Source organism: Jaculus jaculus, chromosome X (assembly GCF_020740685.1).
Source record: "Jaculus jaculus isolate mJacJac1 chromosome X, mJacJac1.mat.Y.cur, whole genome shotgun sequence".
Classification (NCBI taxonomy): domain Eukaryota; kingdom Metazoa; phylum Chordata; class Mammalia; order Rodentia; family Dipodidae; genus Jaculus; species Jaculus jaculus.
The window spans coordinates 97023671-97167849 of NC_059125.1; the positions used below are offsets into that span (position 1 = coordinate 97023671).

Here is a 144179-nt window from a genome sequence, read left to right on the forward strand (position 1 = left end):
CACATATCATACACACCCACACAGACACAGGAACACATGAAGAGGAGAACAAAACTCCTTCAAAGATTCTACAGAGACACACAGGGGTATACACTGTTAAGGAATTAAAATCACACAGGTTGCATGGACATGTGATCTCAGACATGGAGCAAAACAGAGCTATAACTACACACACAGAGATGTGCACACAAACAGAAACAAGTGAATGCACACTGTAGTAGTTTGAATTTATGTCTCCAAAGAGACCCAAATGTTTTACTAAAGATTGTAACTTGGATTTCCATCCACCTGGCTGGAAGAGGTGTCACTGTGGGTCGATCCTGGAGTCCAGTCCTAAGGTCCGTTTGGGAGCAGATCTGAATTCCAGCCTAAGGTATACAGAGTGCTTGAGCTCTTCCTGGGATTCCCTGCTTGGATTGGGTGCTTGCTTTTGGTGGTGTTGGTGGTGGTTTCTTCTTTCTGTGTAGGGATCTGCAAAAGGAAGCCAGCTTCTTTCACCATTACGGAACTTTCTCTGGATCTGTAAGCCTGAAACAAATCCCTCCCTCCCATCAACTGTGTATGGTCTGGAGATTCATCCCAGCAGCATGGAGCTGACTATGACACACACACTTAAAAACACACACAAACCCATAAGACGCATGTCCAGACCCAACACAGAGTGGCAGAGCCCAATCTTAGACATTAGGCTGGCTGAGCCGGGATGCCCAGCCCAGTAAATGGCTTGAATATCTTGAAGAAATATCTTGAAGATAGCTCTACCTGGGGCAGATGGGTGGGGGCATTTCTGCATGATGAATGGAAGCTTGAAACCCTGGATCCATTCCTGGGCCAGCTAACTCACAACTTGCTAGAGAATGTTTCTGGGATGTTGGTAGAGGTTTTCTGGGAAATGGTTCAAAATGAGGAGGTAGATAGGAAAGGAAGGAAGGCATGCCACCAGTATGGACCTATCTATGGCTACCAGGCTATATCCATGGATAGCCAAATACTATGTTTTGTGTTCTTCCCTTAGACCCCTGAAGGGATACTCCAGGGAATAGCTCTTGAGGTCTCCAGAGGCCACATAACCAAGAAATAAGGCCACCCTAGAGGCCCCAGGACCCCTTTCCTAATTGTCATGAGATTACAAAGCCACTGCTCCTTCTAAAAGGTCAGAAGACACTCCTTCTCCTGAGCTGAGGTTCTTCTTGGGACCCAAACTGCCTTGCACTCAGGCAATGAGTTCACTGGCCTTATCTTAACATTATCCAGAGGAAATAGGATGAAACCAGGAGATGCTGAGGGCAATGTAAACTGTGGCTAGAAAGTTATCCTCAGGGACTGGGAGCAGTTTCTAGCTATAGACATGCTGATCATGCATCAGAGTGAGCCATAGTAGTGTGTGTGTACACATACAGCAGGAGCAATGATTCAGCATTTCTGAATCATAGACCTTTATAGTGCATGGAGCAGAGCACAGAGCCTGTCTTGGGAAATTCATCAGGAATGAGAGATGAGATGCTCATGCTGAAGAAATCCTGGTCTGATGTAAAACTTCTGGATTTTAGGGAACTCCCTTAGCTTTGTTTTATGAACTTGCCATTCCACTGGGTGGAGAACAACACAAAGAGGAGTACATTCAGGGATATATTTACATACATACATGTACCTGCACCTAACATACAAACTCATATACATATACAACCAAACACACACACACACATATACATACATACATATATATATATATATATATATATATATATATATATATATATATATATGTATGTATATATATATATATATATATGTATATATATATATATATATATATATATATATATATATAGAGAGAGAGAGAGAGAGAGAGAGAGAGAGAGAGAGAGAGTATTACAGTATATACTATAAGAGGCAGGGTTAGAAGATATACTCAAAAGCCCCATCCTGGGGCTGGAGAGATGGCTTAACAGTTAAGGTGCTTACCTATGAAGCCTAAGGACCCAGGTTCGATTCCCTAGCACCCACATAAACCAGATGCACAAGGTGGTGCATGTGTCTGGAGTTCATTGCAGTGGCTAGAGGCCCTGGTACACCCGTTCTCTCTCTCTCTCAAATAAATTAATTAATAAAAATTTTAAAAATGTTTTATAAAAAGCCCCAATCCTGTGTTGTACACATCCTGAATTATCTCCTCCCCTTAAATGTAGGTGGGGCCTATAAATAGAATGGCATATAATTCCTATGACTAGAGTGTTTTTGCAATGGTAAAGGGAATTTTCAAAGGTAATTAAGGTTTCTAATCTATTGACTTTGACTACATCAAAAGGGAAATTTACCCAAATGGCCATAAACTAATCAAATGAGTCTGACTTTACCCTTGCCATTACATATTGGATCAGGAGCAGCAACGAAATAGGAATGGCCCCTCAGTTATTTTTTTCTCTCAGGATTTAAACTCATTGCACTAGCCAGCATGGGTCAATCTTTGAAAGCGGGACACCTTATATAGGGGACTTGGTGTCATTTTTGGTTGCCATGGACATAAAAGGTATAGAAAAAGGAAGTGCAGGATCATAGAAGATAGAAGAAGTAAGCTGTCATCTCCTGTCAGGTTTATAGTCTTTGAGAAGTTGGGCTCTAGTCTTGCCCTGGTTTGCACAACACATCTCTATAAACTTGGAACATCCTGCTTTCATAACCCTATGCTTGTCCATTATGCTCTATTACTAGAAATAAAAAAGGTCATTCCTATATCTGGTAGGATGCGAATCTTTTTCTTGCAATAAAAATTCTATTCCTAGCAATAAAAACATCATTCCTATACCTGGTAGGATGAGGATCTTTTCCTTGCCACACTGTAAGGGGAAGAAATGGAGAAACAAACACATATAGCCACGAGTAAACATGCAGAAGCACACTTAGGAAGCAGACAAACATAATGAGGCATTAGGAGGGGGTAAGAGATAGAGAAATGAAGTGGGAATAGTGGGGATCTGGTCCAGTATGTGTGACACAGTATGTCACCAGAGTATGGGGAAGACAAAGAGGTTAATAGTATATGGATTGCATTTAAGTGTGAGATATGGGCACACAGACACATAAACACACACTGACAGAGAAAGACTGAATGAGGGACACATGTAAAGCTGATCAATGACACAACTTCTATGCAAGAGAAAGAGATCTAAGCGTTCAGGAGGAACCCTGATTAGAGGAAGCAGCAACATGAACTGCCTACAGAGATGCTACAAAAGACAAGGTTCAATGTTTTCCTTTTTGCCTATAGACCCAAGTCCATCAGCCTGCTGCCCCATGGGAGTCAGGGGACCTATAGCAGAAGCCTCTAAGACACACTTTGCCCTAGGCCACACTGAACAACTATACAAAGGCTGTCTCTGTTGGACCCAGGAAGCTCCTCTGGTTGTTACCTAGAGTTGGAACCATAGAGAAAACATTGGCGTTGACCAGTCTCTTACCTTCATCCCAGCCCCAGATACATACAGACATACTGACACACATATAGACACATTAAAATATATATGGATATATGGACATACTGACACAGACATTCTTTCACACACACACACACACACGCCCTCATATACACACCCACACAGAGACAGACCAAAACATGTGGGAACAGACACACTCACATATATACAAAAGCACAAAGACACAACTATGTAGTCATACACTAATATCCACAGCTTTTCAGATTCACACCGATTATAAGAACACCCAGAAGGATAGACATCTGAACACACAGAAGCAGTAACAAATGCTGATAACAGATATACACATAGAATCATAGACTTCCAGACACTCACAAACATATGCAGACACTTATCATCATGAAGAAGCAAACTCAGGCAGCATAGCTATGTGCCATAAACATACACATTATACACACACACACACACACACACAGCTCCATGAAGACATGGCTGGGTCTTCTGGTAGTAGTAGGAGGGTTCATGCTGGCTGGATGTGGGAATAGTGCTCTCCTGTTGATATTTCACTTCATAATTGGAGAAAGTGTCATACAGGGATATGAGGGGCAGGAGCTGTTCCTGTGCTGGACTCCAACATGGAATTTGCACTGAGCAGGCTCCTGGGAACAAGTAGGGCAACTTTTCACTCAGATTTCGGGAGTGGGATGGGCCTCAATAAGACTCGTGAGCAGACCAGACCTGGGGAGAGTGCAGGGCAGGGCAGGTGATTAGTACTGAAACCTGAGGCCCAGGAGAAGATATGTGGAGTTGGGCACACATTTATAGCTATGGATTATTTTTAGCTTCCCTAGATGCAGAGAACAAGGCTTACAGGGGCCACCTTGTGATGGAGATATTGCCAAACTCCAGCATTGAGATTAGAGCCTTTAACCTGGTCCTGGTGATGTCACCATGATTGTATGCATATATGAAAGTGTGAACATATATTATGCCTGCATGTCTGTGAATACATATGTGTATGTGTGTGTGCATATAAGCAAACATGCTCACACATGCACAGGTTTAAGTGTGCAAATGCATGCATATGAACACACATGTGCCTATGCACACAAGCACACATGTGTCTAGCTTTGATGTATTTGTATATGTGCAGCAATATATGTATATTTGAATGTGCATACCAAGTCTGTGCATGTTTTTGGAAGTGTGGATGTACCTACCATGAAAGTGCTGTATTCATGGCTGTGAATGTGCTATATTCTTAACTGTCATCGCTGCCACTGTGCTCTGTGTAACAGCCTGGAGAAGCTTAAGATATTCCAATATCACTCATTTCACTGCAGAAAATCACACCAAGGTAACATAACATACTTATCAAGGTAATTAACAGAGTTTGTAGCCAAGCCTGTCCCTGAGCTGATGAAGCTACCTTGAGCCAGCCCAGCTGGTATAGATAATAGAGGATCCACAACCCACCTTGGGCCTTGGCTCTATTGCAGGCAGGATCAACAGGAGGTTGGAAATAATGGGCCACTATGGGTTGGATGTTAACATGGCTTCTGGGCCCTAAGGGAGTATCTGTCTCTTCTATTTATCCTCATCTCAAAGCTCTTCTATGGTCTTTGGCCCAAGGGAAGGAAGTAAAGGAGATGTGGCCATAAATGGGCTGATCTTTATATATAATCCCTAAGAATAACATTTGACAGATCAGGCAACTGAGATTCATAGAAGTGATTTAGGTTCTCCAAGGCCAGGTGGCCTGTGAATTGAGGCAATGGGGTTCCAAAGCCATCTCTAATGTCCTGTTTCAGTTAGCTTCATGTTTGTTGGCAGAAAGCAACTGACCAAAAGAAGCTTATGGAAGGAAAGGGTTTATTTTGGCGTATAGATTCGAGGGGAGATCCCATGATGGTAAGTGAAACTGTGGCATGAGCAGAGGCTAGCCATTACCTCTTGGAAAATATCAGCTTACAGTAGTACAACAATAGCAGTCTGCAGGCCTGAGCATCAAGGAACATGGCAACTACTCAGTCCATGTGGCTGGATGCCTCAGCAGTTCCAATCCTGCAGTGAAGGCCTGAAGGCTTCCTGGAGAGCTGCTGGTCTTCAATTCACACTGGAAGGCTGAGGAAACTTGCTTCCAATGCAGAGGAAAGATAGCTAAACAGGATAGAAGCACATGCTAGTGAAGGCACTCACCAACAAGCAGCACTGGCAGCCAGATGGGTAGAAGGGACTCCTTCCTTTCAGGGCTTCCTTACATAAAGCCCACCACCAGGAGGGCTGCTCACACTTGGAGAAGGACTCTCTCTGGAGGAATGACCTCCTTTTTCAGTCAATCCTTCCTGGAAGCAACCTCAATGACCTGTCCAAGAGGAATGTCTGTGGATTCCTAATCAGATCAAGTTGACAACAGAATGGAACCATCACATGCCCTCTTAAATTCAAAATTGTTCCATTACATGATGAAGTGAGACATACATGATGTATAAAAAATGATTGCAAATTTTTTTACCACTTTTCCTATTAAGAGATGACGTGTAACTCTCCTCTCCATTAATTAGGAATGGGTTGAGAGACTTTCTAAACTGGGCATAATATACCTTGAATTGGGCTGGAGAAATGGCTTAGTGGTTAAGGTGTTTGCCTGCGAAGCCAAAGGAACCAAGTTCGATTCTTTAGGACACGCATAAGCCAGATGCACAAGGGGTACTTGCATCTGGAGTTCATTTCTAGTGGCTGGAGGCCCTGGTGTACCTATTCTCTCTCTGTCTGCCTCTCTTCTCTCTCTCTCTACTTGCAAATAAAGAGCCTTGAATCTTCCTGGGACTTCAGGCTCAGGTAAGGCTCTGGTTGAACCTGCCTTTCATATGCCTACCCCAGTACCACACATAGGGTGGAGTCACATTTGACATTTGAGGTCACACAATTCTTCAACTGTGGCCAATTCCAACTGTTGACTCTCCATGGATGTGTACTGGCAGGTGGAGGCATGATGGAAGTCAGAATTTCCTTGTGGATTCTGGTGGAGAGGGTCTATGACTACTAGGCTGACACCTCAGCCACAGATACTCCTATGTGGTCACTCTAGGGGACATTCTGTCTCTTCCTAATACCTCTGGATACACCATATCTGTCATAGTAGGCCAGATTTGGGTTGGTTGTCTCCTGCCGCTTTGCTGAGTGTTTTAGGACACACTCCAGGCTCAGGTTGTCATTGCTGTAGGCTTATTTCACCTCTTTAAACAAATATAAATTATTCATCAGCCATAATACCAATCAGAACAAGCCCTTGTGGCTTGGCTTTGCAGTTCTTCTAGAGCTTGAGACCTTCAAAACTTGTTGGTTTCTCCAATATAGTCTGGGCACCATCAACTTCCAACTTCAGCCCGAGGTCAATATGTCTCAGCTTCAAAGTGAACTCAACATAACTCTACCTCGAACTCCAGTCCCAACCTCAGTTCCTTCTTAGCATTAGTTTAGTTTTAGCCTCGATCCAAACCCAATATGTCTCCAGCTTCCAGGGTTCTGAAGACTATAAGAACTGAAGGGCCTACATCTTTGCTTCCTGAGTATACCTGAGGATTGACACTGGTCCCTCACCCCCACCACACAGCAGCCACATAAGATCAAGCAGCAAGGATGTAGCTGTGATTGGCCTGACTGGGTGTTAATCTTCAGGCTGCAAGCATGAGTCTGATGAGAACTTTGTCCCCTTTGAATGGCCAGCCTGAGTGTTCTGAGACTGCTTCCTGCCAGCTCTACCTGGCAGCCCTCATATCCTTACAGGTAGACCTGGAAGGGAGGGCTTGAAAAGCACGCTCCTACCATGCATGAGATCCATCTTGGTCATGCTTCTATTGACCAGTGCCTATGAAGATCCTACCTATTCTCCCCATAACTTTACTCTTCATTTAACCTCATATGCACATGCCTCTATCTTTTGCCTCTGTTTCACTGTTTAACTCCCCAGTTTCCAAGTAAACTGGAGTCTACCCTAAATACCAACCTAGTGATAGCTAACATCCCTATGTTACTGCCTATATCCTGACCTATATACACATTTGTTCACTTATTTTTCTCAGAAATCCTTGAGATAGATGACATTATTTCCACCTTACAGGTGGAAAAACCAAGGTATGAGTGCTTACATGCACTGCTTAAACTCACACAGCTGGCAAGTGCCAGACCCGTAAGTAGATACAAGAGGCCATTGACATTCATGTGAATTTACTCAGCTATCTCTTCATAATCTCCATTTGGATGTCTAATAAAAAAATCAAATCCAACAATGCCAAAGAAGATTCTTGAGTCTCTTCTCACAATGAAATTCTTCTCTAGTCTTCTAATTTCAGAAAATGCATCATTATTCACCAAGTTGTTTAAGCCACAAACCTTTAATCAAGTCAATTCTTCAGTCAGACCTATAAACTGTACTCTTAAAAGGAGCCCAAATCTCCTGCTCTGTGGCTATCTCCTCTGCTAACATGCTACCAACATGCTTCACCTAGACCACTGTAATCCACAGTGATTTCTGCTTCCTCACTTGGCTGAGCTCTGGTCTAGGCTTTTTGGTTGATAAGGGATATGTCTTAGTCAAGCAACTGAATCTATTTCTCTATGAGGCAAAAAAAAAAAAGTGAGGCAATAGCCTTACCTTGGCAGGTGGTATGAAATCAAATGTACTATTATGTACTGAAGTCTTCTATAAACTGCAAATACATGAATGACTCTTCCCTCCCTTAGTCCTTGTCAGCAACACAGGTCCAGAAAAGCTGCATTGCTCTTTGATGTTCAATTCTACCTCTTTGGGATACCTCTTGTACACAGAACAACTATGGTATCTCTGGAGTTCCTCTTATTTTCTAGACTTGATTTCTCTATGAAACTGTTCAGACTCACTCCCAGGGACTGTATATCTATGTTACACTATTTAACTTCCTAAAATGCTGACTAAATGTCCTCACTTGTAAAAAAATATTTCTGCCTTGCCCCTCCTAGTATATATTACTATTACTCTCACCCTAAGGAATTCAGAATTCTTTGTGTACATGTAAAAGCAAAGGATTTTTTTATTTGTGCTTCCATTTCTGTTGATAATATTACTGTTGGAGGGCTGGAAAAATTGCTCTGTGGTTAAGGTACTCACCTGCAAAGCCTAACAACCCAGTGTCAATTCCCCAGTACCCAGATAAAGCCAGGTGCACAAAGTGGCACATGCATCTGGAGTTTGCAGTGGCTTCAGGCCCTCGTGCACACATTTCTCCATCTGTGTCTCATCTCTCTCTGCTTGCAAATAAATAAATAAAATATTTTTTAAAAAAAATTACCATTGGAGGGCTGGAGAGGTGGCCTAGCGGTTAAGCGCTTGCCTGTGAAGCCTAAGGACCCCAGTTCGAGGCTCGGTTCCCCAGGTCCCACGTTAGCCACATGCACAAGGGGGCGCACGCGTCTGGAGTTCGTTTGCAGGGGCTGGAAGCCCTGGCGCGCCCATTCTCTCTCTCCCTCTATCTGTCTTTCTCTCTGTGTCTGTCGCTCTCAAATAAATAAATTAATTAATTAAAAAAAATTTCCATTGGAAAAGCTGGGTGTGGTGGCGCCTTCCTTTAATCCTAGCACACAGGAGGCAGAGGTAGGAGGATTGCCATGAGTTCATGGCCACCCTGAGACTACATACATAGTGAATTCCAGGTCAGCTCTGAGCTAGAGTGAGACCCTACCTCGGAAAAAAAAAAAAAAAAAAAAAGAGATTACCATTGGGACTGCAATCAATTGTGAGAGGTTATCTCTGTTTAAAGACCTGTGGCTTCTTAATTTGAGTTCCTGTGATGCAGCCCTCATCCCATCTTCAGACTGAGGAGCTAAGTGCAAAGGATAGCAGAGAGTGAACCACAGGGGACTGAGAGTGTGGGGTGCTACATCTATTGGGGGCTTGTTGGAAGGGTGTGATCATTGGGCCTGCTCTTCCCTAAATCTCTAGGTCATATCTTCATACTCACCAGCAAGATGTCTAATACAGGACAATGTCTATGTGGTAGTTTGAATGTATGTCCCCTCAATAGACTCAGGAGTTTCATCAAAGCTTGTAACCTGGATTACCAGCTTCCTGGCTGAAAGAGTTGTCACAGGGGGTGGATCCTGGGGTCCAGTCCAAATGTGTGTTTTAGGGAAGATCTGATTTCCAGTATAAAGTTATGTAGAGTGCTTGACTTTTACCGGGCTTCCCTGCTGTTTGGCTGCCAGTTTTGCTCTTGCTTGTGGTGCTGGCTGTGTGGTTGTGTCTATGCTTCCATCTGTGAAAGGAGTCCAGTTTCTGCTGTCATTAACAAAAATTCCCCTGGGTTTGTAAGCTTCAAATAAATCCCTTCCTCCCATAAACTGCATCTGGTTTTCAAGCTCATCCCAGCAACATGAAGCTGTCTACAACAGTCTAAATGGTAAATATGTGGGAATTGTCTCCAGAGGGCTAGTAGAAACATCACATCTATCGTAGTTTGACAGGATACTGGTTGCAACTGACAGAGACTCAGTTCAATGCTGTCAAGGAAAATGACTTTACTGTCTCACAGACCTGGGTTTCAGAAATAGCTGCACTTAGGAATGCCAATGCTGTCAAGGCCAGTTCCCTCATCTCTGTATTGGCACTATCATTTCTTCCTGCAGATTGGCTCCTTTCAGGGACTTGAACCATAGCCACATCCAGAGCCAGGGTAACTCCTGATTCCTTGTTTCCCCCCTGTCCTATATATATGACCCTCAAGGAAGGACATTTCACTGTCCCAGGTTGAGTCATACACTCCTCCAATGTCTAGTGCTGTCCTTGAGCAACCAGGACTGCAAGCTGGTGTGGGGAAAGGATGTCCTTTCTGTAATCTGCTTCCTCATTAAGGAACACCTAGGGAATGAGCAGACATAATGATACACATCTACACAGGCCACCATCAAGAGACAACCTCACTCTTTGGCACAAAGGCACTAGTTTACTTCTCAGATTCATGAACTGACCCTCAGAGTTGAAGGGAGTAACCTTACCAACTTCATCCCCATATCCCAGGAGGACTTAAGCTTGTCTCTACAGTTTAAATGAGCCTTTTTTCTGGTTGTTCTGTGAAGATGGAACCTCAGCTGGGCCTGACTGTGGGATTATTTATATCTGCACTGGTGGGCAAGGGAAAAGAGGGACCTGAGTACCTCAAGAGGTCTTAATTAAGATCAGCAGAGGAAAAAGTACTGCAAGTTTTTTGCCTGAGATGTACTATGAACAGTGATTCACTCCCTGACTGACATTTCCCAATAGCTCTGAAAGCTAAGGAGCTTCCCAATGCTGCAATAAATGTCACCATTTCGGAATTATCTGCAGTATCTTCTAACTTGTGGTGACATCTGATAACTCACTGATAGCAGGGCAGGAAGTTGAGGACATTTTAGGAGATCTAAGTAATACCCTTAGAGCCCCCTGGAGGAGGAGGCAGTAAGGAATGGGAGGGTGGTACCATACACATCTTGGGACAGGATCTTCCACAGTCCAGTGGTGGGTGGAAGGGAAAGAAGCAGGAGTGAGATGACTTGTCCAGACCTTGGTAAGTTTTCCCCTATCTCTTCCATGTATGAATAATATGCATGAACTGCCTTGTTTGACCCTAATGGTCTCTGGATATGTTAACAGCTCAAGGGACTGAGGCTGGAAGAAATTAATTGGTTTAGATCCTGAAGTCAATCAAGAGTGGGGAGTGGGACCTACAGCTCTTGATGCTCACACTAGGTTGTTCTCTGTTCCCTGGAGGGTGGGACAGAGAAATCTGTAATAGAGAAAGAGAAAGCAGGTTACAGCAGTTAACTTCTCATTGCTGGGACAGAACACCTGACCAGATGCTGCTTATAGGAAGAAAAGATTAATTTCAGGTTTACTGTTTCAAGAAGAAGCTTTATCATGGTGTAAAAAGGTATGGCAACTGGCCTGCATCATATATCAGCAGCAGAGAAAAGAGTAGTCTGAGTGAGCTAGCTTTGAACACACAGTGGGCCGGGCTAATAAATAACTCCAAGGTCTGCCCCCAGCAACACACCTCCATAAAGGTTTCACATCCCAAAGGCTTCACCAGCTGTGGATCAAGTATGACACTTAATCACAAATGTCTGAGGTGATGGTGGACATTTTGCATTGAAACCACCACACTGGTGATGGGGAAGTACCAGGCTCCTGAGGACAGAGATTTAGCTATGATGCAGCACTGGAGTCAGATTTTGCAACCCTTAAGGGCATACAAGGGAATTCTATAAAGTGAATCCCTGGGGTCATCACACTGATGATAATTCCATGTGAGCAAATGAATATAGTTTGGCTTTTCCTGCAGATGACTACATTTGCTGTCTGGCACCTGCACACTCAGATCATTCCCCTGAGTGTCTAATCTGTATCTACACAAGGAATCTATCCATTAGAAAATACAACACATTTCATGGTTACAGAGATCAAGCACCCAGCTCTTTTATTCATTTACTCCACAATCTACTCCTTCACTGGGGTCTTCTGCCTCAGTGCATATCCTGAATCATCCAAATCATAAATCTGAGCATCACCTTCAATTTTCATCCATCCCCCATCCAATCAATCAACAAGTCCCCTAGATTTTTCTTCTTAATGTTCCCCAAATACATCTTGGCACAAGAAACTCATACCATGGTTCCGTCAAACATACTTCTTCCCCAGGTATATGACAAGGGATGCCCATGTGCCATCACTGTGGTGGAGGCTCAATAGGACATGCATACATAGAAGAAAGTTGGCAGCTATCTCAATACCTTTTGGGGAGGAAAAGTAGGCATGGACTAGAACAGCTAACAGATTCTGTATATTGAGAAGATTAGACAACATACGGGAGGAAAGCAGAGGTACATTTATAGCTAGTGAGCTGCATACAGCCAGCTAGGGACATGCTACTGCCACCCACATAGGAGGAAAAGATTATTGCAGACTATTGACAGACTCTCTAAGAATCATCAAGTTCCTTCCCTCTCTTCTGACTCTGGCACTTCTTGAGCAATTGAGTAATGACCTGCCTAGTACAGTCAGGTTGGTTAAGAACATAGGTTGTAAAATCATAGGCTGAGTTAAGAACCTAGCTTTGCACAGAGGAGACTCTCTGGCATTTGGCTTGACCACCCCCCCCCCCCATTCCATCCAGTCCCATTCTATCTATTGGCCTTGGGCTCAAGGAAATCCTCTTGTTTCAGCCTCCTGAGTGCTGGGATTATGGGTGTGTCTCATCAAACCCAGCTCATAGTTTGTCCTTCTCTATTAGTAACTGTGTGACTTTGGGCAAGTTCATTCACCTTGTGGAACTTTGTTGGCCATGTAAAATAAGTTCATGAAGCACATGATTACCTGCTGAGGGAAGCCAATAAGCATGACTAAGGAAGGACTCTTGAGAGGCAAGTGCTCTGCTCTTGCCATTTTCATCACTGATGGCAATTCTAACCAGTCCTCACAATTGGCCAACACTGTGGAAGATAGCTGAGCCAGGTGCCCAGGGAAAGGACAGGGATTCGGGTTAAGAATGTTCTAGGAGTATTTGATGGATAATTCTTCTCAATGACTAGCCCACACAGGATGGGAAGAATTTCAAGAAGCATCGATAGAAGGAATTTTGCACAAAATGTTTATCTGGAGATTGAACGAGTAGTAGTTCCAATATGTGGACAGGATCTAGGGAGCTGGTATGGAGAACCTCTAGCATTTCAAGCAGGAGGGTTGGAAAGCTCAACTTGGCCAACAAAACCTTTGTACAGAAGGCCAAACCAATACATAAAGAGGGTCAGCAGTGTTACAGTGGGATTCAGGGATCTCAGAGCAGAGATCTATGTCTCCAGATTCTACAAATTTCAGAGGACTTGAATGTCCAATTGAAGCATTGTATTTGAGCCTGTTGCCTGAGAAGTCATTGATGCAGGGATGGGTACTACATGTCCAATACCCCAACTTGGTTCTTCCCCATTAATATCTCTTTTTTTAAGTACTTTTTCATTTATTTTTGTTTTATTTATTTGAGAGCGACAAAGAGGCAGATAGAGAGAAATAGAGAGAATGGGCGCACCAGGGCCTCCAGCCACTACAAACGAACTACAGATTCACGTGCCACATGTGCATCTGGCTAACGTGGGTCCTGGGAAACCGAGCCTCGAACCAGGTTCCTTAGGCCTCACAAGCAAGCGCTTAACTGCTAAGCCATCTCTCCAGCACCCCCATGAATATTTATAAGGATATACCATTGACGATCCAAGGACTGATTCTAATGATACAGCTGGCCCTTCCATCTCTATTAGCTATGAATTCTTTTTTTTTATTTTTCAATATTTTAATTACCATTATTGGACCAGTACAACATATGCTTTATATACATATATCTTAAACTTCATATTCAATTTTAAGCAATTCAAATACATAATATATTATCATCTTAAGAATACAAAGAACACAACATGGAGGAAGATTGAGAAACTAGGTGTCCCAGTAGTTAATTACTAGTAATTATACAGACTTTTAGTGTGTTAATTGGAATTTTGAAATGTCCTACCACGGCTCTGCAATAATAGAGCTGCCTGCAAAGGAAGGCAATGAAAAAAACAATGGAGCCAGAACTAACTTTTAGAAAAAGTTAGAAAGAAATACAGGAGAAATAATTTATTTGAAACTAAATATAGGCCCTCTTCAGCCAGAATGTACATATACAAAGAGGTAAGGAAGGATGTGTATCTTCCTATTTCATCCTCAAATTTGCCCATTAACAAACAAAACAGATACTACCCATTCATATGAGGAGGGGGACTCTTCACAGCATTTTAAAAGAAGTGGGGTGGGGCAGAGGGAAAGGAGTGAGACAACAATTTTATAGTTAAGACTTAAGATATCCTAGCTGATGGATAAAGGCCTGGGGATAAAACCTGTCACAATAAAGCTGTGGCTCTCCAGCTTCCTTCATACATGACAAATAGACAAGAGCAGCTTTCAATGAAGAGCTAGATGGACTGAAAATACAATGTTTGCAGAAAGGGATTAGATAGCCAGACAGCAAGGCAGTATGGGCACTGAATGAGTTAAGTGCTTTCAACCTCTGTGTTTCACAGACCAGGGTAAAAACATGGAACTCTTCAACTTTAGGTCAGATAAAGGATAATATAAATCAATGCTGTTCTTCAAATATAGCAACTACATGGAGTTGCAAGATATTAAATACTTCTATAGACTGTAACTTAGAAAGCACAGCCCCTTGAGCCTCCTTCCTCCCAGAAACGCCCATTGTGTCTAAGATGATGAACTATTCAACAAACAGAATAATGGAGGTGCCACAGACGACCCTCTTATCTTATCATAGGAAAAGACATGTGAACACACAAGAGGGCAATAGAGCCACATTCAGCACTGGTTGTAAGCTAAGAGGACTAGAGCCTGATGGAGGTCTTACAAGAAACCCAGGACAGGCCCTTCTCCAAACCTACCCTCAAAACTCTCATTCTGAGGTCACTATATTTTTGAAGTTTTAGATTACTGGAGAAGTTTCAAGGCTTTTGTGTCCCCCGAAATTGCCAAATATGGATTCACCAAGAGGCACACAATTCATGAGATGATTACAAGTTCAAGAAATGAAAAGGGTACAGAAATTTTTTAGATACCAGAGGTCACTGGCCTTTTTGAACTCTGCATGGTCAGCCACAGTGTGGTAAGACCCTGCCTTGTTTATGAGCAGGAATAACAGATACTCTTTTGGATGTACAGTAAGTAACAACAAAGGTGACAAAAATCAGCTTGAATGCAGTGGAAAAGCTAAGAAAAAGATTGTCCATTACTGTTAGTTCTGGGGAATGAAGGGTTCCTAACTTCCCTCATAGCATGGTGCCCCCAGGGTCATTTTTATTCAAGTCTGTCCTTAATGTCCTGCCAACGAAATTCAAAACTGGACCCAGTTGGATGGCTTTGGTGCCTGATTTGGAACAGAGCTGGAAGCAGTGCTGAATTCTCCCCACAAGTCACTGCTTGAGGAAACTGGAGCTGGTACTGGAGCCGTGACAGGGGCAGGAGAATCCAAATCTAACAGGATATCTGCATCATTACCTCCATGGTTAGATTTTGGAATGGGTGGTGGAGTGACATGATTGCTGATGGGAGCTGAGGAAGATGGTTGGAGAATAGTAACTTTGCCTCCAGGTAGTGGTAGGAGTAAGCTTAGGCCCCCAGCCCCTGAAGTCCTGGGTTTAGAAGCACCTCCTTTCTTGGTTGTAATGTTCCCAATACTCAATTTGATGGTCTTTCCTTCCTTGAAGCCTAGATCCAACTTAGGACAATTATCCATGTCCTGAGATTCTTTGGAAATCTCAGATTCCTCTTTGACCCACTTGAAGTGATCCTGTAAGGAACCATTAAAGTTGAAAGCATCTCCCCGATCTGTGAAGCCGATGCCAATAAATGCACTGCGCCCAGTACCATCCTGGATGCAGATTATAAAGTAGCGGCTAGAATCTGCCACTGTCTCCACAGCAATACCAGGGTACTGGTCTACTGGTGCCTGAGCAAAAAGCTCCCCTGAAACTTTATCTTCGAGTTTAATGTAGGCTGTCTTCCCTTTTGAAGTGATTCGGAGGCGACCAGTCCAGTCAGGCTGGTCTAATTTCCAATCAGATGCCCTGTAGCCGCGGTTGGAGGCCGGCGGCAGAATCCGGTAGACGTTGACGTCAGGCTTCACACACAGCCTGGACTCGAACTCCAGCTCAGTCACCATCTTCAGCTATGAATTCTTAATCATTGCTACCTTATAGACGGTGCAAGTAAGTCGACAGTAATACCTCATATACATGACACATGCAAGATCCCATGAACCATTTAGATGTTTGGTATCTTTGACTTGCCTATTACTTCCTGGTGATGGGATATGAGGTAGGTTCCTTAAGTCAGACCACAATGCCTGGAGTAGGTATGAGAAAGAAAGAGACAGGCCAGATATTTAAATTTAATTACTTGGATCCAGATTATTGGCTTGAACTCTTCAGAGAACTGGCTAGGCACACCATAATCTTCTGCCTGCCTTTTGGCCAGAAGTACATACCTGCTACCATCTACTCTTAAATTATTTGAGTGTAGGTCTAATTGGTAACTCAAAGATTAGCTCTTTCAAACTGTTAGTATTATATATACCTTTAAAGAAGAGGAGGGAAGGGAAATCAATTTGGACCACAAATTTCAGCAGCAATGCTTGCAAAAAAGGGCTGACCAGTTTTTTCTGAGGGCAGTTCTTTTGACTTAAATGGCTACTTTTAATGTGTGTGTTGGGGTGGAGATGCAAGTGCAGGTGTAGGACAGAGGATAACCTCAAGTGTCAGTTCTTAAAAATACCGTCCAACTTTTTTTGAGAGTGTCTCTCCTTTTCCTGGAACTCATTAAGCAGGCTAGATTGACTCATAAGCAAGCCCTAGAGATCCAACCTGTTTCCACCTCCTTAGGGATATAATTGCAGGTGCACATTACCACACCAGGCTTTTATGTGAGTACTGGTAATCAAAGTCAGGTCCTCACACTTGCAATGCAAGCACACTTCTGAGTGAGCTACCTTCCCAACTATATCAATCTTATTTTTTAAATTTATTTTAGTTATTTGACAGAAACATAGGAAGAGGGAGAAAGAGAGAGAGAGAGAGAGAGAGAGAGAGAGAGAGAGAGAGAGAATGGGCATGCCAGGGCCTCTAGCCACTGTAAATAAACTTCAGATGCATGCACCGCCTTGTGTATCTTGCTTATGTGGGTCCTGGGGAATCAAACCTGGGTCCTTTGACTTCACAGGCAAATGCCTTAACTGCTAAGCCATCCCTCCAGCCCTTAATCTTATTTTTTGATATAGGGTCTTTTATTGGCTTGGACTCACCAAGTAGGCTAGACTGGCTGGCCAGCAAGTCCCTGGGATCCTTCTATCTCCACCTCCCCAGTTCTGAGATTACATGTGCACTCCACCATGTCTGGATATTTTTTTTTTTTTATGTGAGTACTGGTGATTGAACTCAGGTCCTCATGCCGATAAGGCAAGCCTTTGATAACTGTGCCATCTAACGTCACCAATGGCCATTATTTAAAATTTCTCTTCTCTCTTTTGATAAAAATACATTACCATAATAAAGCTCATCATAAAGGAATGGTATTAAAAAGTCTTAACAATATCACTTCAAAAAGTGATCCTATTTATTAACCTCTCAAAGGTTAACAAAAAAGAAAAGAAGACGTTTTATTCTCAAAGGGCGTTCTCATATGTGATCTCAACTTAACTTCACAGAAGCATGACATGATGGAGAAAAGGCAGATGTCACTGCCCCCATTGTATGGATGAAGAAATGAGGCACTGGAGGCCAAAGGCTCTATGAGGGTGGGAGTGGGTCACATCTATTTAGTGGGTAGGAAAGAAAATTCCCATTTTTTTGCTCCCCTGATTAATCTCTTCCTCTAGGATCCTATGTCCAGTTTGAACACAAATACACCCAACTTCCAAACTGAAGCTATTTATATACTGACTCAGCCAAAAAGGGTTGGGGCTACATTAAAGAAAATTCTGAAACACCCCACAGAGGCTCATCAGTGTTCTCCATAAGATGACAGCCATCCTTTCCTCCATAGGGTATATTTTTCTCACTGTTTAAAATAGTGTAATTCTTAAGGGAAATTACATTCTCTGGAAACTTCCTGGAGTTTTCCTGTCTGGAGACTAACACCATGATTCAGAATGAATCATCTCAAGAATACCTGAAGTAAACAAAAAGTGTATCAACTGAGCTCTTAATAAACCTGATGAAGTGACTCAACATGAAACAGACTTTTAAAACATTAGTATAAACACTTGGGAGCTGGAGATAGGAGGTTCAAGTGTTCAATGTGTTCTTGGCTACACAGAAGGTCTGAGGCCAGCATTATTGACTTCAGATAGTCCCAAGGTGACTTAGTCAAAGAAACCAAATAGTAACAAAACATTAGCACAAGCCACCATTGTTAGAGCTCTCAGCTGCACAATCTTTTTTTAAAATTAATTAATTTATTTATTAGAGTCAGAGAAAGAGAGAGAGAGAGAGAGAGAGAGAGAGAGAGAGAGAGAGAGAGAGAGAGAGAAAGCACGAGAGAGAGAATGGGCACACCAGGTCCTCCAGCCACTGCAAATGAACTCCAGACACATGCACACCCTTGTGCATCTGGATATCGTGGGTCCCGGGGAATTGAACCTGGGTCCTTTGGCTTTGCAAGCCAGTACCTGAACCGCTAAGCTATCCCTCCAGCCCAGCTGCACAATGTTAATTGAAGTTTTATTAGTACAAAAAATTGTTCTAAGCCAGGCGTGATGGCTCACACCTTTAATCCCAGCACTTGGGAGGCAGAGGTAGGAGAATTATCATGAGTTCAAGGCCACCCTGAGACTACCTAGTGAGATACAAGTCAGCCTGTGCTAAAGTGAGAGTGTACCTCAAAAAAAAAAAAAAAAAAGAATTGCTCTAATCTTGAATGTCCACCTCCCCACTTTTCTTGTTTTTTTTGAGAGGCTGGGAAGCATGATTTGGAGGGTTTTTTGTTTGTTTGTTTATTTGTTTTATTTACTTTTTGTTTTTGTGAAGACATGGAGAAAGTCAAACAGTCAAGGGACAGAAATAGAAGTGGCTTTGTCTACACTGTGCCATCTTCCTCACTCTAAAGTTCATCTCCACCAACCTCAAAGTTGAGTTGTCATGTACATACTTGCAGATGTCCCTCTATGTCCCCATAGCAGCACCCTATTGTGATTCTGTGACTCTGCAATCCCAAACCAGAATTCCACTGTGATTCTGTAATTCTCACAACCACAAAGGAGTCTGGCAGGTTTCCCAGAAGAGGCCTGGGGCTACATCAGCATGGGTATACATTAACTATGACTATAAACCCCTATTCAAAGAAAGATGACTGCTGTCACATAGGCTTGACTCATATGGGTCCAGCTTTCCCCCAAGTTCCCCACATGCCATGCACTTACTAAGTACACATTAACACAGCACCTTCCTTGCAGTTTAAGATTTTTCCCCTTTCTCCTAGAAGTCTTAAAATGACTTCTCACCGCATCTTTCACATAGATGTAGCTCTTCAGCATGGCTGCTTGAACTTTTATTTCATGGAATGAGGCCATCCATTCTGTGGCTGTGATTGCTGTCTATATGCTCTTGAATTTCTCTCTCCAACTCAGAGCCCTCTCCTGAGCACCATAACCCAGATGTCTAGCTGCTCACTGGACATGTTTCCTGGGATGTCCTTCAACTTAATTGTGTCCATCAACTTCGTCATCAGAACCTCATGCTTCTCCGTGTCAAGAAATGTCATCTCCAAAAGCCATCACCCAAGCCAGGGACATGTGTAACTTGATCTTTGACCCCTTCATCCTCTTACTCTTCTATTCCTATAATCAATGGGTCCTGCGTCACACAAATATGGCTCCCTTCCTTTCTGTTTGTGAAAATCAATACTCCATTTCACGTCAGCACTATCTTTTGCATGGATTACTCAAATAGCCCCTTGTTGATGTCCCAGCTTCTACCTTCTCACCTAAATTCAGCAAAACCAGAAATAGTTCTTCCCCAGAGAAGTGAGCCCTCTGCAGAGGTGACTGAGACAGGCCTCTGGCCCATGTATCCTTCAGAATCTGGCTAAACCTGGGGCAGATTTAGAATTTAGTTGCTTGTGAATAAGGGTCTGGCTGTGGGGGAAAGAGGCATATGCATGTACATGTGTGCATATGTATGATCATGTACTACATGGGTATTGTCAAAGCAAATCATGCATCTCTCACTTCAGAGGGAATAAGAGATGGTTATTTAGGACCATGGTCTGAGAACAGATTCAGGATGCCCAAAATTCCATGTTCCAATGTTTTAACAGTTTTATGAAGTTTTTATAGTTACAGAAATGGACTAAAGTCATAAAAAAAGGTATTTGAAAAATATATCAGTGGAAACATGGGGTAGGCAGGTTATAGCAAAGCAGGAAAATCTCTGCTTTAAGTCTCAGATGTTATCTGATGACATTCTTAGTTTTTTGGTTGGTAGAAACTGGTGGTCCATTAGTACATTCCAAAATTCCAAACATTCTTCAGCTGATCAACTGATAGTCAAGAGAATGTTAGGTCAGACATAGAAGTGGACAAAAAATGGCTACTAATTGGGACTAAAGGTAAAGATAATTTGGATCTGGACTTACAGTATTCCAATCTATCTGTATTGAAGTTCTAATAAGTTCTAATAAGTCTTGCAGGGTAGGCACAACTTTTTCCATCCAAGAACGTCAGTTTACAATATCATGTGCACATATGTGTATCTATACATGTGTGTACATTTTGCACATACTAGAGAATGAGGATTATAAAGGCATCATAGTCTCCAAAGATGTTTCCCAAGACTCTGTCTCTTGAAGTCACCCAGTCATGAGAGAGAGACAAGCCCTTTCAAGGGGACTACTACCTGTGTTTTCTGAGGCAAAGTTGTACATCTCAATTTTATCACATGCAAATGAAATAAATAATATGAGAGTAGACTCTGGAGAGACAACTAAGGAAATAACTACCTCTTTTCTCTTTGTACCTCCAATAAGAACCAAATCAATTAAGATGTCAGCATTTCTTTTGGGACCTACAAAAGGGTGCCATTTACATTCTAAAACACAAGTATAATTAGATGCCTAATACCCTCAAGTAAAAAAAAAAAAAAAGGAAATGTGTGGTGTTCTAGATCACTACCTTACCTGCACAGTACTGCTCTGATATCCCTGCCTTGACTGGAATAAACTATGTTTTCCTTCTCAATCAGGAAAGATCCATAGATAAGGGGCTCCTATCTCTCTCTGGAGAGGTTTTAAGCATTGTCAAAGCACTGTTGGAAGGCTGGAGACATGGCTTAGCTTTTAAGGTGCTTGCCTGCAAAGCCTAAGGACCCAGGTTCGATTGCATAGTACCCATGTAAGCCAGATGCATAAGGTGGCATATGTGTCTGGAGTTCATTTTCAATGGCTGGAAGCCCTGGCATGCCCATTTTCTCTATCTGCCTCTTTCTTTCTCTCTCCCTCTCTCATAAATAAATAGAATATTTTGGTTTTTCTTTTTATTTATTTATTTATTTATTTATTTATTTATTTATTTGAGAGAGACAGACACAGAGAGAAAGACAGATAGAGGGAGAGAGAGAGAATGGGCGCACCAGGGCTTCCAGCCTCTGCAAACGAACTCCAGACGCGTGCGCCCCCTTGTGCATCTGGCTAACGTGGGACCTGGGGAACCGAGCCTCGAACCGGGGTCCTTAGGCTTCACAGGCAAGCGCTTAACCGCTAAGCCATCTCTCCAGCCCTAAATAGAATATTTTAAAAGCTCTGTTGGAATCTATTAAAACCACTATTAGGGTTAATGATAAGTTCTTCAAGCTTTTATTATAAGCATACCTTTGGATCATTGTCCTGTAAATAAGCAAAAATGTTAGGGGATGGGGAAACTTGACTTCTATAGCAGTTAACTTCTCTTTGCTGGCACAAAACAATTGACCAGAAGCAACTTAGGGAAGCAAAATTGTCTTTCAGCCTTACAGCTTCAAAAGGAAGTTTCATCCTAGTGAGGAGACCAGAGGCCGGTCATCATACCTTGCTACAAAAGCCAGCTGGAAATAGCAGGAAAGTGAGCTTTCACATATCTGGGTGGAAGAAGTCTCAATACTGGGCTTGAAGCAGAGCTAATAAACCTCAAGGTCCACCCTCACTCACATACATCTTTCAGAAAGGCTCTTCCCAAATTGCCACTAGCTGGGGATTAAGAGGCTTAACCACAAACACATTAGGCTATGGGCAATGCTTTTGCATTCCAACTCCCACAAGTCCATAACTGGCAGCTTTTGGACTCTTTCTTGCTGTCCTGGTTGCCTTGAGTGAAAGGATTGTCAAACTGCCAGCTAGGCTACCTTATTCCAGCACCAGCCATTTTGAACGCTCCAGAGACACTTTGAGGAACTTTACAGAATAGTCAAAATTGCTTGCTCTGGTTCCTGAAGGTGTAACCTCAATTGGGACACTTTTTAAGTTTTTCCTATTGCCAGCCTTAGTAAAATCTAGATGACACTACAGCCATTTACTCCTAGGCCAGAGGAGAAGTCCACCCTCTGGTGGCCTACCAGAAGAACTGCTGGGACTGGCTCTACAGGCACAATGCAAACCATCATTTGCATGTGAGCTGTCCTATATTGTTATACTATAAGTGCTTCAAGCTCACTTGGTGGGTCAGATGGGAGACACCCTCCTGTTCTGTCTCCCTTAGTGTTACAACATTTAGTCCAATAAAAGACTCCTCTCCAGTTGTCTTGTTTACTTTGTGTACTGTTTGCTGAGTTGCTAACACAAAGAAGTAGCAGAGAGTAGAAGGGCAGCAATGGTGGAGTGTCTCAAAGATTGATAGTTGAAGAAAAAGGAGACAAAACTGAGGAGTTGGTAGCCTGAGCTGTGATAGCAGCCTAGTGGCCAGCTGCATAGACAACTGTGGAAGAGGGAAATAAAAACATAAGTCTTGTGGCAGACAGTAACAAACAGGCAGCAGTAACTGTCTCCCAAAAGATGCCAGTATCCATAGCAACCACCAGCAGCTGGACAGTTTCAGAGTGGCAAAGCAGGAACAAAAGGGGATCATGGAAGCAGTTAAAGGTACTTGCTTGCAAAGCCTGATGGCCTGGGTTCAATGCTTTATTATTTTCCCCTTTGCTCTCTCCCTTTCTCCTTCATCAGACCATTTCTACTTATTTCCAATACAGAGCAGTTTAGGGGTCCTTTTTGCTTCCTTGATCCTTGTCAACTCATATGGCAAGGATGTGCCTACTCCTTATCTGATGGTACTTTAAATAACAAGACAAGGCACTAAGTAGATTAAATATATGCATCTGATAAAGGATTTTTAATGAGAATATAGAAAATCTTATAAAAGTTAATAAGAAACTAGACTCTGCACAAGAGAAACAGGTCAAAGCCTTGAATATATGCTCCACCAAAGAAGATATATAAATGAAAACTATGTATAAATATAGCAGCACCAGTAATCATTAAGAAAGGTAAGTGAAAAGTACAGTGAGGACTACGGATATAGCTCAGTTGACAGAGTGCTTGCCTACATGCAGAAGCCCTGGGTTTGATCCCCAGGACCACATAACCTAGGTATGGTGGTGCATGCCTGTAATGCCAGGACCCAAGATATGGGGGGTAGAAGCAGAGGATGAGAAATTCAAGATCATACTAAGCTACATAATGAGTTCAAGGCCAGCCAGGACTACACATGTCCCTTTCAAATCAAACAAAGCAAAGCAAAAAGATTCTAATACATTTGCATGAGACTAGCAAAATTTAAAAAGACTAACTATATAAAGCATTGACAAGGTTGTGGAAAATGAGATTCATAAACTGCTGATGGCAATTAAAAGTACTGTAATCACTTGGAAACAGTTTAGCAATTTCTTACCATGGTAAGATACAATCCAGTCACGGTACTACTAAATATTTACCTTACAAGAAACCATATTTTCATAACAGGACTTATTCACAAATTCCCATAGTAGCTCCAAAATGACAACTACCCAAGATCGAACAATAGGTAAATATATAAAATAGATTCTTCTGCAGCCAAATATTGGAATACTATTCACCAATAAAAAGAATTAACCAGTTGGGGATATGCTTATGGCATGGGGGACAGATGGAGAAAACTGGGGAGAACCATGATACATCAGTAGATCAGGAAGAGAGCTGACTATCTATCATGAGATGATTCATTTCCACCTCATCTTCCACAGCCCAGAAATCATTACAGAGGAAGCATTGATTCAAATACTGCTCTCATGGCTAGCCTGAAAACCAGTTCCAGGAGATGGTGACAGACCTTTGAAATGGCCACTCAAATCTCATCAAAACAGATCCAGATGCTACAGATAATTCAACATTAAATCAGATTTCTAACTTGCCGCCAAGGCTCCGGGAACATTGTGGAAGAAGGGGTGGGAAGATTGTAAGAGCCTCAGATGGGTCGGGAAAAGCCTATGTTCCATGTCCTGCTTACCTTCCCCACCCACAGGGACTGACTGAGACCTCTTAGTTCCCACAATGAATACCAATAGCCTCACCAAAGAAGACCCTCAGCAGAATTGGGATGGGGGTAAGGGGGTATAACAGTACAACCTTTCTTATTAAAAATCAATAAATAATAATAAAAAGGAGCTAATGCTAGGCCTGACAGTATAGACCTATAATCCCAGTACTTGGAAGGTAGAGGAAGGAGGATCAAAGGTTCAAGGCTAAGAAGAAGTGAGAGTGGAGTGTTCAGCACTGAGACATTTCTATAACACCCTCCATGACCATTGCAGAAAAGGTAGTAGAAAAAATTTAAGAGGGCTGAGGAGATGACTTAGCAGTTAAGGCATTTGTCTGTGAAGCCTAAGGACACTTGTTGGAATCTCCAGGATCCACATAAGCCAGACACACAGTGGTGCAAGTGTGCAATGCTGCACATGCACACAAGGGGGTGCATTGTCTGAAGTTCGTTTGATGCAGCTGAAGGATCTGGTGCACCCATTCTCTTTCTCTCAAATAAATTAAAATATAAATAAACAAAAGCCAAAGGTAGGAGGGAGTGCATTGGAATACTGTCTTCCAGACATTAAGTGACCATTGTACTCATGACCTCATCTGCACAATATGAGGGCAAAAAGGATGAGTTTAAAATACAAGAGGGATGAATTGGAAAGAAGATAAGGTTCAGTGAAGAGGCAATAGGGAAGAGGGGACAAAAAGGTTGTTGGGAGGGAATTAAAATCAGGGTACATTGTGTATATGAGTAAAGGTCTGTCAACAAATGTTTTCTTTAAAAAACTAGTTCACACCGGGTGTGGTGGCACACGCCTGTAATCCCAGCAGTCGGGAGGCAGAGGTAAGAGGATCATGGTGAGTTTGAGGCCACCCTGAGACTACATAGTTAATTCCAGGTCACCCTGGACCAGAGACCCTACCTCGAAAAATGAAAAAAAAACAAAACAAAAAAAAAACACCTAGTTCAAGGCCAGCCTGGGCTTCAGGAGACTGTCTCAAAAAAAAGAAAGATATAAAATGGTGCTGTGAGGGAGGGAGAAACATTTTCAATATATTGAACTTTTGTAGGGAAATTTTTTGTAATAAGCAATCATGGTTACATGTTTTAAATAGAAAATAGAAGGCAATATTGACCTAATCATCATGTAAGCACTCTGGATGGAGGATCCCACTAAACTTGTTTTTATGGTTACTTCTCTTAGATTCTTAATTATTAAGGAGAATGGGGGAGAGGGACAGGGTTGTGGGGTGATGAAGGGTTTCTCTATTAAAATGCATTAGTTGTGTTTTTTTAATAGTGTAACATGCTTAAATTTCTTATGTGACATTAACAAATAAGCTGTTTTAATATTTTAAAAAAGAATCAGTGCAATATTAATAAATACTATGAATGAAAAAAATCAAACTGACAGACAAAAACACCTCTATGTGAATTTATACAACAAACCTAATATCTTCATTTTTTTTTTGTTTTATTTGTTTGTTTGTTTCAGGGCTGTGAATTAAACCTTGTACTCATACTTGCTAGGCAAGCACTCTACCAGTGAATCACATCCCCCATTCTACAAACCTAATTTATAGTCATAGAAGTGTTGTTTTGCTTATGGGGCCAGCTGGCAGTAACAGGAGTGGGAATGTCAGATACCACAGAACTCAAAATGTTATTTCTTGGGAAATATCTCTAATTTTTACATTGGTTTTGTTATTTTAGGAGACATAGTGGGGTATCATTATAGTAGAACAAAGTATATGGTACTATTATTCTTGAAAATTGTGGATTGCTATATCTGACATTTTGATAAGTTTAGGAAATGTAAATTTCAGGAGTGATCAAAATCACACAAACCACTCTGAGGCAAATATGAAAGCTTTTATTTGGGAACAACACGAGCTTCCAGGGCTGGCTCACAAAAGAAGAGTACAGCCAACCTGAGTATCCAAATAGTGTGCTTAATAGGGCTTTTCAGTTGGGGGAAGGTGAGGAAGGGAAAAGAACAAAGAGCTAGGGTGTGAGACCAGAACAGTGACCAGGCAACTTAGGAGATGGGGGGAGGCAGGAAATGATGACCTGGGGGTGTTGTTAGGCAAGGAAGGGATAATGGCTGGGTGGTTTCTTGAGGAATATGGATAAGTCTCTGTCATCATCCTGCTGTCCTTGGTGACTCCATTTTGGGAACCTGTCCTAACCTAATAGGAAGCAATTAGTAAAATTTCTGGTTTCTATTTTATTTTTTAAATTTTTTGTTTTATATTTTTATTTATTTATTTGAGAGTGATAGACAGACAGACATAGAAAGAGACAGAGAGAGAGAATGGACACATCAGGGCCTCCAGCCACTGAAAACAAACTCCAGATGAATGCACCACCTTGTGCAACTGGCTTATGTGGGTCCTGGGGAATCGAGCCTCAAACCAGGGTTCTTAGGCTTCACAGGCAAGTGCTAAACCGCTAAGCAATCTCTCCAGCCTTATTTTTAACACACACACACACACACACACACATACACATACAAACACACACACACACACACACATATATATATAAATATATAGACAACAAACCATGATTATTTCCCTCCCCTCTCCCATTTTCCCTTTCATAACCCTGTTCTCCATCATATCCCCTCCCTCTTTCCATTAGTCTCTATTAATTTGATGTCATCATCTTTTTCTCTTATTATGAGGCTCTTGTGCAGGGCACTGTGAGGTCATGGATATAGAGGCCAATTTCTGTCCAGACAGTTGCATGTAAGGAGTGATACACTTCCTTTGGCTCTTACATTCTTTCTGCCACCTCTTCTGCAATGAACCCTGAGCCTTGGAGGATGTGAGACATTTCATTGATGGACTCTTCTTTGTCCCTCCTTCTCAGCACTATGTTGCCTTTTGGGTCATCCCAGTGGTCATCACCATCTGAAAAGAGAAGCTTCTCTAGCCAGTAGTGAGATTAGCATTAATATATGAATATGAACATTAAGTGTAGCGCTTTAGGGCAATTTGGTGAGAATAATATATGCATTTAGCCAGATAAGAGCAGGTTTTCTACCCCTAAGGCTCATGACCACCCCTGCCACTGGCTTTTGATTAGGTTTTCAGTACCAGACATGTGTCCCCTCCCACAGAGTGGGCCCTCATTCCAATGAGAACAGTTGGTTTCCCCCAGAGCAGACATGCCATTATTGTACTTGTTCAGTCATTTGGCCTGTCTGGCCAAACTTGAGGCTTCCAGTGTCCACTGTTTTCACCGCTGATAACTTCTGTCTCCCATAAGACTGCATATGGTTCAGCTTTTTCCAGCTCTCAGTTGGCTGGTCTACAGCGAGAAGGTTATCCGTTCAACAACAGCTTGATTTCTCAGTGACTTTGCTGCTCAGGCATGTGAAGTCTTCAGCAATAGGGTCTTACCATCTCTTTCTCAGGGAAAACCAAGGGCCTTGGCAATAACCTGTAATGTTTTGGAGGCAACAGGGACCTCCCTCAACAACTCACTAGAAGGTATCCCATCCCTAGCACTGTAAATTTCTGGTTTCTTAAAAAAAATACCAGTATAAGCTGGGTGTCGTGGCACATGCCTTTAATCCCAGCACTTGGGAGGCAGAGGTCAGAAGATGGCTGTGAGACTAAGGCCACCCTGAGACTAAATAGTGAATTCTAGGTCAGCCTGGGCTAGAGTAAAACCCTACCTCAAAAAAATGATAATAGACTTCCGGTTAAGATGGCGGCGTAGGTACCACGCCAAAACAGCCTGGGGGGGGAAGACCAAAAAAAACTCAGCAAAATACACACTTTTACTAAAAAGTGAGGTGTATAGGAAGTTGAGGCGGCAGCGGAGAAGTAGAAGAGTTCCAGAGCATCCAGAGCCTGCACAGGCGGGAACAGCGGCTCCGGGCCGCTCGGCTACCCGCCGCAACCGCGGAGCGGCAGAAAACCGCCGGACTCTCGGCTCGAGCCGCAGGACAAGCCAGGTGCGGGATTTTCCCCTCACACCGCGCTCTCCGCAACTCGGGAAACGTGAGGGGAGAGCGGCAGCGAGCAACGGAGGGAGGAGCAGACCGCGAAGTAAAAGCACACGTGGAGAAACGATACAACCAGAACAGCGCGGCTCCCTCCCCTCCCCTGCCGCCTGAACCCAGCTCCAGCGAACACAGCAGCGGCCCGGGACCCGGCCACGCCAACTTGGGCTGACGGCGGGACCCAAGCAGGAGCAGAATTTGGCAGCAACTTCAGCGGCTCCAGCACCGGTACCAGTGGCCCCAGCAGCAGCGGACCCAGGAGCGGCAGCGGTGACAGATCCCGCAGCAGCGGCTTCGGGGTGAGCAGCAGCGGTGGACACGGCAACGGCAGCTTCAGCAGCGGTGGGGGCTCCGGGGGTGGCGCCTACAACAGCTGCAGAGGCGGCGGCAGCGACTCAGTTTGCCCCGTAGGAAAAGCAAGTGCCCAGCTCCAGAAATCAGAACAGCAGCCCGACGACCCAGGCAGCAACTTGACTGAGACCACAATCACCCAAGGTAACTGGGATTGCACCAGGGAAGGGTCTCACTTGGTCACAAGCTGACTTGGATACCTCAACAGACCAGAAATCTAAACCTCTTTGTTGATAGAGGATCTGGTCATTATAATAACTACTCTTGCATACATACTCGGGGCTGTTTTTGATGGAATGGGTACAGTGTTTAGCTAAATTTTAGAATCTACCAGTATATTATTCCACTCAGCCTGCTTGAATACTCCTATAGCAGGGAAACTCAACCCCTAAGAACATCTTTGTAGATACTCTGAAAGTCTTAAGAGCCACACCTAATACCTTAAGGTCCTACCCTGAAAATATATTACACCAAATCAATTGATACAGCTAAGAATACACAGCTAGCTAGAAAATCCAAGCATTAACTTAACCCAAGATGCAAAAATATATACATTATAACACAAGAAACACTAAAAAGCAAGACGATATAAATCCACCTAAAAGTATTAATGCATCAGAAATGTCCTCCAGTGAGAAAGAGTTAGAGGAAATGCCTGAGAAAGAGTTCAAAAGAATAATTATAAATATGTTCAAAGAGGTCAAAGAACACATGAAAACAATCAAAGAAGAAATCAAAGAGGAAATCAAAGAGGAAATCAAAGGAATCAAAGAAGAGGCAGGACACCAATTTAATGAAATAAAGAAGGCAATACAAGACATAAATAGAGAAATAGAAATAATAAAGAAAAACCAGTCAGAATTACTAGCAATGAAGAACACAGTTAATGAAATAAAAAACTCTGTAGAAAATCTCACCAGTAGGATGGATGAGGGAGAGGACAGAATATCTAAGCTAGAAGATCAGGTGGCAGACCTAATGCAGTCCAACAAAGAGAAAGACAAACTTATAGAAAAGTATGAGTGGGAATTTCAAGATATTCGGGACACTATGAAAAGATCCAATATAAGAATTCAGGGCATAGTAGAAGGAGAAGAATTCCACTCCAGAGGCATAGTAGGCATCTTCAACAAAATCATAGAGGAAAATTTTCCCCAAATTGGGAAAGAGGTGCCAATACAGATACAGGAAGCCTTTAGAACCCCAGCCAGACAAAACCCAGAAAGAAACTCTCCTCGCCACATTATACTCAAACTTCCAAACACACAAACCAAAGAAAAAATATTGAAAGCAGTTAGAGAGAAAAATCAAGTTACCTACAAAAGCAAGCCCATCAGGATTACAGCAGATTATTCAACACAAACTTTTAAAGCCAGAAGGGCCTGGAGTGATATATTCCAAGTTCTGAAAGATAACAACTGTCAACCAAGGTTACTTTATCCTGCAAAGTTATCCATCCAAATAGATGGAGAAATAAAGACATTCCATGACAAAAGCAGGTTAAAGGAATATCTGAAGACAAAACCAGCTCTACAGAAAATACTAGATAGAATCCTCCATGCTGGACAAAAGGAAAAGCACACATATAAGGAACCTAGAAAAAACCAGCCATACTCAAATACCACTTAACAGAAGAAAGCACAGGTAGAACAAGTAACACACACACACGCACACAAATGGCAAACATAAATACACACCTTTCAATAATATCTCTTAATATCAACGGTCTCAATGCCCCAACGAAAAGACATAGATTTGCAGACTGGGTTAAAAAGCAGGATCCTACAATTTGTTGTCTTCAAGAAACTCACCTTTCTACAAAGGATAGACATTATCTTAGGGTGAAAGGTTGGAAGACGGTGTTTCAAGCAAATGGGCCTAGAAAACAAGCAGGGGTTGCTATCCTAATATCAGACAGGGTGGACTTTAGTCCGAAGTTAGTCAAAAAAGATAAGGAAGGTCACTTTATATTGATTAAGGGCACACTCCAACAGGAGGACATTACAATCCTAAACATATATGCACCTAACATGGGGGCTCCCAAATTCATCAAACAAACACTATTAGAACTAAGGTCACAGATAACACCAAACACGGTGGTGGTGGGTGACTTTAACACCCCACTCTCATCAATTGACAGGTCATCCAGGGAAAGAATAAACAGAGAGGCATCTGGACTAAATGAGGTCATAGAAGATATGGACCTAACAGATATATACAGGACATTTCATCCAAAGGCTGCAGAATATACATTCTTTTCAGCAGCACATGGAACATTCTCTAAAATAGACCATATATTAGGACACAAAGCAAATCTTAACAAATTCAGGAAAATTGAAATAATTCCTTGCATTCTATCTGACCACAATGGAATTAAACTACAAATCAGTAGCAAGAAAGGCTACAGAGCATACACAAAATCATGGAAGCTAAACAATACACTACTAAATGATGAGTGGGTCAATGAAGAAATCAAAAAGGAAATCAAAAAATTTATAGAGTCAAATGATAATGAGAACACAACATACCAAAATCTCTGGGACACAATGAAGGCAGTTCTAAGAGGTAAATTTATAGCCTTAAGTGCCTATATTAAGAAATTAGAAAGGTCGCAAGTAAACGACCTAATGCTTCGCCTTAAAGCCTTGGAAAAAGAAGAACAAGGCAAACCAAAAAGTAGTAGACGGGAAGAAATAATAAAGATTAGGGCAGAAATTAATGAAATAGAAACAAAAAGAACAATCCAAAGAATTAATGAAACAAAGAGTTGGTTCTTTGAAAGGATAAACAAGATTGATAAACCCTTAGCAAATCTGACCAAAAGAAAGAGAGAAGAGACACAAATTAATAAAATCAGAGATGAACAAGGTAACATCACAACAGATTCCAGAGAAATTCAAAAAATTATAGGGACATACTATAAAAGCATATACTCCACAAAGTATGAAAATCTGAAAGAAATGGATGATTTCCTTGATCTATATGACCTACCTAAATTAAATCAAAATGAGATTAATCACTTAAATAGACCTATAACAAACATGGAGATCCGAGCAGTTATCAATAATCTCCCAACTAAAAAAAGCCCAGGCCCGGATGGATTCACTGCTGAATTTTACCAGACTTTTAAGGAAGAGCTAACACCATTGCTTCTTAAGCTTTTCCAGGAAATAGAAAAAGAAGGAATCCTACCAAACTCCTTCTATGAGGCCAGCATCACCCTGATACCAAAACCAGGCAAAGATAGAACAAAAAAAGAAAATTACAGACCAATCTCCCTCATGAACATAGATGCAAAAATTCTCAACAAAATATTGGCAAACAGAATACAAGAGTATATCAAAAAGATCATTCACCCTGACCAAGTAGGCTTTATCCCAGAGATGCAGGTATGGTTCAACATACGCAAATCTATAAATGTAATACATTACATAAATGGGTTGAAGGACAAAAACCACATGATCATCTCATTAGATGCAGAGAAAGCATTTGACAAAATCCAACATCCCTTCATGATAAAAGTCCTACAGAGACTGGGAATAGAAGGAACATATCTCAATATAATAAAGGCTATTTATGACAAGCCTACAGCCAACATATTACTAAATGGGGAAAAACTGGAAGCTTTTCCACTAAAATCAGGAACAAGACAAGGGTGTCCACTGTCTCCACTTCTATTTAATATAGTTTTGGAAGTCTTAGCCATAGCAATAAGGCAAGAGACATACATAAAAGGGATACAAATTGGAAAGGAAGAAATCAAGTTATCACTATTTGCAGATGACATGATTCTATACATAAAGGACCCTAAAGACTCTACTAGCAAGCTGTTAGAGCTAATCAAAACCTACAGCAATGTAGCAGGATACAAAATAAATACACAGAAATCAGTAGCCTTCATATATGCTAACAACAAACACACAGAGGATGAAATCAGAGAATCACTCCCATTCACAATTGCATCAAAAAAAATAAAATACCTTGGAATAAACCTAACTAAGGAAGTAAAGAATCTATACAATGAGAACTTTAAGACACTCAAGCGAGAAATTGCAGAAGACACTAGAAAGTGGAGAAACATCCCTTGTTCCTGGCTTGGAAGAATCAATATCGTGAAAATGGCAATCTTACCTAAAGCAATCTACACATTTAATGCAATCCCTATCAAAATTCCAAAGGCTTTCTTCATGGAAATAGAAAAAACAATCCAAAAATTCATTTGGAATCATAAAAAACCTCGAATATCTAAAATAATACTGAGCAACAAAAAAGAGGCTGGTGGTATCACCATACCTGATTTTAACCTATACTACAGAGCCATAGTAATAAAAACAGCATGGTACTGGCACAAAAACAGACATGTAGATCAGTGGAACAGAATAGAGGACCCAGATGTAAGCCCAAGTAGCTATAGCCACCTGATATTCGATAAAAATGCCAAAAATACTCATTGGAGAAGAGACAGCCTCTTCAGCAAATGGTGTTTTGAAAACTGGATAAATATCTGCAGAAGGATGAAAATAGATTCTTCTCTCTCGCCATGCACAAGAATTAAGTCCAAATGGATTAAAGACCTTAACATCAGACCGGAAACTTTGAAACTGCTAGAGGAAAAAGTAGGGGAAACCCTCCAACATATTGGTCTTGGCAAAGACTTTCTAAATACAACCCCAATTGCTCAGGCAATAAAACCACAGATTAACCACTGGGACCTAATGAAATTACAAAGATTTTGCACTGCAAAGGACACAGTGAAAAAAGCAAAGAGGCAACCTACAGAATGGGAAAAGATCTTCGCCAGCTATATATCTGATAAAGGATTAATATCTAGGATATACAAAGAACTCAAAAAGTTAACTAATAAGGAATCAAACAGGCCAATCAAAAAATGGGCTAAGGAGCTAAATAGTGAGTTCTCAAAGGAAGAAATACGAATGGCATATAAGCACCTAAAAAAATGTTCTACGTCACTAGTCATCAGGGAAATGCAGATTAAAACTACATTGAGATTCCATCTCACTCCTGTCAGATTGGCCACCATCATGAAAACAAATGATCATAAATGTTGGCGGGGATGTGGAAAAAAAGGAACCCTTCTGCACTGCTGGTGGGAATGCAATCTGGTCCAGCCATTGTGGAAAACAGTGTGGAGGTTCCTAAAGCAGCTAGAGATTGATCTACCATATGACCCAGCTATAGCGCTCCTAGGCATATATCCAAAGGACTCATCTCATTTCCTTAGAAGTACATGCTCAACCATGTTTATTGCTGCTCAATTTATAATAGCTGGGAAATGGAACCAGCCTAGATGTCCCTCAACAGATGAGTGGATAATGAAGATGTGGTACATTTATACAATGGAGTTCTACTCAGCGGTAAAGAAAAATGAAGTTATGAAATTTGCAGAAAAATGGATGGACCTGGAAAGTATTATACTAAGTCAGGTAACCCAGGCCCAGAAAGCCAAGCGCCACATGTTCTCCCTCATATGGGGATCCTAGCTACAGATGACTGGGCTTCTGTGTGAGAATGAAAATACTTAGTAGCAGAGGCCAGTAAGTTGAAAAGGAGACATAAAGGGTGGAGAAAGGAAGGGAAGAGGATACTTAATAGGTTGATATTGTATATATGTAATTACAATGATTGTAATGGGGAGGTAATATGATTGAGAATGGAATTTCAAACGGGAAAGTGTGGGGGTGGGGAGGGAGGGAATTACCATGGGATATATTTTATAATCATGGAAAATGTTAATAAAAATTAAAAAAAAATGATAATAATAATACCAGTATAAAATAGATAACAAGTGACACACAGAAGAAAGCATATTATAAACTCAATTTGCTAGGAAGACTGGCCATCCATCTGAGACAGACATAGGAATGACTATTTAAGCATGCATTATCACTGAAGGCACCAGTGATCCTGTGGATGAGCATTCTGATCCCCATTTCACAGAACAGGATGCTATCTTATCCTCCCACCAACACCCCACCTCTATATGGGAAATGGGTTCAGGACCACCTGGAACAGAACACCACACTCTTAAGTTCAGGAAGGTCCTACTTCTCCCCCTCAGGAGACATCCCAGTACTCCAGGAAGCGGGAAGTTGTGTCTAGAACCCCTTAGTCTTCCCACTTCACAGGGAGGGTCAGACCCACTGCTAGGCACCCTCACCCTCAGCTGAATCCAAACACCTGGAGATGAGAACCTGCTCTTCTTACTAGATCACACTGGTCTTCTATTAAAAAGTTCTTAAAGTGGGCTTGAGAGATGGCTTATTGTTTAAGGCACTTGCCAGTGAAGCCTAATAACCCAGGTTCGATTCTTCATGTCCCACGTTAACCAAATGCACATGGTGGTGCAAGTGTCTGGGGCTCGTTTGCAGTTGCTGGAAGTCCTGGCGTGCTCATTTTCTCTCTTTCTCTCTCTCTCTCCATCTCTCTGTCTCTAATAAATAAATAAAAATAAAATTCTTTTTAAAAAGTTCTTATAAACTCTGGTATCCCCATAATGACATCAGATTTATATGGCAACCTTGATGCTGGGTTGGTCTACAAACTGGAAAAGCTTTGTGCAGCCCTTCCTTCTGTGTACTTGCTGTCCCCTGAAAGCAAAACACCATAACCTTTGAAACTACCTGAAAAAAACATATGAGAAAAACTACACCCTATGTAACAGCTGGGATCTCAGCTGGATCTGCTTAGGGGAGCACCATAAAGCTCTGCCCCATATAGCCTACCCTGTTTAGAGTTACCAGATGATGATGGATGATGATGATGATAACAACGGCTGTACTGGATTGATCCCAGGGCTTCCTGCATGCCAGGCAAGTATTGTACCACTAAGACATCTTTTCACTGTTTTTAATTTATAGACAAGGTCAGAAGTTGTCCAGGATGGTCTTTGTGGTAGTTTCAGTGGCTGTCCCCCAATATATTCAGGAGTATATTAAAGCTTATAATTTTGATCTCCAGCCACCTGGCTGGAGGAGGGTGTTACTGTGGGCAGATCCTATGTTCCAGCCCTAAAGTGTGGGGGCAGATCAGGAATTTCCAGCCAAAGAGATGAAAAGTGTTGGAGCTTTGCTGGAGTTCTGCCTTGTGTTCCTGAAGTGTGCATGCTTATGTTGGTGGTGGTGGCACTTTTTTTGTTTGTTTCTCTCTGTGTATGGACCTGTGAAAGTGGGCCAACTTCTTCTGCCATAATAGAACTTTCTCTCTATCTGTAAACTTGAATACATCCTTTCCTAAATCCATAACTGTGTCTGTTTTATAAGTTCATCTCAGCAAACTGAAGCTGGCTACTACAGTCTTGAACTCATTCTGTAGCCCAGGCTGGTCTTGAAAGCATGGTTCTCCTACCTCAGCTTCCTGGGTAGCTGGAATTAAAGGTCTGCACCACTAGAACAGAATTTAGTGTTGCCATATGTAATTTAACTCAATGAAATTTGAATGACATGTAGCAATATTTTACTATTTGTAGTATGTAATATTTTCCTTATCAGAATTGAAAATTGGTTGAATATCCTACATTTTGATTTGCTAACTATAAACTCTTGGGAAACTAACAAATGAGAAGAATTGTCCAATGGCTATTTATAGAAAATAAGCAGATCAGATAGGCAATAAAGGTAAATGCTGGCTACAGTGGTTAAATTTATGTGGCAACTTGACTGAGTCAGAAGATACTAAGAACAGGTGATAAGGCATTATTTTTGAGTGTTTTGTATTTCTGGAAGTGATTCACATTGAGTCAGTAGACTGAGGAAAGAAGATTCAACTCCAACAGTGTGCACAGGTAGCAACATCCCATTAGTGGCCCAGAGAGAACAAAATAGCCATAATGCATATTAGTACTCTTTACTGCAGCTGGGATATTTGCCTTCTCCTGTCCTTATATATGAGAACTCCAGGTTATTGTCCTTCAAATTCTGGGGACTTATACCAGTAGCCCCATGGGTTCTCTAGAAGTATAAATTTCCCCACTCCAGGGAGAAAAATAGCTGGTCTCTGTCAGATGGTCAAACAGGAACCCAGTGTGAATTTAATGCATAATAATACTGCTAAGTGGGATATAACTACCCTTTCTTTATAGATGTGACTACTACAAAAAGCATGTTCCTAAGCACTGAAATGGACAGCAAGCAGGTTACTTAAAAGGACCCCTGCCAAAGTCTAGGAGAACCACCAAAGTCTCCCTTGGGGAGAAGCTTCCAGCCTTGTCAATTTGAGTTGTTGTTTATTATGGGTTGTTGTTGTTGTTGTTGTTGTTGTTGTTGTTATTATTATTATTATGGTTAAATGGGTTATTACACATGCATATATATGCCTATTCTGTTAACAGAGAAGGCCTAGATGCAATGCTGTCCCTCCAGCAATGAGCAAGCCTAGCTAAGCATTGTGGACTTACCTACATTGGAAGCTCAGATTTCTTTTTTGGCACACGTGTGTGTGCCATGTATGTGGGTTCACATGTGTGTCAGGTACATATCAGTACATGTACACATGTGTGTGGGGTCCAGGGTATAACCTCAAGTGTTGTGATTTTCAGGCACCATCCACCATTTTTTGAGACAGGTATCTCATTGGCCTGGAGCTTGCCAAATGGGCTAGACTGGCTGGTCACTGAACCTCATTTATGCCTGTTTCTGGTTTCCCAGCACTGGGAATACAAGCACACCAACAACTCTGACTTTTTAACAATATTTGTTTAAGAGAGAGAAAGAGAGAGATTAGGGCCTCTTGCCACTGAAAACAAACTCCAAATGTATATGCCACTTTGTGCATCTGACTTTGTGGTTACTAGGGAATCAAACCTACATAAAAGGTTTTTAAAAGTTAAAAGCAAACAAGGGCTTTTAACAGCAGAGCCATCTCCCTAGCCCCATCTCTGACTTTTTTCAAGTAAATATAATTTATTCTGATTTCAGCAATAGTTTATACTATAAAGTCACATTTCCTCCAAGGAAACCACTCACACCCGAGACACCAGAGCACACTTTAATTTTTCATTATTATTGGTGGGTGATGGGTTCAGCAAGCTGGATGTCAAATCATTCACTTTAATTGTTATGCTCTGAAGGCTTAAGGAAAACAGTATTTATGTTCCAAGTAAAACAACTTAAGCTCATTAATTTACATTAAAAAGCCAAGTGCAAGCTACATATCACCACACTTCCTGGCTCTCATTACCAGTCATAAACGCAGACCAGCAGGAAGTCCAAAGCTCCACAACATCTAGAAAAGTCACATCAAACAGCCAGAGATCTATGGCCATGAGAGAGGAAGGTAGAAGTCAAGGTTGGCCAAGGGTTGTGCTGAGATGTATGAGAATGACACAGGAACCCTGAGCTACTTGAGATGACACATGTGCACAGGACAACGGGGCCCACTGCAAGGATTCCAATGGCCCCTAGACACAGCACAATCACTGGAGGACACTATGTACTATGTCCACACAGTGCATGGTGCTTGGAAACCATGCTCAGGGCAACAGCAGGACCACGCCTATTCCTTCATCACACAGCTGTGGTCACTTTCCCCTAACACCATAGGGCTCCTGCTCTGTCAGCTGGCACCAGGCTCCTCTAGTACCCCATCACTTATTTTCTAACTTCCACTTCTCTGAGCTTCACTTTGCACATCTGCAAACTGCTGGACAAAGTCTATTTTTTTTTCCAGGTTCAGATGTGAGTGGGACGAGGTGAGGGAATATCTTTGTACCTTGCTCTACACAGTGGCTATTCTCAATACTCTACCGAGTAATCAATGTTTCTCTAACCTTGCTGCATATGGCATCAGGCTCTGTGGGGATATAGAAATTCTATAAATAATACAGAGGGGAAATGTTGACAATGCATCTGTCCAATTTTTATGGAAAATGGCAGATATTCCCTTCCAATTTGGGAAAATATATTCCTTTTTAAGAACAATCTTGCCAGTATTCATTGTGCATATGCTGACTAAAGTTGGCTTCAATATAAAATGGCTTCACTGGGCTGAAGAAATGGCTTAGCAGTTAAGTGCTAGCCTGTGAATCCTAAGGATCCCCAGTTTGAGGCTCAATTCCCTAGGTCCCACATAAGCTACACAAGGGGGCACATGCACTAGAGTTCGTTTGCAGTGGCTGGAGACCCTGACATACCCATTTTCTATCTATCTGGCCCTTTCTATCTCTGTCCATCACTCTCAAATAAATAAATAAAAATAAAACAACAAAAAAATTTTAAAATGGCTTCATTGTGGACTTACCTACGTTGGAAGGTATACATGCTGCCTGTATGATGCAGGGTGCCTTCTCTGAAATAAAAAAAAAGACACTTAGAACTATATTTTATAAAACAGGCCCCAACCCTTTTTATCTGAGTCTGGTGGATGAACAGTGCTGGTACCAACAAGAAGCAGCTTTGTCTGTCACCGTGTGTCCATAAAATTGATGAAGAATATTTTATATATGTTCAGTATTAGGAAAAGCATTTGAGAGCCAGGCATAGTGGCACACAGCATCTCTGACTTTTAAACATGCGTTCTGTGATTGAACTCAAGCCCACAAGCTTGGAAGGCAAGCACTTTACTGAGCTTTCTTCCCAGCCCCCAGATCTTTTTTTTTTTTTTTTAATTGAACTTCATTCTCCAACAAAAGATTTCTGGGCCCCTTGAAGAAATGTCTGATTCTAGGAATTAGGTAGAAAATTTACAACGCAAGGCTACAACAATTTTTTTTTTTGAGAAAGGATCTTGCTATGTAGATGAGGCTAACCTCAAACTCACTATGTAACCAAAGCTAGCCTGAGAATTAAGTTTCTCTTGCCTCAGTTTTACAAGTTCTGGGATTATAGCATTTTATAGTGCTATGGCATGCTAAACAAATCCCACAGAAAGATAGACATGAATACAGAAGCCAATACCAATGGTGAAAGCAGAAATTATTTGAGGGCTGGAGAGATGGCTTAGCGGTTAAGCGCTTGCCTGTGAAGCCTAAGGACCCCGGTTCGAGGCTCGGTTCCCCAGGTCCCACGTTAGCCAGATGCACAAGGGGGCGCATGCATCTGGAGTTTGTTTGCAGTGGCTGGAAGCCCTGGCGCGCCCATTCTCTCTCTCTCCCTCTATCTGTCTTTCTCTCTATGTCTGTTGCTCTCAAATAAATAAATAAAAAACGAACAAAAAAAACTGCAAAAAAAATTATTTGAATAACATAATATGTAAAGTAGGTGGGTTACCCTCAGGCTCTTGAGTCCCTACCTACGAATTTCCAATTTCTGGATCTCACCTTCTTTAGCCTTCATGATTAGTCCTTTACAGTCTGCCCCAAAGGGTCCTCACCACATCAGTAGGCATGTGTTGAACTATAGCAATCCTGGGCAGTCTTCTAGCTGTTTGCCAATGATGCAGGCTCCATTGGGGTTTTCCTATAGAGCGGTGTACCCACAGCCAGGGTGGAAAGGAAGCTGAAGCATAGCAGCAGCACCAAAACTGAGCTTTCTCTGGAAGGTGTGATGCTGCCCCATGTTGGTATGGAGAGAGTGGCCTCTGTTGCAGACCACGTGTTTGCTTTCTAAGCTCTCTGACACATCAGGCATGCCAGACCAAGGGATGTGTTACTTTGGGACCACTTTTATGGCACTATTTTTATGACATTAGTTGCTTTCGTAGGTGGCTAACTTTATCCAGTGAAACCAGGGTTGGAACCACTTTGATATTTGCTATATACACATTTAAAGGTACACACTTCTTGTTAGCTCTAGCACATCTGCCTGGGGCTCAGAAAACATGGCAGAGGAAGCAGTGACCTGAGTACTGCTCTCATTATTATCCTGACAACCAGCTCCAGAGAGATGGTGACAGACACTGTGGTCACTCAAAACTCATCAAAGCAGAAATGCAGAGGCTACAAGAGAACTCAACACTAAAATCATATTTGTTACATCCCTACCAATATTCAGGGAACAATGTGGAAGAAGGGGCAGAAAGACTCTAAGAGCCACAGTGTGAGTAGGAATAGCTCCCTCTCAGAGACTGACTGAGGCCTTCATCACCCCACAGTGACTACCAATACCCCCACTGAGAAGGCCATCAGGGGAACAGAAGTGGAAAAGGGGATACAACCTTCTAACAAATAAAGTAAAATTTTAATAAAGGTATACATTTCTTATTTCAAATCTTGACTAATGATGCCCTAGTGCCCTATGGGAAGATACTGGAACACATTTTTTTAAGGTGATTAATTTTTTTTTGATTTTTACACTTTCATACATACATAGATATAGATAATGTACTTTAATCTTATCCTCCCTCCCAAATACCCTTCTCCTCTCACTACAACTCTTTTCTTCCAATTAATCCCTACTTTCATGTATTTTTTATTTTTTGCTTTGGATTTTTTTTTAAACCCAGTGAATTAAATTAGGGTTGTTTTCATGAGCATGGACAGAGACTATTCACTTGAATATGGGTAAATTACAAGTGGCTACAACACTGAAGAATAAGACTCCCTCTCTCCAAGCAACTACTAGTTGCTCTGGGAGATGTGGGTTCTTATGAGCTATCCATGATGAAATATGAGGGGCTCAATCTCACGGAGGAATCCACATCTACTGTGAATTCATCAGTGATTCTCTTTTTAATTTTCTTGAACCCTGTATCATATCAGTTGCTGTTGCCTTCCTTTCTTTCATGAAATTACCAATGTTTCTTCCAGAAAATACTGGACTGATGCAAGTCAAGTGATTCTTAGGCCACAGAATCATTTTACAGAATGTTATGTCTGTGTTGCAAAATTTGAATAGTTTTGTCTTTAGGACTGGGGAAATGGTCAATGGTTAAAGGTGCTTGCTTGTAAAGCTTGTCAGGCAGGTTTCAATTCCTCAGCACCTTCATAAAGCTAGAAGCAAACTGTCACATGCATATGTGATCCCAGCACACTTAGGGCAATGGGAGGCAGGGCAAGGAAAATCTAAAGTTCATGGACCATGTAATCTGTTTGCAGTCTGGCAGTTCATTTGCAGCAGCAAGAGACTGTTTCAAAGAAGTGGAGCACATGCACTTCAAAGTTATCCACTGACCTCTACATGCTGCCACACCATGGTTGCATTTCCTCCCTCCCACCCTCTCTCTCATACATACATATATAAAATAATTTTTGTATATAATTGTATACAAAATTATTCAGTATACAGCATGTTTTACTTTAATTGAATGATACTGCTGAATATTTTCTTCTTATAAAAGAGAACATGATTCAGGTGTGGTGGCACATGCCTTTAATCCTAGCACTAGGGTGGCAGAGGTAGGAGGATCACAGTGAGTTCGAGGCCACCCTGAGACTACAGAGTGAATTCCAGGTCAGCCTGGTCTAGAGCGAGACCCTACTTTGAAAAAACAAAACAACAAAAAAAGTCCTTTCATATGTCAGCGTTAATAAATGTAATTGGTCAGTATTGTCAAAATATAAATTACTATTGCATTATCATCCAGAAATAAACATTCATGAGTCTATATTGATACAGCTAAGTGGATAAATAAATGAATATCAATGGAGTCAAATATCTTCTACAAAAGAATTGCAAATGATTTTTGTAACTACTCTGTCAGTCACCAAGATAGATCATAATGCCCCAGTCTTTACGTATGGGTAGCCAATGGTGATGATTTCAAAGAGTAAAACTTGGAAAGACAATAATGGAAGAATTTGTCAGACAGTACCCAACACAGGAGACTAAGGGAGGCTTAACATCAATGGCAATAAGTGACTCTCTATTTATGTGCCTACTTGTTCAGTGATGAGATGGGAATGACATTTTTCTTCTGTGGTTTTCTTCCCCAAATCTCATCAACATTTGAATAACCAAAAGAAAAACATTAATCAAGCAAAAATTGTAGGACATTAAATACTTCTCAACAACTTAAAGGCCAACAAAAACAAGTAAAGTTTGAGAAACTTTTACAACCAAGAGAAGGAGCCTATAGAATGATACTATGCCAAAATGCAATGTGGTAACTTGTATGAAATAGAGAAAGGATATTAAGATAAATCCATATAAAGTATATATTTAGGAGTAATAATGTGTTAATATTTGTCCATTGGGATAAATGTATTGTCCTAATGTAGGATCTTAATAATAGTGGATATCTGACATGAAGTATATGGAAATCCTGTTGTTTTGTTTGCAATAATTCTATAAATCTATAAGTATCCTAAAATAAAATCTTAATTTAAAAAGCTCTGTTAAGTCAATAAAAGGCTACTGGAGATCTGGGGGGAAATCACACAGAGGAATGAGACTGTTGAGATGGAAAAGCAGGCTTAATATGAATTTCCTGGAAGATAATTCCTAAGTGAACAGTGTTAGCAGGTGAGAGATTACAGGGAAGACTAGTACAGTGTCTGGTCACTTGGCATTTTTTTCCTGCTTCAATCTACATCATCTAAAACTTATGGCCCTAGTATATGAAAAAAACACAGTAAAGCATGGGGAGTGTTTTACACAAACTCTATGTTATTCAGACCTAAGTGGCAAGTAGGTAGTAACCATTGGCATTAAGGTAAGTCTACTGTAGATAAAGAGGGACAGAGTGTTGCTGGACTTATCCATGTTCAGGCCACCAGCAGCAACAGGGTCTTTAGGGTGGCACAGGATCCAAGAGAAAAAGTATACTATCCAGAAGACGTGACATTACCCAGGAGAGTGGCACACTCCTATCAGTTATCTGAACTCATTCCTGGGACATGTGAGACCTCCTGCCACTGATTCACCCTGTTGTTTTTTTTATCTCATAAAGGAATTTTTAAAATCAAAACTTGAGATATTACCATGGCTGGGTGTCCTTTAACTAGACAGAAATTGTGGGTAGCAAGGAAGAGCTCTTCAAGTGCTGGTTTGTGGCTGGTTTCATTTCCCTCAGCATTTGATGACAGCAAACAGAAGCTGTAGGCAGACTATAGCAGAAGCATGTGGCACCCTATAGTGGTGCAGACCTCAGGTGAGACCCCTTAGCCCTACAAGTATTACAGCTCTAATTTGGCCCTAGGGAGTGGAGATTCCTCAGCTGCTGGTTTTAGCAGCCACTGCAGCTTCTAGCCAGGCCTACACATCCAGGATCCTCAGCCTCTAACACCATTGTTACAGCTCTCAGCTCCAGGGTTCTTGTACTGAAGACTTCATAGCTTTCCGGAACTTTTCCAGTGAACAGTGGCTATAATTTCTCTTCTTTACTGAAGACTTCATAGCTTTCCGGAACTTTTCCAGTGAACGGGGGCTATAATTTCTCTTCTTTAGCTTCTCATAGCCTTTCATCCTTCTATAGTATGTCAGCTCTCTTTCTCTCTGTCTTTCCTGTGCTCTCTCCTTCCCTTGCACACCCCCCTTGTTAATTCTGCCCTGGTCACTCAAACAGCGCAGCATATTCCTCAGCTGTCAGACAGCCTTGCCCGTTTCACAACTCAGCCTGACATCTACTCAGCTGCTGCTGCCCCTACCTCTGCTCTGTAGCTTCTCCTGCTTCTTTCTATGTGTTACTAGGTCAGCATGTACTACTGAAATGGGCAGCAAATGGCTACTCAACAGATGCCTTTTCTGGGTCTAATACTGCAACACCCAGGTAGACAACATAGAATGGTGTCTCCACACCAGGCCCGAGGAGCCTTCTTGTCTATCCTAAGAACTGTTTGAACTGATCACAGCCACATGAAGGCTTGCCTTCAGGAACAACCAGCTGTGATCAGTCTGTAGTTTTCTCAAGGTGTCCCTTGAGTGTTCAACATGGCTGCTGATGGCATAAATATAGGCTGTTTGACAGTCTTTTTTCTTCAAAGCCACCAGGACAGCAAGGGAGAGTCAAACCACTATAATTATGGAGTCAAATGTTCCATCCTCCAAAATCTTTGCTTGTTTACAGGGAAATAATCATCAGGAGTATAAAATTAAATATAAATTTAAAAAACTATCATTAAAACTATTAGTGATATTAAAAGATCTTATTAATGCTTTAGTGCTTCACAACCTCCAGTATCCCAGCAAGAGATGGGTCTCTCACCAATCACAGGCAGAGACTTGCAAAAAAAACCTTGTTCTCCAGGAGCTCCTGCGCCAGGTCAATTTTTTTGCTCAAGGAAGAGAGGCTTAGGTAGGTAGAGTATTATGCTCTGGATTATGAAGTAAATGGCCCAATTTGTCCAGAATCACTTCATTCTGGCACTATAGATTTAAAGAAGTCTGGCTCTTTTAAAGGAGACGAGGCTGAAATTTCTTTACTCTAGTTGCTACAGAAAGTGTCTTCAAACTGCTTTAGATTATAGGAAGTTTTCATTCATCCTGAATATGCCATGCCTTGTAATTGAATCATGCCTGAAATCCATGTTATCTGATCAGTTTATATATGTGAGACTTCATTTGAACACGGGGGCTATAAAAAGGCACCAACCACCATTCTTTTTCATTTCAAGTTAATGAAAATGTATGTCTACCACAGATTAACTATGTTCTAAAACCATTAAGAGGGGCACTAATAAAGCCATTGCTGGGCATAGAAGATTGATCAGTTAAAGGCACTTGTGTGCAAAGCTTGCAAGGCCAGGTTCAATTCCCCAGTACCCACATGAAGCCAGATACACAGTGACACATGCATCTGGAGTTCTTCTGCAGAACCCCAGCATGCCCATATTCAATATCTCTCATCAAATAAATAAAAAATAAATAAATGTATTTTTTAAATTAAAGCTATTCTAAAATAGAAAAGAAGATGTTAAAAGATATATACCACCCATACCCATTACTCCATTTGTGTCTACAAAGTTCTGAAGCCTAAAGCAGGTTTACCCCTCATATGAACATTTCATTAAATGTCATGCACATCATGGATTATTCTCTTATTAATATCTTTATCTCATGGTTGATGAAGCTTCCCACCATCTCCAGAAACCCAGAATGCCATGAGCCTACTGTTGCCCAGGGAGTTCTACAAGCACACCTTGTCCAAACAAAAGCCTTTTTATTAATAGTCACATAGTACAGTCTGGGGGAAACAAAAACTGTATTCTCATAAAATTAGATCCTCTTTTAGTTATTGAAGTGTGGTATCATAATAATTAAAATAAATCATTTTATGTCTGGAGAGATGGTTTAATGGTTAAGGCACTTGCCTGTAAAGCCTAAGGACACAAGTTCAATTCCCCAGTAAGCCAGAAGCACAAGGTAGCTCATGTATCTGGAGTTTGTTTGCAGTGGCTAGAGGCTCTGACATGCCCACTCTCTCTCTCTCTCTCTCTATCTGCCTCTCTCTAATAAATAAATAAAACATTTTAAAATAAATCATTTTATAAGGAATTAAATATCAGAAGTATCATTATATGATTATTAAATATTAATTTTAGTTTAGTATAGCTGTAGATCAATTTGCTGGAAAAAGTATTTCTCAATAATGCAACAATATGCCACTTCCTTATGATTCCGTACTTTTAGTTATTTTTCTATTTCAGCCTTTCATGTGGGTTTATATGATAATGTTATTTATCATTTTCTCTCTCTTTCTCATGACCATGTGAGAGTTTCCAAAGATAAACTATGGCAGCAGATTAAGTATATGAACAGATGTATTAACCAACATCTGTAACATCAGGCATCACAAATAGAATAGATATTAAAGGAGATTTTTCAATTACTTAAATCATCCCATCTTAGGCTATTTTTAGGAAAAAATATTCATATAAATGTACAAAATTGGTTTACATGACATAGTGGATATTTTATTATAAGTTTCAGACAAGTTAGAATGAATATATCTAATTTATGGTTTTTCTTTATAACTGATGCTTTTTGTTTCATATCCAAAATTATTTCAAAATTCAATGCCATGAACTTGGGATGGATTTTCCTTTTTCTGAAAAAAAGAGAAAAAGATCAGTCTGATACTTTCAAGTATTATGTCTATATCTATCATCTATTTTATTTATTTTTTGTATTAGTATAATGAAAGTTAAAACTCCATTCTTTGCTGTATGGTATCCAATTTTACTCATATTTGTTAAAAAGATTGTCTTTAAACCATTGAATAGTCTGAGTACCCTTACCAAATACCTATCTGTGGCAGGAAGTAAAGCAAGTGTCTCAGCTGCCAAGAAGACCTGGAGAAGGAAGAACCAAAAGTTGAAAGATCTACAGATTCACTTCCAGTGTCCTGAAAGAAGGCCAGTGTATTCTTTTGTGTGTCATTTTTATCCATACAAAAAATGAAGGAAATACTGCAGTGAATTGAATGAAGTTTCTTTTGCATCGTAGCCTTGCCTTTTCTACTCAAGTTGGCTATGGGTCAACAGGGCCCAACCAGGGCATTTTTTTTCATGTTGTGTCTGTCACTTATGGCTCCACAATCACGTGCAAGACCCATACATCTGGGAAACCAGACAGCTTTCTCACATGGGTGACCACTGGGCTGTCATCTGCTGAGAACTCAACTACCACTGTTTATCAGAGCACTTTGTTTCTACCCCCACATAGCCTTCTGTGTGAATGCAGCATAAAAGAAAAGCAGGGAAAATTATATTGCCATGGGAAGAGGTACACAGGCTCTTCCTGGGATCCGATCTGCTTTTTCTAATAGAAGCACTGGACTTCAAACACTGCCGATACAGGAAAAAAAGCATACTTCTGAATTCAAACTTCAAGCAGCACTGGTGGAGGTCAAATAGCCTACCAAGGTAATATTTATGTTTCCAAAAGGCATCTTTTCAAGGACAATAAATTTTGCTCATTTGGGCCAGATGATGCATTCTTTACAAAAAGAAAGAAAGAAAGAAAGAAAGAAAGAAAGAAAGAAAGAAAGAAAGAGAAAAGAAAAGAAAGAAAAAAAAAACATAGCCAAGGATGTCATGGACATCCATTAAGCTGTGCTAACTTAAGGCCAAAATGGCATTATGGCCTATAACTTGTAGTCTTTAGCACTCCTCTTTCATTCCTTTGTCTGGACAGTACCCCTCATAAATCCAGTTGACAACTTTGTTTACTAAGGACAATTCTTTAACTATTAACCTTGTTATAAATGTTGGAGAAAAAGGAGGGGAGATTTCTTAGCAACTTTTAGGGATATAACTTGAGTCATCAAGTCCGTATGTAGCCATTACAAAGAAAAGTAATTTCAGCCCTCCCCAGAGGCTCCCATACTCAAAGGGGTATCCCTTTTCCTAGCCACTAGGCAAGTCTTCAAGAAAAGCTCACATCTGTCTAACAGGTATGCTTTCTTTGTAGTGTGAATGCAAAACATATATATTTCTCCTCAAATGGATTAAGAGTATTTATTCAGGAACGAAATATGAGTGGTCATGGCCTGGGAACAGAGTTAGATTACTCCAAATTCCATGTTCCAATGTGTTAACTATTTCATGAAGTTTTTATAGTACAGAACCAAAAATGGCCACAAACCAAGGCACTTTCCAAATATATTGGTGGTAACATTAGGTAGGTAGGTAGGTTAAAGCAATTCAGAGAAGTCTCTGTTATAGGTCTCATGCTATCTGATGACATTCTTATCTTTCAGGTTGGTAGAAGTTAGGTGGTCTGTTTATACATTTTAAAAAGATTTATTTAGGCCACCAGCTGTTAGGTCACACACAGCTAGATGTTAATTGGTCATTAAATGCATTAAGTTAGACCAAGGTAATCTGGCTATAGACCTACAATATTCTAATCTCGGAGCTAGAGAGATGGCATTGAAATTCTAATCAGCTGATTAGGTTTGCAAGATATCTGAAGTAGATGTAGCTGTTTTCCTGGGAACATTATTTCCACAACAACTTTAAAAAAATATTTTATTTTTATTTATTTGAGAGAGAAAGAGATACAGAAATAGGCAGGGAGAGAAAGAGAGAGAGAAAGAGAATGGGTGCTCCAGGGCCTCTCACCACTGCAACTGAACTCCAGATGCATGTGCCCCCTTGTGCATCTGGCTTTATGTGGGTCCTGGGGAGTCAAACATGGGTCCTCTGGATTTGCAGGCAAGCACCTTAACTGTTAAGCCATCTCTCCAGCCCCTCCACAACAACTTTTAATAAACTTACCAACTCTGCCTCTCAAGAGCTCAGCCTAAAGTTGTCCAGAACCCTGGAAATTCACCTGGATTGAAGGTTCTAAAAGCAACTCTCCAAGCTGCCTGGAGAGGAACTGAGAATAAAATTTCCATCCCCACTCACTACTGCTGACATGTAGAGTTGCCAGATATAACTTAATGGAGTTGTGATTCTATATAAAAAACAGTTTACTTTTGTGGAATGAGATGTTATTTTGCTTATCAGAAATTCTGATACAACATTTTCATTTGCTACATCTGGCAACTTTAGGGAATTTCTAAGTTTAACAACTAAGAGTAGTCTTCAATGGACAAGTCTGTGGAAAACAAGCAGATCATATTGACAATGAAATGTTACCTGAAGTTCCTAAAAACAAAAAAGCTGTACTTACCTTAAAAAGACTATGCAACTGATTAGAATTTCAATGTGGGGAGATTGGAATGTTGTAAATTCAGAACCCAATTTTTCTGGGCTATCTTTAGCCTCCATAATAGCCATTTATTGTCCATCTCTGGGTCTGACATAACATCTCTGTAACTATCCAGTGGTCAAGAGAAGCCTTTTTGGAATGTACTAACAGACCATCAGCTTCTGTCTAGAATACATACACAGATTAAAAACATCACATTGAACCTAAAAATACACACAAATATTATTTGTAAAATTAACCTCAATAAAATAAATAAACAAATAAATGTTGTTAGAAATAGATTCTGAGGGCTGCAGAAATGGAATAGCAGTTAAGGTACTTGCCTGTGAAGCCTAAGGACCCAGGTTTTATCCCCCAGTACCTACATAAGCTTGATGCACAAGGTGGTGCATGTATCTAGAGTTCATTTGCAGTGGCTAGAGGCCCTTTCTTCCTCTTTCTCTCTCAATAAATAAATGAAATATTTTTAAAAAAAGAAATAGATTCTGAAGATTGTGCTAGTGCTCCCTACAATATATAATGTGGGAAAGTCCAAAAGAAGTAAAAAGGCAGATGAATATATCTGAAAGTTTTCATATGAAAAGAAGCATATGTGAGCAGTCCCATTATTGAGATACAAATGTACATTTATTCTCCTCATATTTTCCTTCTTTTTTCATGAAGCAATTATGCACAAATATTTAAAATATGCCACAAAACAGTGCCACATTTCATTTACAGATATCGACTTGTAATAAAACTACAAAGAAATGTCTGAAGATTGAACACTCCAAGTTCTACCATGCGGTTGCTTCTGGGGAAGGAGGCCAATGCACTCAGAGTGATTTTCAATTGCTATGCACTTTATAAGCATCAGTATATGAGAGTTTGTTACATTCTATAATTTTTGTATGTAAAAATATTTCAAGGGCTGGGAAGATTGCTCAGAGGTTAAAGGCACTTGCTGGTAAAGCCAGTCAGCCTGGGTTTGATTCCCCATATAAAGCCAGATAAAGTGGAACATGCATGGCATGTGTGCACCCACCCATACACCCCCCCACATACACGAGTACATACATAATTTTAAAAAATGTATAAAACAACCAATTTATACAAGTTTTTTTTTATAAATTTTTATTTATTTATTTGAGAGTGACAGAGAGAGAGAGAGAGAGAATGGGTGCGCCAGGGCCTCCAGCCACTGCAAATGAACTCCAGATGCGTGCGCCCCCTTGTGCATCTGGCTAACGTGGGACCTGGGGAACCGAGCCTTGAACTGGGGTCCTTAGGCTTCACAGGCAAGTGCTTAACCACCAAGCCATCTCTCCAGCCCCAATTTCTACAAGTTTTAACTGAATTTTTTGTTGTATTTTTGAGGTAGTGTCTCAGTCTAGCCCAGGCTTCCTGGGATTCACTATGTAGTCTCAGGGTAACCTCAAATTCACAGCAATCCTTCCACCTCCACCTCCTGAGTGCTGGGATTAAAGGCGGGTGCTACCATGCCTGGCATGAACTGTGAATTTTAAATGGATCCATATTAATCTAGAACTCCTGGGAAAGAGCCATGTGCATACATAATCAATAACTCAATCATCATTAATCATGAGATGTTTCATTTCAGGTATATCCCTCCATTTTATTTTCCCCACCTGGTGGCAATTTTGGAATTGGAGTCTTGCTGAAGAAGGTGTGTTGTTAGGTGTGGGCTGATGGGTATTATAGCCAGAATTTTCTTTCCAGTGTTTGGCATACTCTCCTACTGGTCTTGTCTACCTGATGTTGACAAGGTGATATCCACTCTCTGCTCATGACACATTCCCCCAGCCATCATGGAGCTTCCCATGAGTCTGTAAACCAAAACAAATTCCTTCCTCCCTTCAGCTGCTTTTGGTCAGGAGCTTTATGTTAGCAACACAAAGAAATCTGCAACACTGAGCATAGCCACACACATCTGCAACTCCAGTCCACGGGGGGGGGGGGGGGGGAGAGACTGGAGATTCACTGGGATTCAGCTTTGAGAGAGTCCCCATTTCAAGAAAATACACTGACAAGCAGTAAGAGAAAAGAAGTGCACTACTCCAAATACCACATAAAAAAGAGAGTAAGTAAAACAGATGGCCTGGAGCTAGTGAGATGGCTTAGTGGCTAAGGTGCTTGCCTATGAAGCCTAAGGACCCATATTTGACTCTCCAGATCCCGCATTAGCCATACACACAAAAGGGCAAGGCAAGTGCAAGGTTGCACATGCCCACTAGGTGTCGAATGTGTCTGGAGTTTAATTTCAGTGGCTGAGGCCCTGGTGCTGCGCTAACTTTCTCTCTCTCTCTCTGTCTTCCTAAAAAAAAATAAATGGTCTGTAGCTGATGATATAGCACTGTGGTGAGCACAAGGCCTTAGGCTCAATCTCCACCACCAAAATATAGAAAAATACAAAGTACATGAACTAGTGAAATTCTTAGTTTTAGTCTATGTATTCATTATGTGTGTATAGACATAAAAACAGAACAGGGGGGCTAGAGAGATAGCTTAGTTGATATGGCACTTGCCTGTGAAGCCTAAGGACCCAGGTTTGATTCCCAAGGGCCCACATAAGCAAGATACACAAGGTGGTACATGAATCTGGAGTTCATTTGCAGAGGCTGGAGGCCCTGGCACACCTGTTCTCCCTCTCTCTAAAATAAATAAATAATATATTAAAAACAGAACAGCCCAGGCATGGTGGCGCACCTCTTTAATCCCAGCACTCGGGAGGCAGAGGTAGGAGGATTGCCGTGAGTTCGAGGCCACCCTGAGACTCCATAATGAATTCCAGGTCAGCCTGGGCTAGAGTGAGACCCTACCTCGAAAAACAAAAACAAAACAAAACAAAAAAACAGAACAGGACCCAAATGATGAAATATATTGAACATATAAAAAAAATGTAAGTACATGTAGCAATGTTGAAGTAAAATCCAAAATCATTGCTTTTCAAGTCATATACCTAAAGCAAAGCTCTTCAAATCTTATATTGAGCATTTAAAAATAAACAAACACATTAACCAATTGTAAATAAACAGAAATCATATATTACAGTCTCAATATTAAAGAGAGAAATGATAAATGCTAAATTTTATCAGGAAAATGTTAATTTTTAATAGCTATATACCATTTTACGAGGTATATCTACAGCAAAACTATTTGTTGATACAAACAGAAACAACAAATGATTGTAACATACCTTTCTCAATGCAACAACAGTATGGAAAATAATTCACTAAGCATAGAGAAGACTGAACCACCTAAGGATAAGTCTCATGGGCAGAGATATAGATATAAGTCTATATACCTGCGTCTCAAATAAATATGGAAAATTCATGAACTCTACCTAAGGCAGTGAAATCCTGGACATTTAAAATTGTAGAATTTCATGAAAATAAGTATTAGAATAAATAGTTTACTATAGTTAGAATAAGGTGTTTTTTTTTTTAATTTTTCTTATTTATTTATTTGAGAGCGACAGACACAGAGAGAAAGACAGATAGAGGGAGGGAGAGAGAAAGAATGGGCGCGCCAGGGCTTCCAGCCCCTGCAAACGAACTCCAGACGTGTGCGCCCCCTTGTGCATCTGGCTAACGTGGGACCTGGGGAACCGAGCCTCGAACCGGGGTCCTTAGGCTTCACAGGCAAGCCATCTCTCCAGCCCAGAATAAGGTGTTTTAAGCATTAAAGGCCTATATATTTGTCACAGTTACCTTCTCATTGTTGGCACAAAGCACACAACCAAAAGCAACTTATGGAAGAAAAGTTGTATATTTTGGCACAGAGTCTCTAGGGGAAGCTCCATGATGGCAGGAGAAAGATAGTAGCAGAGTCTGGACATCACCTTCTTGCCAACATCAGGTGGACAACCTCAGCAGGATTGAGCCAAACTTTAGCAATGGGGAGCTGGCTATAATATCCCTAAGCCCACTCCCCCAAAGCACAACTCATACAGTAAGGCTCAATCCGACATTGCCATTAGCTGGGGCCCTAGCATTCAGAACACATTGTTTATGGAGGACACCTAACTCAAACCATCACAATTATAAAATGCAATGATGTAAACTTTCCATTCAAAAAGTGAGAAAATTGAGTTCGAGAGATAAGTCAGTGGGTAAAGCATTTGACATGCAAGCATGAGAACCTGAGTTCAGATAGCCAGCATCCACATAAATGCCAGGTAGGCATGGTGATCTGCCTACACTACTAGTGCTCAGGAGGTAGAGATGGCAAGGGGTGAAGAGAAAACTGACTAGCTAAATTAGCCAAATTTGTGGGCTCTGGGTTCAAGTGGGAAATATTGTTTCAGTAACTAAAATGGAGAATGATCAAGAAGACACAAAATGTCAACTTCTGGCTGCCACACACACATGCACACCCCTGAACCTACATGTATGTACCAACACATACAAAAACACTCATGCATACCACATACTCATACACATGCAAAAAAGGTAGAAAATGGACAGATATGGAAAATAAAGGAAAGCAGATGAAAAGAAAAATTAAAGAAAAAGCATGGGCTGACGAGATGAATCAGAAGTTAAAGTGCTTGCCTGTGAAAGCTAAGGACCCATGTTTGACTCTCCAGCTTCCACATAAGCCAGAAGCACAAGGTGACGCAAGCACACAAGTTCACACATGTGCACAAGGTGCCACATTCGTCTGGAGTTTGAATGCCATGGCTGGAGGGCCTGGTGTGCCAAATCTCTCTCTCATAAAAATTCCAAAACAGAGGGCTGGAGAGATGGCTTAGTAGTTAAGCACTTGCCTGTGAAACCTAAGGACCCTGAGTTTGAGGCTCAATTCCCTAAGACCCACATAAGCCAGATGCACAGGGGGGCACATGCATCTGGAGTTCGTTTGCAGTGGCTGGAGGGTCTGGCACACCCACTCTCTCCCTCTCTCTCTGTCTGTTGCTCTCAAATAAATAAAAATAAACAAAAATTTTAATTACAAAAATGTATAAATGAATGTGTTTACAGGAAAATATAGTGGTATGTACACATACATATAGGAAAACAGTTAATGAGTGAAAACTATTTAAAGGATAATGGCCTGTCAAGCATCACCAACCTAGCAAAAGTCCTATATTTTCAAGAAACTGAATGAAGCAGAAGCAGGACACAAAGGAATCCATGAAATGACACACCATAGTTAAACTTCAGAAAACTAACAAGAAAGGGGGAGAAAATCTTGTGATCACAGTGAAATAAATAATTTATCAGATAAGTAAAGAGCAACACAAAGAATGACTTATTTCTAATCAAAAGCCATGCTACCAGGTCTGAAGCGATTGCTTAGTGGTTAAGGCACTTACCTGTGAAGCCTAAGGACATTCCCCAGTACTCATGTAAGCCAGATGTACAAAGTGTCACATGTGTCTGGAGTTAGTTTGCGATGGCTAGAGGCCCTGGCATGCCCATCCCATCCTGCATCTCTCTCTCAAATAAATAAATAAATAAATAAATAAATAAATAAATAAATAAATAAATAAAATATTTGTGTAACAAAAGCCATGCTTCCAGAAGGAAGTGCTAAAATAAAATAATTGTGAACCACAAGTATCTAGACCTAATAAATTATGCTACAGGATTTAAAGGAGATGAAAAGACATTTTGGGGGCTGGAGAAATAGCTTAATGGTTAAGGCACTTGCCTGTAAAGCATAAAGACCCAGGTTCTATCCCCCAGAACCCACATAAGGCAGATGCACAAGGTGGTGCTTATATCTGGAGTTCATTTGCAGTTGCCAGGGGCCCTGGTGCACCCTTTCATTCTCTCTCTTTCTCTCTCCCTTCCTCCTTTCCTTTCTCCATTCCTCCCTCCCTCTCCCTCTCAAATAAATAAACAAAATATAAAAAAAAATTAAGAATAAAACATTTTCAAATGATGAGATACAAGAGTTTGTCACCACGAGACATGTCCTAAAATCCCAAAGGAAGTTCATAATGCAGAAGGAAATTGACACAAGTAGTAATCTATGGGAAGAAGATACTACAAGAGAAAGAACAAAAAATATAAGCAAATAATATAAATTTTCCTTTTTCCTTTTAAGACTCTCCATATGATGGTTGAAGCAAGAAGTATAGAACAATGTGATGTGGTCCTCACTATGTGTAAATAAATAGAAGACTTGCTATAAACAGTAATGATAAAAGGGTGCTATCAATGGTGACATTTAAAGAGTTGGGCATGGGGCTAGAGAGATGGCTTAGTGGTTAAGGTGCTTGCCTGTGAAGCCTAAGGACACATGTTTGACTCTCCAGACCCCATGTAAGCCAGACCCACAAGGAGACTCAAGTGTGCAAGGTCACATATATACACTAGTTGGTACACACATCTGGAATTCGATTGCAGTGGCTGGAGGCCCTGGTGTGCCAATTCTCTCTCCTTCCCCCTTTCTTTCTTTCCTTCTGTTGCAGTCCGGTTCGCATTGCTGGTAGAAATCACCCAACCAAGAGCAGCTTCTGGGAAAAAGAGGTTTATTTGGCTTACAGGCTCGAGGGGAAGCTCCACGATGGCAGGGGAAAACGATGGCATGAGCAGAGGGTAGACATCACCCCCCTGGCCAACAGAAGATGGACCACAGCAACAAGAGGGTGTGCCAAACACTGGCAAGGGGAAACTGGCTTTAATACCCATAAGCCCGCCCCCAACAATACACTCCCTCCAGGAGGCATTAATTCCCAAATATCCATCAGCTGGGAACCTAGCATTCAGAACACCTAAGTTTATGGGGGACACCTGAATCAAACCACCACACCTACCTTCCTTCCTTCCTTCCTTCCTTCCTTCCTTCCTTCCTTCCTTCCTTCCTTCCGTCTGTCTGTCTTTCTGTCTTTCTCTCTCTCTCTCTCTCTCTCTCTCTCTCTCATTGAAAAAAAGAGCTGGGCGCCTGACTGAAACTAAGGACAAGTGGTGAAACAAGCAAGGGTGATGCTTTCCTGATGAACCGGATACCAGCACAAAGGGGAAGGAGACCAGCACAGAGTAGTCCCATTACCTCTTCACACTCTTGCTCTAGGTACAAGTCCAGTAGATACTAAACTACATTTGATGCTTCTGTTTGAGCTGGTTCTGAAGTGAAGAGTCTATATTATACTAGAAGGTCAAGTAAAGGTTAGAATAGTGAAAAACAGGAGAAATCACATGAGGCATGGTAATGCCTTGCCTCCCTGGACTTGGTTAAGTAGTAACTGTGCAATGGCACTTTTCCTCTTCCCTGGCTCATCCCACGGCCCTCCTACACAGAACAGTGACACTGAGTGCTTACACGTAATGGAAATGTAGGCTTATTAATTCTTGCTGCTATACTCCCACTTACTCTCTTTGTAGTCATGTCATTACGTTAATGTCAGAGGTATCTCATTGACAGAATGAAGGAGGCAGAGTAGAAAATCACATGTCTTGATACCATGATAGATGCCACATACTTTAGGTTTTTATTTTATTTTATTTTATTTTTATTTTTTATTTTTTTGGTTTTTCAACGTAGGGTCTCACACTGGCTCAGGCTGACCTGGAATTCACTATGTAGTCTCAGGGTGGCCTCGAACTCTCGGCGATCCTACTACCTCTGCCTCCCAAGTGCTGGGATTAAAGGCGTGTGCCACCATGCCTGGCTAGGTTTTTGTTTTTAAACAATTCAAGTATGTAATATGAAAATCTAAAGTAGGCCTTGTTCCTTCCATTCTATAGGTGAGCAGATGGTCAGGCTCAGAGAGCAATGAGTACGTATTTTAGGAAAGCATAAAATGACACCAGAGCCATCTTGAACTGACTAGTTCCCATTTGCCAATGTTGACACATACTAAGCACCAAAATATATGATAAGAAAAACAGAGGGTAACATTTTTTTTAAAAAAAAATGGGAATCACTTAGCCATATTGATAATAAATAAGTACTGGGATAAGGCAGCAATATACTCAATGCCAACTAATAATTGAACAAGTAGTGATATAAAATTTCAGGACTTGAAAGTTAACAGTAATAAGTGATTCAACTAAATATGATAAATGGATACTCAATATGCACAAAAATCCAAAAAAAATCATTTAGTCACTATGGTAATCATACTGGCTATGCAATGCTCAGGAATAGGCAAACAACCTCAAAAAACAAAACAAAACAAAGCAAAAAGTATGAAATATTTGTGAAAACCCAGGCACAAATGTGCTATGTCTATATACTAAATATCACAAATATTGCTGTGAAAATAATCAGTTTATGGGGGCGAGGGGCAGAATGTAGTCATTTGATTCAGGTGTCTCCCCAAAACTTAGGTGTTTTGAATGCTAGGTTCCCAACTGATGGAGATTTGGGAATTAACACCTCCTGGTGGCAGTGTATTGTTGGGGGCAGGCTTATGGGTGTTATAGCTAGTCTCCCCTTGCCCGTGTTTGGCACACTCTCCTGTTGCTATGGTCCACCTTATGTTGGCCAGGGAGTGATGTCCACCCTCTGCTAATGCCATCATTTTCCCCTGCCATCATGGAGCTTCTCCTCAAGTTTGTAAGCCAAAATAAACCTCTTTTTTCCCCCACAAGCTGCTCTTTGTCTGGTGTTTTCGGCCAGCAATGAGAAAAGAACCTGACTGCAACAGATATCTATTTTTCCCCCAATGAAACCACAATAAAAACCAAACCAAATGTTTTTTTTTTTTAAATAAATTGTTAGGGTAATTCAAAAATGCATATGTAAATACAGGCTATGATAGGTAACTTTTTAAAAAAAGTTTTTTGAGGTAGGGTCTCACTCTAGCTCAGGCTGACCTGGAACTCATTCTGTAGTCTGAGGCTTCCCTCAAACTCACAGTGATCCTTCTACCTCTGCCTCTCAAGTGCTTGGATATTTTATTTACAGTTTGGCCAGATGACTTAGCAGTTAAGGCACTTGCCTGAGAAGCCAAAGAACACTTGCGTGAATCTCCAGGTCCCATGTATAGTGAGACACAAAAGTGAAGCATGCATGCAATGCCAGATATGCACACAAGGGGGCACATGCATCTGGATGTCGTTCACAGCCGCTGAAAGGAACTCCAGACTGCATGCTCCACCTTGTGCACCTGGCTTTATGTGGGTAATGGGGAATTGAACCAGGGTTCTCAGGCAAGTGCTGTAACCTCCAAGCCATCGCTCCAGCCCCTGGCTCATTATTTTTAAGGCACTGTATTACTCTACAGACTAGGCTGACCTGAGACTCACCATGTAGACCAAGCTCACCTCAAACTCCTGGTTATCCTCCTATATTACCTTCCAAAATACTGGAATTATAGGCATGAGCTACCATGCCCAGCAGAAATACAACTTTGAGAAAAAATAGAGAATAATACTACATGATGTGAAGTCTCATAAACCTACATAATCAAGACAGAGTTGTGTCATCCAAACCACAATTCCTAACTGAAAAACTGGGAGTACACAGATTTCCTCAAAATTAAAAAGTTCTGGACTGGAGAGATTGTTTAGTGCTTAAGGTGCATGCCTGCAAAGCCAAAGGACCCAGGTTCAGTTCTCCACATAAGCCAGATGCATAAGGTGGCACATGCGTATGGAGTTTGTTTGCCATGGCTGAAGGCCCTGAAGTGCCCATTCTCCATCTCTTTCTCTTGCTCTCTCTCAAAAAAATATATATATATAATGTTATATATAATAATATAATATATAATTAATTATATATAATTTATATATATTAATTGAAAACTACCTTTTTTTTCCAAATGCATGATTAAGAAAACAATGACAAACCAAGTGCCTGGCTGGGAGAAATGTTTGAAAAACATTTATCTGATAAAGAATTTTTATATCTGGAATACAGCAAAACTCCCAAAATTCAATAAAAATTCTGCATTAAAGAAGACAGATAAATATTAAATAAGCATGAGAGAATACTCAAAAACATTTTTCATTAGAACAAGGTAAATGATGACCAATGAGATCTTAGCATACTCCCATAACAATGCCAAAATTAGAAAGACTGACCAAAGCAAGCATCATCAAAGTTGTACTACTAGTGGTTATTAAAAAAAAAAAGGTAAAACCACAGGAGTTTGACATTTTCTTATCAAATTATTATATTTTAGAATTATTCAGTCATTGTTCTATTAAATGTTTACCTGAGATAAAAAATCACAAATGCTCATAGTAGCCTTACTTATAAGGGCTCCAAACTGAAAACAAACTAAAAATACAAAAACCAATGGAAGGGTATAACAAATACTGGGACAGCCATATGCTGAAATATTATTCAGCAATCTAAAGAAAAAAAAAAAAGAATAATCCAGGACAGAGGGATAGTTCAATGGTAGAGTATTTGCCTAACAAGCTAAAGGCCCTGGGTTTAATTCTCAGCACTTTAAAATAAAAATGACTGAAAGCCAAGTGTGGGTGTATCTATAATTCCAGTGCTGGGTAAGAGGACCCAGGAGGATTCCTGAGGCTTGATATCTTGATAGCTCTTCTATCTCAATTGGTGAGCTCCAAGTTCAGAAGAAACTGTCTCAAAAAAGTTGAGATTTACTGAGAAAGTTAACTGATGTTGACCTCTGGCACCAATACACACATATACACTTAGGCATGCACATATATGTATGGACCCACATACATATGAGCAAGTAGACACACAAACTACATACATATACATGCAAACAAAAGAATGATTGATATATGTAACAAAACAGATAAACTTCAATATAAACACTGAATGAAAAAAAAACAAATTAAAATCTCAAATATCAGGCTGGGGAGATGGCTCACTAGGTAAAATACTTGCTGCACAAGCGTGAGGGCCTGAGTTCAGATCCCCAGAAGCCACATAAAGCTAGATGCAGTATTGAGTATGTAGAATCCCACTGCGGCTATGAAAATATGGGAGGTGGAGACAGGAGAATGCCTGGAAGCTCATGGACCAGCTAGCCTGGCAAGTGCATCAGCAAAAAGTAAGCGACACTGCTTCAAACAAGGTGGAAGTCAAGGTAGAGGGTGAGGACCAACAGCACACACAATGTAGCACATGTGTGGCTGCACTCACACACAGAAATTCACAGACATAAAAAGATTTAAAAACCCAAATGTCAGTGCTGGAGAGATGGCTTAACAGTTAAGACACTTGCCTGCGAAGCCTAAGGACCTAGGTTCAAATCCCCAGTGCCCACACAAGCCAGATATACAAGGTGGCACATGCATCTGGAGTTCATTTGCAGTGGCTGGAGGTCCATTCTCTGTCGCTGCCTTTGTCTCTCTTTCTCAAAATAAGCAAATAAATAAAATACTTTTAAAAACCCACAAATATCAAGCAAAGAAACCTACCACTATTTTGTTATGTTTTTATAACTCTAATTATTTCTGTTTTGACTTCATGTTGCTTGTATCTTTTTTTTTAATTTTTATTTATTTATTTATTTATTTGAGAGCGACAGACACAGAGAGAAAGACAGGTAGAGGGAGAGAGAGAATGGGCGCGCCAGGGCTTCCAGCCTCTGCAAACGAACTCCAGACGCGTGCGCCCCCTTGTGCATCTGGCTAACGTGGGACCTGGGGAACCGAGCCTCGAACCGGGGTCCTTAGGCTTCACAGGCAAGCGCTTAACCGCTAAGCCATCTCTCCAGCCCATGTTGCTTGTATCTTTAATGGGGCCCCCAAATACCCTCCTGCCCCAGATCTGAGATATGTAACTAGTGAGAGATATGGCCAAAACTTTTGAATATTATAAATATTATATGAACTTATTCATTATAAAAATGGTATTGGGGAGACTGGGGATGCAACTCAGTGGAAGAGTGTTTACCTAGATTGAATATATGGCTCCAAATACCCTGAGCCTTGGAAGGTGTGATAGAGATGCCTCAGTACTGAGCACTCCTCTATCACTTCTTCTCAGCACTATGGTGTCTTTTGAGTCATCCCATAGGTCACCACCATCTGAAAAGAGAAGCTTCTCTAACCAAAAGTGAGAGCAGCATTAATATATGGGATATGAATGTTAAGTAAAGTGCTTACAGGTAAGTTTGGTAAACATAATATATGTATTTAGCCAGAAACCAGTAGGTGTTACATCCCTAGGGCTCATAGGAAGTGTTTTCATCAACACCTCCAGGGAAGGACAACATAGAACATAGAACCTTCTCCAGGGGCTGCCTTTTGGTCTCCCAGATATCTGTGACAGCAGTGAACATGGAGAGGAGGCAGGGATTTAGGTTGGCCTGAGAAAGGACAAAAAGCAAAGCCGTACCAGGCATGAGAACAGGATAAATAAAACCTAGGCAAGAAAGCCCACATCCTGGGTGTTGGCTCATCCCCCACACACTGAGCCTCCACCTGTGTCTGTTTTCTGTCACTCTGCTACACAGAAAAGAAGCTCACATGTACCAGATACACGTATTCCCGGAGCATTAAAGAGTCTGAAGAGATTTACCATGAGATAAAATGTTCCAGAATTCCTGCTTTTGTTCTGTCCCCCTGCCAAGATCTGTCATGCCAACATTTTGTCCAGCAAAGGCACTAAGAGAATCCCATCTTACCTTTCAAGAGCTCAAGGGAAGCACACATCTCTCATGTAAAATGGGGAGTGGAGAAAAGATAAAATAAGGGAACAGGAGAATTTAGGAATCATAAAGAAGTGGGAATGGTGATGACTTTGGTTGAGGAGAAATGTAATCCCCTTTGATTCTTTCCCACAGTCAAATGAGTATATTCACTTTTCCAGATAGAAATGGCATGGACTGGGCTGGAGAGATGGCTTTGCAGTTAAGGTGCTTACCTGTGAAGCCTAAAGACCCATGTTTGACTCTCCAAGTCCCATATAAGCCAGACACAGACAGTGAAGCAAGCATGCAAGGTTACACATGAGCACTAGGTGGTACATGTGGCTGGAGTTTGATTGCAGTGGCAGGAGGCCATGGCACCCCAATTCTCTCCCCACCCCCTGCTATTGTACATAAAAAAGAAAGGCCAGTCAGTTGGTCTTGCCTCAAAAAGTTAAACATGCCAGTAGTTCCCTTTGTCTCTTTATTTACCCTCACACAGTGTCAATTACTACACACTAGAAAAATCTAGTAACCACCGCCTTAACTGAGTGAAGATAATTAATATCACCAGTGATATCACATCAGCATCACGTACTCCCAAAAACAATGTGATGAAAAGGGGGCTTCATCTTTGCTATACTTTCCCCCAAATTCATGAGAATGGGATAATCTTGAGAAAGACATTTGAGGAAGCCTGTGCTCCTCATGACAATCAGGGCCATGAAAGCACTGAAGCAATTCCTCAAATGGACAAACATACACTAGTCATTTGCCCAATAATTCCATGTCTAGCTACATACTCAAGGGAGGAAAACAAAACTCTACATAAATACTTGTACACAAAAGTTCATAGCAACAGTCCTCATCACAGCCCCAAAGTGGCAGTCACCCAAAGACCACTGAGAAATGACTGGATAAATATTTGTCATATCCACACAATTGGTATTAGTCAGCCATGAGAAGAAATGAATTCTCCTACATTCTACAATATGGATGAACCTCATAAACATGTGAAGGGAAGGAAGCCACATGCAAGACAAAATGTTCTATAATGGTTCTATTTACATTACATGAAATGCCCAGAATAAGAGAATCCTGGGAGACACAAAGCACATCTGTATCTAGAAATCATCATTTGGGGCTTAGCTGAGCTGAACTGCAATGAGGTTTTGCATGGTGAAAGAAACATCTAAAGCACAATTACAGTAATGGCTGCACAATTCTATAGATTTATTGAAATCATCAACTTTAAAATGTGTCTGTGTGTATATGTGTTGTGTATGTGGGGGAGGGGGTTAGTGTGTCTCTTTAGAACAGGCTGGCCTGGGATTCTCAACCTGCCCTATATTCCCATGTTCTGGGATTACAAGAATGGATGACAACACCTAGCTTAGATATATGGATTTTGCCTTTAGATTATATTATACAAAAGTTGTTAAAATCTGATCTGGGGCTGGAGGAGATGGTTCAGTGGGTAAAATGCTTGTCATGAAAGCATGAGGACCTCAGTTTAGATCATCAACTCCTATGTCAATTCCAGATCATGTTGGCTTGCACCTGTAATACCAAAATCAGAGTGGTAGAGACAAAGGATTCCTGAAGCTTATTGGCTAGTGAAGTCAGTGAGCTTCAGGTTCAGTAAGAGATACCCTATCTCAAAAAAGGAAGGTGGAAAACAATTGAGGAGATACCTGACATTGTGCTCTGGTCTCCACATGCATGGTCAGTGATGCATACACTTAAACACACAAAATCTTGGTCTGTTTTACAACAGAACAACTAAACTTTGAGTGTGGGGGTCAGTATGTGTGGTGGGTGTATGCCAGGTGTTGTGTGTGAAGATGCATGTGCCCCCATATATATATACATATACAGAGGCCAGAGAAGACACTGTGTCACTCATCTATGTGTTTTCTTGAGAAGGAGTCTCTCACTGAACCCAGAGGTACCTTTCTTTGGCCAGACTGGTGATCAGATCAGCAGGCCCAGTCATTCTTAAGTCTCTTCTTCCCACATGTCTGGAGTTACTGAAATCTGTGGCCATGCTCAGCTTTTTACATGACTGCTGGGATCAAACTCAGGTTGTCTCAGGCCCCTGTACTGTGTGGCAAGCGTTCTTACCCACTGAACCATGTTTCCAGCCCCTCAAATGCTATCATGCAAAGGACTGATTCACATGCTTTATGTAAACACTAATGGATACAAAACTGGCTATATTGTTGAGTCCTTCTGACTCTATCATGTACATTGTAATCAGTGATCTTCCTTCTTCCCCGTACACTTCTTGGGGTTAACATTAAATGGGGAGCCCAACTTAGTTTATATCTAATCATTTTCACATCTTCCCACTGTGATGGTGGTGTGAGAATGGTTCCATGGGGTGGAGAGATGTCTCAGTGGGTAAAAGCACTTGCTGTGCAAGTATGACAACCTGTGTTTGGATCCCCTGAACCCATGTAATGTCAGACACAGTGCATGTGCATCTGTAATCTCAATGTTCCTGTGACAAGATAGAGACAGAGGCAAAAGAATCCCTAGAAGCTCGTGGTCCAGATAGCCTGGCATACACTGACACAAACAGGGTGGAAGGTGAGGACTGAGACCTCCACTTATGGGCCATGGCAAGTGCATTATGGCATGCATGTACCCACACTCAAACACATGAACACACACACATACACACACACACACACACGCACACACACACACTCCATATACACAGATATTTGAAAAATGGATCCACAACAAAATCAAGGCCAACCCTTTGTGAGACAAAATCAGTACTATTACTATCCTCAGAACTCTCCAGGCTTTTTCACATGCTTCCATATTGAAGAGGCGACATTAGGACTACCTATCTGAGTGTCAGGATGGCAATACTTATCAAAGAGCTACACAGGTATACAAACCTTACAGAAGTCTATCCTCAGGGAGGAGTGAGGGATTATAGTAAGATTCTACTTATAAGGATTACCATTCTAAGAATTCCTTCACTTCTTGGCCTGAATTTAGGAAAGGTAGCCAAGGGGGAGACAAAACAATGAAGGGGCAGAAGGAATAAGAGGTAAATTACCAAACTGGTCATCTCCTCTCCCTCTTTCTCTTCCCAAGAACCAGCCACTTCAGAGGTGCTCCAAACTGTGCCCTTTAATATATGCATACTCAGAAATCTCCAAATACACAGTCTCTGTAATAAGATAAGAAAGAGATATCTAAAATATAAGATATCTAAAAGATAAGAAAGATATTTCACACAAAACAGGTTTGTGAAAATTATTATTTTACATCCTGTAAATAGTCTCATAATAAAGGCAAAGGTAAGTCACAAAGTACATAATTGTCCTGGATTTGTTTTTGTTTTTATATCTAAAGCTATTTGTCCAGGAGACTTAGGCATAATTACAGCAAAAAATTATTTTGTTCCTCACACGTACTTTTCAATTCAGCTCAGTATTAGCTGGCACTTTCTGCCTGGTGGCCTTTTGTATCTCTATTCACCCAGATTTCGAGAAAATTCTGTAGGTAGAGTTGGTCTCAGCCCCTCCCTCTAATAATCTTCTGGATCCATGGGGTGCATGCTGAAGTTCTGGTTCCGGCCACAAGAAGGCAAAAGCACACCAACAATATCAAATAGCTACAAAGAAGCTTATACAAAAAAGAAAAAATCAGCTTACACCAAATGATTCTAATTCTTTTGGGAAAAACAAAACCCTGGCAGTGGTAAGAATGCTGTAAACATATACACCTTGAAAAACCCCTGGCAATTCTGGCATGCTGTTGTCAGCAGTAGGCTTTTCAGGATTGTAGGAAGGTGAGTGGGCTACTGGGGCAAAGCTTGAGTATCTGTGCCCTTAGTTCTATAAAGAGGGGTGTCAGAGATGGATTGGAAGGAGGTCTGGGAAACCTTTCTGGATGGGATAATTGAAGATGAATGTACTTCTCTCTACCAGGGACTCCTAAACAGTATGGATGTACACTTCAGCCTACACTGAGTGGGGAAGAATAAATCAGAGAATGTCAGGTTGGTCTGTGGTCAATAAAAAATGAACTCCTTTACTATATGTGTGGAGCTTTCAAATAAATGCAATCATAGTAAACAAATCACTTCTTTACTCTTGTTAGTCTTTACAAAATGTAATCCTTTTCATTAAAGAGAACATAAAAGGCCTAGCATGATGGTACACACTTGTAATCCCAGTACTTGGGGGACTTAGGCAGGAAGGAGGATTGTGAGTTTGAAGCTATCCTGGGCTAACACTAAACTCCAGGACAGCCTGGGTTCATAGAGAAACTGTTTCAAAAAGAAAAGGAAAATTAAAATGGAGGTGAGAGGTGAGTATCATCTGGGGGCCAGAGTAAGGCTTGTAACACATACATATATATATATATATATATATATATATATATATATATATATATATTTTTTTTTTTTTTTTTTTTTTTTTTTTTTACTTGAGAGAAATTAAGTGAGCACACTAGGGCCTGTTGCTACTACAAACAAACTCCAGATGCATGTGCCATTTTGTGCAACTGGCTTTATGTTGGTTACTGGGGTATCAAACCCAGGCTGTCAGGCTTTTTGCAAGCAAGCACTTTTAACCACTGGGCCATCTCTCCAGTCCGAGGTTGTAACTTTGAGCGTTTCAAACCAGGGTCAAGAGGAGAAAATAGGAATATAGATTTGTAGATCTCTACCAAGGCTTTAGCCAGTTTTCTGGAACTGCTGAATGGGAAGGGACCCTCTGCATCAATCATTGTTGGGGACTTCTGAAACTGAGACTGGTTTCTGCTTCCCACCTGAACTGAGATAAATATGTATCTATGCAGGCTCATGGACTCCCAGTTCCCCAGCTGTGTGAACCTCACTTTGGTCATCTGTGAAACAGGACTGGCCAGGCTTTTCTTACAGAGCTGAACTGAAGAGACCTGCCAAAGATCAGGGAATGAAGTGGGTGGCAATGACCTTTAAATGTTGCAGCACGTCAATACTGTCTTTTGGGAGCCACAGGGCTAGAGCATGCACCGTGAAGATCTTTTCTCCTTGTTCCTTCCCTAATGAGAACACAGATGTTTACACTGATAAAGTAATGACTCTTGTATGCCTAGAGTTCAGTTTTAGAAACAGAAAGTTCTCTGTCTGTATTCTTGGGTCTTTCATACTTGGATAAGGGATGTTTCACATTATGTCTCTGAGCAAGCTCACTCACATCTATTTCCCTACCTGGGAAGAAATATCCATCCATGAGCAGATCTGAGGAGCTCAGAAGTACATCCCAGAAGGAAAGAACTATGTTTGCCTAATGTCTGCCCCAGATCTGTTTGGCATTTGTGATGGTTAATCTCCATTGTCAATTTTTTGGAATTGAGAATCACCAACGAAACACACTTATGAGTGTGTGTATGAGGGCATTTACAGATAGGTTTTGCTGAGCAATGAAGATCCACCATGAATTTGGTGGCACCATTCCATGGGCTGGGGTGCCTGACTGAACAAAAAGGAGAAAGTGGACTGAGAACTAGCATTCCCCCCCCACACACACACACCTTGATTCTGACTGTGGATGCAATGTGACCAGCTATTTCAGACTTCTGCCACCATGCCTTCCCCACCATGAGGGACTACACCTTAAAACTGTGAACCAAAATATATGCACTCTTCTTTAAATTGATTTGATCATATACTTTGTCATTTTAATGAGAAAAGGAAATTATGCATGTTAACATCTATATAGGAAAATTCTAGACCCATCTGGCAATCACCAGTATATGGGTCCTCAGAATTACACTATTTCACACCTCTCCAGGATTTCACCTATAGCCTGCCTATGGAGGACAAATATCCAATAATTACTGGCATTTCTTTTACATACAACAACCATTCTTTCATGTGCCAATAACTAAATATTTGTTGAGCTCAAAACCTGCACTATTCTATTGACAGTATCCCATTAATTCCCTAGTGGAAACAGAAGAGTGAGGAAGGAAAGGAATGTGGGGACTACTTTGCATTTTAAACCCAAGATGAGCTGGCTCCATGTTAACATGTAAACTTTCTCAAGTTTCAAAGAATTGAGGATCTTCAATAATCCATTCTGGCCACCATATTACCCCTTCAGTGACAGGATTGATGCCCCATTTTTCTCTCACTTTTCCTCTAATGCAAAGCTCCAGAAAATTTTCTTGTATACCCCACTAACATTCTTCACTATTTACTCCTTATCCACCTGGATTCTTTCCCACTGGTTGCAGCAAACATACTCTCTCCAAGGCTACATACTGACTTTTTAATCACTAGATACTGCTGTTTGTACAAATATGTTATAACATATTGAACATTATCTTTAACGATGTCCTAAAATATGCTCAGTTGTACATACTGTTTTTCTCTCTTAACAATAAATCTCTGATAATTCCTTGGGCACTAAAGCATGATGTGTTAGGAACAAATGAGAAGACCGCTCTCACACCCTCTCTATGTAGCCTTGGGCAAAGTCCTTCTCTTCCCTGTCCCTCCTTTATACAACAATACAATAAGGATTTTCTTTTCCTTTTCTCTTTCTTTCTTTCTTTTCCTTCTTTCTTTCTTTCTTTCTTCCTTTCTTTCTTTCTTTCTTTTACTTTTTTGAGGCAGTGTCTTTCTCTAGCCAAGGCTGACCTGGAATTCGCTATGTAGTCTCAGGGTGGCTTCAAACTCATATCAATCCTCCTACCTTTGCCTCCCAAGTGCTGGGATTAAAAGTGTGCACCACCACACCTGTCCCACAATGAGGATTTTCTAATAGCATCCATCTTATAAATATGTTTTTGGCACTGAATGACCCAATACTTTAAAAAGATATCACGTAGAAATTTTTCTTGCCAATATTTAAATATGGTTGTATGCATCATCATTGCTATTTCTTTCCTTATAATCATGACAAAACAGATTATAGGCAGACATTTATTCACAACCAGTGACATTTGAGATACATTGATAGTGAATACATCATTTCCTAGGGTGGCATTAACAAATTTCATGGCATAAAATAATAGAAATATATTCTTACAGGTCTGGAATCTGGATATCCAAAATCAGTGGATGGATAGGATCTTGCTCTCTCTGAATGCTTAGCAAGGAAATTCTTTATTTGCCTTTTCCAGATTTTCTTCTGGATAATGCTTTCCTGTGCTGTGTGCAAAGCTTCCATATTTCTGTTACAAAGACAACAGTTGTCAGACCCTAAATTCATGATGATCTCATCTCTATATCCTAAATCACTTGTGCACAAACTACATTTCTACAAAAGGTGAATTTACAAGTTAGTAGAGCTCTATCTTAGACATATTAGGCAATATGATCAGACCAAGTATAGTAATAAAAGCTACTTTAAAAATCACCAAAAGGGGGAAAAAAGAAACATATGAGGTGTGGTAGCTCATACCTTTAATCAGGAGGCCAAAGTAGGAGAATTCAAATGAGTTCAAGGGCAGCATGGAATACAGAGTGAATTCCAGAAAAACAAAATCAAAACAAACAAAAAACAACAAAGGCAAGTCATATGGCTTAGTGGTTAAGGCACTTGCCAGCAAAGCCAAAGGACACAGGTTCAATTCCCCAGGGCCCACATAAGCCAGATAAACAAGGTGGCGCATGTGCTTGGAGTTCATTTGTAGATGCTGGAGGCCCTGGTGCACCCATTCTCTCTCTCCTTGCAAATAAATGAATAAGAATTTGTTTTAATTTATTTATTTTTATTTATTTATTTGAGAGAGATAGTAGGCATGCCATGGCCTCTGGATGCTGCAAACAAACTCCAGACATATGTGTCACCTTGTGCATCTGGCTTACATGGGCTCTGGGGAATTGAACCTGGGTACTTTAGCTTTGTAGGCAAGTGCCTTATCCACTAAGTTATCTCTCCAGCCCCTTTTGTCATTTTTTAAAAAAAATATTTTTGGGACTGGAGAGATGGCTTATCATTACTTGCTTGCCAGTGTAGCCTAAGGATCCATGTATGATCTTTCTCCAGATCCCATGTAAGCCAGATGCACAAAGGTGAGGTAAGTTCAAGGTTACACATGCCCACTAGGTAGCAAATGCATCTGGAGTTTGATTACAGTGACTAAGGCCCTACCATACAATTTTTTCTCTCTCTCAAGGCACTTGCCTGCAAAGCTTAGGACCCAGGTTTGATTCCCCAGTACTCACATAAGCACAAGCTGGCACCTGCATCTGCATTTAAATAGGAAAAATATATTTTGAGGCTGAAGAGATGGCTTAGTGCTTAAGGCATTTGCCAACAAAGCCAAACGACCCAAGTTCAGTTCCCCAGAGCACACACAAGCTACATGCACAAGGTGTCACATGCTTCTGAAGTTCATTTGCAGCCATTGGAGGCCCTGGCATACCCATTCTATCTGACCACCCACCACAATACATAAATAAATAAAATATTTTTTCAATTTTGAGGATTTTAATGATTTATTTTTTCCTTTTGTTCATTTTTTGATGTAGGATCTCATTCTAGCTCAGGCTGACCTGAAATTCACTATGTAGTCTCAGGATAGCCTTGAACTCATGGTGATCCTCCTACCTCTGCCTAAGTACTGAGATTAAAGGTGTGTACCATCATACCTAGCTCACATTTTCCAGTTTTATTGATAGAAACAATTATCCTGGTTTGAACAGTAAAAAGTATAAAATAAAATAAGGATCAATATCCACAGCCCTTCTGATAGAAAAGTAGCACCGTGTTAGAAGGGGAGCATCCATAAGACAAGGGAATTAGGTAACTAATGTATGCATCTAGTCACATGATAGCCCCAAGTGGGCCACATCAGGGACATCACAGGTGTCCAGAAGAAGGGCCGACACATCTCTCCAGAGCTTTCTATGCAGTAGTCTACACTGGAGTATGTTACAACTTTTCTCAGGTGTCAGTGAAGGCCTGGAGATGAAAAGTTTCCTAATATACTTCTCTTTGCCTTACCCAAAACGAAATACCTTGAATTGGCAGTGTCTTCTGGCAGACAAATTCAATGGTATGAAACTAAAAATCAACAACAGGGAATTTCAGAAAATTCACAAATACAGAGAAATTAAACATATTCATAAACAAAAAAGGAGTCAAAGAAATTAAAAGAGAAACTTCAAAATATATATTGATACAAACAACAATGGAAACACAATATACCAAAATTTATGAAATGCAGTTCAAAGGAAAGTTATAATAATTAATGTGTGTATAAAAAGAGAAGAAACAGGCTAGGGAGATGGATCAATAGTTTAAGGCACTTGCTGCACATCCTGTTGCCCAAGTTTAATTCCCCAGTATACACATAAATCTAGATGCACAAAGTTGTATGTGCATCTGGAGTTCATTTGCAGTAGCAAGAGGTCCTAGTATGCCCATCCTCTCATTCTTTGTATCCCTCCTTCTCCTTCTCCCTCTCTCTTTCTCTCTGCTTGAAAACAAGTAAAACATTTAATTAAATAAAAAGAGAAGAAAGAACCCAAATTAACAACAACAAAGAAAAACATTATATCTCCAGGAGTGAGAAGAATAACCTAAGCCCAAAGTTACCTATGAAATCCAAACAAGAATGAATTGATATAGAAAATAGGATAATTATAGAAAAGATCGACAACATTTAGAATTGTTTTTATTGAAAGAATAAACAAATTACCTCAATGTTAACTAGACAAAGAAAAAAGAGAGAGGATTCAGACAAAATCAAAAATTAAAGAGACATCATAACTGATAGCACAGAATGTAAAAAATAATGAGAAATTACTATGAAAAATTATGTAACCACAAATTGGACATCCCAAAAGAAAAGAAATGGATTAATCCCTAGACAAATACAAGAAATAAGAAATCTGACCAAAAAGTAAATAACTTGAATCAACAATAAAAGGTCTCCCACTAGGGCAAACCTCTAGGACCTACTGATTTTACTGCTAAATTTTACTAAACATTCAAGGAATTAATACTAATTTTCAAACTATACTCAAAAATATGAAGAAAAGTAAAAATTTTCAAACTACTTTTATAAGGCCAAAATTACACCTGAACCAGTGCTAGGCAAAAATAAAGAAAAAAATTTTATATATATATATATATATATATCTCCTCAACAAAATACCAGCAAACTGAATTCAACTTCCTATTAAAACTATTATCTTCCATGATGAACTGGTATTTATTCTTGAGACCCAAAGGTGGTTTAAAATGTACAGATCATTTAAGTATCACACACCACATTAACAGAATAAAGGACAAAAGAAACATAGGATCATCTCCATAATGCTGAAAGGCATTTGATAAAGAGATGCATGAAAGGCACTTCAAAAATCTTTTCCTCTTTAAAATTTCAAGATGGTGGTTGGTGACACCACTTAGCAGTTAAAGGCATTTGCTTGCAAAGTTTGCCAGCCAGAGTTCAATTCCCCAGTACTGACATAAAGCCAGACACACAAACACAAAATGGAACATGTGCCTGGAGATTTTTTGCTACAGTAACAAGAGGCCCTGGTGTGCCTTTTTTTTTTTAATTCTCTCTTTCTCTCATAAATACATAAAAAAATTAAAGCCTGTAATCCCAGTACTCATGACTCAGAGGAAGGAGGAACATCACAAGCTTGAAGCCATCCTGCCTATGTAACAAGTTCTAGGCCAATAAGGATTACATAGCAAGCACCTGTCTGCAAAAAAAACAAAAAAAAAATATTCTCAACAAATTAGGTACGGAAAGAATGTATAGTAACAAAATAATGGCCACATATGATAAGCCCACAGCTAATATTATAGAGAATGGTGAAAAGTCTTTTTTTTTCCCTATAAGATCAGGAAAAAGACAAGGATGTTCACTATTGGCAGTGTGTGTGTGTGTGTGTGTGTGTGTGTGTGTTGCTACTGACGGGCTTTGTGCATGCTCAGGCAGGCACTCTCCTAGCAAACTACATCTTTTCTGGCTACTTCTATTTAACATAACAAAATGTCTTAGAGTAATTAGGTACAGCAAAGAATCAATAATCATAAAACAATCAGAATGAAGGAAGTTAAACTGTCTATTTGCAGACAATAAGAATAGATCCCTAAAGAATTGAAAAGACTACTAAAACTAACAATTCAGGATAGTTGTAGCTAATAAATAAACAAATCCTATTTATAACAGACTACATAAGAATAAAATACTTAGTGATCAAGTTAATGAAAGAAGTGAAAATGTGTATACTTACAAAACTCTGATGAAACAAACTGAGGAAACAAATAAATGGAAAGATATACTGTGGGTACAAACTATTCATATTTTTATATTTATTTATTTGATCGAGAAAGAGGGAGAGAGAGAGAGAGAGAGAGAGAGAGAGAGAATGGACATGCCAGGGCCTCCAGCCACTGCAAACTCCAGATGCGCGTGCCCCCTTGTGCATCTGGCTAACATAGGTCCTGGGGACTTGAACCGGGGTACTTTGGCTTTGTAGGCAAATGACTTAATTGCTAAGCAATACCTCCAGCTCAAAGTATTCATATTTTTAAGGTGTTTATATTCCTCAAAGTGACCTCCAGATTTAATGAAATCCCCATCAAAATTCTGGAGGCATTTTTCAGAGAAAGAAAAAATAAACTAAAGTTTGTACAGAGCCAAATAGTCTAAAAGAGCCAAATCGACCTGGAAAAGCCAAAGCAACCTTGAAAACAAGTAACAAAGCAGAAAGCAATATGCTACCTTGTTTCAAGCTATATGACAAACCCATAATAGGAGGAAAATATGATGACATCAAAATAAAAGAGAGACTGATTGAGAGGGGAAGGGGATATGATAGAGAGTGGAATTTCAAAGGGGAAAGTGGGGGGAGGGAGGGAATTACCATGGGACATCATTTACAATCATGTTAGTTGTTAATCATTAAAAAAAAAAATTTAAAAAAACATTAGGACGCTGACATAAACACATATCTATGGATTAAAAAAAAAACAAAACAGAGTTCAGAAGTTCAAAAATACATGCTCAACTAATCTTTGAGAAGGGTACCAATAATAACACACAATGGAGAAAAGCCAGACTCTTCAGTAAGTAGTATTGGGGCAACAGGATATCCAGATGGGAAAGAATGAAATTGGTTAAACACCATATACAAAAAATTAACTCAAAGTGAATTGAAGATTTAAATGGGCAAAAAAGCTTCTGAAAGAAAACAGAGGGGGAAAGCTATTTGACAATGGAGAACAGAAAATAAAAATAATATTAAACAAGCATGAAAAGATCAAACTGAAACATTGTGCACAGCAACAGAAACAACAAAATAGAGAATGCAAAACACAGAATGGAAAAATATTTCCAAACCTTATATGTAAGAAAGGGTTTGTAACCAAATATATAAGAAATTCACACAGTGCAACAGGAAAATACAAGTGATCCGATAAAAGGAGAAAATAATCTGAATAGATACTTTCCAAAGATGACATACAAATGGCCAGAAGGTATGTGAAAAGGGGGTCAACATCATTCATCATCAGGGAAATGAAAATCAGAAGCACAATAATATATCATTTCACAGTACCATACAATCCTCACAAAATTTAAAATAGAAATGTCATATGACCCAACAATCCCAATTAACTACATAATCAGCAAAAATAAAATCTGTATCTCAGAGAGATATCTCTACTTCCAGGTTCACTACAGTATTGTGCATAATAGGCAAGATATGGAGATAATATAATTATCTACCAACAATATGAATAGAAGAAATCGTATATATTTAAATGTAAATGCTCTGGAATAGTATTCCAGCATAAAAAGGAAGGAAATTCTGAAATCTATGACGTGGATGAACCTGGAAGACAAATTAATGCTAAGAGAAATAAACTAGAGACATAAAGGCAAATATTATATATCAAGAGACAGAAACAAAACATTGCATGATCTCACTTATATGTGAAATCTAAAAAGGGTAAACTCATAGAAACAAAGTAAAACACTTGTTATCAGGGTCTAAGGGGTTTCTTACCTTTCTCAGATGGGAAGCGGTTGATCAAAGGGTGTAAGCTTTCAATTAAAAGATGAACAAGCTCTGGGGAACACATGGTAGGTAGTGATGGGTATGATAGTTCATCTGATAGTGAAGATCATGTCACAGTGATTTCAATTACACAATTATATGTCAATTCATGTTGCATAACTTGAATATATGCCATTTATTTTTCATTTTATAACAAAATTATTTGAGTGAGTGTGTGTGCCAGATTCTTGCCACTGAAAATGAACACCAGATGCTTGCACCACTTTTTGCATCTAACATAAGTGGGTGGTTCAGGAATTAAACCTGGACCAACAACAGACATTGTAAGCAAGCACCTTTAGCCACTTAGCCATCTTTCCTGACTCTATTTAATAAATTAATAAATAATTTAATAAATAAATTTAAAAAATTATTTTGGTTTTCCAAGGTAGGATCTTACTCAAGCCCACGCAGACCTGGAATTCACTTATGTAATCTCAGTGTGGCCTCGAACTCACAGCAATCCTCCTACCTGCCTCCTAAATGCTGGGATTAAAGTTGTGTACCATCATGTCCAGCTTAACTAAAATTTTATTCCCTCTTAGTTTTGCATTTCTAAGTAGTCCCTCTTGAAAATTGCTATTATGCTAATGCTAGAGTCATTGCAAAGACAGAAGAAGCAAATTTGAGCTACAAACCTAACACTTGTTCAAGTCCTACTATACGCCACATAAAGTAGATTGCTATTTTCAGATCTGTTCTTTAATTTTTTTTGTTTATCTTTATGTATTTATTTGAAGGCAATGGACAGAGAGAGAGAGAGAGAATGGGCACGACAGGGCCTTCAGCCATTGCAAACGAACTCCAGACGCGTGTGCCCCCTTGTGCATCTGGCTAACATGGGTCCTAGGGAATCGAGCCTTGAACCAGGGTCCTTAGGCTTCATAGGCAAGCGCTTAACCACTGAGCCATCTCTCCAGGCCCTCTTCTTTAAATTTTTAAAATGTTACATGGAGGTGTCATATCACCCCTTCCTTTCTACAGCTGGACAGTCTGGCTCAAAGAGCAATGTACATGCTCTTGGAATCATAAGGAGGCATCAAATGGACAATGAAATCCAAGTATGGTAATATGTGCTTGTAACTTCAGCAGAGGCATGAGTCTGTGGTCAAACTAGGCTAAATAATGAGCTTTGAGCTGGTCTGGGCTACATAGCAAGATCTTGTCTCAAAAATACATAAATAAATAAATCCAGCTGGGCGTGGTGGCACACGCCTTTAATCCCAGCACACAGGAGGCAGTGGTAGGAGGATTGCCATGAGTTCGAGGCCATCCTGAGAATACAGAGTGAATTCCAGGTCAGCCTGGGCTAGAGTGAGACCCTACCTCAAAACAAAAGCAAAAAACAAAAGCAAAAAACAAAAGCAAAAAAAAAATCCAGGCTGGAGAGATATCTCAGTGGTTAAAGCACTTGCCTGCAAAGCCTAAGGACCCAGGTTCAATTTCCCAGTACCCACATAAGCCAGATGCAAAAGGCAGCACATATGTCTGGAGTTGATTTGCAGTGGCTGTAGGCCCTGGGGTCCCCATTCTCTCCCCCATCTCCCTGCCTCTTTCTCTCTCAAAAGAATGAATTAATTATTTTTTAAAAAATCAAGGACACTGAGGCCAACATGAAGGGGCTTTTCCTTTTCAATGCTAGGACAAATGAACCACAAAATATATAATTATAACAACAAATGATAACTCTGAGTAAAATAAAAATCTATTAGCCATATTAATATAATGACAGTTCTTTTCAACAGTCAAATGTCAATTAGTTAACCCAGAAGGAATGACAGAACTATTAAAGCAATGCTTGACAACTGTCATTGTAAGAAATGATTCAAGAAAGAATCATAAATGGATGCTCAGTCTGTACCAAATCCCACAGCAGTCACTGAGTCACCATGGTAACCATGTTGGCCAGGGAAAGCTGAGAAAAATCAAGCGTCACAGCTTGCCATTTGTTTCCTGATATGTGCTAGGAATTGAATGTGACTGAAATAACACACAGTAATTAACCTTAAATATTTCTCACAATAAATGTCCTCACAGCTTCTATAATATACACAAATACACAAGTATGTATATACATACATACTGCCTCTCTCTTTTTCTCATCACACAAGAACCCAGAATTTATCAAGGTTGGTATGTTTGGGGATTAAACAGGAAAACTGAACAATTCAATTGTAAATGTCAATTGATAATACACTAATAGCTAATAAACTTGTATTTAGTGAATGATTTTGCTAAAGATGATCTGTAAAATTGTCTCAGGGACATTTTCTACCTGAGTATATTACCAAGCACTTCTAAAAGCTGATAATGGAAATTCAAGAAAACGGTTCCTGAGATGACTAACTCTATATACCAACTAGGCAACATTATGCAGATATTTGGTCAAACCTTATTCTGGATATTTCTTTTTTTTTAATATTTTTTGGTCATTTTTTATTTATTTATTTGAGAGCGACAGACACAGAGAGAAAGACAGAGGAAGAGGGAGAGAATGGGCACGCCAGGGCTTCCAGCCCCTGCAAACGAACTCCAGACGCATGCACCCCCTTGTGCATCTGGCTAACGTGGGACCTGGGGAACTGAGCCTCGAACCGGGGTCCTTAGGCTTCACAGGCAAGCGCTTAACCACTAAGCCATCTCTCCAGCCCTTATTCTGGATATTTCTATGAGGGTTTGGGGATGAAGTTTACATTCAAATCAGCAAAGTAAACATAGCATATTGCCATCCACAGTGTGAAAGGGCTTTCATTTATCTCTATGGAGTCATGGATAGAATAAAAGGCTGATCTCCCCAATGAAAACTGAATTCTGCCAGCTCACTCTGGATTGCATCTGCAATTGTGACTTTGCCAGTTTTCTCAAATTGAAAGCTGTTGGCCTCTAACTATCAAAGTATGGACTCACCACTAAGCATCTCAAATCATCTGAACTAATTCATCAATATTCCTAAACAGATACAATAGGTAGAGATAGTAGATACAGGGATAGATAAATGTGTATATATTATCTTTTATGGCTCTGCTTCTCTAGAAAGCCCTGATTACTACAAATATTCAATGGCTTTTCTATCCTACAGTCTTTTAAACTATATATATATATGTACATACATACATACATATATACACACTCTGGTTTCTTTTCAGATAGTATAAATCTTTCATGTTTTAAAATAAAAAGATATCCCAGCAACAAATGTTAAATAGCTGGTGTGGTAGTTTCATTCAGGTGCCCCCATAAACTTAAGTGTTCTGAATGTTAGGTTCCCAGCTGATGGAGATTTGGGAATTAATGCCTCCTGGAAACAGTGTATTGTTGGGGACAGGCTTATGGGTATTATAGCCAGTTTCCCCTTGCCAGTGTTTGGCACACTTTCCTGTTGCTATTGTCCACCTTATGTGGGAAAGGGGTGATGTCCACTCTCTGCCCATGCCATCATTTTCCCTGCCACTGTGGTGCATCCCCTCAAGTCTGTAAGCCAAAACAAACCTTATTTTTCCCACAGCTGCTCTTGGTAAGGTGATTTCTGCCAGCAATGTGAACCTGACTTCAACAACTGGCTTCTGACACTTCAGTGAAAATAAAAACAGAAATCAATTATTATTATTAAAATTCTGCCATTTATATATTATACCTTCAAAGTATAAAGTACATAGGAGAATGCGTCCACATATATGTCTGGCTTAACACTATGAATGTTACTGAGAGAAGTTAAAGTACATCTAAATAAAGGAGAAGACACAGTATCATCATTGATCAGAACACTCAGTATTGTCACGATGTCTATATTCTTCAAATTGAACTACAGATTCAGTGCAACCCCAGTTAAAAAAAAAAAATCCAGTCTATTTTTAAGAAGAAATTACTAAGTTTTATCTGCAGAGGTATAGCCAGTGATAGGCTCCACATGCTCTAGTAAACATATTCCCACCCATGCCTTTGCACAAAACCCTAATGAAGCTCAGGGGTCATAGCCACACACAAGAAAAAAAGGCATCAAAGTAGAAGAACTAGTTGGGAAGAAAGGGTTCAGTGAAAGGGGGACAGTGAGGAGGCCAAGAGAAGGTAATGGGAAGGGATTACAATCAAAATTTATTTTATGCATGTACATAATTGGCAATAAAATAAATTTTTAAAAAAGCATGTGGAAACACAAAGGTCCTAGACCATGAAAAACAACTCTGGAAAAGAACAAAGTTGGAGAACAAAACTCCTGAGTTTCAAGAGTCATTATAAACCTACAATGACCAAAAACAGGGTCATCAAGATAAAAAATGTACATCAAAAAACAGGGCTGGGTGTGCTGGCACATGCCTTTAATCTCAGCACTAAAGAGACTGAGGTAGGGGATAGAGAGATGGCTTAGCGGGTAAGGTAGGTGTCTGTGAAGCCTAAGGAACAGGTTCTCTTTTCAGAACCCATGTAAGCCAGATGTACATGTAAGAGCATACATCTGGAGTTCGTTTGCAGTGGCTAGAGGCCCTGGCATGGCAATTCTTTCTCTCTCTCTTGTAAATAAATAAAAATATAAAAATAAATTTTAAAAGAGGCTGAGAGGTTGGAAGATCACCAAGACTTCAAGGCCTGCCTGGACTACAGAGTGAGTTATAAGTCAGCCTGGGCTAAAGTAAGACCCTTCCTTTAAAAAGACCAAAAATAGGATAAAATGTATACCAATAAACCTGTGCATATATATACATGAGAATTTTGACAATGGGAAAAATGTAATTCACTGGAAAAAGGACAAAATCTTTCAACAAATGGTCATTTTTCACATGGAGAGATATAAACTGTGACCCACAACATATACAAAAGGGATTACAAGATAGAGTATATATTTATATATAAAAGTTAGAATTATAAACTTTACAGGAGAAAACAGGGGAAGAAATCCTTATGGCCTCAGGTTAGGTGAAATTTTTCTAGATATGAATACCAAGCAACATCCAAAACATAAATACACCAATTAACAAGTTTGAATTCTTTAAAATTAGAAGACATAAACTTCTAGCCAAGTGTGATGACACAAGTCTATAATTCCTCTACTCTGCAGGGTCACAAGTTCAAGTCCAACCTGAGCTACTTAGAAAATTCCAGAATAGCTTGGACTACATAAATACAAATAAATAAATAAATAATAAAATACAATAAATACTAAAATTCTATTCTTCCAAGATAGTGCTATGAGAATAAAAGTACAAGCTACTGACTGGGAGAAAATTATTTCTAATTATATATATCTGAAAAAGACATATCCAAGATAATGAAAATCTCACAAAGGTTAAATAAGAATACAGATTCTTGGGCAGGAGAGATCACTCAGTGGTTAAGGGGCTTTCCTGCAAAGCCAAATGACAAGGGTTGATTCCCCAGTACACACGTAAAGCCAGATGCACAAAGTGTCACATGGATCTGGAGTTCATTTGCAGTGGGTAGAGACCCTGGTGTGCCCATTATTTCTCTTGTCTCTCTCTGTATGCAAATAAATATTTGAAAAAAAAAAAGAATACCTATTCTCCAGTACTTAAATGGACAAAAGATTTTTAACAGTTAACTAAAGAAGATGTATAAATGGCAACCAAACACATGAAAATAGTCTCAAAATCATTAGTCATCAGGTAAATATAAATGAAAATAATACAATGTTAACTCTATGCCCCTTTGAGAATGGCTGAAACTAAAAGGGCTGACCCTATGTTAGCTAGGTTGTAGAATATGGAACTCTCACACTGTTGATGGGGAAAAATGGTATGAACTTTTTCAAAAACATTTGACACAATCTTACAATGTTGGGCTTATAGATACCACATTATCTAGCCACTGATTATACTTCTAAGTATTTACCCTGAGAAAGAAAGCATGTGTCCATATAAAGCATACACAAATATTCATAGCAACTTTTATTTTAAAAAAAAAGACCCTAGGGCTGAAGAGATGGCTTAGAGGTTAAGGCATTTGCCTGCAAAGCCTAAGGACCCATGTTCAACTCTCCAGACACCATGTAAGCCAGGCACGCAAAGGTGAGGCAAGTGAAAGGTCACACATGCCCACTAGGTGGCACAAGTATCTGGAGTTTGATTGCAATGGCTGAGGCCCTGGAACACCAATTCTCTCTCCCTCCCTCTCTCTCTCTCTCTCTCTCTAATAAAAAATAGAATAAAGTTTTAAAAAAATAAAACACTCTTGGGCTGCAGAGATGACGTAGCAGTTAAGGCAGTTGCCTGAAAAGCCTAAGGACCCAGGTTCAATTCCCCAGAACCTAAGTAAGCCAGATGCACATGGTGGGGCATGCATCTGGAGTTCATTTGCAATGGCTGAAGTCCCTGATATGACCATTCTTGTTCCCTCTCCCTCTTTCTCGCTCTCTAATACATACAAATAAATTTAGGAAAAAAAAAAGACTCTAGGTGTGAAGATGTAGTTTAGTGGGACAACACTTGTCTAACATGTACAGTACTTCAAGTATGATCTTCAGCATCATAAAAAGACAAGGTAAAATTAATTTAGAACTCAGTAGCTAGGAAGATGGCTCACCAGTTAACAGTGCTTGCTTGCAAATCCTTCTGTCCCAGACTTAATTCCCAAGTTGCCCACATAAACCAGCACAAAATGTGTTGCAAGTGTCTGGTGTTCATTTGCAGTGACCAGAGACACTGGCATGTCCATACGTACAAATACACATATGCAAATTAATGAAATAATTAACAAGCTATCTCTTTTTAAAGATATTTGAGAGAGAAAGAAAGGCAGAGAGACAGAGAGAATGGGTGTGGCAGGGCCTCCTGCAAACAAACTCCAGATGCATTCACCACTTTGTGCATCTGGCTTTACATGGGCACTGGGAAATCAAATCCAGGTGGTCAGAATTTGCAAACAAACAGCTTTATCTGCTGAGCGATCTCTCCAGCCCACAAGCCATCTCTTTTAAAAAACAAACAATAAAACTCGGACTGAGACCAATTCCACTTTTCATTCAAAGAAGAATGTCACTGGGTATGGCAGGGTATGTCTCTGATGCCAGCACTGTTCAGATTTAGGTGGGATAGGGCATTGAACGTATGAGGTCAGCCTGGGCTTTATAGCATGTTCCAAGACAGACTATGCCACAAATGCAGGGCTTATCTCAAAAAGTAAAACAAAAAAAAAAAGAAAGAAAAAAAGGAGAAATGTAAAAAGAAGTGAATGGATAAAACCAAATGGGGCATATCCATGTAATGGGAATTTACTCATGAATAAAAATGAAAATTATCCATACATGCAACAATATGGATAAATCTAAAATTAATTACCTCAGGGGCTAGGGAGATGGCTCAATGGATAAGGTACCTGCATGCAATTCTGTGTACCTGAGATCAGAGCTCAGCCTCAAGTATAAGCCAGATGCTATGAAACACTTTTATAATCTCTGTGCACCTATGGCAAGAAAGGAGGCATAGACAGGAGAAATTTCCTGGAAACTTAGGAACTGAGTGGTGAATAGCAACTAGAAGAGAGACCCTTCCTCAAATAAGGCAAAAGGCAAGTACCAACCCAAAAGTTGTCCTCTGCCCTCCACATATGCACCGTGGCAGATGCATCCAAGTCCACACGAACACATACACTCCAAATAAAAAATAAACAAACAAACATTAAAAAATAAAAACAATTAGTTCAAATGAAAGAAGTCTGACAAAAAGGAGAGATACCAGGCTAGAGATATGACTTAGTGGCTAAGGCACTTGCCTGTGAATCCTAAGGACCCATGTTTGACTCTCCAGGTCCTACATAAGTCAGACACACAAGGTGATGCAAGTGCACAGGGTCACACCTGTGCACAAGGTGGCGCATGCACTTGGAGCTTGATTTTAGTGGCTGGAGGTCCTTATGCACCAATTTTCTCTCTCTCATAAAATAAATAAATTTTTAAAAATAAAATACAAAAGGATAGATACCCTATGGTACCACTTACATAAAATGATCAGAAAGGAAAGGTAATCTAAACGGACAAAAAGTCAGTGCCTGCTCAAGAATGGGCCAGGGTGAACAAAGAACAAATGGGTCTCCAAGAAATGAAAGTTTCTTCAGAGAAAAAAAAAATCAGCAAAGTAAATACAAAGCATACAGAATGAAAGGAGATCTTTTCTAGCTACTCCTCTGACAGGGGGCTGATAACTAAAATATATAAAGAACAGTGTGGTGGTTTAATTCATGTGTCCATAAACTATGGTATTTTGAATGTTAGGTCCCCAGCTAGTGACAATTTATTAATTGGCCCCTCCTAGAAACAGTGTATTGCTGGGGGTGGGCTTATGGATGTTACATCCAGCTTCCTCTTGCCAGTGTTTGGCACACTCTTCTGCTACTATTGTCCACTTGATGTTGGTCAGGAGGTTATGTCTACCCTCTTCTCATGCCATCATTTTCCCCTGGTACCATGGAGCTTCTCCTCAATTCTGTAAGCCAGAATAAACCCTTTTCTCCTACAAGCTATTCATGGTTGGGTGTTTTCTGCCAGCAACATGAAGCTAACTGCAACAAAGTGTAAAAACTAAACACCAAAACACAAAATTGCCAATCAAACAATGGGCTAAAAAAATGAACAGACAGCTCTCAAAAGAAAAAAAAAAAAAAGAAGCCTGATGTAGTGGTGCATGTCTCTAATGCTCTAATGCCAGCAAAGGTAGAAGGATTGCCAAGAGCTTAAGGCCAGCCTGAGACTAATTCCAGGTCAGGCTGGGCTAGAGTGAGACCAAGCCTTTTAAACACACACACACACACACACACACACACAGGGCCAACAGATATTTTAAAAAGTGTTCAACACTGTTAGCCATTAGAGAAATGCAAATTAAAATCACCTTGAAATTTTATCTTACTCCAGTCAGAACGGCTATCAATAAAACTATTGACAACAAATACTTGTGAGATTGTTGGAAAAGAATTCTTATTCACTGTTGATGGGAGTGTAAACTGGTGTACTCACTATGAAAACCAATGTGCAGTTTTCTCAAAAAGGTAAAATTTGAACCACCAAAACATCCATGTACACTACCCTTAAGCATATACCCAAAGGAGTCTATATCCTACCACAGAGATAATTGCACATCCTTATTCATTGCTGTTCTAGTCACCTTAGCTAGGAAATTGAATCAACCTAAATGTCCATCAACTGGTGACAGGAGAATGAAAATGTGGTACGTATATACACAATGGAGCTTTACTCCACGGTAAGGAAAAATAAAGTTATGAAATTTTCAGAAACATGGATAGAATTGGAAAAAAAATTATACTAAGGGAGGTAAACCAAGTCCAGAAAGACAAAAATTGTGTGTTCTCTCTCATATGTGGATCTCTACTTTTAATGTTTTATTTGTTAATCAAGATACAGATCCTAAGAAGAGAGCTGCCCCAACATACCTCAAAAGGGGCCCAACTGAAACTAAGGACAACTGGTGAAATAAGCAAGGGTGATGTTTTCCTGTGAACCGGATACCAGCACAAAGGGGAAGGAGATCAACGCAGAGAAAAATCAACTCCTACCAAAGCAGAGAGCCAGAGCCTCAGAGGCCCCCAACACCTCAGCACTGAAGCAGACCAAAAATGAACCCAACATGGCTCAGGGAAATTTTGCGGAAGAGGGGGCAGAAAGAATGTCAGAGTCACATGTTGGGTCATGATTTGCAGAGACATTTATCATACCAATAACTGAGGGCTAACTCCACAATGCACGACCCATTTTCATTAACAAGGAGGGTCTAATGGGAAGGGGTAGATCACAGATGAGCCTAAATAATGGTACCAAACTGCCTGTATTTACTGAAAAGAAAACTAATAAATTAAATTAAAAAAAAAGATATGTGAAATTGTATAGGCTATGAAACTAGACAAGAGACCATGAGAGGTGAAAAAGGAGAGATGAGCAGAGGGAAAAGGACCAAAAGAAACATGTATTATAAAAGCAGAAAAGAGGCTATGTTGGGGAGGGGCACAAGAGAGAAAAGGGAAATGCAGAAGAGGGAAAGGGAAACAAAAATATGGCTGGAAAACACTGTAATGAAACCTAATTCTTTGTATGCAAATTTTAAAAAATGGGCAAGGGTGGCATGGAGAAAGAAATTGGAGGGCTGGAGAGATGGCTTAGCTGTTAAGCGCTTGCCTATGAAGCCTAAGGACCCTGGTTCAAGGCTAGATTCCCCAGGACCCATGTTAGCCAGATGCACAAGGGATCTCATGTATCTGGAGTTCGTTTGCAGTGGCTGGAAGCCCTGGTGCACCCATTCTCTCTCTCTCTCCCTCCCTCTGCCTCTTTCTCTCTCTATCTGTCACTCTCAAATAAATAAAGAGAAAATTAAAAAGAAAAGAAATTGGAGACACATAGGTGCAGGGGATTACAAAGGGAAGTGGGAGAGATTTTTGCACTGATATGTATATGTATATATATTATCTTACCTGTAGCACTAGATTCACCATAGTACATAAATATTAAAATTTATTAATATATATTTAAATATTAAGTAGATTGTAATAAAATATTATATTTCAGGAAAATTATTACATTGCTGTGCATAATAATCGATTATTTTAGGAAATATAGCTTAGTACCATTAAATAGAGCAAACAATTGGGAAATTCTTACTTTCAAAATATTAATTTCCAGTAACTGATGCCTTTAAAAGGGGAATATTTCCAGCTTAAAAAATATAATTTATAGAATAGAAAGTTGTGATTACCAAGAAAGAATTTAGATTATAACCTCAAACAAGGAATACCTAACAACTCTATATTTCTATACTAATATAAGAAATGCATGACCTGTGGGCTGAAGAGATTGCTCAGTGGTTAAAGGCACTTGCTTGCAAACTTGATAACCCAGGTTTGATTTCCCAGTACCCACAAAAATCCAGATGCACAAAAAGTTGCACATGCATGTGGAGTTCATTAGCAGTGGTAAGAGGCCCTGGCATGCCCATTCATTCTCTCTCCCTCCCTTCTGTTGAAAAATATTTTTTTAAGAAAAGAAATACATGATCTGCATATATACAGGGAAAAGCAAGATCCTACTTTCAATAATGTACTTTTGGGCTGGGAAGATAGCTGAGTGGGTAAAGTGCTTGACATGCAAACTTGAAGACCTGAGTTCAATCCCTAGTACCCACATTAAACTGCCAGAAATGGTGGCAGATGCCTGTAATTCCAGCACTGCTGAGGCAAAACTAGAGAATCCCTGGAACTCATTGGCTAGCCAGTCTATGCTAATTGGTGACCTCTAGGCAAAAGAGGTAGATGGCATTCCTCAGGATAATTCTCCAGGTTATTCTCTGCCTCCACACACACTCATATAAATATAATCGACTTTCACATATCTTTTTTTTAATTTAATTTATTAGTTTTCTTTTCAGTAAATATTTATATGCACTGTCACACATACATACATACACACAGCATACACACACACACAAAAGCTTGTAAAACCAGGCATGTAGATGTGTTTCCTACCACAGGTAAGCAGTGCTGCAGTAATGGACACAAGTAGCTTGATGTCATCTAATTCAATTTTGATACTACCACAGGATGAGGATTTAGTCTTGAAGACTGCTCCTCCTCACTTTAGATGCCAGTCATAAGCCCTACATTACTTATGTGTCCTTCTGACCAACTAGCTATAAATCAAGATTCCCACAATCCCCTCCTTAGGCTTGATGAACTTTCTTAAGCAGCTCCCAAATCTCAGGGAAATATTTTTAGTAGTTTATTATAGAGGATATTATAAAGGATTCATGTAAAGAGATTAGTATTGCAAACTATGTGGGTAGGGACCCAGAGTATCCATAATCTCTCCAGGTGCCAACCTCCAGGATTTTCCATGTATTATATAAATTCATTTTTTTCAGATTCTTTACAGAGGCTCCATTATACTGGCATAATTGAGTAACCATATAGAAATGTGATTGAACAAAAATATTAGGATCTAATGCTAATACAGATAAATAATAGACAAAATAAAGTCTATTCAGATTTTCATTGGCCACTCTATACAGCATTCCTACCTCCCTGATATTGGTCAAAACTCTTACTGAAATGAGGACATTATGATCTACTTACCAGACAAGTGACCAACAGCACTGAAGCAAGTCAGAGAATTTCTTTTGGCTAGCTCCATGGCAAGGAAGAAGAAAAGAAATTGCATAACTCATCTTGGACAAGAGAAATTCTAGGATCTGTAGCTGACTGATCATGTAAGGAATTTTTACCTGCTGTACCTTGTCAATGGTAAGATCAGTGAGATAAGCACAGATAATAGTCCAAGGGGTACCCACTGGTATTTCCAGTATTTGTGTCTCAAAACAAATATTTGTATCAAGGACACAAGTCAATCAAAAAGAATGCCACTCCAAAGAACAGGAGTAGGCTAGTAAACTAGGAAAAGCATGTACTCAGAAAAGTACTGGGCCATGAATCTCATGGTCCTTTATAGGTTATTTACATAGTAGCTACCTCTTAACATGTTTGTATACGGCTGGCTCTTCTCGTGTGTGCCCTATTGTTGTTACATGCAGCTCAGGTAAGTGTTTCCAGCCTTCAGCCAAGTGGCTCCTTTCATGTTGATTTTGATATCTCCTACTCAAAGTTCCCTATTTTCCTGCCACAAAAGTAGGTTCTCTATTTTCAGACTATTTAATGCTATTCCAACACATGCTTTTGTTCAGCTCTATGAACTCACTGAAGGCACCAGTGATGGAATTGGTAGAGTCTTCTGAATATGGCTGCACTTCATATTTGGGCGTAGTCACTTTAGAAGCCATCATCATGCACGTCCTAAGAACCCACCTCCTTCAGACACCTGATATAGGTCAGTCACCTAATGAAGGGCTGCCAAAAGAGAAACAGAATGCAGCAATCACTATGCTTTAATGAATATCTATGTGTCCCAGGCACATAGGCCAGAGAGCAATGGCACTAAAAGCATAAGGTACTTATCATAATGATGTGCTTCTAACCAAAGGCTTTTTTCTCCTCCTTGTCTCCTCTATCCCTTAACAACAAAACTGAAAAACAACCAGTGATTAGTAAAATAATTACATCCAGGTATTTCTGTGATAGAGCTTAAGAGTGTCTTAGATATATAGTATATATGTGGCACATTAACACAATAAAATTTTCTTCAGGCATAAAGAAAAGTGAAAGCATAACACTTGTAGGAAAATGAGTGGAGCTGAAGAGAATTATATTAAGTTAAACAAACCATATTTGGAAAGAAAAATACTACATGTTTTTTGTCATAATTAAAACCCTAAATTTTAATTTTGGTGTATGTGTGTATATCATGAAAGTACAAAGGTGACTGTGGGGGAGGGATGAAACAATAAGTTAAAACACATGTGTTATGAAAGCAGATGGGGTACAATTGAAGAGAAGACAAGACCAACAGAGGGGAAGGGGACCAGAGAGGCAAGTAGAAGAGGAGGAGCAACAAAACTAGAGCATGTATAAAAACACCACAAAGAATTAAAAAAAAAAACTGATTTAAGTGGCCTGAATTCATTCAGGGATTGGCGAGCTCACAACAAACAGGCTTGCAAGTGTTCTATCCCCGAAAGGGCCAAAGTTCCTATGGGTGAACAATCTTCTCCCCATTTCAGAAGGAGAACCTGGGCTCACACATAGTCATGTTCTGTCTTATTCTCCCGAAAAAGCGCTACCTGTACACGGAAAATGGGTCCAGGTCACACTAGAGCGGAGCATCATCTCCCTGACACCAGGAGGGTCCCAATTCTCTTTCTCACAAAACATCCACCCCAGACATCCTGGCACTGAGTTCAGAACCGATTCCATGATACCAATGTCTATCTCCACACCTCCTCACCACCGCGGGGAGCCCACACTGTCAGCTGAGTGCAGACACGTGAAAATAGTACAATGCCCATCTCACCAGATCAAGCCGGTCTCCGTTAAAAAGTAGCTCTAGTCGCCAGAAAGAAATATTCCCAGAGTCGCCTTAGTGACGTCACGTTACTATGGCAATTCAGATGCTGGTCCTCTGCACCGGAAGTACCTCTCTAGAGGCCTCCCCTCCTCTTCTATTCCTCTTAAAGCCAAATGACTGCACGCTGTAGGCTACAATGGTAGATACATAATTCGAGGGTGTAGGAAGGGATACAGGTAATTGTCTGAAATCTCAGCTTTAAGTTAAGCAAATGCATGTTTATAAATAAAATAATAATAAATTAGATTATTTAACTTGAAATTGTTTAACTTAAGCAAAGTATGGCTCTGTTATCAAGACTTGTTGCTATAAATGGGACTTTGGAGAGAATTATGACTATTCAAACACATAGACACAGGGGTGTCTCCTAGAAGTCTTGGACACAATCTAGCCCTTTGAGAGGGAACATGACCCTATCTGTGTCAAAAAAGAGAGAGAGAGAAATTTTCTCTGATGCCTTAACTAAATACCCAAGGAACATTAAAAAGAATTTCCTTTGGGGCTACAGAGATGGTTCAGCAGTTAATACACTTACCTGAAAAGCCAAAGGACTCAGGTTCTATTCCCCAGGACCCATGTAAGCCAGATGCACAAGGGGGCACATCCATCTGGAGTTCTTTGCAGCACCTAGAGGCTGTGATGTGTTCATTCTCTCTCTATATATCTCTCACTCTCTTTCCCTCTCTCTGTGTATGTCTTTCTTTCTGTCTGTCTTTCTTTGCTTGCAAATAAATAAATTTTAAAAAGGATGACCTTCAAGGAATCTCAGAATTATTTCAAAGAAGTAGGGCTGTAATAGTATACTTACATACTTATTTAGTAAGCATAAGCTTAATTCAGTAGAATCATATGGGATTATCTGGGAATATTTCTCCATTTCTAAGTATTTCCTTCAGATATTTTTTTCTTGGAGTCATCTATGGACGAAAACACATCTAGTTTTTCTGAAAACTCACTTCTTTCTCATGGAGGTCAGTAACATGAATAGTGGGTTTCAAAACAGGAGTTACACAGTCCAGACCCTCTCTTTAACACTCAATTATAATTTTTCCTTATCCAAAAATTGTTCTGTCTGCATTCAGGGTAGGTGTTGCAATAGACCCACAACTCTTCTCCTTGTTGGTGCCTCTCTGTGAAATGAATTAGGAGCAAGATAGCTTTTTTTTTTTTTTCTGATAGGTAGTTGCTAGAGATTACTGGCCCACAGAAACCTGGATGCCACCTTGCCTGCCCTGGCAGTTCTGGAACCCCCATCTGATCTAGTCGCATATAAGATGGATGCAGGCAACAACTCCCCAGCAATAGCTTCTTGCTTCTTTCTCAACTTTTCCAGGGCTTGGCATACGTGTTGGCTGGCTTTTTGAGTCACCCTCTTGAGTTCACCAACTAATCAGGTCCCTCCTTTATGCACCTGAATCTGGTGGTGAACTTCTTTCTAATTGGATATTTGATTCACAAAAATGGCCCTGACACACATATGTAAGCCTCTTGACTCTTGGCCACTTTTGTAAGCTCTTGGCTCCTCTGACCCTCTGGCTTCCTTACATCTCTAAATTCTCTGGCTCCTATGTAAGGAGAATATTCTGAGTCTCCCTTCCCCCTTTCCATCTTGGATTCCAGGACTTCAACACCATGAAGGGGAGAATTTATTTTTGCCTAGGCACTTTCCTGCCTTGTTTTGGGGCACTTTCCTGCTTTGCTTTCCACTTGTGTGTGAGCCCCTTCCCCAGAGACTTCTCTCACTGAGAGAGGTCTTCCTTATGTGAGAGAGATTTTCTGTCTCTCAGCCTGGCTGGGAAGGGGAAGAATTTCTTTTGGCTTGGACTTCCTGCTTGCCTTCCCTTTGGACCCTAGTCCTTCCTAAAATAATTCTCATAATTCTGGTCGGAAAGATTTCTCAGTGGTTAAAGGTAATTGCTTGTAAAGCCTAAAGGCCCAGGTTCAATTCCACAGTACCCACATAAAGCCAAATGCACAAAATGACACGTCAATAGTTCATTCTGTTGTGACCCTCTCACTTTGTCTCCCCTTGAAAATGATCTCTTAAAATTTCATAATTCATAATTTACCCTTCTCTGAGTCTGTATTTTTCAGTTCTTTGATAACTTGTAAAAGAACCTGAAGTTGGGGTTCACTATCCTTGGAGCCTCCTACATCTTTATGGAGATCTAATCCTTCCCAGGACTCTAATATCACATCATCTGGACCCCCAACTTTACTGTAACTTTTATCCAAAATACTATACTCTTAAAGAGGTACCCAAAATATTCCCATAGTATCAGAACTAAACTAACTAAAATTATGACAAAAGGAGAATTATATATTAAATTTATCTTCTATGTATAATAATGGAAGTATAAATATATGAGAATATTGTCAAAATAAATAAGAATATATACCACATACTTGAATGTGCTTTACATTATCTAGCAAGAGGGCTTTTCATAAATAAGCCACAGAAGTAGACAGACTTATTACCCAACAGTGTTGTGTTGGAACAGTCAGAAAGGCTGAGGGCTGCAGTGCACCATCTACATGCTTTCTGATGAAGAAATCCTGTATATATGTGTGCAAGCAAAAGTAGCTTCCTGTACAAAGGCTAACTCTGGCAGGAGAAACTGACTCTAGACAATTTGTTTGAGGAATGCTTTTTATATGAATAGCTGCTTTTCATTCTGGTTGTGGATCTAGCAAACTTCTAACATATAGCTATCCATTTGGCTCACATAGCTACTTGTAGCAACACTGTCTACTCCTTTAACAAGTTAGTTACAGTGCATGTGCACCCCATGAAAAGGGATTAAGATCAATTTTCAAATTCTAACACTATGGTGAAAAGTCATACATAAGAAAAATTCCTCATGGAAATTCCCATAAACCCACAAGAAATTATAGTAAAAAATATAAAGCCCCTTCCTTATTCTTTTTTTAAATTAGTTTTGTACTCAGTGAATACAGTCAAGTTGGTACCATTATTAGCCTCCTCCCTGTCCTCCTCCCTCCACAGGGACCCTCCTAGTTGACCCTTCCTTATTCTTAAAGGTTAAGTAAGAGAATACTATTTTATTCCAATGAGATGAGGCCACAACAAAGAGGAAAAGTTCACCAAAATCTCACATTTTAATTTATAGTTTGACACAGAAAAAAAACCTGAAATTAAAAACAAATTGAGCAAGCTTGGATGGATCTTTTGTACTCCCTGCCTTGATTGTCACCTGGGGCTGCATTCATTTTAAGGTCCTGTTTCACTGGGGCATTCTGAGAACTCTCACATAGATGACTACTGGGGCTGGTGTGCTGGAAACTCAGCTGGGACTATTGATGAGAGAATCTTAGTTCTACTCCACAAAGTATTACATGCGTAAGGGTGTTAGATCAAATTTAATCTAATTAAGTTTGAATTTCAGATAAAAATAGTTTAGTAAAATACACTACTTGATTTTTCTGAAATTTAAATTAAACTAGATAAACTATATGAATTATGATTTGTTAAATCTGACAAACTTAGGGAAGAAAGTGCCTCAGTTAAACCAAGAATATATTAAAATTCTAAATACATGCTTATATGTAAAACAGCAGAGCATCAAAAGAGATGAAACAAAGGCTGAAAGAACTAAAAGGTGAATATACAAATTGACAAGTACAATTGAGATCTCCATTACTCCTTGTTTGGTAATAGAATTAGGAGAGCGATTAGGACATCATCAAGGTTCCAGAAAATGAGAAGGACACCATGAGCCAGCTGGATCTAGTGGACACTTACAGAATATTAGACCTAAAAACAGCAGAATATTGTGGCTTGGTCAATGGCTCAGTGGTAAAAGGTGCTTGCTTGAAAAGTAGTCAGGCCCAGGTGGGCCCATCCACCCATATAAAGCTACATGGACATTTGTTGTTGCAGCAAGAAACCCTGGCATGTCTGCCCAAACACAAACATGCAAATAAATTAATTAATTAAAAGGTAAAGAGGAAAAACATCAGAATATGCACTCTTTCAAATGCACATGGGAAATTCATTGAAAAAACAAAAAAACAACAACAAAAAGAAACAACAGAGGTGGTACACGCCTTTAATACCAGAGACATAGGAGGATCACTCTGAGTTTTAGGTCAACCTGGGACTACAGAGTGAGTTTCAGGTCAGCCTGGGTTAGAGAGAGACCCTACCTTGGAAAAAACAAACAAACAACTTCAACCTGAGTCTCAAAAAGAACCTTAACTTGACTTCCAGTTGAGATGGTGGTGTAGGTACCACACCAAAGCAGCCTGGGGGGGGGAAGGCCAAAAAACTCAGCAAAATACACACTTTTACTAAAAAGTGAGGTGTATAGGAAATTGACACGGCAGTGGAGAAGTAGAAGAGATCCAGAGCATCCAGAGCCTGCACAGGCTGGCAAAAGTGGCCCCGGCAGGTCCACTGACGGCAGCGGTGGTGGCACACCAGAAAGCTGCCAGGCTCAGCTTGGGCCACAGGGAAAGCCAGGTAAGGGAAGCTTCCACTCACACCAGAGCATTCTGCAAACTCAAGAAATATGAAGGGAGAGTGGCAGTGAACAACGGAAGAGCAGATCACAAGGTAGAAGAACATATGGAACAGCAAGAGGTCTAAAGCAGCATCAGCTCCCTCCCCTCCCCCACCACCCGTGTCCAGCTCCAGTGAACAGAGCAGTGGTCCCGGGACCCGGCCAAGCAACTTGAGCCGACAGCAGAACCCAAGCAGGAGCAGAGTCCGGCAGCAACATCAGCAGCTTCGCCACTGGCAACAGCGACCCCAGTGGCAGCAGATCCAGCAGCAGCAGATTCAGCAACAGCAGTGGCAGTTCCAGCAGCGGCAGCTTCAGAGGCAACAGCAGTGGATCCAGCAGTGGCAGCTACAGCAGCAGCAGCAGTGGCACGAGCAGTGGCGGATCCAGCAGCACCAGCTTCAGCAGCAGCACCTTCAGTAGCAGCAGTGGCGGACCCAGCAGCAGCAGCTTTAGCAGCAGCAGTAGCAGTTCCAGCAGCGGGCATGCTGATCTGCAAGGCCAGTTTCCAGGCTCAGTTTGCCCTGCAGGAAAAGCCAGTGCCCAGCTCCAGAAATCAGAGCAGCAGATCAACACCCCAACCAGCAACTTGACTGAGAGCAAAATCATCCAAAAAGGTAACTGGGATTGCACCAGGGAAGGGTCTCACTTGCTCACAAGCTGACTTGGATACCTCAACAGACCAGAAATCTTAACCTCTTTATTGATAGAGGATCTGGTTGGTATAATACTTGCTCTTACATAAATACTCAGTGCTGTTTTTGATTGAATGTGTATAGTGTTTAGTTAAATTTTAGAATCATCCTATATTTTATTCCACTCAGACTACTTGAATACTCCCATAGCAGGCAAACACAACCACTAGGAACACATTTGTAGACACTCTGAGAGTCTTAAGAGCCACACCTAACAACTTAAGCTCCTACCATGAAAATATATAACATCAGATCAATTGATACAGCTAAGAATACCCAGCTAACTAGAAAATCCAAGCATTAACTTAATCCAAGATGCAAAAATATATACATTATAACACAAGAAACACTAAAAAGCAAGATGATATAAATCCACCTAAAAGTACTAATGCATCAGAGATGACCTCCGGTGAGAACAAGTTAGAGGAAATGCCTGAGAAAGATTTCAAAAGAATGATTGTAAATATGTTCAAAGAAATCAAAGAACAAATCAAAGGAATCAAAGAGGAAATCAAAGGAATCAAAGAAGACGCAGGACACCAATTTAATGAAATAAAGAAGGCAATACAAGACATAAATAAAAAAATAAAAATAATAAAGAAAAACCAGTCAGAATTACTAGCAATGAAGAACACAGTTAATGAAGCAAAAACTCTGTAGAAAATATCACCAGTAGAATGGATGAAGGAGAGGACAGAATATCTAAGCTAGAAGACCAGGTGGCAGATCTAATCAAACTTCCAAACACACACACCAAAGAAAAAATATTGAAGGCAGTTAGAGAGAAAAATCAAATTACCTCCAAAAGCAAGCCCATCAGGATTACAGCAGATTATTCAACACAAACTTTTAAAGCCAGAAGGGCTTGGAGTGATATATTCCAAGTTCTGAAAGATAACAACTGTCAACCAAGGTTAATTTATCCTGCAAAGTTATCCATTCAAATAGACAAAGAAATAAGGACATTCCATGACAAAAGCAGGTTAAAGGAGTATTTGAAAACAAAACCAGCTCTACAGAAAATACTTGATAGAATCCTCCATGCTGAAGAAAAGGAAAAGCACACATATAAGGAAACTAGAAAAAACAAGCAATACTCAAATACTAGTTAACACAAGAGAGCACAGGTAGAACTAGAACCACAAAAAAAATGGCAAACATAAATACACACATTTCAATAATATCTCTTAATATCAACGGCCTCAATGCCCCAACAAAAAGACATAGGTTTGCAGACTGGGTTAAAAAGCAGGAGCCTACAATTTGTTGTCTCCAAGAAACTCACCTTTCTACGAAGGATAGACATTATCTTAGGGTGAAAGGTTGGAAGACGGTGTTTGAAGCAAATGGACCTAGAAAACAAGCAGGGGGTGCTATCCTAATATCTGACAAAGTAGACTTCAGTCCAACGTTAGTCAAGAAATTTAAGGAAGGTCACTTTATATTGATTAAGGGCACACTTCAACAGGAGGACATTACAATCCTAAACATATATGCACCTAACATGGGGGCTCCCAAATTCATCAAACAAACACTATTAGAACTAAGGTCACAGATAACACCAAACACAGTGGTGGTGGGTGACTTTAACACCCAAATCTCATCAATTGACAGGTCCTCCTGGGAAAAAATAAACAGAGTGGCATCTGGACTAAATGAGGTCATAGAAGGAATGGACCTAACAGATATATACAGGGCATTTCATCCAAATGCTGCAGAATATACATTCTTTTCAGCAGCACATGGAACATTCTCTAAAATAGACCATATATTTGGACACAAATAAATCTTAACAAACTCAGGAAAATTGAAATAATTCCTTGCATTCTATCTAACCACAATGGAATTAAACTACAAATCAATAGGAAGAAAGGCTATAGAGCATACACAAAATCATGGAAACTAAACAATACACTACTAAATGATGAATGGGTCAATGAAGAAATCAAGAAGGAAATCAAAAAATTTATAGAGTCAAACAATAATGAGAACACAACATACCAAAATCTCTGGGACACAATGAAGACAGTCCGAAGATGTAAATTTATAGCTTTAAGTGCCTATATTAAGAAATTAGAGCCGGGCGTTGTGGCACACACCTTTAATCCCAGCACTCGGGAGGCAGAGGAAGGAAGATTGCCATGAGTTCAAGGCCACCCTGAGACTCCATAGTGGATTTCAGGTCAGTCTGGGCCAGAGTGAGACCCTACCTCGAAAAACCAAAAAAAAAAAAAAAAAAAAAAGAAAGAAATTAGAAAGGTCACAAGTAAACGACCTAATGCTTCACCTTAAAGCCTTGGAAAAAGAAGAACAAGGCAAATCAAAAATCAGTAGACGGGAAGAAATAATAATGATTGTGCAGAAATTAGTGAAATAGAAACAAAAAATCCAAAATTTATTGGAAAAAAGAGTTGGTTCTTTAGCAATTCTGACCAAAAGAAAGAGAGAAGAGATACAAATTAATAAAATTAGAGATGAAAAAGGTAACATCACAACAGATTCCAGAGAAATTCAAAAAATCATAGAGACATACTATAAAAGCATATCCTCCACAAAACATGAAAATCTAGAGAAATGGATGATTTCCTTGATTTATATGGCATACTAGAATTAAATCAAGATGCTATTAATCACTTAAATAGACCTATAACAAGCATGGAGATCCAAACAGTTATCAAAAATCTCCCAACTAAAAAAACCCAGGCCCAGGTGGATTCACTGCCGAATTTTACCAGACCTTCAAGGAAGAGCTAACACCATTGCTTCTTAATCATTTCCAGGAAATAGGAAAATAAGGAATTCTACCAAATTCCTACTATGAAGCCAGCATCACCTTGATACCAAAACCAGGCAAAGATAGAACAAAAAAAGAAAATTACAAACCAATCTCCCTCATGAACATAGATGCAAAAATTCTCAACAAAATATTAGCAAACAGAATAAAAGAATATATCAGAAAGATCATTCACCCTGACCAAGTGGGCTTTATCCCAGCAATGCAGGGATGTTTCAATATATGCAAATCTATAAATGTAATACATTATATAAATGGGTTGAAGGACAAAAATCACATGATCATCTCATTAGACCCAGAGAAAGCATTTGACAAAATCCAACATATTACTAAATGGGGAAAAACTGGAAGCTTTTCCACTAAAATCAGGAGCAAGACAAGGGTGTCCACTGTCCCCACTTTTATTTAGTATAGTTCTGGAAGTCTTAGCCATAGCAATAAGGCAAGAGACACACATAAGAGGGATACAAATTGGAAAGGAAGAAATCAAGTTACCATTATTTGCAGATGACATGATTCTATGCATAAAGGATCCTAAAAACTCTACTAGCAAACTGTTAGAGCTGATAAAATCCTACATCCATTTGGCAGGATACAAAATAAATACACAGAAATCAGTAGCCTTCATATATGCTAACAACAAACACACAGAGGATGAAATCAGAGAATCACTCCAATTTACAATTGCATCAAAAAAAAGTACCATAGAATAACCTAACCAAGGAAGTAAAGAATCTATACAATGAGAATTTTAAAACTCTCAAGCGAAAAATTGCAGAAGACCCTACAAAATGGAAAAACTTCCCTTGTTCCTGGATTGGAAAAATCAATATTGTGAAAATGGCAATCTTACCAAAAGCAATCTATACATTTAATGTAATCCCTATCAAAATTACAAAGGCCTTCTTCATGGAAATAGAAAAACCAATCCAAAAATTTATTTGGAATCAGAAAAAACCCTCAAATATCTAAAATAATACTGAGCAACAAAAAAGAGGCTGGTGGTATCACCATACCTGATTTTAACCTATACTACAGAGCCATAGTAACAAAAACAGCATGGTACTGGCACAAAAACAGACATGTAGATCAGTGGAACAGAATAGAGGACCCAGACATAAGTCCAAGTAGCTATAGCCACCTGATATTGGATAAAAATGCCAAAAATACTCATTGGAGAAAAGACAGCCTATTCAGCAAATGGTGTTTTGAAAACTGGATAAATATCTGCAGAAGGATGAAAACAGATTCTTCTCTCTCGCCATGCACAAGAATTAAGTCCAAATGGATTAAAGACCTTAACATCAGACCGGAAACTTTGAAACTGCTAGAGGAAAAAGTAGGGGAAACCCTTCAACATATTGGTCTTGGCAAAGACTTTCTGAATACAACCCCAATTGCTCAGGCAATAAAACCACAGATTAACCACTGGGACCTAATGAAATTACAAAGATTTTGCACCGCAAAGGACACAGTGAAAAAAGCAAAGAGGCAACCTACAGAATGGGAAAAAATCTTCGCCAGCTATATATCTGATAGAAGATTAATATCTAGGATATACAAAGAACTCAAAAAGTTAAATAATATGGAGTCAAACAAGCCAATCAAAAAATGGGCTATGGAGCTAAATAGAGAGTTCTCAAAGGAAGAAATACGAATGGCATATAAGCATCTAAAAAAATGTTCTACGTCACTAGTCATCAGGGAAATGCAGATTAAAACTACATTGAGATTCCATCTCACTCCTGTCAGATTGGCCACCATCATGAAAACAATTGATCATAAATGTTGGCGGGGATGTGGAAAAAGAGGAACCCTTCTACCCTGCTGGTGGGAATGCAATCTGGTCCAGCCATTGTGGAAAACAGTGTGGAGGTTCCTAAAACAGCTAGAGATTGATTTACCATATGACCCAGCTATAGCACTCCTAGGCATATATCCAAAGGACTCATCTCATTTCCTTAGAAGTACATGCTCAACCATGTTTATTGCTGCTCAATTTATAATAGCTGGGAAATGGAACCAGCCTAGATGTCCCTCAACAGATGAGTGGATAATGAAGATGTGGTACATTTATACAATGGAGTTCTACTCAGCAGTAAAGAAAAATGAAGTTATGAAATTTGCAGAAAAATGGATGGACCTGGAAAGTATTATACTAAGTCAGGTAACCCAGGCCCAGAAAGCCAAGCGCCACATGTTCTCTCTCATATGTGGATCCTAGCTACAGATGACTGGGCTTCTGCGTGAGAATGAAAATACTTAGTAGCAGAGGCCAGTAAGTTGAAAAGGAGACATAAAGGGTGGAGAAAGGAAGGGAGGAGGATACTTAATAGGTTGATATTGTATATATGTAATTACAATGATTGTAATGGGGAGGTAATATGATGGAGAATGGAATTTCAAACGGGAAAGTGTGGGGGTGGGGAGGGCGGGAATTACCATGGGATATATTTTATAATCATGAAAAATGTTAATAAAAATTAAAAAAAAGAAAAGAAAAGAAAAAACAGGGCTATGCAATATATTCAGAACATAGAAGTTATAATATTACAAACAAAACCAAAAATCCCCATCACATAAATCATTCCTATGTAAGTAACTCCTGTTCTGCTTGATTTGGGGTTAAAGATGTGTCATTTAGTACCAAGAAGTCAACATTTACTTATTCTCAACACTTTGGTAGCTTTTGAGGGTCTATAGTAGTCCCTGCCATGTGCAAAAAGAAGCTTGTCTGGCCAAAGATGGGCTACAGAGTAAGTCCCAGGCCAGCCTTGTGTAGAGTGAGACTTTGCCTCAAAAAAAAAAAAAAAAAAAAAGAGCTTGAGCTGTCTGAGGTGTATCCATGATGTAAGAGTCAGACCGTCTTGTACCTCCAAAGATGAAGTGTTTGGTGACTTAAAGTCTGTGGAGAAGGGATCTGCCTGAATCTCAGGGCCTGAACCTTTATTGATGATAAAATGAATCATTGTCTCTCTCCTCTCCTCATCTATCAAAGAGGGTTATACCAGGGGCCACGTCAGTAGGCGTAGTGAACCTGGATTGAATATCCAGTATTTTACAGTCCCTATGTCATCTGTTCTAGGGCATTGCCCCTTTTTATCAAGCACATAGGTTCAACTGGAGTTCATAGAATGGTGTACCATCCTAGAGAAAAGCATTAAGGTTATAACTAAGATGGCATGGGGCCCAGAAATTTCCTATGCAAAATTAGAATTAAGCGATCACAAGAGAAGCCACCATAGCAGAGATACATGAGAAGGGAGAGCAGTATGTTCAAAGGCCTTGGGAAACAACCTGACCATTTGGTATGGAGGAGACTAGGACGGCAGAGTGTGAGAAGGGCCATGGCTGCAGAAGGGGGGGCACTAAGAGTCCAGAGCACCAATGGTTCTAAAAGCTAAAGTCCAAAGATTGCACTGGATCGGCCTAACTCTGTCAAGTCACTGGAAAGTTTATTGATAGGCATGATGCCTCTTACGTTTGGTAGCCTGAAAAGTGCTATACACAAAGGCCAAAATGCCGTTGCAAGAGAAAAACTGAGTAGAGCATTCTTGTGGAGTAGCCTTATGCAGCAGCCCAGGGTGTGTAACATGTGCTGTTGAAGCCCATAGAGCCCTGCCACTGGTCTGGTGATGAGGTCACATAATAGGACTTGAGGGTGGCTGATCGAAGTCTCATGATTCTTCTAGTCAAATGAGTGTTTTGCCCAAGGTGAAGAGAGAGGAAAGATAGGAGATCCGCCAGGGCTCAGGGCAGGCTGTAAAGATGTACTTCTAAGATAGTACAGAGGTCACTGAGAAACATCGGCCCATTCCTCTTAGATGAAAAATGTAGGAATTCTCTCTGTGACAAACAGTCCATATTCCTCTGTAACATTTTTCTTATTATCCTTCAGGTTTACCCAGAGTTCTTGACCATTCTGATAGATGTTAAAAGATAGTATTATTCACAAAAGCATAGCAATTGTACTCACTGATCTATAATTCGAAAGGAACATAGACTACATATATTTAATTTTTTTGCTGTGACCCATTGAACATTATTTATTTCCTACATTTTACATAACAGGCAGCATTGAGCTAATTACCTTTCCTAAATCAACGTATATGGAGCAAAGAGTTAGAGAAACATGCTTGAAGTGTGTAGAAAACAGTATGTTTACCCACCTTAGTATCTGCTGCTCAACAGAATACTTTTCTCACATGTTGTTTTGTAGTGGATTATAAGGAAAAGTAGATGTGTGCAACTTTAAGTACCTTATAGCTTGGTTCCATTTCCACCACTCAAAAAAAAAAAAAAGAAAAAATTTCTACTGTTAAATTTATTTTTCTGCAATAATATTCCTCTAAACTATTTCCTAAACATAACTACTTGTATCATTTGTTCTGTACTGACACATATTTTTCTATGCATATATAGACACATACATTCATATATCTGTTGGTCTATATATTGGTTTATTTATATATTTGTTCATACATTAGAAAATTAAAATCATAAAATAAAAGTGATCTGCTCAGTACATTCTTCACATAGATGCACACTTTTAATATTATTTCATTAAGCTATTATTTAAAACAAAATTCACACCTTTGGTGTGCTATTCTGTGAGTCTAGACAACTGAAGTATATACAGTTGTGTAACCACAAACACAATCCAAATATACAACATCCCCATGAAGCCAAACATTTCACTTTGCCTCTTTTTTTTTTTACCACATCTTACCATGATCTGACATATTCTTCTGTCAAATGCTCTACCACTGAGTTATACCCCCAAATGATCTATGTTCTTATCCCCTAATTTTGATGACTGTGGTCTTCATTTTTATGCTGTTCTGTGTATTATTTATTTATCTTGACTTGACATTCTCCCTAATGCATGAATTTATTTATATGTTCTTAGACACATTAATGATTTTTCTATTTCTAATTTTTAGTTTGATTTATTATTGTCAAATAGCACATTCTGTTTGATTTCAGTTTCTTCAAATTAAGGTTCTTTTTTAATTTTTTTAAAATTTTGTTTAATGTAATTTAATTTTATTTTTTATCTTTTCACAATTTTTATTAACATTTTCCATGATTATAAAAAATATCTCATGGTAATACCCTCCCCCACTCGCACCTTCCCCTTTGAAATTCCATTCTCCAAAATGTTACCTCCCCATCTCAATCATTGTACTTACATATATACAATACCAACCTATTAAGTACCCTCCTTCCTTCCTTTCTCTTCCCTTTACATCTCCTTTTTAACTTACTGGCCTCTGCTACTAAGTATTTTCCTTCCCACACAGAAGCCTAATCATCTGTAGCTAGGATCAACATATGAGGGAGAACATGTGGTGCTTGCCTTTCTGGGCCTAGGTTACCTCACTTAGTATAATCCTTTCCAGATCCATCCATTTTTCTGCAAATTTCATAACTTCATTTTTCTTTACCGCTGAGTAGAACTCCATTGTATAAATGTGCCACATCTTCATTATCCACTCATCTGTTGAGGGACATCTAGGCTGGTTCCATTTCGCAGCTATTATAAATTGAGCAGCAATAAGCATGGTTGAGCACGTACTTCTAAGGAAATGAGATGAGTCCTTTGGATATATGCCTAGGAGTGCTATAGCTGGGTCATATGGTAGATCAATCTTTAGCTGTTTTAGGAACCTCCACACTGATTTCCACAATGGCTGGACCAGATTGCATTCCCACCAGCAGGGTAGAAGGGTTCCTCTTTTTCCACATCCCCGCCAACATTTATGATCATTTGTTTCCATGATGGTAGTCAATCTCACAGGAGTGAGATGGAATCTCAATGTAGTTTTAATCTGCATTTCTGTGATCACCAGTGACATAGAACCTTTTTATAGATGCTTATATGCCATTTGTATTTCTTCCTTTGAGAATGCTCTGTTTAGCTGCATAGCCCATTTTTTGATTGGCTTATTTGATTCCTTATTATTTAACTTTTTGAGTTCTTTATATATCCTAGATATTAATCCTCTATCAGATATATAGCTGGCAAATATATTTTTTCCCGTTCTGTAGGTTGCCTTTTTGCTTTATTCACTGTGTCTTTTGCAGAGCAAAATCTTTGTAATTTCATGAGGTCCCAGTGATTAATCTGTGGTTTTATTACCTGAGCAATTGGGGTTGTATTCAGAAAGTCTTTGCCAAGACCAATATGTTGAAGGGTTTCCCCTACTTTTTCCCCTACCAGTTTCAGAGTTTCAGGTCTGATGTTAAGGTCTTTAATCAATTTGGACTTAATTCTTGTGCATGGAGAGAGAGAAGTATCTATTTTCATCCTTCTATAGATATATATCCAGTTTTCCCAACACCATTTGCTGAATAGGCTGTCTTTTCTCCAATGAGTATTTTTGGCATTTTTATCCAATATCAGGTGGCTATAGCTACTTGGACTTATGTCTGGGTCCTCTATTCTGTTCCACTGATCTACATGTCTGTTTTTGTGCCAACACCATGCTGTTTATGTTACTTTGGCTCTGTAGAATAGGTTAAAATCAGGTATGGTGATACCACCAGCCTTATTTTTGTTGCTCAGTATTATTTTAGATATTCGAGGTTTTTTGTGATTCCAAATGAATTTTTGGATTGTTTTTTCTATTTCCATGAAGAAAGCCTTTGGAATTTTGATAGGGATTGCATTAAATGTGTAGATTGCTTTAGGTAAGATTGCCATTTTCACAATATTGATTCTTCCAATCCAGGAGCAAGGGATGTTTCTCCACTTTCTAGTGTCTTCTGCAATTTCTCGCTTGAGTGTTTTAAAGTTCTCATTGTATAGATTCTTTACTTCCTTGGTTAGGTTTATTCCAAGGTATTTTATTTTTTTTGATGCAATTGTGAATGGGAGTGATTCTCTGATTTCATCCTCTGTGTGTTTGTTGTTAGCATATATGAAGGCTACTGATTTCTGTGTATTTATTTTGTATCCTGCCAAATGGATGTAGGATTTTTTCAGCTCTAACAGTTTGCTAGTAGAGTTTTTAGGATCCTTTATGCATAGAATCATGTCATCTGCAAATAATGGTAACTTGATTTCTTCCTTTCCAATTTGTATCCCTCTTATGTGTGTCTCTTGCCTTATTGCTATGGCTAAGACTTCCAGAACTATACTAAATAAAAGTGGGGACAGTGGACACCCTTGTCTTGCTCCTGATTTTAGTGGAAAAGCTTCCAGTTTTTCCCCATTTAGTAATATGTTGGCTGTAGGCTTGTCATAAATAGCTTTTATTATATTGAGATATGTTCCTTCTATTCCCAGTCTCTGTAGGACTTTTATCATGAAGGGATGTTGGATTTTGTCAAATGCTTTCTCTGCATCTAATGAGATGATCATGTGATTTTTGTCCTTCAACCCGTTTATGTAATGTATTACATTTATAGATTTGCGTATGTTGAAACATCCCTGCATCTCTGGGATAAAGCCTACTTGGTCAGGGTGAATGATCTTTTTGATATACTCTTGTATTCTGTTTGCCAATATTTTGTTGAGAATTTTTGCATCTATGTTCATGAGGGAGATTGGTCTGTAATTTTCTTTTTTTGTTCTATCTTTGCCTGGTTTTGGTATCAGGGTGATGCTGGCCTCATAGAAGGAGTTTGGTAGAATTCCTTCTTTTTCTATTTCCTGGAAAAGCTTAAGAAGCAATGGTGTTAGCTCTTCCTTAAAAGTCTGGTAAAATTCAGCAGTGAATCTGTCCGGGCCTGGGCTTTTTTTAGTTGGGAGATTATTGATAACTGTTCGGATCTCCATGTTTGTTATAGGTCTATTTAAGTGATTAATCTCATTTTGATTTAATTTAGGTAGGTCATATAGGTCAAGGAAATCATCCATTTCTTTCAGATTTTCATACTTTGTGGAGTATATGCTTTTGTAGTATGTCCCTATGATTTTTTGAATTTCTCTGGAATCTGTTGTGATGTTGCCTTGTTCATCTCTGATTTTATTAATTTGTGTCTCTTCTCTCTTTCTTTTGGTCAGATTTGCTAAGGGTTTATCAATCTTGTTTATCCTTGCAAAGAACCAACTCTTTGTTTCATTAATTCTTTGGATTGTTCTTTTTGTTTCTATTTCATTAATTTCTGCCCTAATCTTTATTATTTCTTCCTGTCTACTAATTTTTGGTTTGCCTTGTTCTTCTTTTTCCAAGGCTTTAAGGCGAAGCATTAGGTCGTTTACTTTCGACCTTTCTAATTTCTTAATATAAGCACTTAAGGCTATAAATTTACCTCTTAGAACTGCCTTCATTGTGTCCCAGAGATTTTGGTATGTTGTGTTCTCATTATCATTTGACTCTATAAATTTTTTTATTTCCTTTTTGATTTCTTCATTGACCCACTCATCATTTAGTAGTGTATTGTTTAGTTTCCATGATTTTGTGTATGCTCTATAGCCTTTCTTGCTACTGATTTGTAGTTTAATTCCATTGTGGTCAGATAGAATGCAAGGAATTATTTCAATTTTCCTGAATTTGTTAAGATTTGCTTTATGTCCTAATATATGGTCTATTTTAGAGAATGTTCCATGTGCTGATGAAAAGAATGTATATTCTGCAGCCTTTGGATGAAATGTCCTGTATATATCTGTTAGGTCCATTCCTTCTATGACCTCATTTAGTCCAGATGCCTCTCTGTTTATTCTTTCCCTGGATGACCTGTCAATTGATGAGAGTGGGGTGTTAAAGTCACCCACCACCACTGTGTTTGGTGTTATCTGTGACCTTAGTTCTAATAGTGTTTGTTTGACGAATTTGGGAGCCCCCATGTTAGGTGCATATATGTTTAGGATTGTAATGTCCTCCTGTTGAAGTGTGCCCTTAATCAATATAAAGTGACCTTCCTTAAATTTCTTGACTAACGTTGGACTGAAGTCTACTTTGTCAGATATTAGGATAGCACCCCCTGCTTGTTTTCTAGGTCCATTTGCTTCAAACACCGTCTTCCAACCTTTCACCCTAAGATAATGTCTATCCTTCGTAGAAAGGTGAGTTTCTTGGAGACAACAAATTGTAGGATCCTGCTTTTTAACCCAGTCTGCAAATCTATGTCTTTTCGTTGGGGCATTGAGACCGTTGATATTAAGAGATATTATTGAAAGGTGTGTATTTATGTTTGCCATTTGTGTGTGTGTGTGTGTGTGTGTTACTGGTTCTACCTGTGCTCTCTTCTGTTAACTGGTATTTGAGTATAGCTTGTTTTTTCTAGGTTCCTTATATGTGTGCTTTTCCTTTTGTTCAGCATGGAGGATTCTATCAAGTATTTTCTGTAGAGCTGGTTTTGTCTTCAAATACTCCTTTAACCTGCTTTTGTCATGGAATGTCTTTATTTCTCCATCTATTTGAATGGGTAACTTTGCAGGATAAATTAACCTTGGTTGACAGTTGTTATCTTTCCAAACTTGGTATATATCACTCCAAGCCCTTCTGGCTTTAAAAGTTTGTGTTGAATAATCTGCTGTAATCCTGATGGGCTTGCTTTTGTAGGTAACTTGATTTTTCTCTCTAACTGCTTTCAATAATTTTTCTTTGGTTTGTGTGTTTGGAAGTTTGATTATAACATGGCGAGGGGAGGTTCTTTCTGGGTTTTGTCTGGCTGGGGTTCTAAAGGCTTCCTGTATCTGTATTGGCACCTCTTTCCCAATTTGGGGGAAATTTTCCTCTATGATTTTGTTGAAGATGCCTACTATGCCTCTGGAGTGGAGTTCTTCTCCTTCCACTATGCCCTGAATTCTTATATTGGATCTTTTCATAGTGTCCCGAATATCTTGAAATTCCCACTCATACTTTTCTATAAGTTTGTCTTTCTCTTTGTTGGACTGCATTAGGTCTGCCACCTGGTCTTCTAGCTTAGATATTCTGTCCTCTCCCTCATCCATCCTACTGGTGAGATTTTCTACAGAGTTTTTTATTTCATTAACTGTGTTCTTCATTGCTAGTAATTCTGACTGGTTTTTCTTTATTATTTCTATTTCCCTATTTATGTCTTGTATTGCCTTCTTTATTTCATTAAATTGGTGTCCTGCCTCTTCTTTGATTCCTTTGATTTCCTCTTTGATTTCCTCTTTGATTTCTTCCTTGATTGTTTTCATGTGTTCTTTGACCTCTTTGAACATATTTATAATTATTCTTTTGAACTCTTTCTCAGGCATTTCCTCTAACTCTTTCTCTCTGGAGGACATTTCTGATGCATTAATACTTTTAGGTGGATTTATATCATCTTGCTTTTTAGTGTTTCTTGTGTTATAATGTATATATTTTTGCATCTTGGATTAAGTTAATGCTTGGATTTTCTAGCTAGCTGTGTATTCTTAGCTGTATCAATTGATTTGATGTAATATATTTTCAGGGTAGGACCTTAAGGTATTAGGTGTGGCTCTTAAGACTCCCAGAGTATCTACAAAGATGTTCTTAGGGGTTGAGATTCCCTGCTATAGGAGTATTCAAGCAGGCTGAGTGGAATAAAATACAGGTAGATTCTAAAATTTAACTAAACACTGTACACATTCAATCAAAAACAGCCCCGAGTATGTATGCAAGAGTAGTTATTATAATGACCAGATCTTCTATCAACAAAGAGGTTTAGATTTCTGGTCTGTTGAGGGATCCAAGTCAGCTTGTGACCAAGTGAGACCCTTCCCTGGTGCAATCCCAGTTACCTTGGGTGATTTTGGTCTCAGTCAAGTTGCTGCCTGGGTCATCGGGCTGCTGTTCTGATTTCTGGAGCTGGGCACTTGCTTTTCCTACGGGGCAAACCGAGCCGCTGCTGCTGCCTCTGCTGCTCCCATAGCTGCCACCACCGGAGCCACCACCGCTGCTGAAGCTGCCGCTGCCGTGACCACCGCCACTGCTCCCCCCAAAGCCGCTGCTGCGGGATCTGCCGCCGCTGCCGCTCCTGGGTCCGCTGCTGCTGGGGCCGCTGGTACTGGTTCTGGAGCCGCTGAAGTTGCTGCCGAACTCTGCTCCTGCTTGGGTCCCGCTGTCAGCCCAAGTTGGCGTGGCCGGTCCCGGGCCGCTGCTGTGTTCGCTGGAGCTGGGCTCAGGCGGTGGGGGAGGGGAGGGAGCCGCGGCTGCTCTGGTTGTCTCGCTGCTCCACGTGTTCTACCTCATGGTCTTCTCCTCCGCTGCTCGCTGCTGCTCTCCCCTCACGTTTCCCGAGTTGCGGAGAGCGCAGTGTGAGGGGAAGCGCTCGAGCTGGTCTGGTGGTTTTCTGCTGCGCCGCGGCTGCAGCGTTTGGCCGAGCTGCCTGAGCCGCTGGAGCCGCTTTTCCCGCCTGTGCGGGCTCTGGATGCTCTATAACTCTTCTACTTCTCCGCTGCCACCTCAATTTCCTATACACCTCACTTTTTAGTAAAAGCGTGTATTTTGCTGAGTTTTTTGGTCTTTTTCCCCCCTAGGCTGTTTTGGCGTGGTACCTACGCCACCATCTTAACCGGAAGTCTCTCTTTTCTTTTTTTTCATAGAAATAAATGCATCAGCCATTCCAACCTGGCAGTGAAGGTCTGAAAGATTTCTGGGGGGCAGCTTGACCATGTTGGAAGGCTGATGAAACTCAGTTCTAATGTCCATGAACAGGGTAGAAGCACACACGAGTGAATAGCAAGGACAATTAGGTAAAAAGTCTGTTATCTTTGAACTTTTTTTTTTTTAATATAGTCTACCCCTGGAAAGATTGCCCACTGTGGTAGGTTGAATAGATGGCCCCCAATATATTCAGTTTTTTATTAGTTTGTAGTTTGCATCTGCAGCCACCTGGCTTGAGGGGGTGTCACTGGGATGATCTTAAGGTGTGGTGGTAGGATTGAGATTTCAATCTAAAGATTAAAAAAAGTGTGCCTAGCTGGAGTTCCTGAAGTGTGTTGTGTGGCTTTTGGCTTTTAGGCTTCTCTCTTTCTCTCTCTCTCTCTTTCTCTCTCTCTCTCTCTCTCTCTCTCTCTCTCTCTCTCTCTCTCTCTCTCCTTGGACCTGTGAAGGCTTCTTCTGACATTATGGAACTTCCCCTGGATCTGTAAACTTCAATAAATCCCTTCATAACTGTGCCTGGTCTGGAAGTTCATCTCAGTGAACCTAAAGCTGTCTGCTACACACACCTTAGAGGAATGATGCCCTGCTTCCTTGAAACACCTTCACAGACCCACCCAAGAGGCATGCCTATTATTTAATTCCTATTCTGATCAAGTTGACAACAGAATTTAATCATTACAATATTAAAGAGGCAGACTGACACAGTGGATCCTATGCCTTCTAGAAACTCAAAATCCTTTCATACTTGGAATCATCCCAGATAGCCTTAAACAAAATTCACACCGCACCTGAGTTAGCTCTGAAACAAGAGCCTATGTTTATTTCCTGAATCTCACTCTAGCGTGAGGTCTATTATTATAGCACAGAGGTAGGAAACATTCTATTTCAATTTTTGTACATGTACATAATTTATTTGACCATAACTCCCTCCCATTACCTTCTCTTGGCCCTTTTCTCTCACTCCCTTCCACTGATCCCCTTCTTTCCAATTAGTTCCTATTCTACTTTAAAAAATATATTTATTTATTTATTGGAGAGAGAGTGGGTGCACCAGGGCCTCTGGCCACTGCAAACGAACTCCAAACGCATGTACTACCCTGTGCATCTGGCTTATGTGGGCACTGGGGAATTGAAGCTTAAGCTTCACAGGCAAACATTTAGGTGTCCTTAGGCTTCACAGGATAACACTTTAACCGTTAAACCATCTCTCTAGCCCCCTATTCTGCTTTGATTTTTTTTTTTTTTTGCCATCCTCTACTATCTATGGCAAAATGCTGATGGGCCTAACATTGTACAGGTCTGTGTAGATAGCAGTACTTGCTGTGATGTCATGGATGCCACAGCCAATTCCTGTCTGGAATACAGCATAAAACTAGCTTTTATGTAGTCACCTAACAGAGACTCATGAAAACAGCTTCTCTGCACTAACCTACTTGACACAAAATATAGTAAATATCAAGGCTTTATAATCCCAGCACTTGAGATGTAGAAGAAGCAGGAAGATTATGAGTTCAAAATCATCCTGAGCTATATAATGAATTTAAGGCCAGCCTAGGCTACATGAAACTTTGTCTCAAAAACTTTTTTAAATAGGTGTAAGCTAGAAACATAGCTGAGTAAAAACTCTTGCTCTGCAAGCCAGATCACCTTAGTACAGATCCCCAAACCCTATAGCTCCAAACCCCATGTAAGACTGGACACAGTAATGAGTATATATAAACTCAGCCCTCCTATAGCAAGATAAGAGGTGGACATATGACAATCTTGGGGAAGCCTTTGCCTAGCATATGCAGCAGTAAATAAGACACCCTGTCCCAAACAAGGTATAAGGCAAGGACCAACAACACCTAAAATTTTACTCTGACCTACACATGTGCACCCATACTCACATACATAAACACCCACAAATATAATGAAATAATAAAAAACAAACACAATTTTGATTTCCTTAACGTACCCCAATTTTCATTTAGACAAATAATTCAAATTAAAATACATAATCAGGGCTGGAGAGATGGCTTAGTGGTTAAGCGCTTGCCTGTGAAGCCTAAGGACCCCGGTTCGAGGCTCGGTTCCCCAGGTCCCACGTTAGCCAGATGCACAAGGGGGCGCACGCGTCTGGAGTTCGTTTGCAGAGGCTGGAAGTCCTGGTGCGCCCATTCTCTCTCTCTCCCTCTATCTGTCTTTCTCTCTGTGTCTGTCGCTCTCAAATAAATAAATTAATTAATTAAAAAAAGTAAAATTAAAAAAAATAAAATAAAATACATAATCACATTTTAAAACTATTGTCTTTTTTTTTCTTACTTATTTGTGATAGAGGCAGATAAAGAGAATGGATGTGTCAGGGTCCAGCCAATGCAAACAAACTCCAGATGTATGTGCCACCTTGTACATCTGGCATGAGTAGTGGGGAACTGAACCTGGAACCTTAGGCTTTGCAGGCAAGTGCCTTAACTACTAGCCTATAGACATATTTTTTTTCCTAATGAACTCCAACAACTGAGAATATCAGCTATTAAGTTGAGTTCTGATGGTTTTTCTTTTCCTTCTACCTGAATTGTTTCTTATAGCTGCAATTCTCAACACATGTTTACTTCACAAGTATGTGTTTTGCAGGAAAGAGGGAGATGGAGGGATCACCAAGAAATCATCAGTGTTACGTTGGTGATATTTATTTCATATTATTACTCATGGTTACTAATTATTCATTTTTCACTTGTGCAATGGTTTATAGGACTATAATGCCATTCCTTTGTTGCTGAAATTTTGCATTTTTTCAAATTTTGTGCCTAATGATCAAACTTATACATCTCCATTGATGAAATTGAAGTACTTTAGTTCTGTTGGGTATGTGCCAGGAGTGCAGCTGTTGAGCCAAGTCATATACTACCCTAGGGCCTGGGGCTTACTGAGTAAGAGCACTTGGTGTGCAATCGTGAGGATTTGAGAGGCCACTTGAGTTCAATTCCCCAGCACTCACATAAAAAGCTGGGCATGGCCACACACATCTGTGACCCCAGTACACAGTGGGGGAGGAGTGGAAGAGGTAGAGCCCAGAGAATCATTGAGGCTTACTAACTGAACAAAATGGCACCTCAGCATTGAATGAGAGACTCTGTCTCAAGCAATCTATGGATGAGCAATGGAGAGGGACATCTTACATTTTCCTCTGGCTTTCAAATGTATCCATGGCGGGACATGTGCATCTACACACACATGTGGATGCACCACACGCACACACACATATCACATACCATACCATCTGTACTCTACACACATACACACACACACCCAAATCAAAGCATACACTCTTCTTTATTCTTCATATATATTGAAAGATTTTTAAATGTGGTCTCATCCATTTAGACTTCCATTGAGTTTGTATGTAAATTTCATTTATTCTCTGTGCATGCTAACTCAATTTTCAGTCTTCTGATTTCTACCAATTCTCCCATTCTAATAGATGATCACACCAACTGGGCCTAAAAGTAGTTACTTTTCTAAAGTAAACACAAAGCCTAAATTTTGGAATCTTCATTACATCAAGGCCATCAACCTTTTCATATGGGTTTCTAGCATACAGGAAATTGTTCCAAGTATATCCAGAATGTTTTTTCTTCTACAAAGAATATTTGAGAGTGGGGGAGAGGTAGGTAAAGGGATAATTGGCACACCAGGGCCTCCAGCCACTGCCATCTTGTGCATCTGACTTACATGGGTACTGGAGAATTAAACCTGGGTCCTTAGGCTTTGCAGACAAGTGCCTTAACAGCTAAGCCATCTCTCCAGCCCAGAATGATTTTTCTTTAAGTTCAAAATTATATCAAAATAAGTTAACCCATAAATGAATAAAATGAACCTGTACCCTAATATGCATCTATATTAGTACCCACTCAACAGTATATCTTAATGATGATGGCTGTGCTGTGGTGATTTATTGATTAATGCTGTTTCCTTTGGGTTAAGACATGGGTGAACAAACTTTTCTGTAAAGGAGCAAATAATAAGTATTTTAGATTCGATGGGCTAAATATATTTTCATTTCTCTTGAAATATTATGATTTTTTTTAAATATTTATTTGTAAGAAGAGAGAGAGAATGGGCATGCCAGGTGCTCTTGCTGCTACAAAGCAACTCCAGGTGCATGTGCCACTTTGTGCAACTGGCCTTATATGGGTTCTAGGAAATCAGACCCAGGCTGTTAGGCTTTGTAAGCAAGCACCTTAACATCTGACTCATATCTCCAGCCCCTGCTATGATTTTTTGAGGCCTCTTATGAGCTAGTAAAATATTCTACAACTGAGTTATATCTCCAGACTCACTACTGGTATTACTATATCCTTTATACACATGTGCGGGAAAATGGATGGACTTGGGAAAAAAAAGTCATAGTAAGTGAACTCACATAAGCACTATGTATTGTTGGTACATAACAAATTCCTCCACAACATAGCAGCATAAATAATTGTTCTAAGACAGTTTTCAGCTGCTAGACTCTTATTTAAGGTCTCATGATGTTGATGACAGATATCAGCTAGGGTAACAGTTATCTGAAAACTGGATTGGGATGGAAGAGGGCTCATTCATGTTCCAGCTGCTCCCACATACTAAGTTAGAACTTAGTTGGGGCTGTCTACCAGAGAGCATATTCATGGCCATTCTAGGACAGTCATCTCAGAGGAAAGAGAACATTACATGGTGGCTGCATCCCCCCATGTTGAGTATTCTAATATAACCAAGGAGATGCATTATGGTGTGCTCTGGACAAGCTTGAAAAGTCACTCACAGTGGATTTCAAATATTCTTTATCCATCAAAACAGCCATAGGAAGCTGACAGGTGTAGCTCATACCTGCAGTCCCATCACTCAAGAAGCTGAGGCAAGAAGATTGTCACAAGTTCAAGGTAATCCTGGGCTACATAGTGAGTTCAAGACCATCTTTGGGCTACAGTGTGATACCTTGTCTAAAAATAAAAGTAAAATGAGTAAACAAAAAGCAGTCATATCTCAGAGCTAAAGATCTTTCTGTCATATCTTTTTTTTTAATTTTTATTAACATTTTCCATGATTATAAAATATATCCCATGGTAATTCCCTCCCTCCCAACCCCCACACTTTCCCGTTTGAAATTCCATTCTCCATCATATTACCTCCCCATTACAATCATTGTAATTACATATATACAATATCAACCTATTAAGTATCGTCCTCCCTTCCTTTCTCCACCCTTTATGTCTTCTTTTCAACTTACTGGCCTCTGCTACTAAGTATTTTCATTCTCACGCAGAAGCCCAGTCATCTGTAGCTAGGATCCACATATGAGAGAGAACATGTGGCGCTTGACTTTCTGGGCCTGGGTTACCTGACTTAGTATAATACTTTCCAGGTCCATCCATTTTTCTGCAAATTTCATAACTTCATTTTTCTTTACTGCTGAGTAGAACTCCATTGTATAAATGTACCACATCTTCATTATCCACTCATCTGTTGAGGGACATCTAGGCTGGTTCCATTTCCCAGCTATTATAAATTGAGCAGCAATAAACATGGTTGAGCATGTACTTCTAAGGAAATGAGATGAGTCCTTTGGATATATGCCTAGGAGCGCTATAGCTGGGTCATATGGTAGATCAATCTCTAGCTGCTTTAGGAACCTCCACACTGTTTTCCACAATGGCTGGACCAGATTGCATTCCCACCAGCAGTGCAGAAGGGTTCCTTTTTTTCCACATCCCCGCCAACATTTATGATCATTTGTTTTCATGATGGTGGCCAATCTGACAGGAGTGAGATGGAATCTCAATGTAGTTTTAATCTGCATTTCCCTGATGACTAGTGACGTAGAACATTTTTTTAGATGCTTATATGCCATTCGTATTTCTTCCTTTGAGAACTCTCTATTTAGCTCCATAGCCCATTTTTTGATTGGCTTGTTTGACTCCTTATTATTTAACTTTTTGAGTTCATTGTATATACTAGATATTAATCCTCTGTCAGATATATAGCTGGCAAAGATTTTTTCCCATTCTGTAGGTTGCTTCTTTGCTTTTTTCACTCTGTCCTTTGCGGTGCAAAATCTTTGTAATTTCATTAGGTCCCAGTGGTTAATCTGTGGTTTTATTGCCTGAGCAATTGGGGTTGTATTCAGAAAGTCTTTGCCAAGACCAATATGTTGAAGGGTTTCCCCTACTTTTTCCTCTAGCAGTTTCAAAGTTTCCAGTCTGATGTTAAGGTCTTTAATCAATTTGGACTTAATTCTTGTGCATGGCGAGAGAGAAGAATCTATTTTCATCCTTCTGCAGATATTTATCCAGTTTTCAAAACACCATTTGCTGAAGAGGCTGTCTCTTCTCCAATGAGTATTTTTGGCATTTTTATCGAATATCAGGTGGCTATAGCTACTTGGGCTTACATCTGGTCCTCTATTCTGTTCCACTGATCTACATGTCTGTTTTTGTGCCAGTACCATGCTGTTTTTGTTACTATGGCTCTGTAGTATAGGTTAAAATCAGGTATGGTGATACCACCAGCCTCATTTTTGTTGCTCAGTATTATTTTAGATATTCGAGGTTTTTTGTGATTCCAAATGAATTTTTGGATTGTTTTTTTCTATATCCATGAAGAAAGCCTTTGGAATTTTGATAGGGATTGCATTAAATGTGTAGATTGCTTTAGGTAAGATTGCCATTTTCACGATATTGATTCTTCCAATCCAGGAACAAGGGATGTTTCTCCACTTTCTAGTGTCTTCTGCAATTTCTCGCTTGAGTGTTTTAAAGTTCTCATTGTATAGATTCTTTACTTCCTTGGTTAGGTTTATTCCAAGGTATTTTATTTTTTTTGATGCAATTGTGAATGGGAGTGATTCTCTGATTTCATCTTCTGTGTGTTTGTTGTTAGCATATATGAAGGCTACTGATTTCTGTGTATTTATTTTGTATCCTGCTACATTGCTGTAGGTTTTGATCAGCTCTAACAGCTTGCTAGTAGAGTCTTTAGGGTCCTTTATGTATAGAATCATGTCATCTGCAAATAATGATAACTTGATTTCTTCCTTTCCAATTTGTATCCCTTTTATGTGTGTCTCTTGCCTTATTGCTATGGCCAAGACTTCCAAAACTATATTAAATAGAAGTGGGGACAGTGGACACCCTTGTCTTGTTCCTGATTTTAGTGGAAAAGCTTCCAGTTTTTCCCCATTTAGTAATATGTTGGCTGTAGGCTTGTCATAAATAGCCTTTATTATATTGAGATATGTTCCTTCTATTCCTAGTCTCTGTAGGACTTTTATCATGAAGGGATGTTGGATTTTGTCAAATGCTTTCTCTGCATCTAATGAGATGATCATGTGATTTTTGTCCTTCAACCCGTTTATGTAATGTATTACATTTATAGATTTGCGTATGTTGAAACATCCCTGCATCTCTGGGATAAAGCCTACTTGGTCAGGGTGAATGATCTTTTTTATATACTCTTGTATTCTGTTTGCCAATATTTTGTTGAGAATTTTTGCATCTATGTTCATGAGGGAGATTGGTCTGTAATTTTCTTTTTTTGTTCTATCTTTGCCTGGTTTTGGTATCAGGGTGATGCTGGCCTCATAGAAGGAGTTTGGTAGAATTCCTTCTTTTTCTATTTCCTGGAAAAGCTTAAGAAGCAATGGTGTTAGCTCTTCCTTAAAAGTCTGGTAAAATTCAGCAGTGAATCCGTCCGGGCCTGGGCTTTTTTTAGTTGGGAGATTATTGATAACTGTTCGGATCTCCATGTTTGTTATAGGTCTATTTAAGTGATTAATCTCATTTTGATTTAATTTAGGTAGGTCATATAGATCAAGGAAATCATCCATTTCTTTCAGATTTTCATACTTTGTGGAGTATATGCTTTTATAGTATGTCCCTATGATTTTTTGAATTTCTCTGGAATCTGTTGTGATGTTACATTTTTCATCTCTGATTTTATTAATTTGTGTCTCTTCTCTCTTTCTTTTGGTCAGATTTGCTAAGGGTTTATCAATCTTGTTTATCCTTTCAAAGATCCAACTCTTTGTTTCATTAATTCTTTGGATTGTTCTTTTTGTTTCTATTTCATTGATTTCTGCCCTAATCTTTATTATTTCTTCCCATCTACTAATTTTTGGTTTGCCTTGTTCTTCTTTTTCCAAGGCTTTAAGGCGAAGCATTAGGTCGTTTACTTGCGACCTTTCTAATTTCTTAATATAGGCACTTAAGGCTATAAATTTACCTCTTAGAACTGCCTTCATTGTGTCCCAGAGATTTTGGTATGTTGTGTTCTCATTATCATTTGACTCTATAAATTTTTTTATTTCCTTTTTGATTTCTTCATTGACCCACTCATCATTTAGTAGTGTATTGTTTAGTTTCCATGATTTTGTGTATGCTCTATAGCCTTTCTTGCTACTGATTTGTAGTTTAATTCCATTGTGGTTAGATAGAATGCAAGGAATTATTTCAATTTTCCTGAATTTGTTAAGATTTGCTTTGTGTCCTAATATATGGTCTATTTTAGAGAATGTTCCATGTGCTGCTGAAAAGAATGTATATTCTGCAGCCTTTGGATGAAATGTCCTGTATATATCTGTTAGGTCCATTCCTTCTATGACCTCATTTAGACCAGATGCCTCTCTGTTAATTCTTTCCCTGGATGACCTATCAATTGATGAGAGTGGGGTGTTAAAGTCACCCACCACCACTGTGTTTGGTGTTATCTGCGACCTTAGTTCTAATAGTGTTTGTTTGACGAATTTGGGAGCCCCCATGTTAGGTGCATATATGTTTAGGATTGTAATGTCCTCCTGTTGGAGTGTGCCCTTAATCAATATAAAGTGACCTTCCTTATCTTTCTTGACTAACGTCGGACTAAAGTCTACCCTGTCTGATATTATGATAGCAACCCCTGCTTGTTTTCTAGGCCCATTTGCTTGAAACACCGTCTTCCAACCTTTCACCCTAAGATAATGTCTATCCTTTGTAGAAAGGTGAGTTTCTTGGAGACAACAAATTGTAGGATCCTGCTTTTTAACCCAGTCTGCAAATCTATGTCTTTTCGTTGGGGCATTGAGACCGTTGATATTAAGAGATATTATTGAAAGGTGTGTATTTATGTTTGCCATTTTTGTGTGTGTGTGTGTGTGTGTTACTGGTTCTACCTGTGCTCTCTTCTGTTAACTGGTATTTGAGTATAGCTTGTTTTTTCTAGGTTCCTTATATGTGTGCTTTTCCTTTTGTTCAGCATGGAGGATTCTATCAAGTATTTTCTGTAGAGCTGGTTTTGTCTTCAAATACTCCTTTAACCTGCTTTTGTCATGGAATGTCTTTATTTCTCCATCTATTTGAATGGATAACTTTGCAGGATAAAGTAACCTTGGTTGACAGTTGTTATCTTTCAGAACTTGGAATATATCACTCCAAGCCCTTCTGGCTTTAAAAGTTTGTGTTGAATAATCTGCTGCAATCCTGATGGGCTTGCTTTTGTAGGTAACTTGATTTTTCTCTCTAACTTTCCAGCCTCTGCAAATGAACTCCAGACGCGTGGGCCCCCTTGTGCATCTGGCTAACGCGGGACCTGGGGAACCGAGCCTCGAACCGGGGTCCTTAGGCTTCACAGGCAAGCGCTTAACCGCTAAGCCATCTCTCCAGCCCTCATATCTTTTTTTTAAAAATTATTTATTTATTTATTTGAGAGCGACAAACACAGAGAGAAAGACAGATAGAGGGAGACAGAGAGAATGGGCGCACCAGGGCTTCCAGCCTCTGCAAACAAACTCCAGACGCGTGCGCCCCCTTGTGCATCTGGCTAATGTGGGACCTGGGGAACCAAGCCTCGAACCGGGGTCCTTAGGCTTCACAGGCAAGCGCTTAGCCACTAAGCCATCTCTCCAGCCCTATCTGTCATATCTTTCATGTCTAGAAACTTTGGATTCAATCCTTTTAAGCTCAAAAAAGTCAATCTACATTTCTCTACCAGAAAAGTGGTAAAGTCACATATAGAATAGGCTGTATCAACTTTAGAAATACAATTTCTCCCCTAAGTTGTTCAACATCTCTAGCAATCAGGGAAATGCAAATTAAAATGACTTTGAGATACCATCTCTCCACAGTCGGAATACCAATCATCAAAAAAATCAAATGGAAACAAATGCTGGTGTGGATGTGGAGGAAGAGGAACCTCCATCCACTGCTGATGGATGTGCAAACTTGTACAACCACTATGGAAATCAATATGGAGACTCCTAAAATAGACCTGCCATTTGATCCAGCTATACCACTCCAAGACATATACTCTAAAACTTTACTCTATACTACAGAGACACTTGCTCAATCATGTTTGTTTCTGCTCTATTCACAATATATAGGGACTAGAATTGGCCCAGATGCCCATCAACAGAACAATGGTTAGTGAAAATGTGGCACATATACACAATGGAAGTCTGCACAGTGGTAAGGAAAAATAAGATAATGAAATGTGCAGGAAAATGGATGGACTTGGAAAAAAAAAAAAACGTCATAGTAAGTGAACTCACAAAAGCACTGAAAGATAGACACTGCATTTTCTCCCTCATACATAGTTCCTAACCTAGAACAGCTTAAGCTTCAGGAACACATGACAGGCAACTCAAGGCACATATAATAGGGGATGAGGGAAGGGGGAAGAAGGATGGAGGGAGATTCACACAAACTGAAGCCAACATGAATTAGTACCATATAAATATTTCCCTTGGATAGCAAACTAAAAGCTATAATGTTCAATAGAAGTTAGGAGGGACTGCCTGAGTAGAAGGACCCAGGAGAGAGCAGAGAAAGCCTAATCTTAAACTGTGGGCTCTGACTTGTAATTACCCATGCCAGAAATGGATTACATGCCACAGTGAGCTGTTGATTGGAGAGACCTATGAAGTTCCCAAGACAAGGCATGTGAGGTACTAGTTGAGTTGTCTGCCCTTGATCACCAGAGCAGGGAACAATCCCAGACACATATGTGTGGTCCCTGAGCTCCTGATTGTTTCTTGCAAGTTTCTAAGGTCAGTGTGAGGGAAGGAAGCCAGTGAGAGAGAAAGACAGAAAGCGAGAGAAGAAGGCAGAGAGAGAGAGAGAATAGGCGCATCAAGGCCTCCAGCCACTGCAAATAAACTCCAGATGCATGTGCCACCTTGTGCTTTCGAGGATACTGGGGAATCAAACCTCCAGTCGGGGTCCTTAGGCTTCACAGGCAAGCGCTGAACCACTTAGTCATCTCTCCAGCCCTACTTTAAATACTAATTCTTTAAAAAGTATTCTTTAATGAAGATGTGGCACATTTATACAATGGAGTTCTACTCAGCAGTAAAGAAAAATGAAGTTATGAAATTTGCAGAAAAATGGATGGACCTGGAAAGGATTATACTAAGTGAGGTAACCCAGGCCCAGAAAGCTAAGCGCCACATGTTCTCTCTCATATGTGGATCCTAGCTACAGATGATTGGGCTTCTGTGTGAGAAGGAAAATACTTAGTAGCAGAGGCCAGTAAGTTAAAAAGGAGACATAAAGGGAAGAGAAAGGAAGGGAGGAGGGTACTTAATAGGTTGATATTGTATATATGTAAGTACAATGATTGTGATGGGGAGGTAATATGATGGAGAATGGAATTTCAAAGGGGAAAGTGGGGGGGAGGGAATTACCAGGGATATTTTTTTATAATCATGGAAAATGCTAATAAAAATTTTAAAAAAAGAAAAAAAATAATAATATTTTTTTTTAAAAAAAAGGCCAGTCTGTTGGGCTTGCCTCAAAAAAAAAGTAGTCTTATTTATTTGCAAACACAGAGAGAAGGGCGGAGAGAGATAAAATGGGGAACACTAGGGCCTCTTGCTGCTGTAAATAAATTCCAGATGTATGCACCACTTTATGTGGGTATTGGGGAATCAAACCTGGGTTGTTAGGCTTTTCAAGCAGAGACTTTGAACACTGAGGCATCTCTCCAGCCCCTAATTTTTAAAATTATAAAAATAAATACATTATTTCAAAGACTATTAGGAAATTTATGTTATGAAATGTGTATGGCTAAAGTTTGGGAAACTTGTTCCTACCTAATCTTATGAAAATAATATATTTTTCAGGAAATTACTGAAATACAAATTAAATACGATTTGTGATACAAATTAAGAGCTCCTACCTATAAGATAAATTGCTGAATTTAGGCATGTTGTTTAATGGGCTCTCAATGTTTGAGACCACTTTATTTGTTTTAGAGTCACCAGTTCATGTCTCTTTTTTATTTTATTTTTTTGTTTATTATTTTTATTTATTTAGTTGACAGTGACAGACAGAGAGAAAAAGAGGCAGAGAGAGAGAGAGAGAATGGGTGCGCCAGGGCCTCCAGCCACTGCAGATGAACTCCAGATGCGTGTGCCCCATTGTGCATCTGGCTAACGTGGATCCTGGGGAATTGAGCCTCAAACCGGGGTCCTTAGGCTTCACAGGCAAGCACTTAACCGCTAAGCCATCTCTCCAGCCCCAGTTCATGTCTCTTGATCACTGTCATGTACTCTGAATGAAGAAAGTTGACAAGCTTTAAAAAGATATACTGGAGCTGGAAAAATGACTTAGCGGTTAAGGTACTTGCCTGCAAAGCCTAAGGATCCAGGTTCGGTTCCCCTGTACCCACATAAGCTAGATGTACAAGGTGGCTTATATATCAGGAGTTTGTAGTGGTCAGAAGCCCTAGCAGTGCCCATTCTCTCCTCTCTCTCTTTCTCTCTCTCTCTCTCTCTCTCAAATAAATAAATAAATACAATTTAAAATATATATATTGGGGCTGAGGAGAAGGTTCAACAGTTAAGGGCAATTGCTTGCAATGCCTGATGGCCTAGGTTCTATTCCCCAGTATCCACATAAAGCCAAAAACGCAAAGTGGCATATGTATCTGGAGTTAATTTGTCCAGCATTAGACCCTGGCATGCCCTTACTCTATTTCTGTGCTTAAAAAAAAGATATACTGGTGAGACAGCCTTGTCATGTTTGAAATAGGGATAAGTCTTTTCCTCCTCAGCTGTTGAGAAGATTAAATGAGGCACTGAGCATGTGAGCTATATTAGCCTGGCTCCTACCCTCTTCACTGCACTGGAAGAACCAGTGCCTGGTCAGATACTTGGGGACACGCTGAGGAAAATCTCATCTGTTCCAAAAATAAGTTCAGATAACTGAGAGGTGAGTGCCATTCTCCTGGGTAATGCCATGTCTCCTGGGTTCTATCCTGTTTCTGTGGGTCCTGTGCTCCTCTTAAAGTCCTTACCACTGCAGTTTACCTGGAGACCATGATGAAGTCAAGCAACATTCTGTTCCATTTTATCCACAGCAACCTTACCTTAGTTCTGATGATACTACCTACTTTCCACGTAGGTCTTTAATAACTTAGAGTTTATATAAAACACTCCCCATGCTTTTGTGGTCTTGCATGTTGTTTTTGTATATAGTGGTGCCGTGAAATTTAGATGCTGGAGTTTGAAACAGGAAAAATAATCTGACTGATCAGATACTGTACTATTCTTACCTGTAATCTCTCACCTGATAACACAGTTTTCTTAGGAGTTATCACCCAGGAAATTCATATTAAGTCCTGCCTTTTCATTTCAACAGTCTCACCCTCCATGTGGTCCCCCTCTCATCTTCATTAAGCTTTGATTTGCTTCATAGTAGTTTTTAAAAATTGTGTGTGTGTGTGTGTGTGTGTGTGTGTGTGTGTGTGTGTGTGTGTGTGTAAGCCAGGATTTCTTTCAGCTGAAGATAGACTCTGGCACATGCACTACTTTGTCTCTGGCTTTATGTGGTTGCTAGGGGATCGAACCTGGGATGGCATACTTTGCAAGCAAGCACCTTTAGCTGCTGAGCCAACTATTTAGCCCACTTTGTAGTATTTTTAAAATAAATTTTTATTTTAGGACACTGGTAAATTTACAGAATCATTTAAAGGATAACACAGAATTCCCATACACTCCATAACACAAATAAACTCATTAATGTTCTATGTTACAATGCTACATTTGTCACCGTGAACCAATACTAATGCATTATTATTTACTAAAAGCACATGATTTATTCAGATCTACCCATGCCCATTTTCTCTTCCAGGATCCCATTCAGACAACCACATTACATTTTATTATCATGTCTCCATGAACTCTCCTTCTCAATTGTGACAATTCCTCAAACTTTCCTTGCTTTTGCTGACATTGACAGTTTTGAGAAACTCTAGGCCGGTATTTGCTGTTTCACAATTTGGCTTTGCTTTATATTTTTCTTGTGGTTATTCCGGTGTTTGTTTGTTTAGGGAAAGAATACCACAGAGGCAAAATGGCAATGTTATCATAGCATGGAACTGGTACACATTATCAATATCATACCACTGTTGATAGTCTATCAGGTTTCTAGATGCTGAAGGTACTCTTATTTTTTCCTTCCTTACCTGTGCTTTCAAATTGTCACTATGGGCTATTCATATTTAAAGAACAGGACATTGTGCTCCACCTACTAAATTGTAAGCAACAACAAACTTCTGCCTTATTTTGTAATATTTCTTACTCAATTCCTAGAATCAACCATTCCTTTAAGGATTCTTGGTATCTTTCATTGGAAAGAGGATATTTAAAACCTGATAATTTTGGTGCTAGGCATACTGAGCCATCTCCCAAGCCCATAAGTGGTATTTTTAAATTTTAAATTTCAATGGTTAATTTGTTGTTATATAACAATGCAATTGACTTTGGTATGTTTACCTTTCAGAAGGGACTGTGCAGCCAGGAATTTGTCAGTGCTTCAGTGTTTTCTACATGAACAATCATGCCATCTGCATATAGACATGGTTTTATTTTCTTCTTTCTAGTTAATATTTAATTTTCATATTACATTAACCATAACTTCCACTATTATGTTTGATAGGAGCAATGAGCAAGACCATTCCTGTCTTCCTTATTACTAATCTTAAGGTAAAAATATCACAAGATAACAATTAACTGTTAGCCATAGAATGTTGGTGATGTTCTTTATCAAGCTGAGAATTTTCTAATTCTCATTGTTATTATTTTATATCTATTTATTTGCAAGAGAGAGAGAGAGAAAGAATGGGCACCCAAGGGCCTCCAGGCACTGCAAATGAACTTCAGATGCATGTGCCACCTTGTGCATCTGGCTTATGTGGGTCCTGGGGAATTGAACCTGGGTCCTTTGGTTTTGCAGGCAAATGCCTTAACCACTAAACCATCACTCCAGCACCTAATTCTCATTTTTGAGTGCTTTAAGCATGAATTTTTATTGGGTGTTTTCTAACGTTTTTTATGCATCAGGCAATATTGTCATGATTCTTTTTTGCTTTTCAAATTTGTTAACAAGGTGGGTTACATGGATTGATTTTCAAATGTTGAACTAGTCTTCCATAATAGTAATACATTGATGGACTTAAATTGCCAATATTTTGTTGAGGATATTTATGTCTTTTTTCATGAGACAAATTGTTGCATAGTTTTCTTTTCTTATAATGTCTTTATTTATCTTGGGAGTTAGGATAACGAGGATGTCACAAAATGGGCTTGGAAGTGTTTTTTTCTACTTCTATTTTAAGGAACAGATTATGGAGAAATTAGTATTATTTAATTACCTTGTAATTACTCTATGTGGAAGGATTCAATTTGCATAACTGATGCAGGCTCCCCAGGTTATATACTTCTTGTACAAGTTTTGGTACTTTGTGTCTTACTTTTTAAGTTTCATGTCTATGTCTTTCAAGGAATCGATCCATCTCATCTGTATAGACAAATATACAGACAAAGATTTTTCATAGTGTTCCTTCATTATCCTCTCACTGTCCCATGAGCTCATTAATGTTAGTCTTCCTACTTTATCACCAACTCACTGGATTGAGGGATGTTGAAGTCTTCAACTCTGATAATGGATACGGCTGTTTCAATTTTCAGTTCTGCCAGGTTTTGCCTCACATATTTTGATCTCCTTAAAAATACATTCCCCCCCCCCCCCGCCTTTTTTGGTTTTTCGAGGTAGGGTCTCACCCTAGCTCAGGCTGACTTAGAATTCACTATGTAATCTCAGGGTGGCCTTGAACTCACAGTGATCCTCATCCTTCTTTTTTATCCCTGATAATTTTCCTTGTTCTGAAGTTCCTTCTTTCTGAGATTATATAGTAACTCCATTTTCTTTTGATGATTACAGTTTGTATATCTTTTTCTGTTGTTTTATGCGATTCTTAAAATATTTGTACTGGACAGAAGAAAGGCAGGAATGGGCAAGCCTGGTGAGTAGACAACTAGCCTGCAAGATCAAACTTTGCAACCTACAGCTTAGTCAGTCACCTAACCCACTGGCCCACATAGCTAATCTCATCAGCAGGAGCTGGTCACATTCAGTTCCACAATGAGGAAGTAGAGCAGAGACATGAATGCTGAATGCTCAGGCAGCTTTTCTTTTTTTCCTTTTTATTCTGTCCATGAATTTAGTCCATGGGATGGTCACCCACAGTTAGGGTGGGTCCTCCCTCTTCAACTAATTTCATTTAGAAAATCCCTCATTCCCAGAGGCTTATTCCCATGGTTATTCTAAATAATGTCAAGTTGACAGAGATTGACCATCATCACACACATTTAGGCTTGCACATGCATGCTCTGACCAGGGAAGCAACTGGACACTACTCTTAATCCAAAGACACTCACCCAGAGGAGGAAAACATGGGAGACATGCAATCAGAAACTTACTTAGGGGTGGAATGTCATTTTGAGGTCAAAACCTGCTGCATAGTAGACAATCATGGCTCCTTGAATGTGCTTAAGAAGAGATGGTATTCAGTATCATGGAAATCCTGTCTGAAAGCAATGATTGTGTACATATACCATGGTTTGCTTATTCCTTCCTCTGTTGGTGGACATTTGTTCCACCACTTAGATACTGTGAATAGTTGGGCTCAGTGAGTTTTGTCCTTAGCTATGTCCAGTCTGTTGACCATCCTATCAAGGGTATTATTCATTTCTTTTTCAGTCTTTTTGATTTTCTAGAATTTCCTTTTCAATCTTTATTGGCATTTCCATTACACTGGATATATTACCTATTTTTATGTTGTCTAGTTTTTCTATTAATACTCTTGTAAAATTTTTAAATTTTTATTTATTTATTTGAGAGCGAGAAATGGGGAGGAAGGGAGAGAGAGACAGAGAGAGAGAGAGAGAGAGAGAGAGAGAGAGAGAGAGAGAGAGAGAGAATGGGCATTCCAGGGCGTGTCCAGCTGCTGGAAACAAACACCACATGTGTGCGCTCCCTTGTGCAGCTGGCTTACATGGGTCCTGGGGAATCAAAACTGGGTCTTTTGGTTTTCTGGGAAAATACCTTATCCACTAAGCCATCTCAACAGCCCTTTATTAATACTCTTAACACACTGATCAGTCATTTTGTGCTGGCTGCTTAATTTTTAAGACTACATCTTCTCTTATAATCCTTTTGTTGAAAGCTAGATGCTATTCTAAATGATCAAAAATAAGGCAACTAAGCCTCTAGTATAAAGTATATATATTACTCCGGGTAGGAGGTGGTTTTATAAATTTATTTATATGTCGCATGTGTAGAGGTGGGGGGCACATGTGTCCTTGTGCATGTGTGGATGTCAGAGGAAAACTGTGCTTCACTTTCTTTGAGACAAGGTCTCTTGCTGCTGAAAATGAGTTGTAAGACTGAAAATGAATATCAGACTTGCTGGCCTGGGAGCTTTGGATTCTCCAGGATTCACATCCCATTGTTGGCACATTGCGATCATTTATGCATGCACCACTTTGCATCTGGCTTTACCTGGGTGCTGGGAAATTCATCCTAGAGTGTCAGGCTTTGCAAGCAAATGCCTTTAATCACTGAGAAAATTTCCTAGCCCTAGGCATTGAGTCTTGATTAATGTTTACTGTTTTTATAAGTGTCCAACTTTTCAACGCTCTTTTTTCCCCTCTTAGATTTGGGCTTTCTTGAGGTATTCATCAGAATACTTTCTTGAAGTATTCAGAGTATTCTGAAGCTCTTTCAGTTGTGATTTATTAATATTATACTACAGTCTTGATAGTTTACTAGTAAGATGCAGGGCAAGAAGAACTGTCTGTAATTTTCAGTTAAGTCTTTAATTTTTTTTTTTTATTGAGTCTACCTCAGCCTCTGGAGTGCTGGGATTAAAGGCATGTGTCATCACATAAATACTTATCTGTATATCCACAGATCAGTTCTGTCAGCCCCACTCAGAAAAGCATTCTTAAAGTTTTATTTATTTATTATTTTCTTTAATTTGGCAGTGATAGTCAATTCAGAGAATCATAACTGGTCAAGTGCTGAAAATGAATAACTGATGAGTGCTTGACCCTAAAGAAGGCACATATATCATCCACTCTAGGGCACACGAAGAATGGAGGGAAGATGGTACATGAACAGTATGACACTCTGTCATCCAGGCAAGACAAGGCCATTGCATTTATGAACTCACTCAACTATATCACAGCAATATTACCTCCACAAAATTACCTGCACAGAACATGTATATGATGGGGTCAGTCAACCTCCTGTTCTAGACAAAGGAGGGACTTGGGGGCATACTCCCCTCCCTAATGAGCTAAAAAAAAGTTAAAGGTTGCTGGGGAGGGGTGTCATTCTTTTCCTTGTCATAGACACAGTGAGACTGAGGGGGTCATATCATATGTATATATGATCAAAATGTAACATACATAGATGAAAATGTCAAAAATAATATTTCTGTAAGGAAGTGACAAGTTAAATATTTGAAATTAATTTTCAAAAACCAAAAAAGAACCTTCCATTTACTGAATGCATTTTTTTATGTCTGCCCATAGGGAAGGTTAGGTGAATTGTTCCAGATTTCTTTACCTGATTTTTTTTGTCTACTTGTTGTATCAGTTCTACAGAAGTAAAGTCTCATGAATATTTCACCTTATATTACCACCATTTTTGTACACCATGGTAAATGACACATACAGACTTAAGCATATACAGAAATATGTAGAGCTATATTATTTATTACAAAGTTAAAACCTGGCTAGCTACCATTCATATCAAGAAATAAAATACTGCTAGCATTCTAGAAAATAATTATATATTTTATCAGTATATTCTCCCTGCACATTAGAGATACTTTATGGTAATAAGTTAGTTTTCATTGTTTTATTTTACAACCTGTGAAATACAGCTTAGATTTGTCTGCTTTGGCCTTTATATAAATGAAATTATGCAACATGCATTTTTATGACTGGCATATTTCGTTAAATACTATGTGCAAAATCCTGCTTGCACGGACAAAGACCTGAAGAGAAGAAAATAGTGAAATTGAAATAAAGACTCAGAGATAAGAAAATAGTGCAAGAAGGTGTTCAAGGGATTCCAAGCTCTAGTGACATTGGAATCCTGAGCTACTATAGCCTTTCATAGTTATTCACAAGGGGCAAGGGTGATGTAATGCTTAAGGAGTACTTGTTATTGTGTGCACTGTGGTAAAATATGGCAATTGGTCATGAGATATCAAGATTAGGACAATAGCATGAGAGACTTAAAATCATACGAAGGTTAGGTCATGGAACACTGGAACCCTGGTATTTACTCTTACTGTTTGTGCTGCTTACTGGCACAAACATCTCCATGAGTCAATGGATTGCTGTTATCTTATGTTAGAAGCAAATGTCTGGCTTCATATGATCCCTGACAACTATGTATTTTGGACTGAATGTACATGTGTCCTCTTGTATTCATACATAAGTAGACTTACATGTTCAACTTTAACAGATGTTGTCATTTGTTTCCAAACTGGACTAATGAAGTTTAACACAGATTTTTGTGGTTTTTGACAACTGGATAGCCCTTTATGAAGTGTTTATATTATTTTCATCCTACTACTAGATTATGTATCTTTTCCACATTAGTGTAGGACTTTAAAAAATATTTTATTTATTTGTTTATTTCAGAGAGAGAGAGAGAGAATGGGTGTGCAAGAACCTCTAACTACTACAAACAAATACCAGACACATGCTCCACCTTGTGCAACTGGCTTTATGTGAGTACTGGGGGATTGAACCTGGGTCATTTGGCTTAGCAAGTATGAGCCTTAACCAATAAGCCATCTCTCTAGCTCCTAATGTAGGGCATTTTAATACTTACTTTGCATCTGAGCTCTTTGTCAGTAAAATATATTGTAAATATTCCATTCACTCTGTAGCATGCCCTTTTCTCTCTCCTTAATTGTGTTATTTGAATAATGGGTAGTTTTTACTTGAGTTGAGTAAGTTATATCTTTACTTTTGTGTCCAGTTTAAAAATTGTTACTCAGGGCTAGAGAGATGGCTTAGCGGATAAGCCCTTGCCTGTGAAGCCTAAGGACCCGGTTAGAGGCTCAATTCCCCAGGACCCACGTTAGCCAGATGCACAAGGGGCGCACGCATCTGGAGTTCATTTGCAGTGGCCAGAGGCCCTGGCATGCTCTCTCTCTCTCTCTCTCTGTCTGCCTCCCTCTCTCTCTCTCTGTCACTCTCAAATAAATAAATAAATAAAAATGAACAAAAAAATTGTTACTCAGATGAGTGTGGTGGCACACACCTTTAATCTCAGCACTTGGGAGGCAGAGGTAGGAGGATCACAGTGAGTTTGAGGCTACCCTGAGACTCCATAGTGAATTCCAGGTCAGCCTGGGCTAGAGCAAGACCCTACCTAAAAAAAAAAAAAAAAAGAGTTATTCTGAATGGAAGGCTTTCTCCCTGATGTCTAGTTTTCATAATATTATGCAGACTACTGGGGGAGGGGGAGAAGAGTCATCAAAAGTCTTACCCAACTGTAGATCCTGTGTACTCCACAACTGACTGGCCAGGCAAGATGTATCTATTGGTTCACTAGTGATATGACACTTAAGGAGAAATAACTCCTCTCTGATTAGATTTGAGAACCCACTCCACAGGAAGATATCCATAACTGGTGCTATAAACCTTGTCAAAAGCCTGGTGGCTAGGTAAGGTAATAGGCCATGGGTAGAATCTACTACTGTTGTTAAGTTAACTGGAAAGGTTGTCTAATGCTTTTTAAATGTTTAATTTATTTCCATAGATTTATGCTTCTCTCAGCCTCCATCACAGACATTTCTTTCTGCAGTTAGTGAAGTTAACACAAAAGTGCATGGCTGGCAAAGTGCTAACAATAAATGATTATTATGTGCTCAGCTCTAAATGGGACAGCTATACTACTCCTAAAACTTGGATAACCTCACAGAAGAAGATGAGAAAAAATGTAAGAGCTGCAGGATGATGAGAAGTGCTGTTCTATGTTGTCTTCTGGCCATGACACTCTTGAACTCACAGTAGCTATGGATTCGTACACAAGATTGATCCCATCAAAAGTTCATCATGGATAGAGGAAGGGCTCACAGGAGCCCACTCCTGGGGTAGAATAAAATGCTGCTCCTTATAAGCCAAAAAATTCTCTTTCTACCTCATATATCATGTTTTCTGGAAAGTAGATATACAATTGCATAAATTTTTGCGTGTACTGTATTAGTATTCTGTATCAATATATCTTTCTATCTAACCTTGTCCACATACAGACTGTGAAAAGACTGTCACCTACAAAGATGTGAGCTATCTCATGTATGTGTGAACATATATGCACACATACATCAGATCCACACTGAGAAATCTCAAGATTTACAGTTGATCAATGGGGACCCAGGAGAGCCAATAGGAGAAGTTGTCAGTTCAAGCAGTCAAACAACTCTTGTATTCTGTTTAGGTCTTGAGTTGATTAAATGAGACCTACCTATCTATATTAGAGAGAGCAATGTTTTATTTTGTTTACTGATTCAAATGTTAATCTCGCCCACAATTATTATTTTATATGCATGAACAAAAGACCAGGTATCCTTTGTCTAATTCAAGTTAGTACATTAAATTAACTATCACATGTATACTGTGAGGTAGTTATCAAGATTTATATTTTCTACATCAGTATATAGTTTACTTAGCATCATTTGCTAAAACACTGTCCTTTCCTCCAATGCTTGACAATGTATCCTTTCTGTAAATCAAAGATCCATATGCATGATTCTGTTATCTATTTCCTTGCACTGGTTAATTTGGCTATCCTTTGATTAATGTCACACTAAATTGTGGATACTCATTAATGTCTTAAATTTATTAATTCTCATAATAATTCTACAAGGTATATTTTTGTTAGTTTCAATTACATAAACAAGGAAACTGAGGCAAAACCACTTGAAGCAACTTGCTTGAGATCATACCACTATTAAGTGACAGAGCCAGGTTCCATTCAGATTGCTCTAGAACTCATAATGAGCACACATGAGGCTAAATTTACTGCTGAGTATGCTGTCTATATCACAATTCTCCCTTCCAGGAACTGCATTCGATCAAGTAAATTCTTGTATAGTATCTCATGTGTTGTTCTTGAAAATTGGTACTGATAGGCTAATTTAATGTTTATCCTTATAAAATTGTTTTCCTTGCATTTACATTCCATCATTATTTTTCTTTAAATCTCAGTTTTGTGTTTTGATTGTCACATTCTGGGTTTAAATCTAGGGTATGCACATATTTTGTCACTGAGCTACCCCACCAGCCCCTCAGATTTGTCTTTGGTAGACACCACATAGTTGTTTTTCTCCAGTGTAAAAAAAAAAAAAATCTTTTCATTGCTACATGTAGACCATTGACATTAATGTAACTACTGTTACTGTTGTTCCTATTGAGAAGCCAGCAACCAGTGTAGCACATTTCTTTCAAAGCATAACCCATTTTTTCTTGTGACTTTAAAATTTTTTCTCTTCGCTTTTGACTCTCTCGGAAACCACTAAATTAGTCCTCCCTTCACTGTGGCAGATAATATAGAAGATTCACAGTGGATATCTGAAATTTTATAATGTGATGTCTGTTCCTGGAGTCTAACTATGCTCTGTAGCTATTGTGTTTGTGGTTTGAGGTACAGCTGCAAAACCAACACAATTTTCTTTTTATTTCTTCATAATTGCATGAATAAAAGATTAATTCCATTTTGGTACTGAAAATTGAACCCAGCCTTGCATATGGCAGGCACATCTCTACACCCAAAAAAGTTTTTATCTAGATCTTAGGAATCTAAACATATATTTTTCTTTAGTAAGTGAAGAACTTTCACCTTTTCACTTAAAAGAAACACTTTATGGCTTTTATGTAGCAAACTTGAGTTGTCAGCATCACTTACTTTTTGCTTTGCGACCACTCTTGAGTAAAATAATAATTACTTGGGCTGGAAAGATGGCTTGGAGGTTAAGGCACTTGCCTGCAAAGCCAAGGGACCCAGGTTTACTACTCCAGGATCCACGTAAGCCAGATGCACAAAATAGTGCATGCATCTGAAATTTGTTTACAGTGGCTGAAGGTCCTGGTGTGCCCTTTCTCTTCCTCCCTCCCTCCCTCTGTTTCTCTCTCTCTCTCTCTCTCTCTCTCTCTCTCTCTCTCTCTCTCTCTCTCTCTTTCTCTCTCAAATAAAAAAATATACTTGACCACATGGACATGGACAGTGGATTTGATAATGCAGATGGTAACTGTGTAATAGGCAGTTATCATATACATTGTGAATATGTTAAACAAAGGTATGGCAGGGGACAGTATGAGATTTTTATCATGCTATGGAGAACAGCACACAGTTTAAAATGAAGTTTCTGGAATTTTCAATTTAATAATTTTTGGGCTACAGCTGACCACATATAAATGAAGATTACTGTATTATATGTCTGTTTTATTCTTTCTAATTTTTTAATAATTTCACACATGTGTATAATGAATTTTGATCATATGCACTCCTCATTACCTCATTACCCTCTCGTACTCCCAATAAACCCTTCCTATGATTCTTACATTCTTTCTAGCCCCTATTCAGCAATGTTTCCTGACGGTGGGAGGAGATGATATTGATGTTCCATTTAGGGCTGAGTAAACAACATTCATTAATTTTCAGCAATTTGACCACTTATGATTCTCTGTACTAACAAACGCCCATTATGCAAAGAAGATTCTCTGATCAAGGCTGAGAGCAGCATAAACACAAATATTTAGAAGGCAATTTAATGGGCAAGTGTCCATTTAGCAAAACAACCATACTAACTTCTACACTTGGCCTATGACCTCTTCATCCAAGGGCTTTTGACAGGTTTACAGTACCAGGCATGAATTATCTCCTGTAGAGTGGATGTCAAATCCAATTAGACATGGATTTGTTATTTCCATGATAGTCATACTATTATTGTACCATTGGGGAAATCTTGCCTCGCTTGTCAGTAGTATAACACACAGGGTCCACAGTTGAGTAAGACTATTGATGACTTTTCTCCCACAGTAGCCTATATAACATCTTCTGGCACTGTGAAAACTTATCAGTAGGAAGGAAGATAGCAACTCAGTTCCAGCTTGATTTCTCTGATTTGCAATCAAAGTATGTGATATCTTTAGCAATAAGCCCTTACCATGTAGTTCTGGTAAGTAATCAAGAGCAGCAGCAAAGGGATTTTTTTAATCTTTCTGCTTGAGGAGCTGGAGATGAATAGTAAAATTGGAATAGAAATATCTCAAGTCATAGTTTCTTTTTGCCACAGTAAAGAAATTAAAGTTTCTTTAGGAAGCAAAGAATATTTCCATTTTACAAGTGACAGAACTGAGATTCCAGCAAGAAGTTTATCGTCCAGGAGAACACTGATAGGGCAATAATAGCTCAAAGGGGTGCCATCTATCATGGTAGAAGTAGGAAGCAACTAGCTACATTGCATCTACAGTCAGGAAGAAGAAATTTCTTTTTATAGATATTGTATAAGATTTTTATGGATTCTTCAACCTATGGATCAATATCTTTCTTCATTTTTTAACTTTTTATTTTATTACACTTGGGAGAAAGAGAGATAGACAGTAAGAAAGAGAAAGAGGTAGATAGAGAATGGGCATGCCAGGGCTTCAAGCCACTGCAAACAAAGTACAGATGCATGTGCCATCTTGTGCATCTGGCTTAACATGGGTCCTGGGGACTGAACCTCGGTCCTTTGGCTTGGCAGGCAAGTGCTTTAACCATTAAGCAATCTCTCCAGCCCCTAAGTGTGTTTTAGCTTACTCACTTTAGCAATTTCCATTTGATTTTCACTTTTTCTGTTTTCCTGTTCCCTGCTGAAATTACAAAGATTTATTTCTATTTATCTGAATACACTAAACATGGTGGTTTAATATTCTACATCTGATAATTCAAATAACTCAACTCTCCTCAATCTTTATGTTGTCTGTTCTCTCTACCACTTCTTAATCATCTTTTCTCTTGTGTCTCTTGTTATCTTTGTGGATATTGTACTTAAGAAATTGCTTTTTTGAATCATTTGAGGTCTAGAATGATGCAACATTATTTCAGAGAGGATTTTCTTTGCATTGGATAGGCCTATATGAAGAGTACATGGTTAAAATTAGGTCTATCAGACATCTGAAATAATTATAAGTCCTCTATTTTCTAATTAATGTCTGACTAGCAAGCACATAAATGGGATAGAATGGATGGTCCAGAAATTTCCCACATAAATTTTGAAACTTGGTGTGTAATAAAAGTAACATCACTGGAACAAAGATAAACTTTTTAATAAATGATGCTGGAGCAACTGAGAAGCCAACTGGAAAAAAGAAGCCAGCATATTGAGTGGACATGAATACTTCACATCAACCATATAGAAGTATAAAGTCTAAATGTAAGCAAAGTCATATGTATTAGTAGAAGGCATGGACAAATTCTTTGACCTCACACAGGAAAATATTTCTGAAAATCTAGAAGCAGCCAGTCTAGGGATGTAGCTCAGTGGTAGAGTACTTGCCTCACATGCACAAGGGTTCAATCCTCAGTATCACCATAAAAATATAGACATAGCAAAGTTTGATAAGTATAAGTAGGTTTTAATGCATGTCACGAAAAGATCGTAGAAAAAGTCAAAAATCCATTGGAAAAAACTTGAAGAAGGGCTGGGAAGATGAGTCAATGGTTAGAGGTGCTAGCTTACAAAGCCTGTCAGCCTGGTTCAATTCCACAGCACCGATGTAAAACTAGATACACAAAGTGGCACATATATCTGGAGTTCGTTTGCAGTAACAAGAAACCTCAGCATGCCCATAGTTACTTTCTTTTCAAATAAATAAAAACATATATGAAAATCTTGAAAAAATTATCCTGAGTTTTAATATATGTCATGAAAAGACCATAGACAAAATCAAAAATCCATTGAAAAAACTTGAAGAAAATATCTTCTACATATACAACAGGTCTTGTAAAATTAATGTATAAAGAAAACAAAAATGAAGGGAGTTGTGCCAACGAAGCACTAGAAAATGTATAAAAGATATGAAAAGACAATTCAAAAATGTTAAATTATATATATAGATGATCAAAATAAAACACCATTAAAATACTACTGTTTAGCAACTGTCATGTTAGCAAAATTTTAAAATGTGTCATATGTTATATTGGGAAGGGTATAGAGAATACTCTTCCATTATTACTGGTGGGAAAGCAAAAGGAGATCTGAAATTTGGGGAAAGAACAGCCTGGCAAAGCAAATATGGGAGACATCAGTGTTTAGAGGCAAATGAATGAAATCACCCAGGGAGAGAGAACTTGTGAATTGAGAAGCCCAGGGGGAAAAAAAAAAGAAAAAAACTCAGGAACTCTGCCAGTCAGGTTTCAGCCCAGCTTCCTGGCAGGCACCACCACCAGGCTTTATATTCAGGCATAGCTAGGTTGGTTTGTTTTGTAGACAGTTTTCATAGTAGCTCAGGCTGGAACTCACTATAGTCCAGGCTTGCCTCCTACTTCTATCTCAGTCTGGGATTACAGGTGAGAGCCTCTGTGCCTAGACTTGGTTTTGAAAGCCAGCTGTTGGGGTTCAGGAGCTGAGAGTTCTTGGCATTGTCCTGCACTCTCTCTGATGAATTGTCCCACCTGTCATGGACCTGTCATGGACATATGAAAGGGTTGCGTGGATGTCATGAGATGCACTAGGTAAAGAACCTAGCAGCAAGCAGCATCCGCTTATTCACCTTCCTGCACACACTCCTACTGTCCTCATCTTTTCAGTCCCTCAAAGATGCAGGGGGCGGTGAGATGGGTCAGGCATTGGGAGGGGGGCGAGCTCGGGTGACGCGGTGCTCACGTGACCGGCCAGGCGTAGACGTGGGCACCAGCCCCCGCGGCCGCTTGCCCGCCCTGCGGTCCAGTCCTGGCGCCCGCACAGAACCAGCTCTCTGAGCTGCCCTGAGCAGCAGACACATAGCGGGCTTCTGCGAGCCCGAGGAGGCACAGGCCTGTCCCGGGTCTCCTCAGGTCAGTGCGCAAAGGCGGGCTCTGGCTGCAGACCGGGGCAGGGGTGGAGGTGGATGGCATCTGGAACCAGCAGCTTTGGGAGAGGAGGGGAAGGATCTGGGAGAATGATGAGGAAGGGGCGCGGAGCAGGCGGGGGCAGGCAAGATGGGGAAAAGGGTGGGAAGAAAGATCCCACTGCAATCCCGCTCCCTACTCTATCCCTCCATCACTTCATCCATTTTAGAGAAGGCAGTGGGGGGGGGGGGGCGCCCCGCACTGCGACGGTGAAACGTAGAGGCATTCTGGAAGTAATCCCCATCTCACACTCCAGAGTATGAAGATAAATTGACTTGGACCAAAAGGGTAGGGGTATGGGGCAGACTGGCACCGGAGAAGGAGGGAGGAGTACGGACCCAGACGTAGTTCGGAAAGCATCCTGGTTTGTTGTCCAAGGCTTGAAGAGAAATGGCGGCTGGGGTGCGGGGGAGGGGGGCAGCAGAGGAAAGGTTGGGTGACAGGGCCCCGATGCGGGACAGGTTCCCAGTGCCTGCGCGTCCAGTGAGTGCGCAGCTCCTGCCCCTCTGCCCTGCCTGCAGGTTTGCCCGCTCTCCCCAGCGTGCTGCGAGGACTGAGAAGGAGGCGCAAGCTGCCCCGAATCCCTCCCTGCAGGTCAGTAGACGGCAGCAGCGTGGACAGATACCCTGGCACAACTTTGGGCTCCCGCTGGTAGCACAGCCCCCCTCCCCCATGTGGTGTCAGGGCTTGCCACCCTGAAGGAGCTCGGTGGAGGTGGCAAGGCCTGTTGGGGCACGGCGCTCTCACCTGAGAGGGGCACTGCGGGGAAGGGGTAGACAGAAGGCGCCCCAAGCCGGGGCAGTTCAGGAGACCCCTGGCCAAACAAACACACAAACGCGAAGTTCAAAGGCGGGTGAACCCGCGATGCAGCCCTGCGGGTTTCAGTCTCTCATGTTTACTCTTTGTCTCCTGTTCCCCCACCTTGACTCCCAGGACAGGAACAGGAGGGAAGTCTCAACATGGAAGAACACCTCAGTGAAAACGAAGGAAAACTGAAAAAGGAGGGAAAGCCAGAAGATGAGGTGGAGCCTGAAGATGAAGGAAAGTCGGAGGAGGAAGACAAGAAGGCGGATAAGGAAGGGAAGCCTGCGCGCCAGGGAAAGCCTGAGGCTGAGGGAGAGCCAGACGAGCAGGGCCAAGCAAAAGACCAGGGCGAGCCAGACAGTCGGGGGAAGTCGGGAGGGGAGGGCAAGCCCCCAGGGGAGGGGAAGCCCGAGTCCCAGGCCAAGCCAGCCAGTGAGCCCAGGGCAGCCGAAAAGCGCCCTGCTGAAGATTACGTGCCCCGGAAAGCAAAACGAAAAACGGACAGGGGGACAGATGATTCCCCCAAGGACTCTCAGGAGGACTCACAGGACAGGCACTTGAGCAGTGAGGAGGTGGTGAGAGATTGTGCAGATGTGTCAAGGGCTCAGGAGGAGCTCAGGAAAAAGCAGAAAATGGGAGGTTTTCACTGGATGCAGAGAGAGGCCCAGGATGCGTTCGCCCCCAGGGGCCAAAGGGGTGTCCGAGGAGTCCGGGGCGGAGGGAGGGGTCCAAGGGGATTACACGATATACCATACCTTTAAGCCTTTGGCCTTCCATGCTGACTTCTCTGGCGAGGAGAATGTTGCTGGCCCTGCTTTCCCTGGTAGATACTTGCCAGGCCCTGTGCTTTAACCTTCAGCTGATACTCTGCTTTAGGTGTCACTGTCCTTACCAGCAGCCTTTTGACCCAACTCCAGTGCTCTCTGTCTTTTAGTACAGGACTTTCACCCATGTGCATGTACATTGTAAAATAATAAAAAGTTTGCAGAACTGCATATACAGTATCAGCTTGTTTATATGGAATATAAATACGTTTACATAATGCATTTGTGCACTGGAAACTATGAAAATGTATACAGTAAAATGCTGGTAGTGGTTATTACTACAAGGCAAACAAAAAAGGGTCTGAAAGGTGAGTCTGAACACCTGTTGTCCAGGAGCGTCCATGCCACTCCTCTGCTATGTGCTCACCCAAGATCAGTGGTCACTGTGGCCCCTTTTCTCCTGGTCTCTAACATCCTATGACACCTCCATGCATGGCTTTATTTGAGGGGTGGAATGCTCACTCCACCTTTTACTAAAGAATGTGGATCATACTTACCATAATAATCATTTTAAAAACCCTAAAACTAGAATAAACATGACGAGCTACTGAAGTATTAAACAAAGCTAGGAGGGTAGTAAGGACACTACTAATTCTTGCTGTCTGAATGAAAAATAAATAAAATTCAGTTAGTTCTGGGACTCAGTGCTAAAGGAATCAACCTGGCATAACAAATCCATTACTGTCATCTGTGAGATGAAGCTAATACTTGCCCCATGGGACTATACAATAGATTAGATGACAGGTTAAATATATGAACTGTGTTGAGTTGGCTCCCTTGCAGTAGTAGGACCCTGGGCCCTATCAAACACTCAAGGCAGGGCTAAAGATAGTTGTCACCTATCAACAGGAATAACTCTAGACTGCAGGGAAGAGGTGTGAATCTTCTCTGGATACTAACAAGTCTACTAGGCATCTTGTCCCCGTGTGCCCTATACCTTTATTTCCTACCGGTAATTACTTCTATAATGAAATCCTCATAATGATAAGGTCCCTGTGGTTCCCTATAGTTTTCAAAGAGTTAAAGCCTTTATTTTATCCTTAAAGTAATATGCATAAACCCCCTCTTAAAGCAGGTCAAGTTTTTGAACATTTTGGATTTGAAATTAAGGGTCTAAACAGGTAAAGCCTCTACAAATATTGAATAGAAGACAAAGGAACAAGCCCCTCTGAAATCTAAAACCTTGCTGGTCCCAAGTGTTATTGGAAAGGGATACATAACCTGCAGTAACATGCGTTTTCCTAGATGGAGCATTATGTAATGTCTTACATCTTTTCAGTCAAATGTTACAAAAATATATCTGAAGTAAAAGTTAAAGTTGTTTTCCTGTGTTCAGCGCACAAAATAGCTAAGCTAGCCTTGTGCTCTGATTTTTAAAGGGTTATATCCATTGCTTTTTCAAGAAAGGGCTTGCATATCCAATCTCAGAGAATAAGGTTAGAGTCAAGATTTTAGAATGGAGAGAGCCCTCTGCTAACTTTTTGGGAAAGAATTATGTGTCCGTGGGGGGTTACTTGAAGAAGCAGTGTGAAAGAAATCAGGCCTAAAGTCTTCACATTGTTCAGGTAACAGCTCACAGAAGGTATCTGAATGGCAGCAAAGAAACAGGTTCACAGGGCTTCCTCATGGTGGATGCCCCGCCCGAGGTTCTGTTTTCTAATTTATTAGTGTGTGGGGGAGAGAGAGAGACAATGGTCACACCAGGGTCTCTAGCCACTGCAAACAAACTTCAGAAGCATACACCACATTGTGCATCTGGCTTCATGTTGGTACTGAGGAATTGAATCTTGGACCTTTGGCTTTGCCAGGACCACTAAGCTGTCTCTCCTGCCCAAGGTTCTGTTTTTAATCATTGGGATGATTTTGAGATTTAAATGCTGCCAAGCCATATTCCCTGCTAAATAACACATGTCTGCTTATTCAGTTAGTGAATGTGCCCACTAAGTGCATCAACTTCAGAGGACACCCCGCAATTGGCAGGAACAAAAGGGCCATGCCAGTATATATCACTCAGCCTCTCACTCAACCCCAATATGCCAGCCTTTTCTCAATAAGCACAAATATGAAGTGGACATGAAAGCAGGAAGACTGCTATGAAAGAGGACAACAATATCAACTTCTCTTAGCAAACTGGTCAGACTACTGTTATAGCTGAGTTTGGAGTCTGCCAAAAGTTAATGCTGATTAACGATGAATTGCTAATATAGTACCAGTTCCCAAGTAGATCTCTTCCACCACGGAGAGGAAGTATTTTGTTATTAAATAGAAACTGCACTGGTTAAAATACAAGTTGTATTCACATACCACAGAATGTTTTGTTTAAAAAGTAGACAATTAGGGCAAGGAATCTAGCTCAGGTGATGGAGCTTGCCTAGTACCTTGCGCATAACAAGTCTCTGAGTTCAGTCCTCAGCACAGCAGAATAAATATATATCCTGGGGCTGGGAAGATGGTTCAACAATTCAAAGTGATTATTGCAAAAGCCTTGCAAAGCCTGCCTGCCTGGATTCAATTACCCAGCACCTACATAGAGCCAGCCAGATACAAAGTGGCAAATGCATCTGTGATCCTCCCTATGACAATAGGCAGCAGAATCAAAAGAATCTGAAATTCTTGAACCAGCTAGTTTGATGTTCACAATCTGGCAATTTGTTTGCAGTGGCAAGAAACACTGCCTCAAACACTATCTTAAAGTTGTCCTCTGACCTCCATAAGCATAAGCATGCTATGCACACACATCCACACACATGCTCACATACACAAACTTAACAGGTTCAATTTTCCAGTACCCACATAAAACCAGGTTCACAAAGTGACTCAAGCATCTGGAGTTCATTTGCAGTGGCAAGATGCCCTGGTATGGCTATTCTCTCTCTTGCTACCTCTCCCATAAATATTTTAATGTAATATACTCATAGAGTTATTCATTCATAGCTATATCTAAGTTTAAAACATTCTCATCATCCAAAAAAAACCCTTTTATACACTCACAGACTATGCATTCCCTTCTTCTACTCCTAACACACCCAATCTCCAGTTTCTGGCAAACACTAATCTGTCTCTAAGGACTTGAATGTTGTTGACATTTCATAGAAATAGAATCATTCATCGTGTAACTTTTTATGGCTAGCTTCTTTCACTCAGCATATTTTGATGGTCTATCTGTAGTATTAGTAAGTATAGTACTTCATTCCTTTTTTTTTACTAGTTATATCTCATTAAGTAGAATATATTTAAATAAATCCATTCAACTTATGTATGTCTGTATTCTTGTCATATTTGGCTATTATGAATAATGTTTATTCATTTAATGAATAATGCTCTTCATGAACATTTACTTAAGAAAATAACTTCTGGAACAAATGGTTAGGGACTGAAATTCAGTGATAGAGTGCTTGCTTAGCATGTTCAAGGCTCTGAGATTGATACCCAGCACTACAACAGAAAAAAAGAATGTTGGGTCATATGGTATATCTACGTTTAACACTTTGACAGTTACTAATCTATTTTCCAAGGTAGATTCACCATTTCCCATTCACACCAACAACATAGAAGGGTTCCAATTTCTCTATATTCTGATTAAAATTGTTACTATCTTTATTTTATTTTTTCTTCTAGTGGGTGTTGGGGGATATACTCCTCAGTCTGTTTTGCATTCCAATTATTGCTAATTATTTGACAATTTTTTTCATTACCATAGTAACCAGTGGTATATCTTCTTTGATTAATTGCTTATTCAAAATATTTGCCCACATTTTGATTTAGTTGTTTTGTATTATAACTGCTCACCTGAAAGAGATCTTTATATATTCTTCATTCAATTTCCTTAATGTATATGTAATTTAACAATATGTTCATCCATTTTGTTGTTTGTCTTTTAACTTTCTGATAGATGTCATATGAAACACACAAGATATTTATTGATTGTGGTGCTGGGGACTGGATCCAGGGCCTTATGAATGCCCAGGCAATCACTCTACCACTGAGCCAGACGCATCCCCAGTCTGAATTTTATTTTTGCTAAGTCCAATTTATTAATTTTATTCATGCATGCTTTTGATATATCTAAAAAACTCAAACCCATTATCTAAATATAGTATTTAATATTTACTCTTTTTTCTGAGTCTTATCATTTTCCCTCTTACATTTAAGTCTGTAGCTGCCTGGCTAGCTCAGTCATAGAGCATGCAGTTCTCATATTTAGTTTTATGATTCATTTTCAGGTTTTGCATAATATGAGCTAGGGGTCTAAACTAATTTTGCACACATAGATATCCAGTTGTGCCCATGGGATTTCTTTAAAGAGCTATTATTTCTGATTAAATCCCCTTGTAATATTTCCCAAAGCCCCATTCAATATAAATGTGGAGTTTTAGTTCCAAATTTTATTTATTTATTTATTTTTTGGTTTTTTGAAGTAGGGTCTCACTCTAGCCCAGGCTGACCTGGAATTCACTATGGAGTCTCAGAGTGGCTTCGAACTCATGGCAATCCTCCTACCTCTGCCTCCCAAGTGCTGGGATTAAAGGCATTTGCCACCACGCCCAGCTATTTATTTATTTAATGTGTGCATGTGTGTATCTATATGTGTGCACTTATGAGTGGATGCATGCCACAGCATGTGTGGAGGCCAGAGGACAGCTTAAAAGTGTCTATCCTCTCCTTCAACCTTCTTTGAGACAGGGTCTCGTGTTTTGCCATGTCCTATGCCACACTAGCTGGCCTGCAAGCTTTAGGGTCTCCTGGATCCATCTCCCATTGCTGTAGGTTTGTGTGAACTTTGTGTTTGGCTTTTATATGGATGGTAGGGATAATTGAACTCAGGTTGGCAGGCTTGAAAGCAAACACCTTTAAGTGCTGAGCCATCTTCACAGGGCCCTAAGTTCTTTATTTGTATTTTTTAAGAAGTGAATTTACTTTACATTATTTTTGAAAATCTCATGCATGTATATAGTATGTTCTGAACATATTTGCCCATTCCCCTCTCATCCTCTCTATCTTCTGCCAGTGCTCTACTTCTTCACAACCATTCCTCTTCTTACTTTCATGGCATATTTTGTGTTACACATTGAAGTTAATTAGAGTTTCTTGCATGAGCATTGATAGAGCATTATTGAATATAGCATGAGCAACTTATCCCAGTAACCATTAACTGCCTGTAGCTCCTTCCAGAGTCATATGACCTCATAGCCTGTTCCCCAATCCATGATAGAATGTTGATAGGTTTAATCTTGTGCAAGTAGTCAATGCTACTGTGTGTTCATAAGTGTAATGACTATGTCATGTCCAGAAGTCAGCATTCCAGAACATTCCTCCCAATCCTACTGCTGTTAAACACCACCCCCCCCCCCACATTTCTTGGATATTTCCTTAGCCATGGAAGGGGTGATATAGATGTTCTGTTTAGGACAGAGCAAATGATAACCAGCTATACTCAGCATTTTGACCAGATGTGCATCTCTTCATTTACTGCTTTTCCCACCCACCCACCCGATATAAAAATAAGCATCTTTGATCAAGACTAACAACAGCAATAATCTATGGGTATATGTAAATATTTGGATGGCAATTTGACAGTATGTCCATTTAACATAATAATAGTAGTAAGTTCTCCTGGGGGGTCCAGCAGGTTTCAGATCCAATCAGAAAGTGATTGGTTACTTCTGTGAGTCATTCCATTTGTGGTCACATCTTGCCTAACTGAAAGGTTGTATAGTGAAACAGGTCCACCTCTGGGTAAGATTGTTGATAAATTTTCTTCCCCCAGAAGACTGCATAGCACCTTGCAGTGGTTCCATATGAGCTAGCCATCAAGGAGGATACATCTATCTCAATTCTATCTTGACTTCTCTCATTTTTGTATGCATATGTTTGTATGGCTTGTGTGCAGATGAGTTCCTATATGTGTGGACACATGTGTTTGCAGGTATATGTGTATATGTACATATGGAGGCCAGAGGACAACATGAGGAATAGTCTTCTTTGGCTGGAGGGATAGCTTAGTGATTAAGGAACTTTCCCACAAAGCCTAAGGACCCAGGTTCGATTCCCCAGTACCCACATAAGCCAAATGCACAAGGTGATGCATATGTCAGGAGTTCACTTGCAGTGGCTGGAGGCTGTGGTGCGCCCATTCTGTCTATCTGCCTCTTTCTCTTCGTCTCTCAAATAAATAAATAAATAAATACAATATTAAAAAAAGAATAGTCTTGGGCTGGAGAGATGGTTTAGCGGTTAAGGCATTTGCCTGCAAAGCCAGTGGACCCCAGTTCAATTCTCCAGGGCCCACATAAGCCAGATGCACAAGGGGGGACATACATCTGGAGTTCATTTGCAGTGGCTGGAGCCCCTGGCGTGCCCATTCTCTCTCCCTCTCCCTTTTTCTTTCTCTAAAATAAATAAATAAATAAATAATTCTTTTAAAGAAGAATAGTCTTCTGTCACTCTTCACCTTATTCTTCATTATTCTTCAAGACAGGACTTCTCACCAATTCAGCTAAACTAGCTAGTATACAAGCTCCAGGGAGCCTCTTTTCTCTGGCTTCTCAGCAGTAACATGACTCACACCTGTGGGTTCC

The 144179-nt window shown here is 39.9% G+C and overlaps 2 protein-coding genes across 6 annotated transcripts; one reads left to right on the forward strand and one right to left on the reverse strand.

The window, feature by feature from the left end:
- Window positions 1-14100: 14100 nt before the first annotated feature.
- Window positions 14101-88959, reverse strand: LOC123456669 (adaptin ear-binding coat-associated protein 1-like). 5 transcript variants are annotated; one of them, XM_045140578.1, is made up of 9 exons: window positions 88904-88959; window positions 87972-88019; window positions 87695-87843; window positions 87076-87123; window positions 74944-75006; window positions 68993-69137; window positions 65020-65133; window positions 39189-39236; window positions 14101-16390 (listed from the first exon to the last, which is right to left on the reverse strand). In XM_045140578.1, exon 9 carries the CDS (start codon window positions 16205-16207, stop codon window positions 15380-15382), a length of 828 nt encoding a protein of 275 aa, XP_044996513.1. In that variant the 5' UTR covers window positions 16208-16390; window positions 39189-39236; window positions 65020-65133; window positions 68993-69137; window positions 74944-75006; window positions 87076-87123; window positions 87695-87843; window positions 87972-88019; window positions 88904-88959; the 3' UTR covers window positions 14101-15379. The 5 variants fall into 5 exon arrangements, with proteins under 5 accessions (XP_044996513.1, XP_044996512.1, XP_044996511.1 ...); XM_045140577.1 differs by having other exon boundaries at window positions 74944-75048; XM_045140576.1 differs by having other exon boundaries at window positions 74944-75048; window positions 87076-87127.
- A 46804-nt stretch (window positions 88960-135763) lies between these two features.
- On the forward strand, window positions 135764-137772 carry Tceal3 (transcription elongation factor A like 3). Its single transcript, XM_004659174.2, has 3 exons — window positions 135764-135919; window positions 136495-136567; window positions 136907-137772. Exon 3 carries the CDS (start codon window positions 136933-136935, stop codon window positions 137536-137538), a length of 606 nt encoding a protein of 201 aa, XP_004659231.1. The 5' UTR covers window positions 135764-135919; window positions 136495-136567; window positions 136907-136932; the 3' UTR covers window positions 137539-137772.
- Window positions 137773-144179: the final 6407 nt, after the last annotated feature.

Excerpts from the sequence above, each read along its gene's own strand:
- Tceal3 (XM_004659174.2), top strand. The coding sequence starts at position 136,933 with ATGGAAGAACACCTCAGTGAAAACGAAGGAAAACTGAAAAAGGAGGGA.
- LOC123456669 (XM_045140578.1), bottom strand. The coding sequence starts at position 16,207 with ATGGTGACTGAGCTGGAGTTCGAGTCCAGGCTGTGTGTGAAGCCTGAC.